The sequence below is a fragment of the Pseudochaenichthys georgianus genome, unplaced genomic scaffold (assembly GCF_902827115.2).
Source record: "Pseudochaenichthys georgianus unplaced genomic scaffold, fPseGeo1.2 scaffold_411_arrow_ctg1, whole genome shotgun sequence".
Taxonomy (NCBI): Eukaryota; Metazoa; Chordata; class Actinopteri; order Perciformes; family Channichthyidae; genus Pseudochaenichthys; species Pseudochaenichthys georgianus.
In genome coordinates this window covers 72,139-213,010 of record NW_027262976.1, presented here as the reverse complement: position 1 = coordinate 213,010, position 140,872 = coordinate 72,139, and the positions used below count along the sequence as shown (strand labels likewise).

The 140,872-nt window shown below is 40.8% G+C and overlaps 9 protein-coding genes and 13 non-coding genes across 30 annotated transcripts; 3 read left to right on the top strand and 19 right to left on the bottom strand.

Moving 5' to 3' along the window:
- Positions 1–50,364: 50,364 nt before the first annotated feature.
- LOC117442315 (large ribosomal subunit protein uL13-like) lies at positions 50,365–55,419 on the bottom strand. 4 transcript variants are annotated; one of them, XM_071202397.1, is made up of 7 exons: positions 55,101–55,200; positions 54,778–54,879; positions 54,074–54,159; positions 53,822–53,881; positions 52,887–52,963; positions 52,548–52,616; positions 52,242–52,322 (listed from the first exon to the last, which is right to left on the bottom strand). In XM_071202397.1, the coding sequence occupies exons 1-6, from the start codon at positions 55,189–55,191 to the stop codon at positions 52,586–52,588; spliced, it is 447 nt and encodes a 148-aa protein (XP_071058498.1). In that variant the 5' UTR covers positions 55,192–55,200; the 3' UTR covers positions 52,242–52,322; positions 52,548–52,585. The 4 variants fall into 4 exon arrangements, with proteins under 4 accessions (XP_071058497.1, XP_033934212.2, XP_033934211.1 ...); XM_071202396.1 differs by lacking the exons at positions 52,242–52,322; positions 52,548–52,616; positions 52,887–52,963 and adding exons at positions 50,365–50,680; positions 55,368–55,419 and having other exon boundaries at positions 55,101–55,166; XM_034078321.2 differs by lacking the exons at positions 52,242–52,322; positions 52,548–52,616; positions 52,887–52,963 and adding an exon at positions 50,365–50,680 and having other exon boundaries at positions 55,101–55,202.
- Positions 50,888–50,960, bottom strand: LOC117442329 (small nucleolar RNA SNORD50). Its single transcript, XR_004551503.1, has one exon. It is a non-coding gene; the product is annotated as a small nucleolar RNA SNORD50 (small nucleolar RNA).
- LOC117442327 (small nucleolar RNA SNORD50) lies at positions 51,868–51,940 on the bottom strand. The gene has a single exon (XR_004551502.1). It is a non-coding gene; the product is annotated as a small nucleolar RNA SNORD50 (small nucleolar RNA).
- On the bottom strand, positions 52,415–52,495 carry LOC117442335 (small nucleolar RNA Z195/SNORD33/SNORD32 family). Its single transcript, XR_004551509.1, has one exon. It is a non-coding gene; the product is annotated as a small nucleolar RNA Z195/SNORD33/SNORD32 family (small nucleolar RNA).
- On the bottom strand, positions 52,683–52,764 carry LOC117442333 (small nucleolar RNA Z195/SNORD33/SNORD32 family). Its single transcript, XR_004551507.1, has one exon. It is a non-coding gene; the product is annotated as a small nucleolar RNA Z195/SNORD33/SNORD32 family (small nucleolar RNA).
- LOC117442332 (small nucleolar RNA SNORD50) lies at positions 53,602–53,674 on the bottom strand. Its single transcript, XR_004551506.1, has one exon. It is a non-coding gene; the product is annotated as a small nucleolar RNA SNORD50 (small nucleolar RNA).
- On the bottom strand, positions 54,261–54,332 carry LOC117442331 (small nucleolar RNA SNORD50). Its single transcript, XR_004551505.1, has one exon. It is a non-coding gene; the product is annotated as a small nucleolar RNA SNORD50 (small nucleolar RNA).
- Positions 54,972–55,052, bottom strand: LOC117442324 (small nucleolar RNA Z195/SNORD33/SNORD32 family). The gene has a single exon (XR_004551499.1). It is a non-coding gene; the product is annotated as a small nucleolar RNA Z195/SNORD33/SNORD32 family (small nucleolar RNA).
- Positions 55,235–55,315, bottom strand: LOC117442325 (small nucleolar RNA Z195/SNORD33/SNORD32 family). The gene has a single exon (XR_004551500.1). It is a non-coding gene; the product is annotated as a small nucleolar RNA Z195/SNORD33/SNORD32 family (small nucleolar RNA).
- Positions 55,420–55,502: 83 nt separating the features above from the next.
- Positions 55,503–55,584, bottom strand: LOC117442323 (small nucleolar RNA Z195/SNORD33/SNORD32 family). Its single transcript, XR_004551498.1, has one exon. It is a non-coding gene; the product is annotated as a small nucleolar RNA Z195/SNORD33/SNORD32 family (small nucleolar RNA).
- A 9,986-nt stretch (positions 55,585–65,570) lies between these two features.
- Positions 65,571–68,758, bottom strand: rpl13a (ribosomal protein L13a). Its single transcript, XM_034078319.2, has 7 exons — positions 68,713–68,758; positions 67,912–67,984; positions 67,514–67,579; positions 67,184–67,285; positions 66,479–66,564; positions 66,227–66,286; positions 65,571–65,827 (listed from the first exon to the last, which is right to left on the bottom strand). Exons 1-7 carry the CDS (start codon positions 68,731–68,733, stop codon positions 65,618–65,620), a joined length of 618 nt encoding a protein of 205 aa, XP_033934210.1. The 5' UTR covers positions 68,734–68,758; the 3' UTR covers positions 65,571–65,617.
- LOC117442330 (small nucleolar RNA SNORD50) lies at positions 66,007–66,079 on the bottom strand. The gene has a single exon (XR_004551504.1). It is a non-coding gene; the product is annotated as a small nucleolar RNA SNORD50 (small nucleolar RNA).
- Positions 66,666–66,738, bottom strand: LOC117442326 (small nucleolar RNA SNORD50). Its single transcript, XR_004551501.1, has one exon. It is a non-coding gene; the product is annotated as a small nucleolar RNA SNORD50 (small nucleolar RNA).
- Positions 67,378–67,458, bottom strand: LOC117442336 (small nucleolar RNA Z195/SNORD33/SNORD32 family). The gene has a single exon (XR_004551510.1). It is a non-coding gene; the product is annotated as a small nucleolar RNA Z195/SNORD33/SNORD32 family (small nucleolar RNA).
- On the bottom strand, positions 67,648–67,729 carry LOC117442334 (small nucleolar RNA Z195/SNORD33/SNORD32 family). Its single transcript, XR_004551508.1, has one exon. It is a non-coding gene; the product is annotated as a small nucleolar RNA Z195/SNORD33/SNORD32 family (small nucleolar RNA).
- A 5,454-nt stretch (positions 68,759–74,212) lies between the features above and the next one.
- atp5if1b (ATP synthase inhibitory factor subunit 1b) lies at positions 74,213–75,791 on the bottom strand. The gene is made up of 3 exons (XM_034078322.2): positions 75,510–75,791; positions 74,812–74,924; positions 74,213–74,653 (listed from the first exon to the last, which is right to left on the bottom strand). The coding sequence occupies exons 1-3, from the start codon at positions 75,576–75,578 to the stop codon at positions 74,512–74,514; spliced, it is 324 nt and encodes a 107-aa protein (XP_033934213.1). The 5' UTR covers positions 75,579–75,791; the 3' UTR covers positions 74,213–74,511.
- A 1,122-nt stretch (positions 75,792–76,913) lies between these two features.
- zmpste24 (zinc metallopeptidase, STE24 homolog) lies at positions 76,914–81,473 on the bottom strand. Its single transcript, XM_034078328.1, has 9 exons — positions 81,048–81,473; positions 80,394–80,540; positions 79,877–80,080; positions 79,623–79,775; positions 79,286–79,427; positions 78,976–79,151; positions 78,722–78,826; positions 78,450–78,593; positions 76,914–78,340 (listed from the first exon to the last, which is right to left on the bottom strand). Exons 1-9 carry the CDS (start codon positions 81,153–81,155, stop codon positions 78,116–78,118), a joined length of 1,404 nt encoding a protein of 467 aa, XP_033934219.1. The 5' UTR covers positions 81,156–81,473; the 3' UTR covers positions 76,914–78,115.
- Positions 81,474–82,817: 1,344 nt separating this feature from the next.
- Positions 82,818–95,392, bottom strand: rlf (RLF zinc finger). Its single transcript, XM_034078318.2, has 8 exons — positions 95,170–95,392; positions 93,025–93,179; positions 92,238–92,319; positions 91,293–91,428; positions 90,974–91,176; positions 89,892–90,028; positions 89,571–89,712; positions 82,818–88,175 (listed from the first exon to the last, which is right to left on the bottom strand). Exons 1-8 carry the CDS (start codon positions 95,344–95,346, stop codon positions 83,337–83,339), a joined length of 5,871 nt encoding a protein of 1,956 aa, XP_033934209.2. The 5' UTR covers positions 95,347–95,392; the 3' UTR covers positions 82,818–83,336.
- A 5,465-nt stretch (positions 95,393–100,857) lies between these two features.
- On the top strand, positions 100,858–102,795 carry znf593 (zinc finger protein 593). Its single transcript, XM_034078327.2, has 4 exons — positions 100,858–100,940; positions 101,126–101,333; positions 102,234–102,296; positions 102,417–102,795. The coding sequence occupies exons 2-4, from the start codon at positions 101,134–101,136 to the stop codon at positions 102,541–102,543; spliced, it is 390 nt and encodes a 129-aa protein (XP_033934218.1). The 5' UTR covers positions 100,858–100,940; positions 101,126–101,133; the 3' UTR covers positions 102,544–102,795.
- A 1,099-nt stretch (positions 102,796–103,894) lies between these two features.
- selenon (selenoprotein N) lies at positions 103,895–110,524 on the top strand. The gene is made up of 12 exons (XM_034078317.1): positions 103,895–104,336; positions 105,092–105,209; positions 105,307–105,437; positions 105,851–106,063; positions 106,149–106,273; positions 106,725–106,862; positions 106,933–107,014; positions 107,554–107,742; positions 107,839–107,944; positions 108,556–108,668; positions 108,762–108,863; positions 109,157–110,524. The coding sequence occupies exons 1-12, from the start codon at positions 104,148–104,150 to the stop codon at positions 109,322–109,324; spliced, it is 1,674 nt and encodes a 557-aa protein (XP_033934208.1). The 5' UTR covers positions 103,895–104,147; the 3' UTR covers positions 109,325–110,524.
- LOC117442310 (nuclear receptor coactivator 7) lies at positions 110,316–125,451 on the bottom strand. 4 transcript variants are annotated; one of them, XM_034078311.2, is made up of 16 exons: positions 125,328–125,451; positions 124,393–124,651; positions 122,922–123,118; positions 122,598–122,677; positions 118,479–118,610; positions 117,856–118,029; positions 116,943–117,074; positions 116,669–116,853; positions 116,208–116,578; positions 114,711–114,861; positions 113,533–113,719; positions 113,212–113,328; positions 112,163–112,315; positions 111,959–112,054; positions 111,704–111,777; positions 110,316–111,598 (listed from the first exon to the last, which is right to left on the bottom strand). In XM_034078311.2, exons 2-16 carry the CDS (start codon positions 124,491–124,493, stop codon positions 111,463–111,465), a joined length of 2,286 nt encoding a protein of 761 aa, XP_033934202.1. In that variant the 5' UTR covers positions 124,494–124,651; positions 125,328–125,451; the 3' UTR covers positions 110,316–111,462. The 4 variants fall into 4 exon arrangements, with proteins under 4 accessions (XP_033934202.1, XP_033934204.1, XP_033934203.1 ...); XM_034078313.2 differs by having other exon boundaries at positions 117,856–118,026; XM_034078312.2 differs by having other exon boundaries at positions 124,393–124,604.
- A 610-nt stretch (positions 125,452–126,061) lies between these two features.
- Positions 126,062–133,753, top strand: mtfr1l (mitochondrial fission regulator 1-like). Of its 3 annotated transcripts, XM_034078324.2 has the most exons (8): positions 126,062–126,186; positions 127,280–127,414; positions 127,551–127,658; positions 127,780–127,889; positions 128,854–129,065; positions 129,804–130,173; positions 131,642–131,803; positions 131,969–133,753. In XM_034078324.2, exons 2-7 carry the CDS (start codon positions 127,400–127,402, stop codon positions 131,757–131,759), a joined length of 933 nt encoding a protein of 310 aa, XP_033934215.1. In that variant the 5' UTR covers positions 126,062–126,186; positions 127,280–127,399; the 3' UTR covers positions 131,760–131,803; positions 131,969–133,753. The 3 variants fall into 3 exon arrangements, with proteins under 3 accessions (XP_033934215.1, XP_033934214.1, XP_033934216.1); XM_034078323.2 differs by having other exon boundaries at positions 126,063–126,186; positions 131,642–133,753; XM_034078325.1 differs by having other exon boundaries at positions 126,065–126,168; positions 131,642–133,753.
- The last annotated feature ends 7,119 nt before the right edge of the window (positions 133,754–140,872 follow it).

Here is a 140,872-nt window from a genome sequence, read left to right as displayed (position 1 = left end):
ATTTGCCATCGCAGTAATTGAACTTCTCTATAAATAGTCAACGATTCAACTCTTAGTTGCTTTAAAGAGCAACTACATAATACATTTTTGAAGAATATGAATACTGTATCTTAACTGGTCTCTACAGTGTCACCTACAGCTACAGAGTAAACAGACTGGATGCAGTTACTCATTGGTGTTCATTTAGTTTTTAATAAAAAGGAGCCTGAGTACAAACTATTAATTTCATCTGGTCATCAGTTAATGAGTGTGCTCATCAATTTAGAGAGTGCTATCAGTCCAAAGGGAACATAAAGGAACTGGTCAATAAGTGGTCAATATAACCCGCTTGGATTATTACCAAGTTAAACAGAATGTCACATAATACCATAGCATTTAAGAACAGCTCATCTGGTTTATATGGGTTAGGGTTAGGGTGGAATGAGGATTGTTTCTTGCAATAATGTGCATTAGAAATTCATGGTTTTGTAAAGTCAATCATCAACCATGGAGGAGCCACAAAATATGAGCTTTACAGATAAAGCTTTAAAAAATAATAAGAGTAGAGTTTTTCACCAAACAGCAACAGTATTGACGTTAGAGTCACATAGGCAACACCTATCTCTGGAATATGCAGTTTCTGAACTGATCACGTTTGTGTTTTATCTTTTCTTCCTACATGTTCACTGTATGAGGTTTACTGAGGTTATTAAACATCCTCAGTGGGGTTTTCTGCAGGTCTTATTGGCACCATCACATTGCTGTCAGAATTACACAGCTCCAGTCAGACACGGATACTACTGAAGCATGGAGGTAGATGACTGGTGATTGGGCTTTCACATGACAAACATGTAACCAAGATTCATTAAGCTTTCATTCATCCTCCATACACACTGATTATGGTATCTATTAAATGGAAAATGCAGTCTCTCAACTCAACGTTGAGAGTTAGGGAATGTCACAAATATAAAAACACATCTTCCCACTCTGTTGCTCCATGTCAGTCTGCTGTCTGTTTCCTGCTCTGTCTCCTCTTCCATGGTGCGGAAACACATTTCTCTTCCTTTTATACGCAGAGAACATGATTTGCATTTTAAGACATCCTCATTTATTTCATGAGCCTGCAGGCAGTTGGGAGCTTAGCAAAGAGGAACACTTCTAGCCATGCAAGCTAATTGGGCAGAGAGACAGGCATTACGGAAAAACCCTATCAAGCTCATTTTCTCTTTTTTGTTTTGAGTCTCTGAACTGGTTGGCATACAAACGAATGCACCGGATATATAGTAAATCAACTTTTCTGCTCTTCCCGTGGAGAAAATGTGATAAAGTGCACTAAAAATGGAGGGCTGCACAATTACGGGCAAATAATGATCAAAATTGTTTCTGAGATCATGATTATTTATCATTATTTTTCATTGATTTTAGGGGAAAACATCTTTATTAAATTTCAGTTAAAAAAACAGATCACTCCTTTGATTTGTACCAAGATGTTTACCCCAAAATGTAAATCATCAGAGCATTGCTTTGACTTTGATGATACCTGCTATAATTGACAAATATTTGCATGAAGATAATAGTGTCCCGTCAAATATGTTAAGTTTTGTCATGTTTGTGATTGTCATGTTCATGTTAGTTTAGTTTATGTTCCACTTCCTGTTTTATTTTGTACTCACCATGTCTCATTCCAGGTCCCTTTACTTCCTGCCTTGGTTATTTTTCCCGCCATCATCAGCGTCTGCCCCGCCCCTGATTGTTTCCACCTGTGCCCACTTACCTCATGTATATATTGTCCTGTCTCCCCTTGTTAGTTGTCGGTTCGTATTGTTCGTTCGTTCCATGAAGCCAGAGCCAAGCCATCGCAACCTGTTAAGCCCCAAGGTCCCCCTCGGCGGGTCCTTTTTCTCTTTTTTTTCACGACACTGTGTCTCATGGGATCTTAATATTTAAGAACCTAATTAATGTGTTATACCAGATTAACGGGAATAATCTCAGCTAACTGACGATACAAACCATTTTTACCAAAACAAAACACAAGTCTCATAAGAAGCATCTAAATGACCCCTGAGTGAAAAACGCACTTTGGCACAGAACTCAAGATAAAAGATACCCTTATTACTTATCGTAGCTGCAAATACAAGATATTCGATTAAAGCTGAGGTTCCACAGATTATTTAGGTATATATATATATATATATATCATTTCTGAGTGATCCGAACTCGCGACAGGGCATATACATCACAACATGTACCTTTATGTAGCTTTTACGGGAGATCGTCTCACCTTTGCTGTCAATCTGATCAAAAGACTTGTTCAATGGCATTAAAACGAGAAAAAACGCGGCTGAATCGGTTAATCCATAGGTTGATAATGTTTCTGTGGAATAATTGTTTTTATTTATAATCCATAATTCCATTTTTATGTAAAAATCAGAGAGTAAAAATTAGCTGCTAATGGTAGCCACCAGAGTTATCGCAGCTTCCGGTGTTGGCTATGCGTCAGTCTCACACACACACACATAGATAGAGATGTCAATCAGCAAAATCGAGCAAGGGGGGGCCAGAGATAGGTCAAATCCAGCGCCATATAGATAGAAGAGTTACGACATCTCCGTTCACTCCAATGGACCAGTTTTTTTACAGCAATGGCGGATCGTGGAGCTCTCAATAGTTCCCCGGAAGTTAGCTTGCCACTGACTTGCGGGGCTATCTGCGGCTAGCAGCGCAGTAGAGTTGCAGCATAATAGACCGTTCGTGTTGGACTTTTAAAGGTAAGAACACGTTTAAAGATGTATATTGCGGATATTATCAGCACATCTGAGTCAAATTAACATGTGTATTAAAGGATGTTAGTGGATTCCGTGAAGATTATCCCTAAATTAGTAGATTTAGGGAACGTTTACAGATAACAGATTAGGCTAGGATTCCGGATAACGTTAGCAACACACGTTAACCACGAACAGCCTATTAATCCGTTCTCTTAATGTTATTTCAACCCAACGTTGTGGAATTAGAGAAAAGGGGCTTCTTAACATGCTTTTATCCGGGGTGGAGGGAGTTAAATATTAGTTAAATATAACATCGGGGCGTGTGATTGCAGTGGGTGGAGGTGGTGAAATGAGGATATCCATTTTAGAGTTCAAGTTAGTATAATATAGTTCACGTTACACAATAATAAGGAAGAGAGCTATTATTGTGATACATCGCTATTGATATGGATTTAGAGTGCATATTTGAGACTTCCAAACAGTAAACAAAAAACGTAACTTATGGGTGAGTGTTTTTAGCAGAGCCATATAATGTCCTTGTGATTCTGTTGATTATTACCTGTCTGTATTATGTTGCAGCTCAGCTGATTTTGGATTGATGGCAAAGGGAGAGGGACTTAAGTGAGAGTGAAAACACAAGGTAAGTTTCAAGGTAAGGTCAGCAATTTCCCATCCTATAGGTTGCTAGATGTATCTAACCCTTTCTCCTGTCTCCCTCTCTCAGCACAAGAACCCCTGGGGGATTCAATGGAGCCTGAAGACCTGCAATGAGACCCTCACCCTGCACCTGAGTCTCTCAACTCCCAGAGTTTTGCAAGCCTCTCCCTGTTCCTTATTTTTGATTAAACAGACGAAACCCCGAGCCTGTTTTTCAGGTTTCAGGCTCGAAAATGACATTCCCAGAACAAATGACCATATCCATCCATCCATCTTCTCCCGCTTATCCGTGGTCGGGTCGCGGGGGTAGCAGTTCCAGCAGAGAGCCCCAAACTTTCTTTTCCCTGGCGACATCAACCAGCTCTGACTGGGGGATCCCAAGGCGCTCCCAGGCCAGCGAAGAGATATAATCCGTCCACCTGGTCCTAGGTCTACCCCTTGGTCTCTTCCCAGCTGGACGTGCCTGGAACACCTCCCTAGGGAGGCGCCCAGGTGCCATCCTAACTAGGTGCCCGAACCACCTCAACTGGCTCCTTTCGACGCGAAGGAGGAGCGGCTCAACTCCGAGTCCCTCCCGGATGACCGAACTTCTCACCTTATCCCTAAGGGAGGCACCAGCCACCCTGCGGAGAAAGCCCATCTCGGCCATTTGTATCCGCGATCTCGTTCTTTCGGTCATGACCCATCCTTCATGACCATAGGTGAGGGTAGGAACGAAAATGGCCCGGTAGACAGAGAGCTTTGCCTTCTGGCTCAGCTCCCTTTTCGTCACAACGGTACGGTAAAGCGACTGCAGTGCCGCTCCCGCTGCTCCGATTCTCCGGCCCATCTCACGCTCCATTGTTCCGTCACTCGAGAACAAGACCCCGAGATACTTGAACTCCTTCACTTGGGGTAAGGACTCATTCCCTACTTGGACCAATGACCATATCTTCCCTTCTAAAAGGGTTAAATTTATAATCTTTTTTCTCAAAGTAATGATAAACCTGTGAGTTGGATGTAGAAAAGTCAGAATAAATATAGATGTTTTTTATTTTAAAGAAAATTCAGATTGAACATGGTAAAAAACTGTAAATTATAGTGTCCGTCCAAAAAATATGTTGTACTTATAGTGAAAACTAACCTTGGATGATGGGTTAGTAGACTAAAAGCTTTAGGAATCCAAAGTAAAACATATAATAAGTACCCTGTATCAAGATTGATGCAAAACAAGTGATATTTGACCTTTTTAGACAGATTTAGCACACAAAAAACTCTTCTGGGGCCATTTGGGTGGATTTTCCATATCTCTGGCCCCCCTTGCTGGATTTTGACATGTGACATCTCTGACCGTCAGAGCCAATGAAATCGAGGGGAACTCCCACCTAGTCCTTATTTGGTAATGTGTGTATGTTAGACTACCGCATAGCCAAGACCGGAAGCAGCAGCCACTCTGGTGGCTACCATTAGCAGCTAACTTTTGCTCTGCGATTTTTACATAAAAATGGCATTATGGATTATAAATGAAATAATTTTTTTATACAGAGACGTTAAAAACCTATGGATTAACCGATTCAGCCGCGTTTTTTCTCGTTTTAATGCCATTGAACACGTCTTTTGATCAGATTGACAGCTACGGTGAGACGATCTCCATAGAAGCTCCGTAAAGGTACGTGTTGTGATGTCTGTGTTTGCTTCCCCTGTCGCGAGTTCGGATCACTCAGTGATGATACTATATACCTAAATAATCTGTGGAACCTCAGCTTTAATCGGATATCTTGTATGTGTATCTACGATAAGTAATAAGGGTACTTTTATCTTGAGTTCTGTGCCAATGTCCGTTAGCATTTTTCGCTAAGGGGTCATTTAGATGCTTCTTATGAGACTTGTGTTTTGTTTTGGTAAAAATGGTTTGTATCGTCAGCAGAGATGGGGTCGTTACTAAAAAAAAGTAATATATTACATATTACATATTACTTTTTAAAAAAGTAATATATTACACTACTTCGTTACTCTCTACATTCGTTACTCTCTTCATTCGTTACTTTACTCGTTACTTTACTCGTTACTTTACTCGTTACTTTACTCGTTACTTTACTCGCAGGGCCGGCCCGCCCCTCCCTGCAGGCAGATCACGCAGACTGCTAAAGTTTCAAATGTTCTCTTTAGTTCAGTTTCCATTGTCGCATAAGACTGATCCAGATCCTGAATGTTTTCCTATCTGACCATGGCTGTCCTCTGTCTCCTGCTATCTGTATATTTTGCGCAGTCTATCTCTGCTCACGCTGTTGCGTCGGCGTGTTCTCCTGCGTGTTGGCCATGTGTTGCACTGGAACCAGACACCGCAAAGACTTCAGCCGAGCACGTACGAACTGCGCATGCGTGAGTGGCAATAACTCTCCTTACCAGCAGGTGGCGGTAGTGTGTATTTGTCATTCAAAACAGGCAACAACCGGAAAACAGAGAAGAAGAACAGACTACGTGATATAAACAAACAACAAATAGCTGTGCGTTAGCTTCACCTTAGCATGTGTTCTTTGCAGGTGTTTGTTGAGGTTTGATTATGACTGATTTTAGTAAGTAACGAAGTAACGCGTGTCGGGGCAATGTTAGTAACTGTAGTGTGATTACTGAATTATAAAAGTAGATCCTTAACAAGATAAGGCTTAAAATATGGCTCTTCTTCACCTGAATTCAGATTATGTTGGTTTTGCCCATCCATGGTATATTTTTCGTCTACTCTTAACTGAATCTGCAGTATTTGGGAACTTTTTCAGGTTGCGGCTGAAGGGTTCGCCTTCAAGGACATGACCAAAATGGTTGGCTGATAGTTTAGGATGTGTTTCATTCAATATTCAACATTGTTGTCGATGCGTACATTTTCTTCGTCGCAGTTGTTCATGTTCATTTAGGTTGTAAATCCTGATTGCAAAAAAAAGAAAAGGGTGCGGCTATGCAGAGCCCTTTAGTTTGCCCCACATGCTAGAAAAAGGTTTGGAGCCATTTCACCCTTAAAGAATCCTCATTACTATCTGTGCACTGGTGCCTTTTACAGATGACAGGATGTGTAGGGATGGGATGTATAGATGTGGGTAAAATGTAACACCCTGGAAACGATTTCCTGAGGCAGTCGTGGTATAGAAAGCGGAATAACTTTTTCCCATTCTTTTCAGTTCCCCTTTTTCACTGATTCCATCATTTGAATTGTAAGATAGGAATTGTGGAAATGTGTTCCTTATAAGACAAGCCGACCCAGTCTCACAAAACAACGTGACAAGCTGCTGCGAATGAGGGTACATGTAAAAGTAGAGTGAATCGAAGTGGTTCTCTCTGTATCCCAAGCACACTTCAGTATACTGTCCTAGCCGTCCTGTATCCTATATCCTGTGTATTATGTAATCTGTGTAAGCCATATTGGTACAATCACAGATCGTGCATCTCCAGGTTTCTTGGTTACACACACATTTAACTTTAGAAACTCTTAACTTTTTGATCTAACAGTGTAAACAAATCTACTCTCATGTCTGTGTGATTACTGCAGGGGGATCTCATTTGTGCCACTCATTTTAGTACTCACTTTTTTCATATAATATGTACAGCAGTGGCATAATTGTACGCTTCTAAACATAGCCAGATATGATTAATTGAATGCAATTCCGATGTGAAGTTGTAAGGCTGAATTCACCCAGAAGCTCTGGTGTGATTTTTGCGCATAGGAAACATAGGAACATTTAAAAAAAAAAAAAATGTATTATCTCTCTTTTTTTTATGTCTGCTAGTATGAAGGTAGATATGGTGCAAAATGCGAGAGCGTGTAAAACCTGATGTGAGCACTTGCAGAAAAAAAATCTGCGCTTGTGTGCATACATTTACACTTGTATAAAATATCCACGTAACTGTGAACCAAATTTACACTTATATAAAATATCCACGTAACTGTAAACCAAATTTGAAGTCACAGAAGAAAAAAAAAAGTTTTGTAGCTTGTAGAAAAAAAATGAACTTAGTGATGAAATGTTCACTTACATATTTTCTAAATATATTTTCCATTACAACTTTAACTTGGTTATTACAACCTCTCAAATCAGTCATTACAACTTGACGAATCTGCTCTGTGGCAGTATAAATCGACAAATCTGCGGTCTTGACTTTTGCTACACTTCTTGTGATAAATGTGTCGCAAAAGTAATTTTCACCTGTAGATGTGGGGGGAGGGAGGGGGGTTGGAGCGAAGGGGCGGAGCTATCAGAACAACGAGGCTCGGGTCAGTGGCCCCTACACACGGCGGCATGCGTTGCTGCTTCAACGCTTCTGCCCATTCACTTTGAATGGGGTGACGTCACGATTCGCCGAACTGCATTGTGGGAGCAAAGCGTAGCTTCTCTCGCGGTCCAGTTCGAAACCCGCTCCCGCCCCACTGCGTCAGGCCGTTGTGTCATTGGGCAAGACACTTCACCCGAATTTGCTCCTGTGGGTATTGTCCACAGTAGATGACCATTACATGTATGATCTGTATGTGTAATGTGTATTTGTAAAGCGCTTTGAGAGTCTTTGATAAAGCGCTATAATGAATATAAGGATTATTATCCATCCATCCATCCATCTTCTCCCGCTTATCCGTGGTCGGGTCGCGGGGGTAGCAGTTCCAGCAGAGAGCCCCAAACTTTCTTTTCCCTGGCGACATCAACCAGCTCTGACTGGGGGATCCCAAGGCGCTCCCAGGCCAGCGAAGAGATATAATCCCTCCACCTGGTCCTAGGTCTACCCCTTGGTCTCTTCCCAGCTGGACGTGCCTGGAACACCTCCCTAGGGAGGCGCCCAGGTGGCATCCTAACTAGGTGCCCGAACCACCTCAACTGGCTTCTTTCGACGCGAAGGAGGAGCGGCTCAACTCCGAGTCCCTCCCTGATGACCGAACTTCTCACCTTATCTCTAAGGGAGACACCAGCCACCCGGCGGAGGAAACCCATCTCGGCCGCTTGTATCCGCGATCTCGTTCTTTCGGTCATGACCCATCCTTCATGACCATAGGTGAGGGTAGGAACGAAAATGGCCCGGTAGACAGAGAGCTTTGCCTTCTGACTCAGCTCCCTTTTCGTCACAACGGTGCGGTAAAGCGACTGCAATACCGCTCCCGCTGCTCCGATTCTCCGGCCCATCTCACGCTCCATTGTTCCCTCACTCGAGAACAAGACCCCGAGATACTTGAACTCCTTCACTTGGGGTAAGGACTCATTCCCTACTTGGAGTGGACAGTCCATCGGTTTCCTGCTGAGAACCATGGCCTCAGATTTGGAGGTGCTGATCCTCATCCCAGCCGCTTCACACTCGGTTGCGAACCGATCCAGTGAGTGCTGAAGGTCGCAGACCGATGAAGCCATCAGAACCACATCATCTGCAAAAAGCAGTGGTGCAATCCTTACTCCACCGAACTGCAGACCCCCCCCCCACGACTACGCCTCGAAATCCGATCCATGTATATTACAAACAGGATTGGTGACAAAGCGCAGCCCTGGCGGAGGCCAACCCTCACCGGAAATGGGTCCGACTTACTGCCGAGGACCCGGACACAGCTCTCGCTTTGGGAGTACAGAGATTGGATGACCCTGAGTAGAGACCCCCTCACCCCATACTCCCGCAGCACCTCCCACAGTAACTCCCTGGGAACCCGGTCATACGCCTTCTCCAAGTCTACAAAACACATGTAGACCGGATAAGCGTACTCCCAGGCCCCCTCCAGGATCCTTGCGAGAGTAAAAAGCTGATCCGTCGTTCCACGACCAGGACGGAATCCGCATTGTTCCTCCTCAATCTGAGGTTCGACAATCGGCCTAGGATTATTATTATTATTATTATTATTAATCTAAAAAAACTGAGCAACTCAACTGTCAACTTTATATTTCTTATTGTCTAAAGCATTTATTATTTATTATTTATATATCCCCTCTCATATTCAGTGTGGACGGATTGAGACAGTGTGGTGTCCAGAGAGCTGCAGAGACTTCAGGGAGAAACCTCCGTGTGATGGACGTCCTGTCTGTTGGTTTGGAGAGGACTGAGGGTCTTTCCTCTGCGAGGAGGACCAGGCCTGATGGAGGAGCCCATGCTGGGCATAGCTGATACCACCTGCACAGGCCTAGTCTGTCACGTTATTTAACTAAATGTGTTTACTTATACATTTAATAGGTTTAAACCTTCTGTCCATATGTGCTTTTTATTTAAAACATGTTTGATTAACTTTTGGTTCATATTTCAATAAATTGTATTTGTATTTGCATTCCTTTTGTCCATTATTCTTACAGAAAATGTTACACAGATTACACATTCACATCTGACTGAAGATTGGCCCCATTTATTTGTGACGTTGCAAACTCTGCGGTGCAAGGCACAAGCGATGTGAAGCTCATAAAGCGAGGCAAATAGAAATAATCAGCTGATGGAGTGTAGATGTGGAAATAGGTGCATTCGATCAGCTGACTATGTTTTTCGCCACACTTTATAAGCCTGACTATAACCACCCCTTCTCTGAGGTGCAGGCAGCATCACAAACAAATGATGGTCCTGATAGACTACAAAAATATTCGGTGTGCAGATCTTTGTTTTCACAATAAAAGTAGTTTCTTAGTGAATGTCCTGTACTGGTCTTAAAATCTCATAACCTCAGCTTTTAATTTTCCTCTTGGATGTTCTTCTTGACCCTCAGAGAAAGAGGAGATGCTGAGTCGTGTCTTTCAGGCATGTCCTTTCCTATCAAAAATGACAGGAAACATAAAACATATTATTGCAGAACAAGTGTGTTATTCATGAAAGAGGTGTATTTGTGTGTTTAGGGGCTGTAAATATAATTATTTTGTAATTGTAATCAGATTATTAATGAACAGTATGAAGTTCATCAACATTGAAATGTATGTTATTATCAAAATAATATTTAACTTATCGAAACGTAGTGCAACTGTAGAAGCTTTCTCTGTTGTCTCACTGAAAGAATAACTTTTACCACGTTTTTTCAGACAATATTGAGATAAATAGTAGCAGTTCTCACTGTGTGTGAAATATCTTTGCCTTCAATACATTAAATTAGAAAGCTGACAAAGTCATATTGCTAAATATCTAAATGTAACCTTTTGCATGGAAAAAACCCTCAACTTAACTGATGTGTAGGTGATCTAGTATTTAGTATTGTTTAATGGAATGTATATCAGTGTATTAAAGTCAATACTTCATTTATTTAAACCAATATCTTCCTTGATTCTTTGTACAGTATGAAAAAATGAGTCTTTGTACCTGTGCTGAAGTTCACTGCTGTGAGAAGTCCAGTTCTGTCTCTCACTCTCTAGTCCAGCCTGCCTGCATCCCCTGGACACCTTAAACAAACAGATATATATGTAAAGTACCATGTGTACAAACAATATAACTGATTATCTTCTGTTGAACATGTTGGATTGTGTATTGTCCGAGTCAGGGTGCTTTTTATTTTACTGTGACTTTGGAAGTTGTGTTACCAATGCTTACTGTTTATTTGATATCAATTTGGTAATACAATTCAGGGTTTCCCACACATAGACTATACTTGGGTGGGCCGCCCAGGTATAGTAACGGCCGCCCAAGTATATTTCGCGACCCATTTAGGGTTTTTTTTTTATAATTTTTTTTTTTTATAATTTTTTTTTTTATTCGTCCGTGACCACGACGCCATCTGCGATCGATTAATTTGTGGACAATGATCCCTCGCTCCCTTGCTCTGATCTCGCCTCCTTCTGGCCTGTTAAGTGGCCTGCCTCACACAGGGTGACTGGCTGTCTACATGATGTGGCCTGCCGACATGGCCACTGTCGTAGATCATAAATCAAAGCCCTTGACTGTGTGTCATTCAAGCTCGGGATAACATCAGCTCAGGTGAAGTAAAGGACTCTCCGAGTGTTTAGATAGTTAACTTAGTCTAAGTTCTCAGTGGGTCTCAAACGGTTTGGTCACCATTTATGTAAACACATATTTCCATTTGAGAGGGTAGTGATTGGTCTAATGGATAGTGAGGTGGGCTGAAGATCGGAAGGCTGTGAGTTCAAATCCCGCCAGGAACACCACCACTAGTGTGCCCTTGAGTAAGGCACTTAGTCCTTAGTTACTCCAGGGAGAATGACCCTGTAATCGGTCATTATAAGTCGCTTTGGATAAAAGCGTCAGCTAAATGAAATGTAATGTGATTAGTAAAATATGCATGAATAAATAAATAAAAAGTTAACTAGTTGAAAAAAGGTAAGATAGACTTTTAAAACTTGTTGAGAGAAAACTAGTCTTTGCTGCTGCCTCAAAGAGGAGCAGGGGGGGAGGAGGGAGACAGGAGAGGATGATTCAGGAGCACAGACACACTCACAACTATAAATGAACCAAAAATAAATTAATAAACAAGTTTCAGTGTTTTTTTCATATTGGAAATGGTATGTTATTGGTTATGGCCATGATTTTATGATTATTGAAATGTATACAGTTCTGTTTAATATAGGTGTTTCCATAGATCTAGTCTCTTTATTTTCCCCTCAAAATGCACCAGATTGATGCATTTAACTCCAAAATAAAAAATGAAATCTTACCGGGGGGCATGCCCCTGGACCCCCCTAGAGGATTTGAGGTCGACCCCCACTAAAAATCACATGGATAGGTTCCTAAATACATTTATTTTTTTAAATAGTAAACATTTCCATATGTTCATGTGTGGGTAGTAGATTTAAACTATAGGGCCATCATTATGGGCCCTGCCTGTACTTGTTCGCTCTGCCATCGCGTGATGGGTCTGCTAACAAGCGACCAACAGAAAGGTAAATGTTGTTGCACGTCACCTCAACCCCCCCCCCCCTACCACCCCCCCCCAAGTATATTTCAGATCTGTGGGAAACACTGCAATTAATAAAAACAACAAGGTTTGGGTTTGTTCTTCAGATATGACTGACGTTAACGTGTAAGCTCAATAATGAACTCCAGCTCAACCAACCATATTGTAATATCTAAGTAATCATCTTGAAATATGACATTAATAATTGTAATATACACACATCTTATTGTGAGGTTGATTTCACATACACTACTTCGACGTTAGCTAAATAGAAAATAGCATGGATAATTTACAAAGGCTTTAAAAACACAGCAGGAGCCCAAGTCAATTATAAAACTTGTCATTATTTCAGTACAGTTCTATTGGTTTTATTTTCATAAACGGTTATCAACCGTTAGTGCCAAAGCAGTAGGCTATAATATATTAATTACTGCTGTAGACTACAACCACTATTTGTTTAGCTAGCATAAACTCAACAAAGCTAGCGTTAGCTGGCTAACTGACGTTATTTTGTCGCTAAACTGCACAATATTAAACGGTGTTCTTCAAAGCGGATTTAATCCTCAATCACAATAATAATATTCAAAATAATACTGGGCAAGTAATGGGCAAAACTTACCGTTGATTGACGCCCCATGTCAGCGGACTGGTAGCGACACGAACCGTTAGTATGGGCATAGATATGTCTCATAATTATTTGTGTGAACATAAAAATAATTTGTGTGTAAATATGTGATTTGTAAATGTAAAACACCATCCACAAATGCATTTAAAAGATTTGCAAACTCACAAATACATTTGCAAATGTAAAACGGATCTGCAAATACGCTTAATATTTTCACAAATAAAAAAAAGATCTGTGAATATCTCTTTAACATTTACAACTTTCGATCCGGCATTTGTGAATCCATTTTGTATTTGTCGACCAAAAATGCGCTTGCGGATCTCAAATCTCTGCTCGTGGATCTCACATTTCTGCTTGTGGATCGTCTTTTTACACACACGACATATTTTCCGCCGGTATTCTGGATTAACTGGTTCCCCGATCAACTGGTTTACAGAGGTGGGGGGCGTGGCCTTCGACTGAAATACACATTTCGATCGCTTCTTCTGTCGTTTACATCAATCTTTTTGCCCGCTGATGACGACATTTCCGCATGATTTCAAAGTAAGAGCATGATGGTTTGTTTAATGCTCTGTTTTTTTATTATAATGAGCAGCGGAACGTTAGATGCATTCTTTATCACCATCATCATCATCATCATCATGATGCCTCCACACATCAAACAGTCTGACTCCATCACAACATTCAAATCCCACCTCAAATCCCACCTGTTTAAACTGGCCTACTCACTCTAAAACACATTCAACCTGCTATTACAGATCCCCCTCTCACTCCGTCACTCCACACTCTTGTCTTGCCTGTTTTATGCTTTTATACTGCTGTATTGCCCTGTCGGTTCGATTAAATTGTGTTCCGTTTTTGTTTTAGCTGTTTTAACTTTTAAATGCACTGTAAGGCGACCTTGGGTGTCCTGAAAGGCGCCTCGAAATAAAATGCATTATTATTATTATCATCATCATCATCATCATCATCATCATCATCATCATCATGTTATAGTGCTACAGTTAGTTTGTGTTAGTTTATTGGTTCAATATAGCATTTATCGAGCACTTTCGTTGATGTTGAAGTACAGGCTATAGCCTACGCCACTTTCGGGTCCCGGGGGAGCAGCTGGCAGCGAAGCAGCCCAGATAAAACTCTTTCTTCATTGTTTGTTGTGTATTCAGTCAAGTGGGTCAAAGTTACAACGCACTTCACATCTTATTAATCGGCCTAATTTTACCTTACCAGTGCAGTAATAAAGTCATCTGTAGAAAAGTACCGTATTTAGGTTAGCCTTCAAAGTAAGGCTACATTAAATGTTATAATATTCATTGTGTCCTTTCTATATATGCATATATTCCTATCTATTGCTTTCATTTGTATTTAATGTTATTGTGTTTATACTTGTTTCCACACATTTCACAATTTGAGATGAATGAAGTATCTATCTATATATGATATCCATCTATCTATCTGTCTGTCAATCTATCTATCTATCTATCTATCTATCTATCTGTCTGTCTGTCTGTCTGTCTGCCTGCCTGCCTGCATGATGGTTTGAGCATTAAAACAAACCATCATGCTCTTACTTTGAAATCATGCGGAAATGTCGTCATCAGCAGGCCATCAGTGGTTTCCGAAAATAACCGAATGACACGAGTAGATTTTAGCCGAGACCGGCGGAAAATATGTCTCAAAATTCAGTGTGTGTAAAAAGACGATCCACAAGCAGAAATGTGAGATCCACGAGCAGAGATTTGAGATCCGCAAGCGCATTTTTGGTTGACAAATACAAAATGGATTCACAAATGCCTGATTGAAAGTTGTAAATGTTAAAGAGATATTCACAGATTTTTTTTTTATTTGTGAACATATTTAGCGTATTTGCAGATCCGTTTTACATTTGCAAATTTATTTGTGAGTTTGCAAATCTTTTAAATGCATTTGTGAATGGTGTTTTACATTTACAAATCACATATTTACACACAAATTATTTTTATGTTCACACAAATAATTATGAGACATATCTATGCCCATACATTAGCCCCGCAGTCATCCGGTTCGACCTGACTGTGGCTGTGACTGTGACTAACCCAAGCCTCGTCGTTCTGATAGCTCCGCCCCTTTGCTCCATTTATCGAAAGAAGTGTAGCAAAAGTCAAGACCGCAGATTCGTCGATTTATACTGCCACAGAGCAGATTCGTCAAGTTGTAATGACTGATTTGAGAGGTTGTAATAACCAAGTTGCAGTTGTAATGGAAAATATATTTAAAAAATATGTATTTTTCGGCAAGTGAACATTTCATCACTAAGTTCATTTTTTTTCTACAAGCTACAAAACCTTTTTTTTCTTCTGTGACTTCAAATTTGGTTCACAGTTACGTGGATATTTTATACAAGTGTAAATGTGGTTCACAGTTACGTGGATATTTTTATACAAGTGTAAATTTGGTTCACAGTTACGTGGATATTTTATACAAGTGTAAATGTATGCACACAAGCTCAGATTTTTTTCTGCAAGTGCTCACATCAGGTTGTACACACTCTCGCATTTTGCACCATATCTACCTTCATAGCTAGCTTCAAGATTTCAGAAAACAAACACAAATGAAACCAGCAAGCAGCTATATGTCACGGTCCAAGTGTCTCAATTTAAAACTAAAGGAGCACTGACTCAGGGTCAGCAGGAGATTTTGAATACTGCACATTGTGGTCTGCAAACTTGCTCCTGTAGTTGACTCCTCAAAAACGTTGAACCACATTTTCAGTGTCCAAGCAGTGATTTGTAACATGAGCTATTTATATCAGAAATTAGTTGGTTAGTTAGTTAGTTAGTAGATCAAAACTAAAAAGTATAACCTTGCAGCCTATAAGCATAAGCATGCAAGAGTCATGCAGGAGTGGGGAATCTCTCTACAACATGTATAGGACAATCATTTCTGAAGATTTTTCTCTCCAGCTAACAATGTATTTCAGGCTATTTTGTATTTTGTGCTGTGCTGCAACCAGTTTGAACTTCTGTTCAGCGAGTGCAACACAATCAGGTTTAGATTTACTCTGCTTTCAGAGCCTTCGTTCACAAACATTGATGGGAGCTCTCGTTGACTTGAATTATTTCACACATTCTCTTTTCTCTCCCTATCTTGTAAATTGCTGCATTTAATCTCACGCCTTGCCTTGTCTTGCTCCAGGGTATGCTGTGTGTGCTTTGAAATTATCAAAGCTTTTTCTTGTTAACACCAATTTAGGTTTCGCTACTCAAGTCTCTATCATTTACGTTGATGTAGATGACATTTTAAGTCCTGGAATTAGTTTTTAAAGACTGCCGCTTTGACATTGATTTATTGTATTATGGGGCAAATTGTTTTCTTCTGGAAGAAAGAGATAATCTAGCTCACTGCCACTAGCTTTCTAAATGAAGTCACATACAGAGTAACAAGGTAGAAAGCAGAAGATGCATGAGACAGGATAGAAAGACAGGTAGAGAAGAAAGAACTGTGCTAATGAAAATGTCAGCAAGAGGAGATGTTCGCAGTGTAGACCAAAATTAGCTGTCATGATTAATGGCCCGAATTTCTTATTCTCTCACCTCATCTCACTTCTCTCTTAACTCCTCTGCCGTCTTGTACCTTAAATAACTTTCATCAACCGAAATATATGAGCTCATCCTTCCATAGCAGAAAATAAGTTTTCTTTGTAGAAGACATGTTTCTAATCAATAGTACTTTCACCGCTTCTCATTCAAGGTTAGGTATTTGTAAAAACAAATGAAACCCTAAAGGTTCTTGGGTTATGTATACACAGCATATGCTTCATATATTTTAAGATGATTAATATATGCTCTTGTGATGCCCCTGTGGGTTCATCAGTGGAGAGGGTGTGGCTGTCCTGTCTTGGCTGCATTGATTGCACTGATTGCAGTAACTCAGGGCACCTGGGTCTGGTGCTCTGCAGCTATTTTAAAGCCTCTCTGCTCCTGTCTGTGCTCTCTCTTGTTTCCTGCAGGCAGGGTGCGAACTGGAGGGGAGCAGGGGGAGCTATAGCTCCCCTAGTGGTGACATGAGCTCCCCTGGGAACATGGTTTGTGAAATTTGGGGGGAGCTCTCTAAAATACTGATATGACGACCAAATAAATTCCATTTTGGGCATGTTTTTTTTTTCAAAGGTGTAAAATAAGTGAAATAAAATTATATTTAGAGTTTATGATTCATGAAAAAAGTGTCGCCAGCTTGCACCGTGCACGCTGCCCGCAGCTCCACCCACTACCCACTCAGTCACAAGCTCGTTTAGTTAGCACTGCATGTTTACCAGGCATTGTTGCTGCTGCTGACATGTCGAAAAGAAAAAAACAACATAGCAATTTCTTTAAAAAGACGGCCAAACAACCTGATCAAGAAGACCAACCGAATGTAGCTGATGGTAGCATATTGTACGTTGTGACTGCTGCTACAACAGAACCGAGAGAGGAGGGAGCTAAGGTCAGTGCTAGTGCTAACTTGACAGCTAACGTTAACTTGGGGGCTGAGAGACACAAGAAGACGAGCCGTTGTGTAGTGTGTGTGGCGTCGCGTCTCTCCAGGCAGTGAGAGGGTTGTGTTGTGATATAGCTGTATTATTAATATTAATATTGTTCATGGTTGGTGCCGCTGGCTGCTCTTATCGCGTGTGTTCGGCTCTGTGTAGGCTACAGCCATAATAGGCTATAGCCCATGTGAAACAATGTAGCCTGTTTTTGAGTCATTTTAAGTTGATTTAATTAAACAGTCAAACGTTACATTGGTGGTCCGTGGATTATTTATTATCAAGTTGATTGAAGTTTGCCCGAGACCGTGGTATGGTTCGCACACTGCCTGCAGGCACCCGGCTCTGATGAGTATAAACCATGAGTTGACTTGAACAGTGTTGTGCAAATAAACACCTTTACCTACCCGTTGACATGTTGTGTCTAGTGATGGCGAGATGAAGCCTGATGAAGCTTTGAAGCTTTCCAGCCAATTGGTTCGCAAAAGGGTTCATCTCGTGAGGCTTCATCATGGGCTTCATTTTAACACAAACCCCCTGTTGGTCAAAGTGTGTAAAACAGGCATATTGGACATCTCAACAGTGTGCTCTATCTCATACCGAGTTCCCAATGAGTAAAGCCTTAGAATAACTCTAAACAACGAACATAAAATCATATTTTCATGTTAACAATATTGTATTTATTACAGTTTAATGATTGTGATTGAAAATCCTAAGGAGGCTGGTAAACATTGCAAAGAGGGATTTATATTCCTTAATAATATTCGTAAACGTAACCATGTTGTAGCCTGAGAAAGGCTAAACCATATCAAAGAATACATGTATTAACTACATTATCTCATTTAGCTGTAGCTTTTATAAACAACAAAAAATACGTATTGTTCAGTCGTTGAACCAGGGACCCTACAGTCATGAGTCAACTGCTTTCAGGCTGAGCTACAGCACACACGCTGAATCTCCTTGAAAACACTGTAAGATATGTATTCCTGTATTTATTGATGTTTTTATTCCTACATTTATTTATGCTTCTATCTATTTATAGCCTACTTATGACATGTTCCGACCTCTATATGAGTGAGGGTCTGAGCTCTCTTGATTCCATCGTGTCACCGGGCCCGGGTACAGGAGGGGTAATATGGTTCTTAGTATACATCCATGGGTATTATGAGCGTTGTGGTTCAACGGTTCAACCGATCTGAATCGCTTCCTGAAGCAGTCACGTGGTATCGACAGGCAGCGAGGCTTCGTTTGTCATCGGTGACGTCACTGGCCCAAAACGATACAAGCCTCGGTACATGCTTCACAAAAAGCTTCGGGGATTACTCGACACACGCTCCGAAGCCTCGGCGCAATACATAACATCACTAGTTGTGTCTCCTTTTTGTTGCGGCCTTTTGAGCCAGGTCGCAACATATGGGGGCTCGTCCGACGGGTTATTTGTTTAAAAAGTTTGTGTAGTGCTCAGAGCACATGGTGTCATTGAGCAGCTTGTCGCTGCTATTTGGGGGGGACATCATGTCTTTTGGGTTTCAGGAAGCTGTGGTGTTTGACATGTCGTCAGGTTTTGTGTGCCAATCAGAGGGTAAGATGTTGCTGTTTGTTACGCTTTTGTAAAAGAGATTTTCCCCGCTAGGCTTAAGTGGCGTTTCCCCTTGGGTTGCGTCTGTTTTTTTTTTTTTTCATAGTGTTGTGGACGTGGTTAGTGTCAGCTGTTTTCGGACAGCTGTCTCGGGGGCACGTCCGCGTGAGTTCTTGGTGTTACCTGCGTGCAGGTCGCTCCATAACTCCGCCGGGTTCCAGTGCGTAATTACCCACCGCAAGCCACATGAAGACTGGGGGAGATTAGGAAGATTTTGTTTAGGCAGTTAGGGGGAAATTCTCTGTTGGGTTAATCTTATGCCCATGCGTGTTGGCAGTTTAATACTTTGCTTTCTGATTGGCTATTATGACTTCTTTGTCAGCGTTTGTGGATGCGCCCTCAGTGTCTTTATTAGATGATTGCCAGAAGGCGCAGTTGATCGAAATAGCAGAGCACTATGACATTGCTGTTGTGGGGAGCCAGCGGAAACATGACATTAAAACTGTCATTGTGTCATCTTTGTTTGAGCAGGGGGTGTTGCAGAAGAGTGAGTCTGGTGCGGCAGGGTTCGTGCCGGTAGTGGTTCAGACAGCTGGTTTGACGTTCCAGCAGCAAAAGGAGCTTTTGGCCATGCAGTTTGATCAGGAGAGATTGAAGTTGGAGCAGGAGAAGTTGCAGTTGGAGATGAGGTTGGAGCAGGAGAAGTTGAAGTTGGAGCAGGAGAAGTTGCAGTTGGAGATGAGGTTGGAGCAGGAGAAGTTGCAGTTGGAGATGAGGGGTCAGCAGCAGGAGGTAGAGAAGCGTTTAGAGGTGGAGAAGATGCTGGAGGTGGAAAAGATTAATTGTGAGGTGGAACATGCTAGATTACGGCTGATGGGAGAGGGCAAGTTTTCTCCAGGGGAGGATGGTGGTGATAGGTCGGCATCAGGCAGTGGCGATATCATTTCTTACTTGCGATTAGTGCCAAAGTTCAATGAGCGTGACCCGGAAAAAAATGTCACTCTATTTGAACGCATAGTGCTGTTACTTCAGTGTGTACTCACTGGGCGAGCACAGGAAGCCTATTCAGCTGTTTGTGGCGAAAATGCTTTGGACTATGATAGAGTCAAATCAGCAGTCTTACGAACTGGTTCCTGAAGCGTATCGTCAAAGGTTCAGAAATTGGGTCAAGGGAGATAAGCAGACACATGTGGAGTTTATCCGTGATTTAACTTCTCATTTTCAGCGGTGGTGCGCGGCAGCAAACGTTGCAAGTTTTGACGGTCTTTGTGAGCTCATTGTCTTGGAACAATTTAAAAACATTCTCCCTCAGCGTGTGGCCACTTATGTGAATGAACAGAAACCTTCCACCGCGTTTAGAGCTGCTGAATTAGCGGACGATTTTGTCGGAGGAAATTGTCTCAACTGTGTCACGTCAACCTCCTGAAACCGTACTATGTTCGTGATACCGTTGGGGATAGCTTCATGGCTAAAAAGTTGGGTGTGGGCCCCATAATGATGGTTGATTATGTGCTTTCAGATCGAGGGTTGGCTGAGGAGTGTGATGTTAAGGCACCAGATGAACCTGTTATGTCTGGTAGGCTGAGGAATTCGGAGTCGTTATGCCAATTGGATCGCTTGTTGAGTCACTTACCGGCAGCACAGAGAGATGAATTGGCGGCTTTAATCGGGAAGTTTGTGGTACTGTTCGGCGATACGCCATCGCGCACAACTCTCGTGGAGCATGATATCGACGTGGGGGACAGTCCTCCAATTAAGCAGCGATTTTATCGTTGTCCTGCAGATAAGCGTAGGGTGCTGGAGGCTGAGGTCCAGTACATGTTGGACAATCAGATTGCAGTACAGTCGTTCTCCAGTTGGGCGTCGCCTAGTCTGCTGGTTGGCAAATCAGATGGGTCTCCGCGATTTTGTAACGACTATCGTAAGGTTAATAAGGTGACAAAAACAGATTCTTACCCGTTGCCGCGGATGGAGGACTGTATTGACTTGGTGGGCTCTGCTAGATTCGTCAGTAAATTCGACTTGTTAAAGGGGTACTGGCAAGTTCCTTTGACAGCGCGTGCGCAAAAGATTTCAGCGTTTGTTACACCTTTCGGTCTGTATGAGTATACAGTGATGAGTTTTGGGCTTTGTAATGCGCAAGCGACATTTCAGCGCCTCATGAACATGGTGGTAGCAGGTCTTGAGGGGGTTGCTGTTTATCTTGACGACGTAGTGGTGTTTAGTGACACATGCGATGACCACATCAAATGCATTGTTGCTCTGTTCTGTCGCCTGGCTGAGGCGCATCTCACTGTTAACCTGGCCAAGTGTGAGTTCGCTAGGGCGACAGTGACGTACCTTGGCCGGGTGGTCGGCCAGGGACAAGTTCGTCCGGTAGACGCGAAGGTGCGGGCCGTTTTGCAGTTTCCTGTGCCCACTACTAAGAAGGAACTCATGCGGTTCCTAGGTCTGGTCGGGTACTATCGCGCCTTTTGTAAGAACTTCTCCACAGTGGTTGCGTGCCTGACTGATTTGCTGAAGGGTACAGTCAAGTTCATTTGGTCTGACCAGTGTCAGGTAGCGTTTGAGAATGTGAGGACCCTGTTGTGCTGTGCTCCGGTTCTCGCTGCGCTGTGCCGCGCCTCGATGAGCCGTTGATGCTAGTCATGTTGGGGCAGGTGCGGTTTTGCTGCAAGAGGTTGAGAGTATTGATAGGTCAGTTTGTTACTTCTCAAAGAAGTTTAATTCGTACCAACTCAATTACTCAACAATCGAAAAGGAGGCATTGGCCTTAATATGGGCCCGCCAGCACTTTGAGGTGTATGTGGGTTTTGGGAGTAGCCCAGTTGTAGTTTATACCGACCATAATCCCCTTACCTTTCTCTGTTCACTTAACTGTCCGAACCGGCGGATGATGAGGTGGGCCCTGTTCCTGCAGTCCTATAGTTTGGACATTCGGCACATTAAGGGCAAGGACAACGTTGTGGCGGATGCTCTCTCTCGTGCCCCGGTGGGGTAGGGAGTCTCTCTGGCTCTGGAGATTTGGTGTTGTTTCGGGGATCCCTTTGGGGCCTCCGTCTTAAGGGGGGGGCTGTGATGCCCCTGTGGGTTCATCAATGGAGACGGTGTGGCTGTCCTGTCTTGGCTGCATTGATTGCACTGATTGCAGTAACTCAGGGCACCTGGGTCTGGTGCTCTGCAGCTATTTTAAAGCCTCTCTGCTCCTGTCTGTGCTCTCTCTTGTTTCCTGCAGGCACCCGGCTCTGATGAGTATAAACCATGAGTTGACTTGAACAGTGTTGTGCAAATAAACCCCTTTATCTACCCGTTGACATGTTGTGTCTCCTTTTTGTTGTGGCCTTTTGAGCCAGGTCGCAACACTCTGCATTAATCTCAGAATAAAAACATAATTATCTGCATGGCTGGATAAGATGAGGGCAAAGGGTTTGAAAAAGTTATTTGCCATTTGGGTGAATCAGCCTTTGTGAAAGGTTATAAACTATTCGAATATCAACACACTTTACAATATGAGTAAAATATGAAACTTAAACAACTGAAAAACAGTTACTTTAACGAATGTCTGTTTTCCAAACTTTGGTAGCTTGAATTTATGAAGGCCAGTAAAGATGCATTCCCCTGGCACAAACGTTATCCATGAAATATACTAAAACTTTTCTGAAACAACAATCAATGTATGATTTTCAGAAACAGCCTAAAAACTATGAGATGAACTCTGACACAAAACAGCCCTCACATCACATCTGGTTCCAATGGTGAAAGTGAATTAAACAGAGCAAAAAATGGGAACCCTAAACCAGTTTTCTCCCTTACCATTACAGTTTCCAGTTATCTCTCTGATAGAAAGTAAAAAAAAATTCTCAACATAAGCGATTTCCCCTTATTTAAATTCAATTGAAGACAGCAAAGATGAAGCTTGTCACCTTCAAATACTGTCAAGTGACAGAGCCGTGAGAGAGGAACTCCACTTAAGTGCCAAACTGGATGGATGTTACTTTTTGGGATTTATTCAAAATCAAATGACAAAAATGTCAGGGGCAATTTGCTTTAATACGTCTCTGAAGGTTGAACCTTTTTGTGTTGTGTGGGACCAAACAAAATATGTGATTTACATCAGATAGGGTAAAATAAAGCCATTAAAGGCAGTGTAATAACTTGCACCTGTCGTCATCTTTGTTTATGCCCGGACCCACCAGAGTTGAACAATAGCTCTGTTGAAGGCCCACCTGGAATTCCTCCCCTCTCAGATGATGATTAAAAGTCCCCTGCGATGCCCCGAGCAGTCCACAGAAACACACACACACACACACAAAATATCACCAAAGATTTATCTCTCAGTTCTTCCTCCTCTTCTTTCACCTGAGCATTTGATGCCTTTATGGGGCCTTGACACACAACTGAATAAAAATGGAAGACAAACATATCTTTGGATAAAAAGGAAAAGTAAAACCTGAAGTATCAATTGAAGAAAAGGAGGCGATTCGATGTCGACACCCCAAAATAAACTTTCTGAAAAGTTTCATGAAGAGAATTAATTTGGCCAGGCTGCTGCTGGCGATGGTTGAACAAGGAAAGTTTGGGCCGTTGTTGACTTATCTGTGTCTGGTTCCCAGTGCTGTGTTGCTGGTGCTAGTCAGCATTTGTTGCCTCGCAGAGCAATGAATGCTTCTGAAGTTACAGTAAACAAAATTCAAATTGTAGTTTTCATAGCCTGCAGACTAAACAGCAGACTCTCCCACCAGACAGCGATGAGGTTGTCCCTGTCCTCCCACCTGAGGTACACGTCGAAAAAAAGAAAAGGTAAAGTTTGTTTGCCAGGAAAAGAATCCCATCTCATATATATTATTCAATGACTCAGTTTTCCTATGGTGCTTGTTTTGTGTTCCTGCTTGTCTTAGTTATGGCTACTCAAACCATGATGTTCAGTGCTTCTGACCTCAGCCACAGTTGGTCTATCGGGACTTTGAAGCTGGCATACTGTTCCTGCCGTTGTGCTTGTTAAAAACCAGTATCATAGTCTCTGAGGAAATCCATATAGAAGAGACTGGCAGAGAAATAATGATATAATGAATCAGAAATAAAGGACAGACATAGGGGAGCATATATCTAATCTAAATAGCCTAGTGAGAGTTGGGGGGGAAGCGGAATTTTCCATCCTAAAATAACTCATCCATAATAAAAAAGAGGACGTGTGCATACAAATGTGTATTTCCACTCACATTTAATAACCATGCATTATGTGGGTTCACAGTTGCATGCACACACTCCATTTCTCAATCTCACCAGGGCTTTCACTTTTCCATGGGGGCTACCTTAAAATATATGTGTTTCATGTCATTAGACCCACACAGGTTCTACTCAAACTCTTCTCACACAGTGACAGAGAAGAGAGGGGATTGCCCACAGAGAGGAAATGGAGAAGACACTGGGAATTTTAGATCAGACAGCTAACACATTGACATACACTCGATTATCTGCTGCTTCCATGACCTTGAAAACCTGCAGGTTGCCACCTATAATCTGTGTTTGAATAACTGTAAACTCCACATCCTTTTGCAGTAAGTGGATCCGACGAAAAGAGAGGGTGATTTAACAGATGGCCCTCCCACCAACTTCAGCATTTCTGATTCCTCTTAATTGTCTATTGGAGGTATACTGTATGCCAATGGGCTATGGCCAAGAGTCTTAACCTGAGTCAACAACACACCTATAACCCCCTGCAAATAGCATCTGCCTATTTTATTTCACTTCTTCTGACAGTCCCCATTTTATTTGGAAGCTTTGTGTTGTACCCAGTGACTCAATAAATATTTCAAAAGCTTACAGCATCTGGAGTTTCCGGCACATTCATGTATTCCGGGTGCAAATAGCATTGTTAGCTACGGACACCCGGGTTCAAATAGCATCTGCCTTAGTTTGTTTGTGGAGTTATGGCAGGTAATTAGCTCCATAGAATATTTTTGGAACCTTTGGACAGAACTTGGGTAACTGTTTCCACCTTTTTCCAATGTTTGTGCTAATCTAAGTTTAGCCGTTGATTGCTCTAACTACATATTTACCGTACAGATGAGAGTAGTATCAACTAACACATCTCGAATTACTCTCAGCATGACAAGAAATAAATGTGCAATCATAATGCAAAACCATTCCTATATTTAATTATTTTAAAGCAGGACTTTTAATGGATCATCTTTGCAATTCATACATTTTACTCAAGCCTTAGATCTGAAGTAAAAGAGCCTGTGTTTCTTGTCCAAAACTACTGTTTTTTATTTAAAACCCATGTGGCCATGGGCATAGGAAGCATCGTCAATGTGGGTGGGACAATATGACAGGGGGTGTGGGCAGGTGGTGGACCTCACCTCCTCTAGGGGGATCCGGGGGCATGCTCCCCCGTGAAGATTTGTTTTGAATGTTGAAGTTAAAAGCATCAATCTGCTGCACTTTGAGAGCAGCATTAGGGACTAAATCTATGGAGATACATCTCTCAACACCCATGTGAAACAGAACTGTAAACAGATATTTTTCTTTATGCATATTTTACAAATCACTCCCCTTTTAAACTGTATTCTTGTGTTACTGTCCTATAGAATGAGTTGGAATTATTTCATATTCTCTTATTTTTTATAACTATAATGATCATATAAAAGTGTGCCTTGGAAATACTTGTTTACATAAATGATTACCAAACCGTTTGAGACCCACTAAGTCAACCATCTAAACCCTCAGCGAGTCCTTTACCTCACTGAGCTGTAGTTATCAGCCTCTCAGTCAGACAGGAGTTTGTATTTTAGTTGTCAACAGTAGGTGGAATTTTGTATCAACAACCATTACAAATATGTATACATCCTTTTGTCAGCTCAACCAGAACTCCACTAAACTTCATAACCTCAACTCAAAGTTATATTTAAGTATTTGTTGATCTATTCAGCAAACCATTTTTTGGTCTTTTGGTTGTATTTGTGAAGATCTATGAATCTGAAAACATCACAGCATCCTGTGAAAAATCTCTCTTGTCGGTTTAAGTAAAAATCTGTAATTCCACAAAGGAAAACAGCAAATAGTGTTACACAGTTTAATATAGGGAGGTAATTGGATTCCTCAATAACTCACTCACTCTTTTTCATTTCTTACTTCAAATATCTCTTTGCCTCAAACTCTCTGTTTCTCATCGAAAGAAGAAGATCAAAGATAAGGTAATGTTGCCGCTCCGTACTGCAAATATAAAAATGTTTTTTTAATGATGTTGGAAGTATAACAATTTAGACAACATCTGAGAATAAAAGATAAAGAAAGATAGTGGGGCCATGGCACATAAAGTCGGACATAAAGTTTAAAAATAACTGAATAAAGTTTTATAAGCATACACTTCACTTACTACCCTCCACATAAAGTACACATTGGTTTAGAGAGCTCTGGATGGCCTGCAGAGCGTCCCTCGGGGTTCAGTGTTTTTGCTTCAGAGCATTTTAGCTGTGATGGTGTTCACTTGAGATGTAATACCAGCCACCCAGACCTTTTTTGTTAGTGACAGAATTAGTTTTCAGTACATTTTTGTGACAAGTGACCATTGATTAAAATAATAATATATTCTAACTTTATTTCAATCAGAAGAGACTTAGTTGAGGTTGATAGCATTTGTATTGCCATGTGCGCAATAGTGTTTTTTGGAGATTAGACCCCATCATACTGTGATGAATTAGGGGGGAGGGGAAGCCAACTAAAAAGAGAAACCCCCCCTGGGTCTAGACACAGGTGGTGGTGAATACAAAGGGAAAATAAAATCCGGAGTGATGAGGGATCTTCTGGGCTGTCCTGCCTTGGATCTGAAAAGCTGGAGGTGAAGGAGGTGGAGGAGGGTTGCATAAATTCTCCTAAACGATGCTGACGGGGGAGAGAAGAGCAGATTTAAACATTTTGCCTGGTGTGCTGATTGGCTGTGGGAAATAAGACGCAGCCGATTGGTTAGCTGGGGTGAGTTGCGCCTTTTGCTAATTGAGAAAAGGGGCGAGTGAGTGAGGGAGAATTGTGAATGAGAGCGTGGGAACCAGTCTTCCTGAAATAATTTACACTGAGCTTCATTTATACAGCACTGTTCAAAACAAAGTTACAAAGTGCTTTATATGAATTCAAAACAGGTGGCAACAGAGAAAGCGGTCAACAATCCCCACGCCACCCCTAAAGATATACAGCGTTTCAACAAAAGCAACAATAAGTAATTATACAATGAAGACCTCTGGCTCTATATAGGCCAATTCATAACAGGATGATGTATGTCGGATAGCAAAAGCCAACCATTGTTTTTATCAAGAATACTAAAAGTAACCCTGGTAAAACAATCTAACTAAACTTATATGCACTTATTTGTTATCAGTTAACAGTCACTTAAGTATGCACTGTATGAGTTAGACAGTGATTTATTAAATTACAGCCTGCTTGTATTACCCCTCCAGTAATATGGACACAAGGACAACACTGCAGTCCGTAGTGGATCATCCTCAGGTCAATGTAAGTGCCTACACCACCCTTTCTATAACAGTGAATGATCAAAGGAGCAGCTAAACCATAGGGGCTATGCCCTTGCTTTTTCTAGCCCAGTGTCATACAACGAAACAGGCTTTTATCTGAAAGTATAATCATAAAGAATAAGTAAAAGGGAGAAAAGAAAATCATAAGAAGAATCTATTAAAAAAAAAGAATGCATGGTAGAAAATAACTTAAGTGATGAAGAGTAGTTCTTAAGTCTTTAAGGCTGTTGAAAGACAAGCACTTTGCGTATTGGAGAATTGATTTATGGAGCTGGAGTCAAAACATGGAAAAGCAGAGGGTCCCCTGTGACTGTATCGCAGCAGATTCTGGCAATAGAGACACTATTTACTCATTCTTCCATTCATTATTGTCAAGGAAATGCGACTGGAGCAGATTTCGTACACCGTGTTACAGGAGAGAAAATCCATACTGTACGTACTCTGTGAGTGTCATTACTGATTATCATCATCAATTTACGTTCCTCTTAGCGCTCCGATGCTCTTCCTTGTCTCTGCTTAAGGAGATCATGTTCCTATTTGTTATAAATAAATTAAAATAAGCTGGGCTACATACTTTCAAAGATATTTTTGCCAGTTTGCAGGTGGGTAGCGTCTTGCTCTTGGTACAAGGACACACTGCTGTCCTCATTATAGATATCCATCACTGTGTGGGTTTCTGTGTGCAAACGTCTCTCTCTGCTTCTGCATGTGTCATCTAAGATTCCCTGTCAAGCTTTATCCAGAAATCAGACATAAAAACTCAGTTTGTCAGCAGCTTGAAGCCAGTTAAACTACTCTCATTAAACTGTGAAAGCATGCTTGTGCTGCTATATATGGTTTGTTATTGATATGTGCCTCTCCTCCTCAGGTATCTCAGCATATAATCTAATTAAAATCAGCAGGAGATATTTACTTGAGAACAATATAGCATTGGATAAAAATGTTCTTTGGAGTAACCAAATATCTCTTCAATAACAACGAAAGAAAAGGCAAATTAAGACAGCTAAAGTGCCTTGAAATAATAATAATAATAATAATAATAATAATAATTATATATATACAGTCTATGCTTGAAACCAGAGTTCCTTGTTGATAATATCTGTTTAAGTGAGGTGTGCATTTAGTCTAGGAAGGATCAGAGTGTACTGCAGTCTCGACCTCTCTGAAGTCCTAAAGAGAGGGTGACATCACAGCCCTATTGACCAAAAGGAGAAATGCAACAAGCTGCTCTCACTTTTAATTAGCAGTCAGTCCCCACACCCTGCAACAGCTGATCTCAATTACCCTCCAATCAACACAGAGGAATTGGGACATTTAGCTAAAAATGAGTTGGAGAAAAGGAAGCTGTAAGCAAATCACAAATAACTGATAACTTATAGCCCCTTTTCCAAGACCACATGTGTTTAAAACATAGACAATTCACAAATAAAAACAATGCTATCTCCCCCTCCCGGTCAATAATCAGTGTAACAGTTCTGAGACCCAAAAAAAAGATATAGCTATTTAAATATGTACGCATATATATATATACATATATATATATACTAGGGCCGGGACTTTAACGCGTTAATTAAGATTAATTAATTACACAAAAATTAACGCGATAAAAAAATTAACGCATTTTAATCGCACTTATTTTTGCACAGTGGAACGTTTCTCACTGGATGAGTTTCAGGCGTACCGATTATACTGGAGCACCAACTAACGTTCATGACTTCAGCATGGGACTTCAAACAACAACAAACCAAGGTGAACAATAGTCAAACATGAACGAACAAGCTGATGAGACCGCTTTGGTCGGCCCCGTGGATGGGAAATTTTGTTTTAAAAAACGGATGGATGGAAGCGTCGATAAGAGCACGGTTGTGTGCAAATTATGCAAAAAAGAATTTGCATATCATCGCAGCACATCAAGCCTAAAGTATCACCTAAATGCAAAGCATGTAGCAGCTAGCGTGGACGTTAGCCCGACTCCGAGTGCAAGGAACCACACCCTGACCCAACCCACACTCAACCAGATGACTGGTTTCAGGGCCAGGATAAGTAAGTCCACGTCTGAGAAAATAACCAACTCCCTAGCTCACTGGATTGCACTCGACAGTCAAGTGCAATCCAGTGAGCAGTTGGGCTCGACATTAAGGACTGCCCGATGGCCCGGGGCCATCTAGTATTTAGCTCGGGCAATGAAGCCTCACCTGCTGGTTGCCCGATCGGGCAATCTATTATGCCAGTATCATGCAGCTCGCGGATCCAGTAATGAGTGACTCGACAGTAAAACTAAACATATCTATAACTAGTTTAGGTAGTTTGAGAGGTAATTAAAATAGCTACGTGTGATATTCTAACCTGAAGTGTGTGTTTTGTTCCGCTCACCGCTGCATGTGATGCAGAGCTGCGTGTCGAGTCTCGACTCGTCAGCAGCAGCTGATCTCTCTCTCCCGTCAGATTAGACTTCACTCGCGTTTATGTCCATATCGATCAGATCCAGCTAGTTCTAGCTAATGATATGACTACCTGCTTATTAAAAGACAACTACACAATAAGTGTCGCTATGCAACTGGATGAGGCCACAAAGTATAGCGCAGCATTTGTTTACATGCCCACCGGAACCCCGAGGCATTACCAACAGATCAACGCACAATCAACCCATACAGGGACATCTCTTTCTCCACATTAAGTGTTAGACATTAGAGTTGACTATTCTTGTCTGTCACATAAGTGGCGCAACTGAAGCGGTATTGCTCTAAAGGGAAATTATTTTGACCGAAGATATTTAGATTTGCCGGCTAACGGGAACTCTGACGTGTGCTTCGCAGATGCGCTCGGCTCCTCTCGACTGCTGCTCGGGTCTGCTCGGTCAACTTCCGGATGAGGAGGCATTCGTTCGACCAACTTACAGTAGTTAACATTACAAACATTTTTAACAGGGGCCATAATAGTGTAAATAATGTTTGTTTTGGCAGTTATAACTGAATGTAATGTTTTCTACTTTTTTCCATCTGGGAAGGCATTTGCCTTCATCAGATGGAAAGTGTTTTGACCAACAACTTAAGTATTTATTATAGCTATGCAGGGCATGCAAGCGAGCAAACACAAACAAGAACAAACAAACAAGTGAAATGAAGAATAAAATTGAAATTGTACAATATTGTGGTGGTTCATCTTATAATTCAGTCTAAAGAATGCACCAGACAGCATCTAAGACCTCCAAAAATCTAAATTTTCTAGGGGGACGGAGGCCCCCCAAACCCTTCGTGCCATTTCGTCCGCGTGAATTTTTCAGGGCAATCTCTATTGGGCTCAGGGCCATCTGTAAATTAGCTTAGATGGCCCTCCCAAAATCCTTAATGTCATGCACTTGGACTGTAGACCACTTGGAGTAAAATCCATGTGAAAATTGCTTCTCACTGTTCTCAGGTCAAATATGTATATTTGATTAAAAATGCGATTAATTTCGATTAATTAATTACAAAGCCTCTAATTAATTAGATTAATTTTTTTAATCGAGTCCCGGCTCTAATATATACATACATACATACATACATACATACATACATACATACATACATACATACATACATACACATAATAAATAAATAAAAATAAATAAAAGAAGAAGAATAATTAAAAAAATATAATTCAGTTAAAAGCAAAATTAAAAAGGTGGGTCTTGAGTTTGCTTTCAGCTGTCCTCAGGGAGGATAAAAAGACGCCTCACCATGATGGGTCTTTGTTTTCACTTTGGGTATGATTAAAAGGCCAGTACCAGGAGACCTGAGGGTCCTAGGGGTCATGTTTTAACCTGTTAAACCCCGAGCCTGTTTTTCAGGTTTCAGGCTCGAAAATGACATTCCCAGAACAAATGACCATATCTTCCCTTCTAAAAGGGTTAAATTAATAATCTTTTTTCTCAAAGTAATGATAAACCTGTGAGTTGGATGTACAAAAGTCAGAATAAATATAGATGTTTTTTATTTTAAAGAAAATTCAGATTGAACATGGTAAAAAACTGTAAATTATAGTCCGTCCAAAATATATTTTGTACTTATAGTGAAAACTAACCTTGGATGATGGGTTAGTAGACTAAAAGCTTTAGGAATCCAAAGTACATCATATAATAAGTACCCTGTATCAAGATTGATACAAAACAAGTGATATTTGACCTTTTTAGACAGATTTAGAAAAAAAAAACCTCTTCTGGGACCATTTGGGTGGATTTTCCATATCTCTGGCCCCCCTTGCTGGATTTTGACATGTGACATCTCTTTCTGACCGTCAGAGCCAATGGAGTCGAGGGGAACTCCCACCTAGTCCTTACTTGGTAATGTCTGTGTGTTAGACTGCCACATAGCCAAGACCGGAAGAAGCAGCCACTCTGGTGGCTACCATTAGCAGCTAACTTTTGCTCTGCGATTTTTACATAAAAATGGAATTATGGATTATAAATGAAATAATTTTTTTATACAGAGACGTTAAAAACCTATGGACTAACCGATTCAGCCACGTTTTTTCTCGTTTTAATGCCATTGAACACGTCTTTTGATCAGATTGACAGCTACGGTGAGCCGATCTCCCTAGAAGCTCCGTAAATGTACGTGTTGTGATGTCTGTGTTTGCTTCCCCTGTCGCGAGTTCGGATCACTCAGTGATGATACTATATACCTAAATAATCTGTGGAACCTCAGCTTTAATCGGATATCTTGTATGTGCACGATAAGTAATAAGGGTACTTTTATCTTGAGTTCTGTGCCAATGTCCGTTAGCATTTTTCGCTAAGGGGTCATTTAGATGCTTCTTATGAGACTTGTGTTTTGTTTTGGTAAAAATGGTTTGTATCGTCAGTTAGCTGAGATTATTTCCGTTAATCTGGTATAACACATTAATAGGTTCTTAAATATTAAGATCCCCTGAGACACAGTGTCGTGAACAAAAAGAACAGGGTTTAACCAACCTGATCTCACCAGAATGCGTGACTCCACCACGACTCCTTAACACCGCATTGCGTGGTGGAGTCACGAACTTTGTTACATTTACGTGTCGGCACCACGCAAACAACCCCAATGTAAAGTGAATGAGGCTCTTTTGTCGTGGTGCACACGTATTTCTACCACATCCTGCAGTGAGCTTTTATTCTATAAAACGTTTTTAAAATCTACTTTATAGCTTGTAGTAACTCACGGGAGGCTTCTTTTATTTTATTTGTATTCATAATAATTTAAATTTTTCGTCAGAATGTATTATGGTGCATTAGTTACGAATTTTTGTTCTCAAAAAACAGTGCATTGTGTGTAATACAACTGTGATTTTTATTACATTAGTTTGTTTTTAAGGAAGGCCAGAGCTTCAGCTGTGTCAAATAGATTGTTCCCTTTAGTTAACGTTTTTTAAAAGAACATTATATTCCGATTTGATCATGTCCCCTTTATTGTATTACGGAGAGCAATGTGAGCATCCATTCCCATTGGATAACGGAGGATTTTACACCCGGAAGTAAGTATTCTCTTTACTGTCGATTGATTTTACAGTGCTATCTGCACTACTCATCAACTCAAAAACACCAGATTATCCTTGTTGATTACACAACATTGGTCGGTTTAAATTGTGTACAATGCTTTTGTAATTTTCCCCTTCGATTCGGAGAAACAAATATTTGTTCAGTTTAGGATGGCCGAAGACACTACACTACCCAGAATCCTCAGCTATTGTTCCGCGTTGCCTCAAGCTCTGTGATTGGTTGACCTCCAACTGCATTCCATATGAAAAAAACGTTTCGTAAAAGATAAATCATACTTTATTCAGTCATCACATGAATGCATTGTAATAAATGGTTTGGCTGCATTAAATATTACACATCCGTCGTAGTTCTTTATTTGTATTTATCTACAGAGATCGGGCTCAGAATAGACCGGAAACTATTCTTTTACCATTCTGTTTTAATTTCACAATAAAGTTAGTAGTAATAATTTGTTTTGATATTATTGTTTTTTATTAACTACTAGACCGCTGGTTCATGTTAAGACCATCTTTTCTGTGTTGCTGTGGGGTTTTTCCATCGCTTTTGTGTTACAAATATCAAAACAATAACTAAATATATCCGTCGTAAACTAAACCAGAAACAGCAGTATATTTTATTTTGTTAACACTGTAAACTTGACAGCTTTTTAACCCAAACCACCTACTGGTTAAAGCACGTTATTACACGTTTAGAGTAATATTGAAATCTTGAAAAGGGATGTCCAAAATAGCAATTATATACAGTTTTTAATTAACTATTTGTAGAGAATAACGAGTAATGTATGTACTTTATAGGGATCTGCAGATACATATTTAGTCTTCTCAAGCACCAACAATCATTACATTACATTGCATTTAGCTGACGCTTTTATCCAAAGCGACTTACAATAAGTGCGTTCGACCAACAAAATACAACCTTGAAGAAAACAGAATCATATAAGTACATCAGGTTTCATAGAGCAAAAACATTTCAAGTGCTACTTAACTGGCTTTAGATAAGCCAGTCCTCCAATCAAATATCTCTCCTGATTGTTGGCACTTGACAATCACCTTCCCTGAATTTTACTCAGGTGTAACTAAAGTCTGCTTTAAGGGTTGTTTATATTTCACATCATTAATCAGAATCTATAAAGTAACTAAAATAAATGTAGTGGAGTAAAAATACCAGGTTAACCTGAAAGAAAGCCCTCAGGATTATAAAAGACCCCCATCACCCCAGCCACAAACTGTTCTGTCTGCTGCCATCTGGCACAACAGCCGCATTCTAGGAGAGGATGTGGCTGTTGTGGAGACTACAAGTACCTGGGAGTGCACTTATGGGCTGAACTGGAGGATCAACACTGACGCTGTGTACAAGAAGGGAATGAACAGACTCTATTTTCTGAGGAAGCTGAGATCCTTCCATGTGTGCAGCAAGATGCTGGAGATCTTCTAGTCTGTTGTGGCCAGTGCACTCTTCTTTGCTGCGGTCTGCTGGGGGGGCAACATAAGAGCCGGTGACACCAGCAGGATCAATAAACTGATCAGGAAAGCTGGGTCTGTCATCGGCATCAAGCTGGACCCCTTTGAAGCTGTGGTGGAGAGGAGGACACTGAACAGGCTGTTGTCCATGATGGATAACCCCACCCATCCTCTCCACCTGCAGCTGGACAGTCAACGGAGCTCCTTCTCCAACAGACTGCTGCAGCTCTGCTGTCACAAGGACCGATACAGGAACACATTCCTGCCCACTGCAATAACTCTGTACAATAAATCACCTCTGGCTGGAAGAGAACTCTCTGCTCCATAGTTTCTCTAATACAACCTCGCTGTACATTTTACACATATATAATCTGTTCAATATTTGATATTCCATATTCCATTGTCATATATTTTTGAATATGTATATTTGCATATATAATATCTACATGTATATTCAACACGTATATTTTCTATTTTCTTTTTTTTCTATTCTTGTTTATTTGTGTTTTAGTTTTATTGTAAAATGCCTTGTCTTTTATGCTACTGCAACAAAAACAATGTCTCAAATTGGGATCAATAAAGTACCATCTTATCTTATCTTACATCCGGACTAAAACCACCAGACTCAGGGACAGTTTCATCCCACAGGCCATAAAACTATTAAACACCTGAACTTTGAAATAACATCCATAACATTCATCTGGCTGCTACTTAGAAATGATTTGTCTAATATATCATATATTCCAATCACTTGTATAGACTCTTATTGCACTATTTCACTTTTTACTATTTTACAATTTTTCTTTTTGTATTGACTTACACTATTTTTTCTGTGTATCTGTTTTATTGTGTTGCACTGTTGGAGGAGCCTGTGACTAAAGCACCACCATAATACATTCTGACGAAAAATAAAACTTATTATGAATACAAATAAAACAAAAGAAGCCTCCCGTGAGTTATTACAAGCTATAAAGTAGATTTTAAAAACGTTTTATAGAATAGAAGCTCACTGCAGGACGTTGTAGAAATGCGTGTGTGCACCACGACAAAAGAGCCTCATTCACTTTACATTGGGGTTGTTTGCGTGGTGCAGACACGTAAATGTAACAAAGTTCGTGAGTCCACCACGCAATGCGGTGTTAAGGAGTCGTGGTGGAGTCACGCATTCTGGTGAGATCAGGTTGGGTTTAACAGGTTTTAAAAGCAAATCCGATAAATAGCCCGAGACCATTAGGAGCTTTAAAAACCAATACATGTATTTTAAAATTGATTCTGTAGCTCACAGGGAGCCACTGTAGAGATGTGTACCTAGTTTTGCAGTTTTCATGAAATAGTATTTTTATGGGAGACCAGAAAGTAGAGCATTGCAATAGTCGATTCTACATGTTATAAACACGTCCATGTGTCCCTGTACTGGCCTGAGAGAGAAACGGTTGAACTTTGGCATTATTCTTAAGATGATAAAATGCTGTTTTTGTTATATGAATAATATTTTTCATATTGTTCATTCACACCATTACTGATGGCTCTCCCGTCTATCCCGGTAAGCTTTCACCGTAAATGATGTTCAATTAGGCACATTTCAGTAACTCCCCCCAAGTTCAGGATGAGTAATCAAATATAAACTTTGGCTGATACATTGTCATATAACAAGAAATACATTGAATTTGAATACATTTAATCAATTATTGATTTAATTGTGTCTTCAAACTATTTGAGGGATCATTCCAGCTTTCACTTTTACTGATATATTGTGTATAAAAGCTGCATACAATTCAACAGAAAGACCTGCACATAAATAATGTAGCTGCAATTTGCTGCCAGACTCCATCACACACTTGGATGGTGTGCAAATACATGCTTCAAATGCTCTTGAGCTTTCTAGGGATTAAACATCTTTCAAGTCCAAGCTTTCAAAAAAGTCTCCTTCTGAATACTCGGCATACGGGCAGCAGGGATTGATGTCAACACAGAAGAACATCTGAAGCCTCAATCTATCCAGTAGACACTCACGAGCTGCTTGAGCAGATGGTTGAAAAGTTATGAAGAAGATAATTGTATTTGTTGTGGCTTATTATGACCTCAGTGAACAGGGAGTGTATGAAGAGAGCTCTCCAGCGGGCTCTTGCAGAAGTGATAAGCTGTACACTCGGGGATTGTTGCATTGACGTATTTCTTCATTGCAATTCCATATCTTTCTCATATTCCCAAGTGTGTGAATGTATGTTGATGAGTTGGGTAGTAGCAGAGGATATATACATATTTGTGCTTGTTGTTTATCCCAGAAATCTCTCAAGACTGTGTATATTTCACACATTCTTGAATATTGGTGGTCTTTCAGGACATATATTGGTGTGACATTTGTCCCCTGACTCCAACAGCCCCCACAAATATATGTCTCCGTATAGGTTATTAAGCATAACTGCTCCCTTATAGCTGCAACAACAGAAAAATAACAGTGTTTCACAGTTCACATTGAAGGGTTTGGATTCCTTCATTAGAGATGGTATTTGTTTTGGTTGAGCTACATGTGTCTGGGGGGTTTATGTGTGTATATGTGTTAAAACGTGAATGCATTTGAAGCCTTAATGGTTCACGTGCTGTGCTGCTGAGACGTCTGCTGTGCAGTAGGACAGACACATACCTAAGCACTTGTTCAAATGCTTGCCTTAAAGCCTAGTTCATGCTGTTATAGAGTGAAAAGGCAGCAGGAAAGCCTTTCAGATGCTTCTGGAAAAAAGCATTAACGTGAAATGCATTTGCTTCACGTAGCTCCGGGGTAATCGCCTTCACATTTGAAGATCAACCGTTTATGCGGTTATACAGCATATACCAGGATATTTATTCGAGGAAACCCATTGAATGTGTCAGTTCTCTTGGATGTAATGTCGCCTATATTGCCTCTGTGGTTGTTATATACAATACCCTGTAAATGCCCAACCAAGAATCAATACTCAGCAATTGTTTATTGTAGAGACCAATATCGAAAATAGCTTCATGACTGTCAACTTTGATAATCCTCCATAGTAACTGTTCTGTACCCTCCTGTGGAAGATGAAGTGGAATAATAAAAGCTCTTTTCTTATCAAGCTCCACATTTGTGGAATCAGCTTCCAGTTTGTGTTCGGGCGGCAGACACCCTATCCGTTTTTAAGAGTGCGCTTAAGACCTTCCTTTTTGATAAAGCTTATAGTTAGGGCTGATTAGATTCAGCCCCTAGTTTTGCTGATATAGGCTTAGTTTGTCGGGGGACATCTTACTTCTTCCTTCTCTCTGTCTATACCTGTGTACTCTCATGTTCCGATTAACCCAGCTTCCCCACATGTCTTTCTCTTTGGTGTCTATATACGCCGGGATCCGGAGTCATGGATGATCGTGCGGTCCTGTGTCCTGGATTGCGAGCCCTGGATCGCGAGTCGTGGCTGTGGTCCTGGATCATCGGTCCTGGATGGATATCCTCGTGGATTCATCTTCCTATTATACACACATGCATTTCCAAACATTTGGACTACCTATGTTGCAAATGTATTATCTTTTCAATTTACACACGGCATCTATTGCACGTCTGTCCGTCCAGGGAGAGGGATCCCTCCTCTGTTGCTCTCCCTGAGGTTTCTCCCATTTTTCCCTTTAAACTGGGTTTTCTCCGGAAGTTTTTCCTTGTACGATGTGAGGGTCTAAGGACAGAGGGTGTCGTATTGTCATACTGATATTCTGTACACACTGTGAAGACCACTGAGTCAAATGTAACATTTGTGATATTGGGCTATATAAATAAACATTGATTGATTGATAATCAATGTAGCTGCAGAAAACTTGTAAGCGCAAACAAAAAAAAGAAGAAAAATCAATGATGCCAAATGATGAGCAAAGAATATAGAAACAGTTCAGGCCTCTTTCACCTTTTCTCACTTGTTACAATGTTGCTGAACTGACAAAATGCATTCCTTGTATCTATAGTACTGTCATTTATTTTGCTTTTATTTATTATCCAGTCTTGTCTCTTGTCTCTCCTTCTGCCCTCTCCACACTTTTACAATCCAAAAATCGAGCTGTACTGCTGAGAGCTTGTCTTTGGTCTAGTCTCTGAATGTAGCTGACACTTTGGGTCATTTAGCAGCGTTTGTGTTTTCCATCCAAAGCTGATTTATTTCCATCTCTGTTGCCATATTGCTTTGCATTTATGTCTGTTGCAGCTCTTTTAATTTGTGATAGAGAAGGTTAAACCTGTTAAACCCGAGGCTACTTGTGATATATATTAATTCCTGAGGTATTACTCAATTTAATATGGATATAAGGTTGAGCAATGGATCTATCAAAGATGATTACATGTTTCTAGCCAGGTTCAACTGGCTAGAAACCATCTCCAGCAACTGGAGGGTTGTATTTTGTTCAAGGACACATTAGTATGAACACATAGACTGTCATGGAGAATAGAAAGGCCACCATTCAGAAAGTGTCCCTTGTGTTTGTGTAATGAGGTCAGGGGTGTGTGTGTGTGTGTGTGTGTGTGTGTGTGTGTGTGTGTGTGTGTGTGTGTGTGTGTGTGTGTGTGTGTGTGTGTGTGTGTGTGTGTGTGTGTGTGTGTGTGTGTGTGTGTGTGTGTGTGTGTGTGTGTGTGTGTGTGTGTGTGTGTGTGTGTGTGTGTGTGTGTGTGTGTGTGTGTGTGTGTGTGTGTGTGTGTGTGTGAGACAGAGTTGGGTTACTGTAATAATATTACTTTTGTCGGTAACGGAGTAGTGTAACGCGTTACTTTTATAATTCAGTAATCACACTACAGTTACTAACATTGCCCCGACACGCGTTACTTCGTTACTTTTATAAAATAATCACACTCACTGACAGACAAGAGGGGTTTCCGCCGCAGGTTTATATACATGTAGGCCTATGCAGGGCCGCCCCTCCCTACAGGCCAATCACGCAGGCTGCATGGGGCCCCGCCTTGCGCAGGGGGCCCCGCCCAGAGGGCCTCAGCTGCTGTGCGCAGTTCTCCGCTCAGTTCTCCTCGCACCCCCCACGAGAGTGAGAGGGAGAGGTGACAAGGGGAGCACGTCTGTAACGACATCTGACCAATCATGGCTTTGAAACGGCCACTAGTGCAGGTGAAGAGATGTCGGTGAAAAGACAGTTTCAGTCTGGCGCAAAAAACAAAACATGAAGAAACTAGAGCATCACTCGAAGGTGGGTTATTGTATGAGTCAAATGTACAACTTGCGAATGTTGTATAAGTCAAATTGCCAATTGCCATATTAAAACATCAGCTGCAATTCACGACATGAATAATTAATTAATTTTTAATTACATTTTTAATTAGTCATTTAATTTTTTTTATTAATTTTTATGTCAATTTGCACATTTCATGGTGATGCTCAGCCTCTCCCCTTAACTCCTAACAGTCATCATCATGTCAACCACAACACAGAGAAATACTGATAGAAATGTGTGTGTAGTTGTTGATACATTGCTGACAGAGGGAACTACGTTTGAATACAGATTTAAGAAAAATCAGTTTTTGAGCATGTCATAAATAAAATCTCATCTCACAATGTCGCTTGGGGCCCCAAATTGGCCAGGGGCGGCCCTGGGCCTATGTAATCTGCGCGATTTGCGAGACCACATCTCCACGTGCAGTGCTGCATAAACATGGCTGAGTCTTTTCATCTGTAAACTTCCTCAACGGGGTCGCTCGCTCTCTTTTGTTGATCACCCTCTCACGGGTGAACAGTTCAATGTCCCGCTTCATTGTAGGAATTCTACCATGTCTCTACCACTTTAGTTTCACCATCTCTGTTACTAAGTTATGGAATACTAAATAAATAAGTAATTAGATACCTTACCGTTACTGCGCTCATAAAGAATGATAAGAATAATGCGTCTTGAACTGGTTTCATTAATTAGTGTCTTGACGTTTCACAGACTGTTAGCTTGTTGTGGTAGGCTGGTAGCCTATTTTAGAGCATATAAAAAGAAAGACTTGTGTTATGTCTTCCTTGATGCAATAGTAATTGGGGGTGCAAGTGGAGTCTCGCAGAGGCAAAACTGTGGCGCGCTTACACTGTAGGTGCGCCGCAGTCTGCGTGATCTGCCTGTAGGGAGGGGTGGGCCGGCCCTGCGAGTAAAGTAACGAGTTACTTTATGTAGAGAGTAACGAAGTAGTGTAATATATTACTTTTTTTTTTAGTAACGACCCCATCTCTGGTCAGAGATGCTTCATTAGAATACACTTGATGAGGGTTTCTCTGATTGGTCGTTCTCTCTTCCCGAACCTCAATTTCTAAATCCAGTTTGTATCTGTGAGCAAATAGAAATCACTTGCCGCTGCAGTCTCTTATCGATGCTCTCGTCTGTAAATGGATTTAATGACTTTATCATCACTGAATGAATCGAGTTGCACTCTACCAAATCATTTCAATTACACTCAGAGGTCAGTGAATACAAACAAGGCCCGGCCATGCCTTACTCCATCTCATGTTAATAAAAATGCATTACAGCGCTGCACATCTAGTGCTGCATGCATCATGTAAAAAGGTTTTTTGAAAGGTACGTATATCCTGTCATCAACGCCTCTGTGTGGGCTGAAATATGTGTTCAAAGTGATAAGCAGCCTCCATCTTCATGTAAATGTTTCCATATGTATGTGCATACATTACAACAGGCCTATTCAAATGGCGGCCCGCGGGCCAGATGCGGCCCAGAACCAACTCCCGAGTGGCCCAGCCTCCCGTAGCCAAATTCCTACACTAGTACAGACCATGAATGCAACACTCCGCGTTGCATAGAAACCACTAAACCACAACGCAGTACGTTTTTTGAAAGTGTATCTGGTGGTGCTAGTAACGGTGGTCATATGATAGCAACTCTAAAACATGTCTATCGGAACTCTGAAGCGTAAACAAAGACAAATCGGTCATTGATCTTGTGGAGCAGATGCGCGAGTCATTGCCCAAGTCAAGCTGGACCTTTTCGCGACCGACTTGAGTACGGGTTGGATGCTGCATTTTCCGACGCTCCCCAAATACATCACATCCCCGGCACAAATCACGGATGTGATGACAGATTTCATTGCGAGGTTGAAAGAGAACTTTGCCGGTTGATTGGATGGACTTGCTCTGCCCACAGAGTTGATGGGCTTTGTCAGAGACCCCTTCACTGTTGCAATAGAGGGGGACGTATCAACCAGAACAAAGGAAGTGGTCCCCTGCATCGACGAGGGGAAATTTACACTGGAATTTATTGACATGCATTCATCCGTAACCATGGCACCAGAGCAGCGCACTAACGGGCCAGCGAAGTTTTGGAGTGATGTCAAAAAACAGCAGTTCCCTAACGTTCAGAAAGTAGCGATCTGTGTGCTCAGTATGTTTGGATCAACATACACATGTGAATCAAGCTTTTCACACATGAACTCAATAAAAAGTAGCACTCGCTGCTCCCTGACTGACAGCACTCTTCACCAATGTCTTAAGATTGCATTGACATCCTATGAGCCAAAAATCACTGCTCTTGTTCAACAACAAAAAAAGTCAGCGATGACAAATCACAAATGAGGTGATAGTAAGCACCTAGTTTACTATAGTAGACGTGTAGTGTAGTATTCATGTTATTTACCCTCATCCCTTGTTATGGGTTTGTGCAGGGTTTTACAGTTATTTTTGTATTCATTTAAATGAACTTTGTAATGTGTCTGGGTCAATTGTGACCAAAACGTATGATTTTTTTGTTATTACTTGAAAAGTGAAAACATTATAGTATTACCTCTTTTTGTTACATTGGAGCTCTTTAACTGTTTGTTAATGCACTTTTTGATGTGCATGTGTCATATGTATCCAATTTTATTTTGTATGTGAGGACATTTATTAAGACTGCTATTATTGTATTCAGTTAAATGCACTTTGTGATGTGCCTGGTTAAAACAAAAAACCTGAATATTTGACTTCTAAAGCAAACAAATGTCATGCTACAACTGTGCACTTTTTTTCAGATTCTGTTAAATTAATGCTAATTTGTTGTGTTTTTATGCACTTTTTGATGTAGATTGTGTGTTAGATGAACAATGAATAAAAATTGCATGTTTTTCATCGCAGTAATATGTGTTGGTTTAAAATGTGTCATTACCCGCTTTTTACAGGCCGCTGAATGTCTGGCCCAACTGAATTTTGTAGTTATAAAATCTGGCCCAACTGAATGTGTAATTGAATAGCCCTGCATTACAAGCTGTATACCATTGAACTATTGATTTATTTCAAGCCAGATATATCAATTAATTATTGATTTACGGTCTAAAAACGTGAATTGTGAATTCCCAATTACCTTGACTTTTGACTCCTTTATTCTAATCAGTTCAGCCATGTGTTCCACTTTTGAAGAAAGTCCCTCAAAGCTTTACGAAGATCTCACCTTCACAAAAATGAACATAAATGCTTCCAGCCTCAACTGTTGCAGGGGCGCAGATGCATAGAAACAACAAAGAGGATGATGAACACAGAAAGTTAGCATTGAAGTCCAAACAGCAGAAGTACCATTTTTTAGGAACAAACTATTGCAGAACTGTGTCCACTTCATTTTATCTGCATGGTTAAATAACATCCAGTGTTCAATTAGTTCAAATGCCATACGTAAAAAAAAAAGGTCACGGCAGATTATTTCTCTAAGGTGTTGAGTTATAATAGACACTTAGGACCTCATGTTTCATCATCATCATCATCATCATCATCATCATCATCATCATCATCATCATCATCATGGCTCCAGATGATAAAATGAGAGTGGATTGTCCCTCAGTTACCCATGAGGGCAATTATCTGTCTCTTTCAGTAAGGGAAAGCAGAATACAACAATGATGGGACATCCATAGCAAAAATAAATTGATTTTCAGAGCACAATAAAGATTGACAACTATTAATATATAGGTATAGTGGACGGTCGACCTAGGTACAAATAGGACTTCAATTCAACATTTGTGACCGTTTTTGTTTTGCTGATATATGGATACCTGCACACTTCCTCTCAGTCAGGTCTATGATTTCAGATTGTTCTCATTATACGTTTCACCAAACTCAAATTCTTTCTATACTCTATCTTTTTCCTATACTTCCTCAGAGCCAGCCTTTGAGTCTTCGAATAAATGTGTTCCCATTCAAGGGTGACATCAGCAGAGACTAGAAAAACGTAGCTCGAACTGTTCAAAGAGGGAGTCAGCTTATCCTTTTTTCACACCTACACACCAAAATGTAGCAAGTTTTTATTAGAAATAAATTAAATATGTTATTCAAACTGTGCTCCCTGACCTGCTCCTCATCTGATTTTAAAACCATCTTTAGTTCAGTAATGACTCAAAATCATAAGCTCCAACAGGAGCAGCCGAATAAAGGTTAGTGAGGTTACATTGCCAAAAAAGAAGCGAGACTTTAAAATCAAACTGACATTTCAATAAATGTTTTCTATATTAACAGTCCTGAAGGTGATACTGTATACACTGATCTGTACATTTGTATAAAAATATGCATAGAAGTTTTCACGGTAAATTTCAGTTTGGCTTTAAATCTAATCCGTGTAGAAGACGCCATGTTTGAGCTCCAAGTCAGATGAGCGCTCCCGTTCTGAAACTGTACCTTAAACACACGCCAGCAGTAGGAGGAAGATGCCTTTAATTGTAGGAGCCCATAAAAGACTGGGCCCTCAGGAGCAGATTTAGACAATCATGGTCTTTTCAATCTGTCTCGAATTGTGTGATTAGAATGCGATCTCACGCTGTCAGCATCATCCCAAAATCTCATTTTTGGAGCCGTCACAGTGATTCTCTCCATCTGTTTGCTGGAGACATGAAGTCCCTCCTTAACGCAGAGCAGGCGTCAGATTGGAACCCAAGCCTGATCCTCGGTGAGTCTGCTTTAAAGGAAGGCTTTAACAGTGTTAATGTATATACACACCACCTGAGACACACAGAGAGGAGACAAACATAGAAAGCCTATGTTAGGTTATACAAGAAACCCTCCATAAAATGTTGTTTAAATCAGAAAGACAGAAATGCCATATGATACAAATACAATGCCTCCAGAACTAATCATTAATCATCATTGCAATAAAGTGCCAAAGAGGCATGTGGAGAGGTCTTTGTTAAAGGATGTCCTTCAAGCAAACACCTCAGTATGAGAATCCAACCAAAAATAATCTAAATGTAGGGTCTGAAGTTCACATCACATGTTCTATTATGCTAAATGAGGTTAAAGAAAAGGTTGCCTTCAGAATAAAGATCATCAGCTCAATAAGAAACCAGAACTAATTGGGACAGAGTTCTGTGAGAATCAGCAGATAATGCAGATTTAACGACAAAAGATCTAAACAAGGATTTCCATACATCAAAGAAAGTGACAGATTAAGTTATCTGACTGATATTGGGTTTAACAAGTTAACAGCACACAGAGACAATAAAGCTATAGATAACCTGACCAAGTGTCTTGACCAAAGTGGGGCGACTGGTTGGGACATTTCACGTAGCGCAAAGCTCATTCACAAGATGATTAATAGGTTCCACTTTTGACTTTTGAAGTTGCCCTGATTTCTTTTGTAAACTGGATTTTCCTTTTACATCTTAAAAAAGGTGTTGACTGATTTACTTTCCAATCATCTCTCAAAGGCTTATTTTGGAGCACCAGTAAAAGAGGGAATTGCTTGTGTTTTACCTCAAAGTGTGTCCTATTCTGTTGAAGAGGAAGCCTGTTGACTGAAGGCTGCCCATTTCTTCCCAGGAGATCCTGTAGTTTTCCCAGTAAAGTGCAGCTCAATTGCTGTGATCATTTTGGACCAACCAGAATAAATAGTTACTGAAAAAGATCCAATAAATTATTCAGTGAGAATCAGGTGAGAATAAGCTGGAAGTGTCTTTTTTTCTTTTGAGGGTAATCTTTTGAAATCATATGAAACATGAAAGTTAAAGGTCCCATGTCATGCTTTTCCGGTTATTACCCGACCCCTTGTGTGTTATGTAGCTTTTTATGCATTTAAACGGTCTGCAAAGTCACAAACCCTCAAAGTACACCTAGTGAGTAAAACTCTAACACAGAAAAGACCTGTCTATGCTGCCCCAGAACGCCTCGTTGGAGATTTTTCATTTTCCATATTTGTCTTCCTGAGTATAGTGACGTAACCTAACTCAGGTCCAAATGGACGAATCCGTGGAGCCACACACACACACCCTTATCTTTTCTCAGCCGCGGCTCCGTGGATCTCCACTCCACTGTGTGTGTGTGTGTGTGTACCGTCTGTCCGTCAATATGTGACGGGATGGGAGTGAGAACGTGTTGGTGTGTGTGTTCAGGCTGAGTTCCGGTGTCTCGCTGTCTCGCAGACACAACGCAGCAACCAGGAAACGACACCAGTAATCCAGCTCACTCCAGGGCGGAGTAGCGAGCCCCGCAACGTCCCGCCAACACGGCACCCAGACCCCACGGAGCATTCTCATCTGTTTGTCATTACAGGTGTCATTTTCTGGTTAACACCATTGTAACACAAACACACACACATCAGAGCACAGTGGGCTCATAGGGAGGGGGGGGGGGCAGGAGCTCCAACAAGGCGTGTAGGACAGAGTGAATACACACATTACATTACACTTCTTAGACGCTTTTATCCAAAGCGACTTACATACATTCAATACAGGAGCAATTTGGGGTGAAGTGTCTTGCCCAGGGACACAACGACATGCTGACTGCAGTGGGACTCGAATTTGCTATCCCCCGATTCAAAGTTCAGCGCACTACTCCACAGCCTCCTCAACACATACTATACAGTAGGGTTGTAACGGTTCACAAACATTTCGGTTCAGTACGTACTTCGGTTTTTAGGTCACGGTTCGGTTCGGTTTCGGTACAGCAGAAAAAATTATCACAAAACATAACATATATTTTTTTTATTATTATTAAACTGTGAATAATGTATTCACTCAAATAAATACAAAATATAATAAAATAAACATTAAGGTGCAGCATTTCGATGAACTGAAATAATCTGTATTTGAACTTTACTGTACTAGTACTCACAAAACATAAACTATTAGTTTTGGGTTTTTAATTATTATTAAACTATGAATATTCACTCAAATAAATATAAAATATAATAAAATAAACATTAAGGTGCAGCTTTTCGATGAAATGAAATAATCTGTATTTGAACTGTACTGTACCTAAGCAGCCAGTTTGACATTATGACTTGCTTGTCATTGTATTTTCATGTTTTTTTAAAGAAAAATGTACTTGTCCACATTGCTTGCCGAAAGGGCAGATCTGCTGGCACTAGCAATGTCTCCTGCTGTGGAGAACACACCCTCTCGCTAGGGACAGAGGTAGCAGATATAGCCAGATAGCGCTTTGCTAACATGGCAACATAAGGATATTTGGCGTTTGTAATAGCTTTGGCTCGGTCTGAACTTTTTGCGAGTGGTGGAGGCTTAAATGCTAGCGGGAGTTGGGTAACTTTGCACTTCAGTCTTTTGGTACCGGTGATATTCACGTTCGGGTGATGTCTTTTCAAATGAGTGTGCAAGTTTGATGTATTGCCAGCCGCGTAACCAATGTTAGTTGAACAATGCCGACAAACAGCTTTGGTTCGGTCCACCTGTCTTTGTCCGTCATCCTTGTACGTAACTGCGAAACCAAAATGTTCCCAAACCGGAGACTTCAATGATGCTGGAGGATTTTCAGCTCAACTTTATCTGCGTTCGCCATTTCCTCAAATTACTGACTACATTTGAACGCATCCCTCTGACCAGCTCGTCCAATGAAATGACTTGGTCGCTCTATGACGCATTGAACACAATGGGAGCAAATTACTCTGAATGCTGCGACGCAGCACCTGAGATTACTTCCAAGAAGTTGTTCACGTTCTCAATTTTTTACGTTTAACGTTATATTCGTTCGGTACACACGTGTACCGAACCGAAGGGCCCGTACCGTTACACCCCTACTATACAGAGATGCTGTATGAGAAAAACAATGTGATTTTGGAACATTGAACAATGTAAATCTATTCTAGTAGAATTATGAATATGTCTTTATTATCAGGCTATGTTCCACAATCATTCAAAGTAGCAGTGATAAAACCGCTTCTTAAAAAGCACAACCTCGATCCAGAGGTTTTAGCCAACTATAGACCTATTTCTAATCTTCCGTTCCTCTCAAAAATTCTTGAGAAAGCGGTCGCAAAACAGTTGTGTGATTACTTAAAAAACAATGATTTATTTGAAGATTTTCAGTCTGGCTTTAGAACACATCATAGCACAGAGACAGCTCTGGTTAAAGTCACAAACGATATTCTAATAGCCTCAGACAAGGGACTTGTCTCTATTCTTGTTTTGCTCGATCTTAGTGTTGCATTTGATACTATCGACCATGATATCCTATTGCAAAGACTAGAGCACTTAGTTGGCATACAGGGAACTGCTTTAGGCTGGTTTAGGTCCTATCTATCTGAACGCTCTCAGTTTGTACGTGTTAACGATGAATCTTCCACGCAAACCAAAGTTAGCCATGGAGTGCCACAGGGCTCAGTGCTCGGACCTATTTTGTTCACATTATATATGCTTTCGTTAGGCAATATTATAAGGAATCATTCTGTAAACTTTCATTGTTATGCGGATGATACTCAACTATATTTATCAATCAAGCCTGATGAAATTAATCATCTAAATAAAATGCAAGACTGCCTTAAGGACTTAAAAACGTGGATGACCTTAAACTTTTTGATGTTAAACACGACCAAAACTGAAGTTATTGTACTTGGCCCGAAGAATCTACGAAACAAATTATCTAAAGACATACTAACTATGGATGGCATTAATTTGGCCTCCAGTGAGACTGTAAGGAATCTTGGTGTTATATTTGATCAGGATTTATCCTTTAACGCCCACATAAAATCAATTTCAAGGACCGCCTACTTCCATCTACGTAACATTGCAAAAATCAGGCATATCTTGCCTCAAAACGATGCAGAGAAACTAGTCCATGCATTTGTTACTTCTAGGCTGGATTATTGTAACTCTTTATTATCAGGGACTACCAAGAAGTCAATCAAGTCGCTTCAGCTGATTCAAAATGCTGCGGCTCGTGTACTAACCAGAGTTAGGAAAAGGGACCACATTACTCCTGTTCTGGCTGCCTTACACTGGCTCCCTATAGAACACAGGATAGAATTTAAAATTCTTCTTCTCGCCTACAAAGCCCTTAATGGGCAGGCGCCATCTTACCTTAAAGAACTCATTATACCCTACTGTCCTACTAGGGCATTGCGTTCCAAGAATGCAGGGTTGTTGGTTGTTCCTAGAATCTTTAAAAGTACAATGGGAGCCAGAGCCTTTTCTTATCAAGCTCCACATTTGTGGAATCAGCTTCCAGTTTGTGTTCGGACGGCAGACACCCTATCCGTTTTTAAGAGTGCGCTTAAGACCTTCCTTTTTGATAAAGCTTATAGTTAGGGCTGATTAGATTCATCCCCTAGTTTTGCTGATATAGGCTTAGTTTGTCGGGGGACATCTTACTTCTTCCTTCTCTCTGTCTATACCCGTGTATGGAAGGAGTCATGGATGATCCTGCGGTCCTGTGTCCTGGATCGCGAGCGCTGGATCTTGAGTCGTGGCTGTGGTCCTGGATCATAGGTCCTGGATGGATATCCTCGTGGATTCATCTTCCTATTATACACACATGCATTTCCAAACATTTGGACTACCTATGTTGCAAATGTATTATCTTTTCAATTTACACACGGCATCTATTGCACGTCTGTCCGTCCAGGGAGAGGGATCCCTCCTCTGTTGCTCTCCCTGAGGTTTCTCCCATGTTTCCCTTTAAACTGGGTTTTCTTTGGAAGTTTTTCCTTGTACGATGTGAGGGTCTAAGGACAGAGGGTGTCGTATTGTCATACTGATATTCTGTACACACTGTGAAGACCACTGAGACAAATGTAACATTTGTGATATTGGGCTATATAAATAAACATTGATTGATTGATTGATTGATAGACCTCAACAATGGAATTATGATGAGTAGAAATGGCCATGACATGGACTTTTAACACTTCTAAAGGATTGTGTTTTTCCTCAGTCGTTGAAGGTTCTTGATCATATTTGATATAAGGATTTTAAAAATGTACACACTTTTTATGACAAGAATAAGTCAGTAGGGTTGAATCGTCTTTTTTGCCATAACTGATTGGTGCAATAGAAAATAAAGTTTTTTTATCAGGTCACTTGGAAGAGAATCTCCACAATTGATCCCAAATCAAATTAAGGGTAACACTGCTCTCTGCTGGTAGAGAAGCTGATCTACAGCGGTCGCTGTGATCTTTCAGGATTGTTAAAACTATTTTCAATTAAATGTGACAATTAATGAAGTCCACAGGGTGTTATAATCAACCATATTTACCATTCTTGTAATCTATGATCAGTAAATTAAGTGAAGCAATGTCCAATGAAATAGACGCAAAATAATATAGCTCTCTGAACACTGATCTTTTTACTACAGTAAAAGATTGGTATGCTTAATGGCACATGCCACAATTTAGATAAAGATGGGGGAACAGTGTGAACATACAAAGCAAATATTCTTACTTTAATGCGTGTCTTAATTCTTTTGTTTTTGGCCCTTATTTACCCTTTTATTTCAGACCAGAGTGATACATCCTAGTTAGTCCTTCGAAACCAAGATCACTCGCATGTTTATGACATTCAAAGCCCAATTTCTTAAATGAAGCAGTCTAGCCTGATTTCCTTAGAACCTTCAGAATTCACCATATTCATACCTGAAGCCTATATTTATTCCCATGCCCAAAAAACATATTTACACCAGTATCTCCTTCCACGCATTTCATATTACCGCCTGGCTTATCTGGCCAAGTCCCTTACGCACATGGTCGCACTATACATTTAGTCAAGTTTGCAAACAATGGCCAAATCCAATATAAAATTAACTTTATTTCAATATAAGCTCAACTTTCAGCAAAGTGGAATGAAACAGTCAATACACTTTCTATAAACATTTATTTTTATTGGCGGGAGAGAACTAGATAAGACAAACTCCATATTGTTTCAGAACGTCCGTGTATTTTGCAATCTTACTCTCAACGTTCTTTTCTGCCACCTTGGTCAGCTTGATCGTAGACTTCTTGCCGTAGCGCAGCATAGCCTTCTCCTTTCTCTTGTCCTCCAGGGTGGCTGTGATGGCCGCGTACTTCCAGCCAACCTCGTAAGCCAGACGCCCAAGAAGAGCAAACTGAGAGACAGAAAAGTCAAAGTCAGTAACTTTCAAAGTGAATCATAGCTTTTCTAAATAACCAAATCAGATTGCCTTCTAAAGTGTAGGCAATAGAAACTCCACGCTAAAACAAACATTCACATGTTCTTTGATAGTGCATCTATTAACTTTGTTTAAAGTTATTTGTAAAAATAAAATAAAAAAAAGGCACAACGTCCCTTACTCAACTCAGCAATCAGATCCGAAAAGTTGTCTCATCAATGGATGATCAGTTTCGGTATAGTGTTCATCACTGTCAAGTAGTAACCGCTGTAGCAGATTGATGCAATTTGTTTCTGCATGTTGGCCAATATGAAAGCCATGTAAGAACTACAAATGAACTCTTAAGGTAGGGTAGGTAATTCCCTTCAGAAACACTTTGTTATATTCCATGGAATGCTCTTAACATCCCGATGGCAATGAATACATTAAATGCTTTGACAATAAATACATTTTTTTTAAAAAATGTAATCTGTGGTGCTGTAAAAAGCAAGACCAATTATTTTAGCCGGCCCGGATACAAACTTATCTCATGCCCTCATTGGTCATGTGTTGGAGGAGGGGCTCTGTAAGGAAGTCTGAAGGAAGGGGCAGCTTTTTTTCGGCTGCGTACTTTCAAATTCTAGCACACTCTAGCCGTTTCTCCATTCTTACCTACACTACCTTTAAGTGTGGCCAAAACACAATTTACTCTGTTCTTGAGACAGATATTGAATGCTCACCTTGCGAGTGGGCTGCAGGCGCACAATCTTAAGAGCAGCTGGAACAACCATGCGCTTCCTCTGTGCAAACAAAGCCAAAATCAGTAAAAGAAGAAAACAAAATGTCTTTGCATTGATAGGCTTAGTTGTCTCAGAGAGAGTTTGTTTTCAGAGTCATAACTCAAACAAGGTAAGTAAGTATAAAGGTTAACATCACAGACAGCAGAGTAGACATGTTGGGGCCGCCCTTTGTTTTTCAATTGAAATAATCACCTTGTCATAGGGTGGTGGGATACCGTCAAACACCTTCATCCTGTCCAGAGCGGCCTGTCCTCTCTTGGTTTTGTGGGGCAACATGCCTGTAAACAGAGAATACTTGTTAGTTCAATTCAGTTTCAAATAGCCAATTCATTAAACCTGAATCAAAAGTGTATTTGTCCAAGCACACAGGAATGTCCTCATCTCAACTCAGCAATCAGATCCGAAAAGTTGTCTCATCAATGGATGATCAGTTTCGGTATAGTGTTCATCACTGTCAATCAAGGAACAACTTGTGCTGGGTCAAATAAATGCCAAGATCCTGTATTACCAAATATTAACCTAGATTACACAGAATTATATTTTAGCCAACACTGGACCTTTGTTGGTTCTTATGATTAAAAGGTTTAGGCCTTGCAACTAGACTTAAAATGTCTCAGCCACATTTCATGGTAGAGGAATACATATCTCTGTCAAAGTAAATAATGCCTGTCCAATGTGCAGTCCACAGATAAAGCGCATTTACTGCATTTGAACTTTACACTTAGTTTCATGCTCACCTCTGACAGTCCTCCAGAAGATCCTGCTCGGGGCTCTGAAGTGGAAAGGTCCACGAGAGGGGTTGGTGTTCATCCTCTTACGCAGGAAAGACAGGTACTTCACTGTAGAGGGGAACAAAATATAAACACTGAACTGAGTCACAAATACTTCAAGACACCAAGCAGGGGCAGCCATTGTGGCAGTATTAAATGCCGATGTCTCAGATGGTAGTGCATGTAGTGTTCTCATGGTCAATTAAACTCGAACAACATAGTAGGGAATCATCACTGACAACAGGCATAAGGCACAATGGAAATATGGTTCTTTTGAGCATAACCTTTACTTACCCATATTACGGTAGAAGTTTCAAGAGATGTTGATGCCTTCACATCTCACCAACACTACAGCAACGTGTCCTAAAAGAAAACTGCAGTTTAGCATTTAGAAAACAATATTGTGCTCAGATTAACCATCGCCTGCATACTGTCTCAGATGGTAGTGCATGTGAGTTTTCTCATGGTCGTTAAACTCAAGCAAAGCTGTAAAGTGATCATCATTGACAGACTGAGGCAAAGCAGCTTAATTTCCCCTTTGGTAATCTTAATATTTATCAAAAGAGCAGGGTCTCATTTCAGTTTCTGCTGGGTATTTTAATTAAAGTGTTAATGCTTGCTATAATGACTTACCCAACATAACCTGTTGAGCCACGAGGGCAGCAAGCCGACCGAGTAAATGGCCCCTGCCATCCATCAAGCAGCAGAACCTGCAGGGTGGAAAGTGAGGATATTAATACTTGCATTATATTTTTGAGCTGTAAATACGGCTAACATTCGCCATCCTATAAGCTTGCTTTAAATATGTAACATCTATTAAACACGTGCTTCAAAACTGATTCAATAGCTTAAAGGTGGGGTAGGTAAGTTTCAGAAACCGGCTCGAGTGCACTAACATTTGAAAGTACACAGCCGAAAAGAAACCGCCCCTTCCTTCAGACTTCCTTACAGAACACCTCCTCCAACACACATGAACGCGCAATGCACGCCCAATGAGGGCATGACACATTTGTGCGTGCACGAGATGGAAGGCTGACAGACAGGGCGGCAATCCGGCTAAACGGATTGGTCGTGCTTTTTACAGTACTACGGCTTCCACAGATGACATTTTTTTATGGATTTTTTTGTCAAAGCACTTAAGATATTCATTGCTATCGGGATGTTAAGAGCATTCCATGGAATATAACAAAAAGTGTATCTCGAGCCGGTTTCTCAAACTTACCTACCCCACCTTTAAGTGTAGGCAATAGAAACTCCCAACTAAAACAAACATGCACATGTTCTTTGATAGTGCACCTATAAACTTTGTTTAAAGTTTCATATAAAAAAAGGCACAACGTCCCTTCTCAACTCAGCAATCAGATCCGAAAAGTTGTCTCATCAATGGATGATCAGTTTCGGTATAGTGTTCATCACTGTAGAGTAGGAACCGTTGTGGCAGGTTGAACCAATTCAACTGGTATTTCTGCATGTTGGCCAATATGAAAGCCATGTAAGAACTAAAAATGTAATCTTAAGTGTGGCCAAAATCCCATTTAGTCTGTTCTTGAGAGATATTGAATGCTCACCTTGCGAGTGGGCTTCAGACGCACGATCTTAAGAGCAGCTGGAACAACCATGCGCTTCCTCTGTGCAAACAAAGCCAAAATCAGTAAAAGAAGAAAACAAAATGTCTTTGCATTGATAAGCTTAGTTGTCTCAGAGAGAGTTTGTTTTCAGAGTCATAACTCAAACAAGGTAAGTAAGTATAAAGGTTAACATCACAGACAGCAGAGTAGACATGTTGGGGCCGCCCTTTGTTTTTCAATTGAAATAATCACCTCGTCATAGGGTGGGGGGATACCGTCAAACACCTTCATCCTGTCCAGAGCGGCCTGTCCTCTCTTGGTTTTGTGGGGCAACATGCCTGTAAACAGAGAATACTCGTTAGTTCAGTTTCAAATAGCCAATTAATTAAACCTGAATCAAAAGTGTATTTGTCCAAGCACACAGGAATGTCCTCATCTCAACTCAGCAATCAGATCCAAAAGTTGTCTCATCAATGGATAATCAGTTTCGGTATAGTGTTCATCACTGTCAATCAAGGAACAACTTGTGCTGGGTCAAATAAATGCCAAGATCCTGTATTACCAAATATTAACCTAGATTACACAGAATTATATTTTAGCCAACACTGGACCTTTGTTGGTTCTTATGATTAAAAGGTTTAGGCCTTGCAACTAGACTTAAAATGTCTCAGCCACATTTCATGGTAGAGGAATACATATCTCTGTCAAAGTAAATAATGCCTGTCCAATGTGCAGTCCACAGATAAAGCGCATTTACTGCATTTGAACTGAACAACTTGTTTGAGTGTAATCCGTTTATTCAAAACGGTAATAGCATTGTTCAATAGTGTTGACACTGAAAGGCAATTTATTTCACAGTAAATGCTGTGATATTCCCACTACAAGAATATTTCAGCATTACATTTAAGTTGTTGGGAGTTGCCTCTTCCCAACTTTACACTTAGTTTCATGCTCACCTCTGACAGTCCTCCAGAAGATCCTGCTGGGGGCTCTGAAGTGGAAAGGTCCACGAGAGGGGTTGGTGTTCATCCTCTTACGCAGGAAAGACAGGTACTTCACTGTAGAGGGGAACAAAATATAAACACTGAACTGAGTCACAAATACTTCAAGACACCAAGCAGGGGCAGCCATTGTGGCAGTATTAAATGCCGATGTCTCAGATGGTAGTGCATGTAGTGGTCTCATGGTCAATTAAACTCGAACAACATAGTAGGGAATCATCACTGACAACAGGCACAATGGAAAAGTGTTTTGTCGAGCATACATAAACTCTACTTACGCTTGTTACGGTAGAAGTTTCCTGAGATGTTGATGCCTTCACATCTCACCACCACTACTTTGTGTCCTAAAAGAAAACCGTAGTTTAGCATTTGAAGAACAATAAAATGTGCTCACATTAATCATCGCCTGCATACTGTCTCAGATGGTAGTGCATGTAGTGTTCTCATGGTCAATTAAACTCGAACAACATAGTAGGGAATCATCACTGACAACAGGCATAAGGCACAATGGAAATATGGTTCTTTTGAGCATAACCTTTACTTACCCATATTACGGTAGAAGTTTCAAGAGATGTTGATGCCTTCACATCTCACCAACACTACAGCTACGTGTCCTAAAAGAAAACTGCAGTTTAGCATTTAGAAAACAATATTGTGCTCAGATTAACCATCGCCTGCATACTGTCTCAGATGGTAGTGCATGTGAGTTTTCTCATGGTCGTTAAACTCAAGCAAAGCTGTAAAGTGATCATCATTGACAGACTGAGGCAAAGCAGCTTAATTTCCCCTTTGGTAATCTTAATATTTATCAAAAGAGCAGGGTCTCATTTCAGTTTCTGCTGGGTATTTTAATTAAAGTGTTAATGCTTGCTATAATGACTTACCCAACATAACCTGTTGAGCCACGAGGGCAGCAAGCCGACCGAGTAAATGGCCCCTGCCATCCATCAAGCAGCAGAACCTGCAGGGTGGAAAGTGAGGATATTAATACTTGCATTATATTTTTGAGCTGTAAATACGGATAACATTGGCCATCCTATAAGCTTGCTTTAAATATGTAACATCTATTAAACACGTGCTTCAAAATTGATTCAATAGCTTAATGTTGCTGGTCACGTTTTATAAATAGTAAAAACTCACACGCCATTTTAAAACGTTGTTGCTCCTTAGGAAAAAAGGCCAATTGTCAACTTTAAACGTTATAGCACTTTGTAATGCCACATGGAGCCCACCGATGAGAGCATATTTTAGCTTAGCATCAACGTCAAAGCACGTGTAATACATTTTAGACTGCAAAAAAGGAAATGGTGGGCGAGTATAAGCATAAAGCCTTGTGAACAGAGAAGGGTGTGCATCTATTAAAATTACTACATTTAGGATGTTGTCCAGACTTACTCATTTCCATGACCCAAGTGTAGCCTAGCAAGCTAAGGCGTTGACTCGTTGGAGGAAGCTGCCATGATGAATGCATGTTCACTCAACAACTGCTAGGATCAGAGAGAGAGAGAGTGTGTGCGTGCGTGTTGCAGTCTCCACCTCTGAAGCATGTTGAACTGGATACAGCGTGGGAGGCGGGGCCTCATTCATTCCTATGAGAGTTGCTCATTGGCGCATGATGACAAAAAGGTCCAATTTTTGAGAGAGCGAAACGTCACAGATTACCCAGCATACCTGAGAAGTACCCGTATGTGCACTCATAGAGCATGCGCAACTTTAACCAAAATGCTCGTTCACATCAAGCACGTCGATTTGCGTACACGTAACAGCACCGCACGTTCATGACAGCATGGTACTGGATTTATATTAACGAGGCTGCAGTTAGCAGCTAGCGGCTAGCTAGTAAATTATGCTAAATTACACATCAATCGTTATGTACTTTTATATTACGCTGCCATCAGGATCTAGTGATATCCAACAGAGCTTCATTTAGCATGATACTTGTGTGGGTTGTACATGAAACCACTTGGTAATATATAAAAAATGTATATGTTGAAACCTGTTATGATCAAGTGTGAGTTAAAACGTTATCTAAAAAGTCATGCTGATGATGGATTACTGTGGTGGAGTTAAAATAACAATAGCCTATTTCTTTTTGAAATGTGATGGAGTAAAAGGATAGTAACTGTGATTATTCATGTTAAGTAGCCCACAAGTAAATAAAACAATTGCAAGTGCAATAAGAAGCTACAGGAACGTTAATCTACTTCGGTAATATTAACTTTATTTAATACAACATTTACGGTACAAGATTTACATCATACAGCCCATGTAGTATAATATTTTACAAATGATGAATTACAGCAAACATGTGCAATATATCCATTATTACAGCTCCGTGTGCTGGCAGTAAGGCGATATGGTCCGTTGTTATTGTGCATCCATGGGTAAAGAGAAACTCATGTAGTACTGAACACGTAACATGAACGTGCCGGTCAGCGCGGTCCCGTGGGTTAGATGCGCGTTCATAATGCAGAGGGAAATAACTCTCAGAATAACGTTATTAGCACATTTTTACAACTTGAGGAACGAATGTTTTTAATAAGGGCTATACAAATGTTCATACTGGGTAGTTTATTTAGTTTAAAACAAATTATCCAACAAGTTACAGACCACTCTTTCCCAATGTAAGTCAATGGGAAAAAGTGTTTCCGGGCCCAGCAACCTAAAGGAAGTGTAATACCGCCGTTTGACCAGCACGAATATTCTCAACAGACTCCGGCGCACTTCCTGGGGGCTTGCTCTGAAGTGTGGACAAGAGACTATGCAGAAAACAATAAACAAAACAAACAAAACAAAGAACCAAAACTCTAGATTATTTTAAATGTATCAATTTCTCTTGACGTAATAATCTCACAATATATATTGCCTGATATTTTCCCTAACAGCCCTGATAGCGACAAGTCATGGAATTTTGCTTTCTACAGTGTGTGGAAAAGCACATTTCTCTCAGTACTATATTTCCTGCAAAGCAGTAAAACATGCTCAACAGTTTCTGGCTGGCTACAGTGTATACACTTTCCGGTTGGATGCTTTCCTATTATACTTAATGTATGATTGAGACCTGTATGACCACTCTCATCCGAGAAATGACATTTTCCTCCCTTCTTTTAAACCCTACCTTCCTTCCATCCCCCACATACCTTTGAATTTTATAAAGATGTCTTCCTGTATCACTAAGATCCCAATGTTCTTGCCATGTTGTTTGTGCATATTTCTGAATGAATATTTTAACCTCCGCTTTGCTGAATGGAACTTCTATGTCTATGTTCATACTTCTGAGTGTATATAAAATTAGAAATATTTCATTTATTATGTCCATTCTAGATGAAGATCTGCCTGATCGTATACTTGATAATGCTGAAAAGCTGTCAGATGCAATTACACTATTATGTATTTCTTTCTCCTCTATCCATTTCAATGACAACACTAATTCCAACAACTCTGTGGTGTATACTGACACATGGTCTGTTACCCTTTTCTTTATATGTGTATTACTCACTGGGATATAAACTGCTGCCCCTGCACGCCCTGCCTCTGGATCTTTGGAACCATCTGTAAATATGATTGTTGAGTCTGAGTGATATCTTGCAAAAATAATTCTGGACTATGCACCATACTGGCAGTAGTTCTTTCTTTTCCTTTAACTCCTCTCGTATATTGAGGTTTACACTTGGCAATGGGAACAACCAGGTTGGAATGGACGAGATTGGAACTGTGGGGCAATACTGTATTTGATTCAAACCTATACTTGCTGCTTTAACATCACCAATCCATCCAAAACTTGTTAAATGTGACTCATTGTGCTCCCAGCAGTCTTTCAAAAATACTTTTCGCAGGATGACTATCAGATGGCGCGTTTCCACTGCAGCGGGTAGCTCGCTTTAAGCGTGCCGAGCCGTGCGGGGCCCGTTTTTGGTTGCGTTTCCACTTGGCCTAGTTTTGGCCCGGGGCTACTTTTTCACCTTTTTTCTGGCCCGACTATGGTGGTCGGGCCAGGAACAACCAGGCTGAGTATGCTAAACTAGAGAGAGAATCGCTCGCAAGGGGGCTACAACTACAACAAGATGAACATATTTGATCGTGATTTAATTGTAATACACGTTTCAAAATGATGTCGAAGAAACAACATACTGATACCGGTTAGTAAAAACCCTGAATTAATGCTTTGACAAGTCTGCAGACAGACGGCAGGCGAAAAACCCTTTTAAAATGCGTGTTTTCTAAATGTAGCTTGGCTAAGCTAACATTATATATGCTCCGACCGTCCACACTCACAACAACGGCCTATACAGACATAAATAAACCAGCGACTGTATTCACCATGACACAGGCAGTCTGTGGTTTGTACTTGTTTAACTTTTGTCTAGTTTCTGAACAGATATGAGGAGCTGTGAGCTCTGAGTGCTAAGAGCTAACGGCTGTGTTGTTTTTCTGGGGCTCTCATTGAAGATGACGTCACGGCTCCGCCTACACTGCGTTACTATAGTAACTGCCCCAGTTCCTAAACTGTAATGGAAGCACAGCATTAAAGTGAGCCGGGCCTAATAAGGCCTAACCAAACCGAGCGAGGCCTGCAATGGAAACGCGCCAAGAGTGTCCTCCTTCAACTTAACACAGTTGTGGACTTTTCCTGTTCTCATTCATAACACTCCGTTCGATGTCTCACTATGGGATGCGCCTCATCACGGAGCAAACAGAAGCATCAATCTCATTACGCCAATTCTGATTGGCTGGTGATCTTGACCTCAACGTCAGGGAATCACCCCCTATAAGAAGCTTGCACCACGATGCATGCGTCATTCAAACACCACTTCTCGCTTCAGAGCACATCTCTACAGTAGCCGGACAAGCTTAACAGTCCACAGACTGAACCTAAATCCAAAACATTTCGGTCGACGGGCGCTCGCCGGCTACTCCTTCTGCTTCGCAAGAAGACGGTAATACTAACGCCAGTTAGTATTAAAATCGACCTCGCCGTTTCTTTCCCCGGAAAGTAAGGTAAGGTTTTGATTTTTCTCAAGCTAGCTACGCACCTGTTGCTAGCTAGCTTCCCCTTACTACCGACACCACGGTAGCGAGGACGCTTTTCTTTTTCTCTCTCACGGAGGAGAAAAGGATTAGAAGTATATTGACACACCAGTCAATATTCTTTGAGAACAAAGGACCCACACCGTCCCTTTTTCTCCGGATTAAGGACGGGTTGGTAACACTTTTCTCTCAACGACGTATCTGTTACGAGCGGGTCCTCTCCACGCCACGAGGCGAACAATATGGACGCCTCTCCCCCTCACACCAGAGGAGTCAGGGACTCGGAGGCTCGGTCATGCGGTTGCGGGTTGAAGATAGCAGGCACAGACTCACACCAGGTCTGCTCGTCCTGCCTCAGGCTGGAACACGCCCAGGAGGCTATCGACAACCCCGGCTCGTGCGGGCATTGTGCCCGTTTCACCTGAAAGAGCCTCCACCGACGGCTAGCACACCAAGCTAGCTTGTTGGAACAGGACTCCCTCATGTCCACTGATTCGCCATTTGGCAATCAAGACACGGGGGCGTCCGCCGCAGAGACTGAGCCCCTCACTGTGTCGGTCTGGGGCTCACTAACAGCGGCAGCTGCGGAACCGGGATCCCACGCCGTGTCTGGCCGGGACCCGGTGGCGGCAAGAGACGCGGGAACGGAGCCCCACGCCTCACCAGGCGGGAGCTCCCGGCGAGACCTCACCATGGTCTCGCCCGCGGAGGATGTCCTGGAATTAGACTACATGGAGGACGAAGAGGACACCTCTGAATCCCTCCTGTCTGATTCGGATGAGGAAGAAGAAGATATCTTCAAACGGCAAAGCCGGGAGCGATGGCTGCTCTCCCGGGCGATAGCACACCAGCTTCGCCCTATCTGAGCATAGACCTGCAGGCCGCGTGTAAGCGCACTGCGTCCAGGCTAGACATCCCGTGGCCCGAAATGGCCAAGGAGACCACCAGGTCCCGTTACGAGGGGAAACATTCTCCCCAAGCAACATTCTCCCCAAGCAACGAGGACAAGGAGGCAACTCCTCCCGGTCTTCCCGGAGATGTTGGATGAGGTGTCGGTCTCGTGGAGGGACCGACCCACCTACCGAGGATGGGCCCGTCACCAAGCAGGTACCCCACGCTGCCAGCGAAGGTGGACCGTTTCCAGTCGACCATGACTGAACGGTCCTACAGAGCCGCAGCGTTGTCCGCCAGCGCTCTGTACGTTTCCTCACTGCTAACCGCATACCAAGCGGAGCTCTGTGAGGATATGTCGAGTAATCCTGGACCGGCCGTTCTGGACGAGTTGGCCGCGGTCACAGACATTTGTCTCTGTGTCCAACGCTGCGCCGTCCAGGCCATGGGCAAAACAATGGGGATCATGGTGGTGCAGGAAAGAGCTAGATGGCTCAACATCACAAACCTCCCAGACCGGGAAAAGGACGATGTGCTTGACATGCCCATCGTGTTTTAAGGAGCATACAGCGGGAGATGCTCACGACATCTGCTTGGGTTTCTCAAGACAGTTACACGGAGCTACAGACTCCAAGTCACCGTCACCCCCCCTCGCTTCTCAGGCTATCTGTATTCACAAGCCCGGGGAGAGTCAACCCATATTCTGGAGAGAGAGATTCTCTCTCTCCTAGAAAGGAGGGTTTTATCTACCCGCCGAGCAGAGTCAGATTACGCAGACAAATGTCCTCGTAAAGCACCTGATCAACATGGATCTCATAATAAAAATAAACCCCACGCGCCACGGCGTGCGGATAGTATTGGTTATTATGAAATGCGTAGTGGCACTACGCCACTGGCCGCACCCGACTTTTCTAGTACGGGGCGCGCCTACGGGTGCTGTCCTTTCACGGAAGGTGGTCACCACGGACGCATGTCTGACAGGCAGATAGGGTATTTACGAAGGTCGTCCGGTGAGGGGTCTCTGGAGCAGAGACCTCCAGCGGGCGCACGTAAATCACCCGGAGCTTTTAGCGGTGTTCCCCACCCTAAAACGCTTTCTGCCTTCTCTCAGAGGACACCATGTCCTTGTGAGGACAGACAACACGACCACAGTATCGTGTATGAACCGCCAAGGGAGGTTGTGTTGTCTCCAGTCACACACATTGGCACACAAACTGATCCCTTGGAGCGGCAGACGTCTCCTCTCTCTGAGAGCGACGCATGTACCAGGAGTGATGTACCTCGGGACAGAACTACTGTCCAGAGGTGCAGAGGCATGCCCCCGGACCCCCCTATAGGATTTGAGGTCCACCCCCACTTAAAATATGTTCACATAGGTTCCTAAATAGATTTGCACATTTTTTAAAATAGTAACCAATGTCCATATGTTTATTTTTGGGTAGTAGATTTAGAGGGCTATCACTACAGGCAGCAACGCTGTAAAAATTGACAAATAAATCCAGCAAAATGGCACAAAAAACTGGTAGTGGCCTGGCTGGGTGTATAATTCCCGGCCTGACTTATTGTCCCGGTCCGGCTACCGGAGGACCGAGGAGTCGAGGAGGGGGATTTGATTAAATGAGAAAGGGCCAGTGACTGGATATATCCCCCCTCCCCCTCTCTATGGTCGCTGAAATGGGGAATTGAAATTACGGGCCAAAAGTTGTATTTACAAGTATTAAAAGTAAGCAGAGGACACCAAACCAACTGAGACCCGTCTCTCCGCCGCATCTACGTATTGTACAACAACACACACCTACACACTGTACAACACGCACCTACTCACTGTACAACACACACACCTACACACTGTACCACACACACAACTGTACCACACACATCTACAGCTCCTAAAGCATAATCAGGCTACAGCCATTGTGTATTTTATTATGTGAAGCACTAAATGGTCTTAGAAAAATATCGACTCTTTGTTTGTAGATATCTACTAAACTAAAGCAAATAAAGAGAGTAGGCCTGTTATACTGAGTGATATATATATTATACACACTGCTCTGCTTTCTGCACGGACCTCACAGAAACATCGCGATGTGATGAAAGCAGTTTCTAAAATAATATCCAGGGGATGCATGCAGAGCTGTCATTGGCTGAGATAAGTCCGGCCGTGCGTCACGCCTCCACCGTTCCCAGAAATGCATCCTCGGAGGAGCCGTGGAGGAACCATCAGTGTATCCTCGGTTATAGCTCCTCCAGAGATCCTCGGTCCTCGATCATGGATGTATAATAAGAACTGGATACAGCGTGGGAGGCGGGTCCTCATTCATTCCTATGAGAGTTGCTCATTAGCACATGATGATAAAATGGCCCAATGGCGCACTTCCTGGGGGCTTGTCCTCGATGTGCTGTCACTACCCGATCCGTCACCCTGCCCGATCGGTTCTGCGCATGTGCGAGAGGGTCCGCCATGTTGGACAACTCCGGACGGCAACACCAGATGGACACTTGACACAGTGGCTTTTAGCAAAGCTCAAAAAGAAAACTCGAGAGAGATGAGTTATTGTTATTACAACGTGACTTCACTATTATTTAACAACTCTTTTTATTGGGTTCTTTTATTTGGGGTTAAGTACATTGTCAGAATAAGTGAGGAATGAATTTAACTTCTGTTAGACAGCCATATGCCATACATTTTTGCATACATTCACAGTAAATATTTATTCAGTATGATAGCTGTCTAACAGAAGTTAAACCTATTTCTCACTTATTCTGACAATGTACTTAACCCCAAATAAAAGAACCCAATAAAAAGAGTTGTTAAATAATAGTGAAGTCACGTTGTAATAACAATAACTCATCTCTCTCGGTTTTTCTTTTTGAGCTTTGCTAAAAGCCACTGTGTCAAGTGTCCATCTTGGGTTGCCGTCCGGACTTCCGGACCATCTCGCACATGCGCAGAACCGATCGGGTAGGGTGACGGATCGGGTAGTGACATGTGCATTTAGAGAGATGTCCTTCAAAATGGCGCGCTGAAATTCATTTCCGGGTCACTGCCGGAGGACCGAGGAGTCGAGGAGTCGAAATTTGAGTATTGAGAAACCTCTATAGACAATTCACAAATAAAAACAATACCCCTCTTCCCGGTCAATACTGAGTGTAAAACATAGATCTGTGAGACAAAATAAAGAAATAGGCCTATATAGCCTACATATTTAAATATGTACGCATATATAATGTATACACATAATACAAAGGAATAAAAGAAGAATAAAATCCAATTCAGTTAAAAGCTAAATTAATATTCATTAATAATCTCAAAAACAGGACACAACCAACGTGTCTTGACCAAAGTTGGGACCTCTCACATGGCCCAAAGATAATTCACAAGATGATTAATAGGTTCCACTTTTGACTTTATACTTATTTCTTTATGTGAACTGGATTTTCCTTTCACATTTTAAGAACTACAAATCTTTCAAATTAAACAGGAAAGAACAAAACACGGTGATAAAAAGGCAGAAAGGCTGTGGGAAATCAGTAGTGGATCTGATTTTGACTGATTAACTTTCCAATCATCTCTCAAAAGCTTATTTTGGAGCACCAGTAAAAGAGGGAATTGCTTGTTTTGTATGACCTCAACTTTTGTCATATTAAGAGGAGGAACTAAAGGCTGTCCATTCCTTCCCAGGAGATCCAGTAGTTTTACCAGTAAAGTGCAGCTACATTTCTGTGATCATTTTGGACCAACCTGAATAAATAGTTGTTAAAAAATGATACAATAAATTATTCTGTAAGAATTAGCTTTGAAAGTTAACACTTATAAAGTCCACTTCTTTAGGATTGTGTTTTTTACTTAACCCATTTATTTGCATACCAGGTTCTTGACAGATCGCATCATATTTTACATACATACGGATTTGAAAAATGTCCACTTTTTATGACGAGGGTAAATCAGTAAGATGAATCATATTTTGCCTTAATTTATTGGTGCAAGAGAAAATAACGTTTGTTTTTTATCAGATGACTTGGAAGATAATCACTACAATTGCTCCCAAATCAATGAGGGTAACACTGCTCTCTGCTGGTAGAGAAGCTGATCCACAGTGGTCGCTGTGACTCAGGATTGATAAATCTACCATTTTCTTTTTTTTACCAACTGTGACAAAAGTAAATGAATGAAGTCCACAACGGTGAGATGAACGATATTTTAACTTTCTTGCAAACTATGATCAGTAAATTAAATATGCAAACTTCAATGTAATAGATAAAAAACATCTAGCTCTCTGAACACTTGTCTTTATACTACTAAAGAGTCGAAACATTGGTATGCTTAAAATGGAACTTGCCACAATTGTTTAGATAAGGAGAAAGGTGGACATAATGTGAACAGACGAAGCAAATATTCTTACTTGTATGCATGTCTTAATTCATTAGTTTGTGGGGACAGCGTTGAAGCCTTTTTACCCTTTTATTTCAAACCAGTGATACTTCCCAGTTAGTCCTTTGAATCCCAGATCACTCACATTTAGGACGTCAGTCCTATTTCATAAATGAAACAGTCCTCACTGATTTCCTTAGTACTTGTAAACTTCAGAATTTACCATATTATTAAAACCCGAAGCCTGTATTTATTCCCATGCCTGAAAGTCATTAACACTAATATCTCCTCCCACAAATGTAATGTTAGTCAGGCTTCTGGTTGGCCATGTCCCTTAAGCATTAAACATTTAGTCAAATCTGCAAACACTGGCCAGATCCAATATATATAATTGGAATTATTAACTTCATTTCAATATAAGTGCAACTTTCAGCAAAGCGGAATGAAACAGTCAATACACTTTCTATAAACATTTATTTTCTTTATTGGCCAGAGACAACTAGATCAGACAAGGACTCCATATTGTTTCAGAACGTCCGTGTATTTTGCAATCTTGCTCTCAACGTTCTTTTCTGCCACCTTGGTCAGCTTGATCGTACACTTCTTCTTGCCGTAGCGCAGCTTAGCCTTCTCCTTTCTCTTCTCCTCCAGGGTGGCTGTGATGGCCGCGTACTTCCAGCCAACCTCATGAGCCAGACGCCCAAGAAGAGCAAACTGAGACAGAAAAGTCAAAGTCAGTAACTTTCAAAGTGAATCATATATTTTCTAAATTAACCTTCTTAAGTGTAGGCAACAGAAACTCCCAGCTAAAACAAACCTGCACATGTTCTTTGATAGTGCACCTATAAACTTTGTTTAAAGTTTCATATAAAAAAGGCACAACGTCCCTTCTCAACTCAGCAATCAGATCCGAAAAGTTGTCTCATCAATGGATGATCAGTTTCGGTATAGTGTTCATCATTGTAGAGTAGGAACCGTTGTGGCAGGTTGAACCAATTCAACTGGTATTTCTGCATGTTGGCCAATATGAAAGCCATGTAAGAAGTAAAAATGTAATCTTAAGTGTGGCCAAAATCCCATTTAGTCTGTTCTTGAGAGATATTGAATGCTCACCTTGCGAGTGGGCTTCAGGCGCACGATCTTAAGAGCAGCTGGAACAACCATGCGCTTCCTCTGTGGAAACAAAGCCAAAATCAGTAAAAGAAGAAAACAAAATGTCTTTGCATTGATAAGCTTAGTTGTCTCAGAGAGAGTTTGTTTTCAGAGTCATAACTCAAACAAGGTAAGTAAGTATAAAGGTTAACATCACAGACAGCAGAGTAGACATGTTAGGGCCGCCCTTTGTTTTTCAATTGAAATAATCACCTTGTCATAGGGTGGTGGGATACCGTCAAACACCTTCATCCTGTCCAGAGCGGCCTGTCCTCTCTTGGTTTTGTGGGGCAACATGCCTGTAAACAGAGAATACTCGTTAGTTCAGTTTCAAATAGCCAATTAATTAAACCTGAATCAAAAGTGTATTTGTCCAAGCACACAGGAATGTCCTCATCTCAACTCAGCAATCAGATCCGAAAAGTTGTCTCATCAATGGATAATCAGTTTCGGTATAGTGTTCATCACTGTCAATCAAGGAACAACTTGTGCTGGGTCAAATAAATGCCAAGATCCTGTATTACCAAATATTAACCTAGATTACACAGAATTATATTTTAGCCAACACTGGACCTTTGTTGGTTCTTATGATTAAAAGGTTTAGGCCTTGCAACTAGACTTAAAATGTCTCAGCCACATTTCATGGTAGAGGAATACATATCTCTGTCAAAGTAAATAATGCCTGTCCAATGTGCAGTCCACAGATAAAGCGCATTTACTGCATTTGAACTGAACAACTTGTTTGAGTGTAATCCGTTTATTCAAAACGGTAATAGCATTGTTCAATAGTGTTGACACTGAAAGGCAATTTATTTCACAGTAAATGCTGTGATATTCCCACTACAAGAATATTTCAGCATTACATTTCAGTTGTTGGGAGTTGCCTCTTCCCAACTTTACACTTAGTTTCATGCTCACCTCTGACAGTCCTCCAGAAGATCCTGCTGGGGGCTCTGAAGTGGAAAGGTCCACGAGAGGGGTTGGTGTTCATCCTCTTACGCAGGAAAGCCAGGTACTTCACTGTAGAGGGGAACAAAATATAAACACTGAACTGAGTCACAAATACTTCAAGACACCAAGCAGGGGCAGCCATTGTGGCGGTATTAAATGCCGATGTCTCAGATGGTAGTGCATGTAGTGGTCTCATGGTCAATTAAACTCGAACAACATAGTAGGGAATCATCACTGACAACAGGCATAAGGCACAATGGAAAAGTGTTTTGTCGAGCATACATAAACTCTACTTACGCTTGTTACGGTAGAAGTTTCCTGAGATGTTGATGCCTTCACATCTCACCACCACTACTTTGTGTCCTAAAAGAAAACCGTAGTTTAGCATTTGAAGAACAATAAAATGTGCTCACATTAATCATCGCCTGCATACTGTCTCAGATGGTAGTGCATGTGAGTTTTCTCATGGTCGTTAAACTCAAGCAAAGCTGTAAGGTGATCATCATTGACAGACTGAGGCAAAGCAGCTTAATTTCCCCTTTGGTAATCTTTTTAATTATCGAGAGCAGAGTCTCACTCCATTCACTGCTGGGTATTTTTAATCAAGGGTTCATTCTTGCTATAAATGACTTTAGAGGAAATGGTTTTCCAGCATTAAATTACATATGGGTTTACTTAAAAAGAAATAAACTTACCCAAAAGGACCTGTTTAGCCACCAGGGCAGCAAGCCGACCGAGTAAATGGCCCCTGCCATCAAGCAGCAGAACCTGCAGGTTGGAAAGTGAGAAATTAATACCGGCATAATAATTCTGAGCTGAAAATTCGGAGAAACATTGGCCATTCTACAAGCTTGCTTTACATATTAAACATAAAATCAGACACACGCTTCAGAAATTGATTGAATATATTTATGTTGCTAGTCACGTATTATACATAGTAAACTCACACGCCATTTTAAAACGTTAATGCTCCTAAAGAAAAAAGACAACCATGGTCCATTTAAATCAAATATTGCCAATTAGAAACGTTAGAGAACTTTGAGCTTTGTAATACATGCCACATGGAACCTACCGACGAGCATATCGTTAGCTTAGCATCAACGTCAAAGCACGCTGAATGCATTTTAGACAACAAAAATAAAATGGTGGGCAAGTATATAAGCATAATGCCCTTTAAACAGTGAAGGATGTGCATCTTAAAATTACTACATTTACGCTGTTATCCAGACGTTCACATTCTCATGCCCCAAGTTTAAGCTAGCAGGCTAACGGCGTTGACTCGTTAGGGAAGCTGCCATGTTGAAGGCATGTCCACTCAGGCACGGCTATGCGTCTCAAACAAGTTCCAAAATAAGGTCTTAAGAGTAACACCGACCAAAAAATAAGTAACGACAAGGAGCCCTGTGGTTACGGCTTTCAGGTTAACTATAAAGTACCAGATTTAACAACCCCTAAATAGCAAAAATTATTATTATAATTGGGCCGCTGCAGTTTACCTTATTGAACCGGTCCGCCATGATGTGCGAAAAGAAAGACGTACGGGGCTGTCCGTTCTAAAAGGCAGGGGCAGGCGGAAGTGACGACGTTTTACTTCTTTCTCGTGGGAAGGTAAGCATGTACACAAATGTTGCATCGCTGCCGGTGTGTGGAGGGAGAAGTTATTTAAAAAAAAATGAAGTATCTAATAGATGTATTCTTTACTATTTCCAATTATGTATTTATATTTTAGAGTGTTTGCAATTTTGTCAAAAGTGTCAGTAACACCTGGACCTTCAGTTGGAGCACAGTGTTCTGCTCACTCATATGTGATAACTTAATGCACCAACTTGCAATTTTCTATACATTTTTCACTGATTTTTCCCTCAGATAAAACATATGTCTTTATTGAGAATCATCAATATTTGATTTTGTAATACCTTTCTCAGTCTATGAGTAATATTATCATCATTTAAAAATATTCTGATATATTTGTGTCTGAAAATCCAATGGATAACATTACAATTTACAACAATTGCCATCTAACTTTTAGTTCAGTAATAAATTACATTTCTAAGTAATCCGACCCAACCCTGGTTAAATGTCAAACTAAGTGTGCCATGCTGCTGTATGCGGCCTCTTATCACATTTCATTTCTAATAGATTTTTACTTAAAATGGTTTTATATTGAATTGAAGGAATTCTATGTTATTGTAAAGCATGTCATGGGTATATTGGTTCAAATATTAGAAGATAATGTACAGCTGAGTGGTAATATCATCCGATTTATTTGGTTTGAAAATCCAGTGGATGTGACCTTGATGCTTCAAGGATTGCCAATTAAGGAACATGAGCAACCCAGCCCCTTCAGTGGCCCACATACATGTTACCTTAAAGAGCAAATTGATGCAAATCACATCTTCACAATATGCATTTAAACCTTGCAGGGATGGGTCAGAAACGACACAGTGCATTTTCGTAAATATGGCCAAGGTCTGTGATTGCATAGGCTATGTATATTTTACAATGATGCATGTCAAGTTAGAGACAAAATCATTTAGGTAATAGTTTAACATTGACATATTAAGGATTTAATGGCTGAAACTATGTCATCATATTGAAACCTTAATGATATTAAATCTCTCATGACATCCAACTATAGACCCATCAGTATCTTGCCCATAGTATCCAAGGTATTTGAAAAACTGATTGCCAAACAAATCATCAATCATCTCAACAACAGCTCCTTTCCACTGCATCCAATGCAATTTGGATTCAGGACTAACCATTCAACAGAAACAGCGACATGCTTCTTCGTGGAGAAAGTTAAGGCATCAATGGACAGGGGTGGGGTTGTGGGGGCCGTGTTCCTTGATTTACAGAAAGCTTTTGACACTGTTAATCATTACATTACATTACATTGCATTTAGCTGACGCTTTTATCCAAAGCGACTTACAATAAGTGCGATCGCCCAACAAAATACAAACTTGAAGAAAACAGAATCATATAAGTACATCAGGTTTCATAGAAAAAAAACATTTCAAGTGCTACTCAACTGGCTTTAGGTAAGCCAGTCCTTTATTAGTATATAAGTGCTTTGTTAATAGTTCTATCGCTCGAAGTGGAGTCGAAAGAGATGAGTTTTCAGTCTGCGCCGGAAGGTGTGTAAGCTATCTGCTGTCCTGATGTCAATGGGGAGCTCATTCCACCATTTTGGAGCCAGGATAGCAAACCCACGTGTTTTTGCTGATGGGAACTTGGGTCCCCTTCGCAGCGAGGGTGCAGCGAGCCGTTTTGTTGATGCAGAGTGGAGTGCACGTGCTGGGGTGTACGGTTTAACCATGTCCTGGATGTAGGAAGGGCCAGATCCATTCACAGCATGGTACGCAAGTACCATTGTCTTGAAGTGGATTCTAGCAGTTACCGGAAGCCAGTGGAGGGAGCGGAGGAGCGGCGTGGTGTGGGAGAATTTAGGAAGGTTGAAGACCAGACGAGCCACTGCATTCTGGATGAGCTGCAGAGGTCGGATGGCACATGCAGGTAGACCAGCCAGGAGGGAGTTGCAGTAGTCTAGGCGTGAGATGACGAGAGCCTGGACCAGAACCAGCGTCGCTTTCTGGGTCAGCTGGGGACGTATCCTCCTGATGTTGTAAAGCGTGTATTTGTAGCAGCGGGTTGGAGCAGTGATGTTTGCAGTGAAGGACAGGTTGTTATCTAGGATCACGCCCAGATTCCTTGCAGTCTGAGTCGGGGAAACAACAGAGGTGCCGATGTTGATTGTCAGGTCAAGAGTGGGACAATCTTTTCCCGGAAGGAAAAGCAGTTCAGTCTTGTCAAGGTTGAGCTTGAGGTGATGAGCAGACATCCACTGAGAGATGTCAGCTAGACAAGCAAAGATGCGTGCGACGACCTGGGTCTCTGAGCGGGGAAAGGACAGAATGAATTGGGCGTCGTCAGCGTAGCAGTGGTATGAAAAACCATGCGGGCTAATGACAGATCCGAGCGAGTTTGTGTACAAGGAGAAGAGGAGGGGACCAAGAACAGAGCCCTGAGGTACCCCTGTAGTTAATTGACAAGGGTCGGACTCCGACCCTCTCCAAGTATCCCTGTAGGTGCGGTCTTTGAGGTATGAGGTGAGGAGGGAAAGTGCAGAGCCTGAAACTCCAAGTTCTTGAAGAGTGTGAAGGAGGATCTGATGGTTCACCGTGTTGAATGTAGCAGACAGGTCCAACAGGGTTGAGAGTGGGTTTCTTTTGGAGAGGGTTTACTCTTGCCTCCTTGAGACTGTTTGGAAAGTGACCAGAAGTTAGAGAAGTGTTGATGAAATGGGTGAGAAACGGTAGAATATCAGGAGCGATAGTCTGAAGGAGGTTTGAAGGGATAGGGTCCAGAGGACAGGTGGTAGGGCGGGCAGAGGTAATGAGGGTAAGAACCTCACTTGGAGAGAGAGGGGAAAAGGAGGTCAGTGTGTGGGTGAAAGGAGGGTCTGGTGACCCAGCAGTGAGTAAAGGTGAGTCAGAAAAAGAAGAGCGAATATCATCAACCTTTTTTTCAAAGTCGTTAACAAAGTCGCTTGACAGAAGGGAGGAGGGGGAAGGGGCTTTGGGGGGGGTCCAAGAGGGTGGAGAAGATGGAAAATAGTTTTTTAGGATTGGAATAGGAAGATTGGATCTTATCTTGAAAGAAAGTGTTTTTTTCTTGAGAGATCGAAGCAGAGAAAGAGGAGAGGAGAGCCTGATAGGTTAGGAGGTCGTCATGGTGTTTGGATTTCCACCGTTTCCGCTCTGCTGCCCGAAGGACGGTTCTATTAGCACGCAGTGCGTCATTTAGCCAGGGAGCAGGAGGGGACTGACGAGCCTGCCGAGATGTGAGAGGACATCATAACATCGTATTGCAAAAAATGCTCAACTTAAAAAGTTCTATAGAATTCACCAACCTTTTTAAATCTTATCTTTCATCCCGCTCCCAATGTGTTAAAATTGAGAACCATAAGTCTAGTGCGCTATGTCTGTCAACTGGAGTACCGCAGGGCTCTGTATTGGGCCAATTCCTGTTTAGCATGATCAATGATCTGCCTTCTGTGTGTGGACAATGTGATGTATTAATGTATGCTGATGATAAAGTTGTTTTTACTCATGGCAAAACCGCAGAAGAGGCTGCAACCAAGGTCACTGATGTCTTGGTGAATATTACATCCTGGCTTAACAACAATTGTTTGCAACCAAATATTTCAAAGACAGTGTGTATGTTCTTCTCCAAGGGCCACAGCATTATAACAGAACAAGATGTTTTCTTTTCTGGAAGGAGACTACAGGTTGTCTCGGAGTATAAGTACTTAGGAGTACACATTGACACAAACCTCAGTTTCAAAACTCATATCAAAAAGGTCTGCAATAAAGTGAAGTTCAATCTGTCAAATGTCAGATACATTAGAAACTTCCTATCAACTGCAGCAGCTAAGCTACCTTCACTCAATGGTCCTCTCCCACATCAACTACTGTCTGATAAGCTGGTCTAATGCACACTCTACAGCTCTAAAACAACTGGAATCACTAACAAGCACTCAAAACACTGGACAAAAAGCCATTCCTTTTTGATGATTGTCTCTCTTTTAAACTTCATGTCAATAACCTGCTAAAAAAACTGAGGGTTAGGCTAGGTTTCTTTTTCAGAAACAAGTCCTGTTTCTCGCTTGAGGCCAGGAAAAGGCTAGTCACTGTGACCTTTTTACCTGTGCTGGACTATGGGGATTTGTTGTATATGAATGCACCTGCCAATTACCTGAGCAAATTGGATGCTGCGTATCACAGTGCTCTGAGATTTGTCACAAATTGTAAAGCGCTTACTCATCACTGTACACTGTATACCAAGGCAGGTTTACCATCTCTCTCTGTACGGAGGCTCAGTCACTGGTACACGTTTATCTATAAAGCTTTGTTGGGTAAACCCCCGTATTATATCTGCTCTCTGATAACACAGAGAGTTGCAAGCAGCTATTGTCTGAGGTCACATGATGTGGTCTTGTTAGATGTGCCAAGAGCAAGGACTGTCTCAGGTAAGACAGCTTTTATGTGCGCAGCTCCACTTGCTTGGAACAATCTTCAGCAAGAATTGAAACTGAGCAATCTCATTCCTCTGCATGTTTTTAAAGCTAGGGTAAATGAAATGCTTGCCGATACAATGGGCACTTGTAAATGTCTATAACTATGTATCCTGTAAATATAATGTATAATGTCCTTTATTGTTTTATGTTTCATGTGGAACCTATATGCTGCAGGTCTCCCTTGAAAAAGAGATCTATGATCTCAATGGGACCAATCTGGTTAAATAAAGGTTTGAAATGAAATTCCGGTATCATCATTGTCACATTGTTAAAAAGTATAATCTGTTCAGCTGGGAAAATCTCATAGTTTACAAAAATGTCTGCTTAGTTTATAAGATCACTCATGGGTTGGCTCCTCCTCCTCTAGCTGGCTTTATCAGCCTAAAGTCCACCTCAACCAGGGCTACTAGAGGTGCGGCTAGGAGAGACTGCACCATCCCATTTAGGAAAAGTGCATTTAGTCAGGCTATCTTTTCATTCCACGCATCCCATCAATGGAATTCAATACCACAACCAATAAGAGAATCCTCATCCTACTACACATTCAAGCACAGTGTTAAAAAGTGGCTCATTAATAATCAAGTGTCAGCACTGATGTGTGGGTGTAGGTGTTAGTATGAGTGCGTATTGTGAATGTTTTATTTATTATCATGACTTGCTCTTATCTGTATTCAGTGATGTCGTCTATTTATAAAAATGTTGGTATAACAATGTTGTGGTATTTTAATTCTTGCTTTTAGGATGCCTATCACCATCTGACAAAGGGACTATCGGTGAAAACTAGCCTTTTGGATAATTCGAGTACTTTTACATGTTTTTAATATGTTGATTAATGTACACTGTCCCTTGTTTTAAATAAATCAATTGAATATCTGTATATAATTTTTACAGCACTAAAAAGATAGAGGTGATTAAATTTGCCTTTACAATATGCATTTATTTATACATCACACAAGAAAATAGGTTGATGTACCCATTTTTAGCATTGGAGATTCTTAAGTTTCTCGAAAACATTTGTACAACTTGTGTCACAACATGCAATGGAAACAATAATCTTTTATTAAACAGTTTTAATAACTTCATGCATTTACAGTACAATCAACCACACATTCATGACTGGCCCGATGACAGTGCATGCAGCAATCTGAGTAAATAGTGAAAGTGTTTGGCTGTGTCGGTGAGAGAACTGGAACTTTTTTATTTGGTAGGTTACACTCAGTCGTCGTGCTTAAGCTTCCTGATCTTTCCCTTGTGGCGGTCAATCTCGCGCTGCATACGTTCAATCTCCTTTTTGTGGTGTTCAATTTCCTCCTGGTGATGCTGCTTCAACGCAGCCAGCTGTTCCTGCTCCTTACGCCTAATGTGCAGAGGGACAGATAACAGACACAACACAGAGAAATAAGGACAGGAAGAGAATAAATAAAAAACTTGTGAAAGTTAAGGTCCATGATTTTTAAAGACAGATGTAACACTCTCAGTCAACATGTGGTTGCTGTAAAAGAAATAAATGCATACTTGAAGTACATCTCCTCCTCAGCAGCCTGTTTCCTCCCCATGGATCCACCTGCCTCTCTGATGGACCCTCCAGCACCACCACCTTTCCCTGCACCTTTACCCAGCTCACCCAACTGAGGCAGGGTGGGGAAATGTTAGGTAAATACATTCAGAGACAAAAGAGAGCCTTGTTAGGTCTTTGCTCAATAGACAATATTTAAAGAAACAGTGTCTCCATATTTCACAATTTCAAGGGTTTGTTGTCTCTGCTATGAAGGTAGATTCAGGCCACAATCTACAAGGTCAACAATTAGTTTGTTTCAGGAGTCAAACATGACTCTTTGTTAGAAAGCTCAAAGCTGATAATAGAGGTAATGTAACTTGGAACAGACCAGAAACTGTTTGTGAAGAACGATGCAACCAAAACCACAGAGAGAAAAAAAAAACCCAACCATAGAAGTGAAGGTAGCCAGGAAACTACTGTTTTTCTTTCAATTGAGCAAATATAACATAATGTGATTAAAATAAATAATTTGTAGTCAAGGTAATTTTTGTAAATCTGTCTCATAAATTGATTTACTAGAAAATCCCTCTGACCTACAATCACATGCCACCAACAGTTATTTGTCCACTTGTCAACACCCGTTCAGCTAATTAGGCTAATTCATGTATGATTCACACACAGCAACCAAGTGGTGTATTGCAAGGATGTATTTTACCTGGTCGGAGGACATTCTAAGCTGTGATGTGACAAAAGTCCTGATGTTGGGCCTCAAAAACCTCGCCATTTCTGTGTCTCACGTGTGAAAACAACACTGACCGTTTCCAGAAGAAGAGCTTGCCCTTGTCCTCAAAATACGCCACAGGAACACACCATTATTACTCAGACAGAGGTAACGACATCCTTCATCACAGTCAGGTTCGACTAATGTAAAACCGAGGTAATAACAAAATCATATTTTAACATACACTCCGCTGCAACCAATTTTATTTTTGAATAAGGAGTAGTTAAATATAGTTTGAGGAAATGCGCCGTGACTTTTTTTCCAAAGTGGTATGGTCCCGAGAGTGGGCAGCGTGACAACGCACGTTTTTTACGTTTCTGCTGACATGTCAAAACTTGTGAATATCTTGTTTTATAAAATGTATTTTAACGTATATACAATATGTCCTTTTAATTAATCTATCAAGGATATCCCTTAGCTTTCAAGTACTACTTTTCCGCCAACCTTTTGAATTTTTAATGCGCTTTTGTCCTCAAGTTTCAAATAAAGTTGTGGGAGAAAAAAACAAAACCCTTAACAGAAAATCTAAAATCCTTCGACATTAAAAATCCTAAACATGTGTCGCAACCATAGACTGTATAGGTCGCAACGTCGCAACAAATGTTACATATTTGAAAGCAACAGTGATTTCATCATTAATCATTCATTAAAGGTGGGGTAGGTAAGTTTCAGAAACCGGCTCGAGATACACTTTTTGTTATATTCCATGGAATGCTCTTAACATCCCAAATTGACCTACCCCACCTTTGAGAAACCGGCTCGAGATCGCTCGAATTTGAAAATACACAACCGGAGAAAATCTGCCACTTCCTTATAGAGCCCCTCCTCCAACACACACGAACGCGCACATGACCAATGAGGGCACGAGATAAATTTGTGCCCCGATGGGAGGCTGAGGCAGGTAGGCCTGTAAAAAGTACAACCAATCCGTTTGGTTGTACTTTTTACAGTATTACGGCTTCTACAGATGACATTTTTTTATGGATTTTTTGTCAAAGCACTTAAGATATTTATTGCTATCGGGATGTTAAGAGCATTCCATGGAATATAACAAAGTGTATCTCGAGCCGGTTTCTGAAATTTAACTATCCCACCTTTAAGATTTAAGTCCATGTTGAGTTGTAAAGGAGTGTTAAGGAAGCCTCTAGAAATTATGCCATGTAGAAAAGTGGTATCTTTTCATTTAAAAATAAAACTCATCATAGCAAATTAGTTAAAGTTTTCTCAGTTCGACCAAAATAAAGGATGAACTTTGATCTGTAATGACTAGAAACACAAGTTAACATTTTGGGTTAATTTAAGCATCTACAAAATTAAAATAAAATCAACCATAAGAAATGCTTTGAAGGATTTTATTCAATGCAGCAAAGAAAGTACACAGTTTCCTCACAGATCAATCCAAATACTGGCTCATGTGGTGAAAGGAACCTCTCAGACACCCTTCCCCAGGTCCCCTATAAATACTTTGCTTGCCAGGCAGCTCTGAGCTCACTCTGTCCAAAAACCAAAAGAAGAAACTAGGAAACACCTAATCAACTTAAAATGTCAAACCACATTCAACATTTTTCACAATTCATATCATACGCCATTACTCGACTAATTAAAGTTACATATGTACAAGTGTGGTTGGAACCTTGTCGGCAAGCAAGTGCTTTAAAAAAACAAAACAGAAAAACAAGATCCCCATTTATGTAAAAAAATGAAAAGACTAAGCTTAATACAAATTATATTTTTCTGCACCGCTCCTGTTCATTATCTGAACATAACACACATTAAGAGGCCCCCATATTTCTTCTGTGCGACAGTTTCTGCTTAGTTTTCCTGGCAAAACTGAGAATTTGAGTTACCCTTGAGCTTTACCGAGATATTTCTAAAGAAGCAACAGTTGCACTTGAGACACATTTCATTCTGGCCTGTGTATCTGCAAAAAGCCATGCCATGATTATGTATGTAGTTGCTAATTATGTGTTTCTTTCCTCTTTTTTTTTACATTCACAATAAATAAAACTTGGTATATTTTTAGGATTAACCACTTCATAAAGCTTAAAAATATACTCATTAGATTTTACAGTTAGATGTCATGTACACATCAAAACAGAAACACTTATTTCTGTAAATACAATTTCAGGTTTTGTCTTTATAAATGTTTAAAAGAATAATACAACTCTTCCGAAATAAAGCAATATAAAAAACTAAGGCTTAGGGTCAATCTGCAAAAATGTGAAACTTGCTTTGACAACAGCTTTTGCTAAACACACATTGCCTAGATGTATTGCTCTCAACAAGTGAATATGTTGCCTGTCTACCGAAAGTTCTTTTTTTAATGCTGGCTTGTGCTGATATGTTTTGGTTTTGTTTAAAAAAGGTTATAAAGGATACAAAATTAAAAGTATGGCAAGAGAGGAAATAACTAAAACAAGATAAAACAATATGGGGGGTGGGGATAGGTAGAAAAGGACCAGGGTACATCACAGGCCCAGCAGCGGTCTGCGGAGGCCCTTTGGAGGAGGCGGCGAGCGCGCCCCCCCCTCCCAGCCCCGTCAGTCCTGCTTGATGCTGCCCAGCGCTCTGAGGCGCTCCAGGAGGGGAGGGTGGGAGTAGTGCCACATGGAGAACAACCAGTCAGCCACGGGGAAGCCCAGGTTGTCCTTGTTGAGCTTGATGAGGGCAGAGTAGAGCTCGGAGGCTTTGCCCATGCCGCGTGCAAAAGCATCAGCCTGGAACTCAAACCTGCGACTCAGGACCGTCAGACAGAAGGACAGGAGCTGCAACCACAACATATACAAACAACTGAATTTGTGACGAAATCTGAGGTAAAATACAAAAAAATAGATCAAAAATGGATGGAAACCCTATTTATCGAAGCACACCCACCTCATTGTACGGGGAGAAGATGAACTGGAAGATAATCATCAAGCCTATCAATGTGGGTTGGCTGACATTGAAGCCAAAAGCTACAAATAGCTCTTTACGTCCAATCAGAACAGCAAACAGGGAGAAGCACAGGAAGGAATTCATCTGGAAAAAAGAACAGAGTCAGAAGATGTTAATTGCATATAAACTTACATTTGAATGTCTTTATTTGATTGTGAGTAATCAAGTTGTGGTTTTGTTTAAATGCAGACATTAGGAGAACATGTGTCCACCTGACTGATGACGATATTCTTGACAGTGTGGCCAAGCTTCCAGTGGCCAAGCTCATGACCAAGGACTGCAAGGATCTCTGAGTTGTTGCATCCTTGTTTCTTGTTCTGCAATGTTAATTGTAAGAGAACACAAGACATTCAGGTCACAGGGATTCCTACAACAGCCGGTTTGAACATTTCCTAGTAATGTAAAGAACCCTAGTTTTTAAAATAGCAATAGGACATTTTCTGAATGCAGTTTATGGCTTTGTAACCTTGGGCTTGGCTTTGGATTCGCTCGATGTATCCTCTCTCTCTGCCTGCTCGGGCTGGGGCTCTCCGGACTTGTTGAGAGGTGAGTAGTCTTCCAGCAGTGTGTCAAACAGCACAATGCGTTTGTTCTTGAAGAACCCATAGAAGTAGGCGTTGCTGTGTGAAGAACGCTTAGAACCTGGAATTATGGAAAACATTCAAGACAATTTAAGACTGCTGTATCCTAAACCAAGCTGTAGAACCATTTAAAAATGATCTCTTCAACTTGACAAAAACATGCAATCTGGATGATGCCTCTTTGTATTACTGTACCTTCAACTACATACACCTTGGTGAGGGGGAAGCTTATACTCTTGGCCATATCCTCAATGTCTGTCTTCAGCTCTCCTTCTGGCAAAGGTGTGAACTTGTCAAACAGGGGAGCAATGTAGTCAGCATAGATCGTTACGAGTACCTGAGAACAAAGGAGAAGAGGAGATGTATTGTGATAAACAACCAGCCAAAGTGTAACTACAGAGTGTTTTTGTGTTATTTTAGAGCTACTCCATAATTGCCAAAAAAACTACACATTCCTTTGAAACCCGATTAATCCCTTTTCTAAGAAGTGCATTCTTTGTTTGTTTCAACACAAGGTGAATGCAGCACTGACCAGAGAAACAGCCAGGGTGAAGAGCCAGGCGTAGATGAAAAAGTAGTCTCCACCAATCTTGATGATGTACAGGAGCAGGGAGGTGACAGGGAGCAGGATACACTGGGTCACAATGAACTTCTTCACAGCATCCTTAAGGAAGAACCCAAACGTCTGAAAGGATGACAACAACATATGAAAAATCATCTTGGATGATAGAAACAGTTGTTTTGCCAACAAAAAGACAAACCCCTTTTTTTGCTAATTGAATGTACCTGCTGGTTAAAGCCATGCTTCTCCTCAATGACAAATGTGTTGTACACACTCCAGGGAAGTCCAGTAAAGGCACTGAATAGGGTGGCAAGCGTCAGAAACACAAGCGACTGGGTGATCTCGTACTCTGAACCAAATCCTATGCGAGCCGTCACAGAACCAGCGAGCTCCCACATTAATGGGATTCCACCCAGGAGCAGGATCAACTGAAAGGTTGGGTACATAACGTTAGCCTTTTAAATATAAAAGAACATACATATGATAATAAATAATATTGAGTTTAAAATCATGTTAAACTCAATATTCATGGAAATAATCAATCACACTTTAATATTATATTTTAAATCCGAGTTCTCTCTCTTATTCCATGTACATTTGAAGTGACAAAAGTATACAGACTTATGACACAGACTTGACACACAGGGCCCACTTCAAGACATCCTTAATAATAAGACTGATTGTGAAAGTACAGCTTTTTTGCTGAGACATCTATTGCTTTTCATTTCCTGGTTGTCTTACCGTCCCTTCAGTCTCAGAATAGAGTCCAGACCAGAAGCTGAAGTTGCTTTTATCCAGCTGATAGAGACGCGACTTCTCGAATGTTTCCGAATCCATGATCTTCCCAAGTTCCTGTGGCACATGTGTGGTTGATCTGTAAATGCTCCTCTGTGAAAGGGAAAGAGATCAGCACTGATGTTATACACAGGCCAATTTATATTAGTAGCCTATGCTTCAATTTCAAACGAACATGACAAAAGACGCCAGAAACAGGAATCATAATATTTAGGTATTCATATTTGTTTCTGCGTTTACTGTTTTAGAAATTATACATGTCTGCCAACATCTGTCAACCTCATGCTGACAATCTTCTGAATTATAACCAAACATTTTCTTCAAATACTTTGTAACATAGAAATGTAATCCAGTTGTCATAGTTTCACAAAGGTTTCACATGTGCAGGTCCTTGAGTAAACATTACTGTTATATAAATTATGTCAAACCAAACCATTTTTAAATTAACTTGCATTAATCTTGAGTTTGCAAGAATATAAAACAATCACACATTTTTTGTAAGTTAACGTTTACTGCACCATTTGGTTTGGGGTCCTTTCCCCCCCGACAAACACATTTAGCTACAAAGGAGGAACTTTGACTGACAAATTATTAATGTACCTGTCTGTAAGAAAGGTATGCCTCCCAGAGATACACCGTCCACGAAAATCCCAAAACAGCATAAAATATCAGCTTCTCCACTGGGAGGTCAAATATACTTTCAACCATCTTTGCAGTGTTTTAGTTCTGTGTTGTTGGAGCAGGCTCTCAGGCTAGCTCAGGCTAACGCTAATGTTACCGTTTCCTAGCCTGACGGGTAGTTTTAGCTTAGCAGCTACTTAGCTTTCACTCTACACACAAACACACACAACTATTTGAGGTTAACTAAAGGGAACACGGTTCCCACGTTAAATCGACAAATACCGACTAACTGTGCATCCAGTTTCCATTCCTAAATCAAGGCTTTTACATCTAATATCTTTCCATTCATGCGAGATGTGAGGTGTGGCAACAAATTCTATCCCTGTGGAAACAAAGACTACTATACGTTTGGTTCCGCTGCTGATTTGTTGCAGTTGTGAGGAACTCAATAAAACACGTCTTAAAACTATCCTAAGAAAGCTTTTATCTTATTAATGCTGGCCTTTTCAGTAACTCAACTGTGATTATTAAAGAGTTCAGCAATATGTGAAACTACTTTCTAATTCGTCTGTATGTATATGATATTATAATCCATTGTTTACTGCGATAACCCCCCTGATATTATTTTATTTGTATACAATCCCCTGCATACTGAATCTGTAATGTATTTTGTTCTCAAACTAAAATAATAGACATAAAACATTATTATACTATGAAACTGTTAAGTTAACTATTTGAACAATATAAATGTAATTATATATTATTACAAGTACATTTATTTATTTTAAATCATCTTCCTCTTTCTCTGAACCCTCATGTGGAGTATAGCTTATTTTGTTCATCAAACAACCTTGCTATGATCATACATCCATGGATCAAAGATAATGTTTTAAACGCTAGAGTCCTTCTCTGGAGAAGCTGTGCCACACCTCAATTGTGCAGAATACTTGTCATGCAAACAGTGAACTTGTGTGCTAAAGTTTATTCAGTGTATGGTGTATATGGAAAGTAATTCTTATATATAAAATATATATAAACATATGAGGTTAATAACCCTGATTTATCGCAGTCTATCACTTGTTATTACATTAGGCGAAACACCACATTTGAAATAATCTAACCCTAGGATCTAACTTCAGTCATTGCCAAATTATAATGTTCAGGGGACATAAATTAGCCACTGGTTTTTCCCACTATCCTCTCTATTATGCCATTTCTGACTGGCTCCTGGGTTTATGTGTGGTAGTTCAAAGTAACAGTTGTTAACAAATGTGTAGTCTTAAAATAATGATGGTATTAAAACCTACATCTTCAAAGAGCAACCTCCTGTTGTTTAAGTTGTAAATAAACCCAAACTAAATGAAAGTTAATATTTTTTGCACAAACTAACTGTTACACAGTTTATGGGGTCCAGGACTTTAGGTCGACACTAGCTTTGCCCAGTAAATCATCCAGTAAAATGCCGAATTTTTTGGATAAAATCCTGATGTTTCCAATAGTGATATCAAATAAAAAATACTTCGCTAATAAAAGTAATTGTTACTTCAAAAGGATGTTGTCATAGCTATAAGAGAACAGAGACACTTCTGATACACATCCCTTTTGGTAATAGTACCTCATCGTGTACCATTACACTTAAACACTATATTCCAGGCAGTGGAAATACAATATTAGTTATCTTTCAGGTTTGCAAACAGCAGCTATGATACCCTATCTCGTGACTTCGTATAAAAAGAGTCACTTACACAATTCTGAAAGTTAAAGGCTTTATATTTGTTTCCACATTTATTTATTTAAAAATGTGTTACATACATACATACATGGCTGCCAACATCTGTACACTGCATCCCAACACTTATTTATTATAAACTGAGGTGAAAATAACCAAACATATTCCTCAAAATCTTTGTAGTAAAGAATTGTTTTCTTTCAGTCACAAGTTCACACAACTGAGAAGGTATTGCAATACGCTACGGACCATTTCTAACAATCTGAACATTTATCCTGGAGGACCACAGTATATACACATTTGTGATAACGAGTTAACTTATTAGGTGCCATCTGAATGCGTTCATGTCTAAAATGAATTGAGCTATTTACACTTGTTTTTCATTGCAATGCTAATTTGTATACGATTCTTCAGTTTGGCAAATAAAAAAACAAACAGCAAAAACATAATACTATAATTGAGAGAAAAACTAAATACTGATCAACTTGTGAAAGTACAAAATAATTTTCCATAACTATGTTAAAAGGTGCTAAGTTGAACTAACTTCCAAGCAGCAGTTCGCAATTGTTGGTGTCTGATGGGAAGACGTCCGGCAGGGTTGTGCTGCACACCGGCCTCTCCAGCACCACCACGGGTCTCAGATACTGGAGCTGCTTAATAGCCAGGTCCCCACACCCCGCCAAGGCTTTGTCCAAGATGGACTTCAAGTTTTGGACAGATGTAAAGTCTCGAGTCATAGCGTGGGGCTTCAGCAGTGGGGAATGAGTGCGTCTACGGTTGCGAGAGATTCTCAGCTGGTTGTTCTCTTTTACTGAACAACCACGTCTGAAAGACTCTCGCCGTTTCGCTGCCGGCACATTTTTGTCTTTCGGCGTCGTGTCTTGTATGAACCTCAGGAAGGAAGACTCAAAGCCTATAGGCTTATAAGCTGTGATGTCAAATGGGAGAGGAGAAGGGCTACAAGGTTGAGTCTCTTTCAAGTTTAAGGGTGGTTCAGACAATTCATTTTTTCGTTTTAGTGGCTGGCGAACAGGTGGGGTGGGCAACGGAGCTGCCCCGTTGACCAGTTGACCCCCATCCTTGCTGCCTGACGAGTCTTGAAGGCCCTCCACAGCAGTTATGCACAGTGAGCAGGGTGGCGAGAGGTCAACAGTGAGGGAACGAAGAAGAGGTTTGATTTGATCCAAGCTTAATCTCTCTTCCTGCTTCTGGCTGTTCTGTGCTGGTGCTGCTGCAGCAGCAGAGCCTTCAGTGTGACCTCCGGTGCTCGGCTCACCGTAAAGCACCTCATCTGCACCAACAAGGACACCATTTCTCTCAACAGGTGGCGGCTCCTCCTCTTCCTCCTCTGGGAACCCCATTGGGTTGTCATTATCCTCCTCCTGTGTGTCTGCCTTGATGGAGTGTAAGCTCATGGCCGCAGGCTGTCCCCCCGTGTTTTCGGGCTCTGCCTGATACTCCATTTTGCGAACCCCATTAGGGGAACATGATCCCGTAACAGTTGTCCTGGCTGACTTCCTCTGAATCAGTTCCTCCAGCTGCTCAGCAGTATTAACCAGCTTATCTCTATGTTTACGGATATCCTCCCGACGCATGCTGTGAGTCCTCGTGTAGTGACGGTGCATGCTATTCAAGTACTTGACGACAGAATCACAGTCCTGCATCATGCATGGGTAGGCCTTGCGCAAACCACGGTCTTGGCACATCTTTAACGCTTCTTCGTGAGATCTGAAGACATAACGGCTGAAACAATACCTCGGTTGCCTTTTTTCTCTGTTTTTCATGTCATCAACAGCTTCCTCACCCGTTTCCTGTGACTGGGTGGTCCCATCAGGCTCTGAACTGGATCCCTCAGCCTGTGCGGCGGTTGATCCAGATTCTTCTTTCTGAGGACTCTGTGGTGCAACAATTAGCTTTTTTTGGCATCCAGTAATTGACTTTTTGTGAGTGCTCTGCAGACGTACCACCAGTGAATCGTAGTACTCACAGTGACTATAAAGCGCATGTTTTTTAAGTGCATCATCATGGCTGAACACTCTTGTGCAGCCTTCAAACTTGCACCTTATCGGCTCTGAAGGTTGTGAGTGAGAATCCCGAGTGTGGCGCACTAGGCTGCTTTTAAGGTGGTAGGAAGAATGACAGTTGGCAAAGTTACACTTGTATTGGGGCTGAGGTTCATCTAAGTTTGGATGAGGCCTTTTCTTGTTGGGCTCTTTTCTGGCTTCTGGTCTGTGATGCGTCTCAAAATCTTTTTCCAAAAGGAGTTGAGAGCGATTGTAATGATGTATCAACTGTAGGTGGCGCACGAGGCCCCCCTGGGTGGAAAAAGCGGCATCACAATGTTTTGCTACACAATGAAAGGGTTTACTGAATTTATCCAGCATATAGCAGAGATTACCTTTGGTTACCAATCGTCTTGTAGTCCTGACCTGTTGTGTTGTCCTGTCCCCTCTTTCTCCCTTCTGTGCTTTGTCTTCCTCTTTACTCTCAGCTTTAACCTCTCCTCCCTCTTCAGATGGTGAGCGATTGCCAATGTTTAGTTTAGTTTCGCTTACCACCGTTGAGTTTTTTTTCTCTGGTTGGCGTTGCAGCTTGGGGATCTCTTTTTTCCATACGTTAAGACCATGCTTCTTCAGGTTGAGAGATGCACGCATTGAAGTGTTTTTTTTCCCCTCGTGCCGTATGTAGCTTATTTTGTTGAGCAAAGTGGGATTCAGGTTGTGCATCTGAATATAGTGGAACCTCAACCCGCGTTTTTCTCTGTGACTTTGGGAGCAAAGCTGGCAGATGTAAGGTTTAAACGATGTTGTTTTCAGAGAAGTCAACCTTCTTGCCTGTTCAACAGTGCGGCCATGTAAGTTGTTATAGTGTCGCTTTAAGCTGTAACTCCGAGCGGTCTTGAAGTCACAACCTTTCATCTCACAGACGTAGGGCTTAGCACTGGCCAATGATTCGGGGTCGCCTTCGGCCAATGATTCGGCGTCACCTTCGACGTCACCTTTAACGTCGCCTTCTTTAACATCGCCTTCTTTAACATCGCCTTCTTTAACATCACCTTCTTTAACATCGCCTTCTTTAACATCACCTTCTTTAACATCACCTTCTTTAACATCACCTTCTTTAACATCACCTTCTTTAACATCACCTTCTTTAACATCATCTTCTTTAACATCATCTGATACTTTTTCAGTTTTGACTTCTACCTTTTCATCTGGCACTTGTAGGGCCCTCTTCCGAAGCAGCACAACAGGAGGCTTTGCCATGATGGCCTGATGGAGAGATGTGTTGGATTCTTTTGACTCTAGGTTGGACTCAGGGGGCTCAATTGGCACACTGTGAGGAGATAATGAATTCAGGTTCAGTTTACTGAGCCCAACAAGGACTTCACTCAGATCATCAGTTTTAGTTTGAAAGCTTGGAGAGTTTGTTTCGTTGATTTGGGGTTCAGTATCTTCTTTTCTTTCTTCGTCTGCCTTCATGGGTTGAAATGGAGTTAAGAGCTCCTCTTTTCCCTCTTCCTCACAGTCAGGCTCAGTTTCAGTCTTCATCCCTTTGGACTTTGAGCCCCTGTCTTTGTCATGTTTGTGTTCTTTGTTCTCCAGTTTGAGGTGTTCTGGGTGTGCACACTTAAGATGCCTCTGGACATCTCTGGCTCTGGAGAAAGTCATGCCACATTTCTCAAAACCACAAGTAAACTTGCTTCCATCAAAACACACAGCCACCAGGGTCATTGCTGTTTTGGGCTCCTTAGGTGATTGCAAAGAGGAGGCACAACTTGTTGAGGAAGAGTTTAGGACATCTCCTTTTTCAGTCTCTGCTGCATCACTTGACTTATTAAGGCGGTTTGACACTTCAGTAGTAAGCGTCTTAAGAAGTTTCCGCCTCGCCTTCCTCTGGGCCTCAAAGTCTTTTTCAGAGAAGGTGATGTTGTGTGTGGATAAATGGTTTATGAATTCTTTTTTGGATAGATAGTATTTACTACAGTCAGCGCTTGGGCATGTAAAGGCTGCATCTCTGAAATGCTGTGCTTCATGGTGGTAGATTTGTCCCAAGTCGGAGCAGATGACGTAGCAGCCTTTGAGCTCACACTGGTAGTTGAGGTGGAAGCCGTGGGTCTGTTTGTGCGTGACAAGCTCGATGGAAGTCTTAAATTTAGCACCACAATCCATAATCACACACATGTAAGGCCGATCTCCATAGTGGACCCTTCGATGTTTGCGGTGATGGTGTGCGGAGGATAAATGGCGTCTGCAAAAAACACACTTCTCACGCTTGTCTCGCATCTGCTGAAAATGTTTTACATTGTCATCACCTCTGTGCTCTGACTTTAAATGAACATACAAGTACTTGGAATGTTTAAAAATCCGAGTGCAGCCGGTTCCTGGACATGGATACTCGTCCCGATTCTGCAGGTTGAAGTGTTGGTCAATGTACTCAAACGTTACATACTCTTCCTCATTTAATTTCTTCTCTTTCACCGTTTTGGCTTGTTGCACGATGTGTTGCAGCACCTCTGGATCATGTGTGGATTTGTAGTACTGCATTAGGGAAGGGTCAACCGTGATCTCCCCTGGTTCAATAACATCATCCTCTTCATCCACCCGTTTCTGCTCATCTTCTTTCTTTATGTTGAGATTAGTTTTACTCTGCATGTGTTGTTTTAGGTGAGGAACAAGAACCTTTCTGCTCTTAAACTTTTCCAAGCAGACGGGGCAGGGGTGTTTGTTGCCCTCTCCGTGCCTCTTGGAGTGGTGAATGATTTGGGTGTCACTGACCGACCTCTTACAAATCTTACAACAGAACTTGTGTTTCTTTGACTCCGATTCTCCTTCGATTTCTGGTGAGTTAGAAACCTGCTTGTCATCCTTCTGCTCATTATCACCATCAACACTTCCATTAATCATCTTTTGATGCTCAGATTCTACTTTCACTGCGACTCCCTGAGACTCAGGTTGTGTACTTTTCTCTCGATTGTCTGTTGCCTCCTCCTCTTCCCCCTCTGACTCCGGCCTCAACCCCAGAAGGGAGATGCAGTGATATTTCAGAGTTTTCCAGTCCCAGAATTCAGGGTCAAACGGCCAGTATGCCTTCAGAGTTAATAGCAACTCGCAGCGTAGTGAGTTGGGAATTACCTCGCTTTCCTGGTCATTTTTTTGGTCGGGGCGCAAGTAAAGCTCCTTCAAGGACCCAAAGACCTCCGGGCTTGGGCAAAGAATGAATTCTGTGAGAAGGCAGGCACGCAACACTTCAAGGTCTCCTGGAAGAAGGCAGGACACGCTCTTACAGACTGAGATCCTGGTTTCTGAGTCATCTTGCTTTGGAAGTTGAAGTGCTTTGACACAAAGTTCTACTGAGGCAGGTATCCCCATTCCCTGCGTCTGAAAATAAAAGTGATATATTATTAGGGTTAGTTCACAATTTTTTCAAATAAAACCGCATTCTGTTTTACATGCTATAGCTTATAGTTGATAAAAGAATCTAATAAGAGTGCATTGACGCAGACACGTTGTGCCTCTTCACCTATACATTTGAGTTCTTACTCTCTTTCCTTACTGATGGTATGTAATTTGGTTGTATGTGTAGACGGTGGAAGCAGGGAGAGGCATATACGTGCCTTGATCCCTGCCGAGTCGATGCACAACTGTTGATTGGTGTCAGTGCCAGAAAACCTTTTAGGAGCAATGCACTCATGGTATAGATGTGGCGCATACATCTTAGTTCCTACTCTTTTCCCTCACCCTATCTTAAGGGAGTGCATGTACGTAGACACGTTGTGCCTCTCCACCTCTGTTCCTTACTTCTTACTTGCTACCCCTTTTCCCTCAACCTATCCAAAGGGAGTGCACGTATATTACACGTTAGTTTAGCTGCTATAGGCTTAGACTGTCGGGGGACACCTTACTTCTTCCTTCTGTCTGTACCTGTGTACTCTCATGTTCGAATAACCCAGCTTCCCCCAAATCTCTTTTTTGTGTCTACATCACCGAGATCCTGAGTCGAGGCTAATCCTGTTGCTGCGGTCGTGAGTCCCGTGTCCTCTATCCTGAGTTCTGGATCTGAGTCCTGGACTTCGAGTCGTGGCTGAACCTGTCTCTGTGGTCCTGCCTGACTCTCATCATACTACTTCCCTGATGGCTCCCACAGGACTGTTGACATCCTCGTGGATTCATCTTCTTATTATAGACACATGCATTTCCTAACATTTGGACTACCTACGCTGTAAAATGTATTATCTCCTCGATTTACACACGGCATCTATTGCACGTCTGTCCATCCTGGGAGAGGGATCCCTCCTCTGTTGCTCTCCCTGAGGTTTCTCCCATTTTTCCCTTTAAACTGTGGGTTTTCTCTGGAAGTTTTTCCTTGTACGATGTGAGGGTCTAAGGACAGAGGGTGTCGTATTGTCATACTGATATTCTGTACACACTGTGAAGTCCACTGAGACAAATGTAACATTTGTGATATTGGGCTATATAAATACACATTGATTGATTGACATGCATTAGATTCTGACACTAAAATGTCATTGAAATTAAAATTGCTATTTTAAGTAATATATAAATAGTGGGATGACATTTTTGTTAAGTTTACTGCAGTTTCCACCTCCTGACTACTCTTTTGAAGGCTGGATGTTTTAAGACCTCTCTTTAACTCGTTGTCTATTTTATAAAACATCTGAGAGTCTATTGGGGTTTACTCATGTGCGAAAATGTCCAACAGGATATTTTTACAACCAAATGGACCAGCTAAAACCCAGCATAGAAATGGCTCACCTCTGTCTGAATGATACGGACGAGGCAAAGCAAATGCAGGACCGTTTTGGCAATGGCACCTAGCTGAAGGCATCGTTCCACAAGGGACATCAACGAGGGGTCAATCCTCCTCTGAAGCTTACTCCACAACAGAGTCAACTCCCTTTGGATTAAAAAAAACACAAGAAATCTAAGTTATATTTCTTTTTCTCAAAGATATTCAAATTTGACAAACTGTGATGTCCACAACAATAAAGAGAAACAACTCATCTTATCAGGGAGTCAAAATGTACAATACATGCAGTCAACCCAACATCTTGGCTCCAGACAGGAAGCACTCACCAGGAACAGTACAGGTTCCGCTGCTGAAGCTGCTGTGTCAGGAAAGTTGTGCACAAGATGAAGGCGTGGTTCTCCTCCCCCTCAGACTCCAAAGTACATGTGATCTCCAATACGTGCTTACAGTCAAGTCTTGATATCTGTTCAGGGAGTCAATAAAATGCTGACTGCTTAGAAAACAACATGATAGACAAATCATCCTCCAGGTACTGTTTCAAATCTAATAAATCCAGTGTAATACCAGTAATATCTTATTCACCCATACTCAGTAAGAAATTATTCAGAAGTTACCATGCCCTTAAGCCGGGATATGTAAAGATTATGTCGTAATGATTTGTTTGCATCCCAAACAAGGAAATGTTAGAATATTGTGCTGACCTACATTCCAATGTGTCATCCTTCAACAGCATGACAAGTTAATAGCTGGATTTACAAGGTTTCAACTGACTGCATACCAGTAAAAGGTGGGGCAGTTGATAGCACAACAGATGTAGGACAAAGGGTTAAAGAAACTGGTCTGTGAGTACGAAGACAAGAAGATGCCACAGCTATTATGTGCGCTAAAAGGCCCTCTAAACACTTTTTAACAGGTTTTCTGAGTCTTCCAACTGACTAGCAGAGACTCAATTTGCATGTGAATTTAGGGCTCTATTTTTGGAGCTGGTACCCGCTATAAATAGACATATTTTTTATATTTATAACTATAAAAATGTTTGAATATGTCCACATTTGTATTCATCGTTCAATAAATAAAAATGTTATAATATCAGGAGGGAGAAATGTGTTATTCCTGTGTGTGACTGACTGCTCAGCATAGGTGACGCTTCACCTGGAGTCAAACTGAGATGTCAGACCACCTGCTGTGAGCCCTGAACACATCCTGCAAAACCAGATGTCTCCTCTTACAGCAACAGCAAGTTGAGCACAGGCTGAGCATTTCAAACATTTAGGTATCACTTTTATTTAGACCTCTGCTTGCAAGCTAACTAGTTTCCTGCATTCTTCTACCCATCGCAACTTGTAGGTTTTACACCTAACTCACCTATCAATGACTGTGTTAAATTAGGGTCATAGCGCTGTAATACCTCCATGATGGCCTCTTCATTGGGCAGCAGGTGACAGAGCAGGAAGACAAAGGTTTGACGGAAGGTAGCTTGGTTGGAGATGAAGCTGCATTCAGTGCAGGCTTTGGCCAGCACCACGGCTTTAGCCACTTCGCCCATCTTCTCCAGGTGCTTCACGCGCATCTCCATGAAACCCTCGCCCTCCAAGCTGATGTATGCATTAACTAGTGACAGGATGCAAAGAAGATCTGATTAGAAAACTACCTCAACAGGGTCAACCTGACGATAAGTACTTTCATGTCTAAAAGAAATAGCATAGTTGAGTTAACTAGATCCGTACCTTCTTCTGGGTTTGTTGGCTGGCCGGTGAGGAGAGAGGTGAGGACAGCGTTGCTCCACGCGCCTCCCTCTCCTGTGATCTGGAGTAAAGCTTGGAGGTCTGTGCTTCCATACTGTAGCAAGGTATCATGGGCAATCTGCAATAAAGATGCAAAAACATTATATCTTAAATGTTTTTTTTAAAACCACCATTTGTTCTGTTTGTTCTTGAGAACACCTACACAGAAGGTTATTGTAATATAAATTATGTGAAATATGGACTTTTGCTAAGGAAAGGCTACTCATTCACTTTTACTACATAACTTAATTTTTAGGCCAAATATATTTATTTTAAAAATATAAATATATATCTAAATATTTTTTGAACCCCACTTTTCAGGTCTGAAAATAAAACTTGAACACAGCTCAGCGACTGCTGCCCAGTTTTTAAATTGCTTTCCCTCTGCTGTCAACTCTGCAGACAAGTGTTCTTTTTTCTAATTAGAAAAGGACAACAAACATCATTCTTGTGATTAATCTAGGAAATATTATGCCCTGTGCTGTATTTGTTACAGCCACTTAGCTGGGAACAATCCAACAGCAACAGCAAAGAAAATATCTACTTAATGAACATAAATTAATTAGTTTTACTGTATGTTTGTGTGGTAATGAGCTCCCATTACTCATTGTTGTATATCAGTATAGTTTTTCCTTCAGCAAGCATTTATCACAAATGACTGTCTACCAATATATGAGTTAGGGGTTATAAAACACTGAGGATTTAGTCTCAACAAGGTCAATCCGAAATAAAATACTCCTATCTACAACAGCTGGGGACATCAGGCTTCACTAGCCTGCTAAGGCATGAGCAAACAGAACAGCATTTGTCTTTAGACCATTTTATTTTTATCAAGGATTTAAGTCTGCAGCACATCAGCAAACAATGTTTAGAAACAACTTTCTCTACCTGAACAGAGTGGTGGAATTGAACCCAGGCTTCATACGGTATTTCATTCTCAGGCACTGACAGCAATAGTTCAAAACAGCTCCTGAAAGAAATAATAACAATTTGAGAATGATTTCGCAGGAATGAAATCTGGTCATACTATTTTCAAATACAGTCTGTCATAATATAAACGTCAAGAAAAAGCTTTCTTCATATCCATACATTAAACATGTCAAAAAGGATAATTTGAAATGGAATGAACAGTGCTGACATGTTTTGAGGTGGCTTCACATACACAAGGTTATTACAAGGTTACCAATATAAGATACTTCATGCAAGACGTTGAATTGAGCTCAAAGCAATGAAACGACCTCTATCCCAATGCAAGAGATGTTGCCAATCAAAGCAGCCTCTTAGTAGCAAAATAGGCTTGAAAAGGCATATCCTCTTTAAAAGATTGCAAAATTACAATATTTGTCATCATCAGAAACTGTAAAAACAGAAATTTGTGCCAGATTCTCAAATTGTATGAGATTTATTCTTCAGTCTGGAAAGATTACCAAAACGAATCTAAAATAGTGACATTTAATCTAAATCTGTTTATTCTACAAGTTTCATTTAGGTTTAAATTCTGTAAAATGCAGGCAGAGTAGAGGAAAAGATATTAGTTGAAGCCACCATTTTTGAAGAATCACTCCTTTGTGATTGTACTGTAACGGTGCAATATTTATGTACTATGAAAAATGATGCCACAGTGGGTAAAATGTGACAGGAGCAAAATACGCCTTGGACCTTTTTCAATACTCACAAAGCAAGTCTCTTCAAAACAAGGGCCACTCTGTCGGAGTCTGGAGTGAGGTGGGATCGGGCTGCAGCGAAACAGCTAATGGACAGACAGTAGACCTCCAGAAGAGGCAGACCATGCTCCATAGAGTTCCTGCTCCCAGCATAGTGCATGAGTGCCTATAAACAAAACACAAAAACATCATAAAGTGTCAAAAATGGAGATAAACAGAGAACTAAAATACTTTCAAAAACAGTGATAAAAAGACATCATAGAGGAGATATTTGTCTGATAAACAGTGGGTTTCCACCTGGGGGAGATACCAGTTGATCCCAGCTGACACTGTCTGATGTGTGAGACACTTCTGATTAGGCCTGATGGGATTTCACTGTACAGAATATGACAAACCTGAACCCCTAGTGAGCCGACATGCTAAAAAACAACAACTTACAGATGAGGGGGACATGTTAATTACCATCTTTTTCAAGCTTTTACTTATAACATTTTACAGCTACCTGGATGTGTTTTGTAATGAATGCAATAGTTATTTCCTTCCTTCGGTCAACACAACTGTATTATATGGATATGAAAACTATTCAAATTCAGTTAACAAGAAGTGATACAGTAAAATAAAATGGTTATGTTCTCTTATTGACTCTTTACCTTTACCAGAGGGCACATTATTGTTTGTAGTCAATATTGTCTTAACTGTCAACTGTCCTCAGGCACAAAGGAGTCAACATCTGTGTGTGTAAACCAGTGTCACCTATATGTTCACACATTAAAATCATCATCACTATCAAGATCCCAGGAGTCCCATTTGCCAGACAGTAGGACCCTAGCTGGTTGCTGCTTGTGTCCACAGAGAGGCACTAAATTAATTCCCATCAGTCTAAATATATAGTGCCATCTCAAAGGGCTCAACCCTGGAGACCCTTAGCAGTGTACTAATTAAACCCATACTACTTCCGACTTCAACAGAAAATAAATACACAATAAACACACACTTTTTGTTTGAAATCAACCCAAAAACATTGCATTTACAAAGTGTGAAAACGTAAAGGTTCAGGGAATTACCAAACAGTTATTCAACATGAGAACATTTGCCATCTTTTGATATAAGGAAATATCATCAGACCAAAAGAGACTTGACACAAATCCTTTTGCCATCTTCAAATGTTGTCAACTTTTCTGTTTAATTTTCCTAGTTTGTGTTAGTATCTTTCCAATGCAGTTCAGCAAACACACTTTAAAGAGACTTGAACTGTTTAATGTGATATATCACTGTGTTATTGTGGTTGTTTACCTAAAGGCTGTCTGTGTTTTATGTTGTTGTTTTTCTGGTGGACAGTAATGATAATTATTGTATATGCTACTGCATATATTATATTCTAACCATTTTCACCAAGCAGTGAAAATAAAATACATTTTTCATGTATCAGGTTCCCTTACTAGCAAAGTTGAAACATTTTTACCAAATACAATTAATAATATTTGTTTTTGCAATTGTACTTACAAGTCTATGCGTTTGGGAATAAGGGTCATTTAAATTAAAGAGTGCATAATCATTGTAAATAAAATAAAAAATATAACATGGTATTGGCAAATCCTCAACCTGGCCAGCCCATTATCAATCTTTACAAACACTAACGTTATGTAAATGCATTTGGATTCTTACAACTTCTCAGAATGATCCAAATGCAATTTCCCAGTGGCTTAACGCTGCAACTAGCGAGAAAATGTGGATAAACATAACGCGATGCCGCCTCGCCCCAAACAATAAATGTTGTGCAAATGTCCAGTGCATTATGTTAGATCCTTGCCAGTATGTTTTGACTAAGACGAGAACATCAATCAGCTTACTGTAACAACTTGAGACAACACACAGTACATCACTCATCTGCCAACAGCCTACATCCCAAGGCCAATACTATTAGCTACAATGTTTAAGCGTGCATGATATGCATGTGTTAATATAAATACAAATACAGAGTGTGCAATAGCTCCCTTGTTATGGACCAGCCCTAAACTTGAGCAGGTAGCTAGCGGGCCAGCAGCTGTGGTACGTTAGCTGTAGCCTGCAGGAAACGAGAAAAACAACCCAGGGCGAGCTAACGTGAAGCTAACGTGAAGCTAACGCTGGCATCAATGTTTGCATGTACACATTACCTGACAGAAGTTGTCACAGTACTCCGTGGAAGATGCTATGGATAGTTCTTGTTGCCTGAGCACGTCTTCAAAGGCTCTAAGTGTAGCCAGCAGGGTTTCCATTGCAACCAGGGTGTCGTCAGCCGTGTCCAGGGCCCGGTCCATCCAGTCCTGCTCCGGCTCCACACTCTCCGCCATCTTCGCTCCTCGACACGGCGCGTATGCAGTGCAGTCTGACGCCGCCTTCACGGGCTGTCGGAATATTTATGTGTGGTGTACTTCACCTGCAGGACCCGAAGACACCATGGGAGAGGGGGGGCGACCATAGACTGTATATATAAGGGCGCGACTGGTTGAAATGTGACGTCAGGTTTATTGGTATGATTATTTGTTGGTTGTTGTTATTTCCTGGCATGTTAAAGAACCTTTTTATTTTCATTTCAGCAACCCTTGGTGCGTTAATCAATGTGAATACCAAGCAAACTAACCATTAGTGTTAACATAATTACAGGCTTTGCATTTTTCGTATCAGGATGTTTTATTTTGATGTGCATAACAACTCTATAAGTGTATGGTGTTTTATTTTAATGTCAGATAAGTGATAATAAATAAATGTTTTTTTCTTGATTATCTTTTGCTTTATAAAATCTCTCAAATGTCCATCCCAGTTTGCTAAGAATACAATGACATGATTTTAAATAAATTGTTTTGTCAGTCAAAAACCAAAATATATTTATTATATAAAACAGAGGAAAGCACAATCTATCAGCATAACTACGTGTTTAATCAACAAGTAGACTTAATGTTCATATCAAATTCCAAAAGATCATCAAATGTGTCTGAATACCCTGTGGCAGTGGGAACTACGTATCTTTAAAAAGTCAACTTCTAGTGAGATTCTGAGCAAACAGCATTTTTTCAGATTCGGGAAGAAAATGCTTTTTGCAGATGGGGTTAACCGGGTTAACCTAACCATTTCAAAATATATCATAAAAAAATGAACACTTCATGCTTCAGTTTATCACAAACATTGAAAATCATGGACAGGAAGTGGATGAAAAACTGCTGCTGTTGCTCTGGCAGGCTAACAGTTGCATATTATTTTTAGAAAAATGCACATGTGAACTGACAAAAACTCCATCCAAAGTCTCTACAACTTTCAAAGCTTAGTGACAGCATTGCAGTATTTTTTCTGTTTATTAGCATAAGTAAAAAAATAATTGATCCAAATGTGAACAGTTTTTAATGTACATTTTACTTTTTTATTTTATTAGTATGACCTATCCGTAGTTTCATTATTGTAGCGTTATGGAAGAGGCTTCTCAATTCTTAATTCTTAAATGTCCCCTCCTCGACTCCCCTCCTCGAGACTTAGTCCCGCCCACAGGAGATGCGAGCGGAGGACCGAGGAGGAGAACCGAGGAGAGAGGAGGGGAAGCAGCAGACGTTTAAAGAAATGAGAACTCCTCTCCTCTGAGCGGTCATATTAAAGCGACGTCCGTTCATTATTACGTGGCAACAGCTGCATCAGCTGTCGAGTGTTTTGTCATATTTTAGATCAGCTGAACATTGTTCCCCCACATATTTACTTTGAATTCATTGAGAGTGCGGTATAATGAGACAATAATAGGCTACAGATGCGGGGACACACACAAATATATTTATATAAATATATGCAATTTAAAGTATGAGAGCACTCTCATAACACAATCAGAGACTGGATATATCCCCCCCTCTCTCTGGTCGCTGAAATGGGGAATTGAAATTACGGGCCAAAAGTTGTATTTGCAAATATTAAAATAAGCAGAGGACACCAAACCAACTGAGACCTGTCTGTCCGCCGCATCTGCGCACTGTACAACACACACCTACACACTGTACAACCAGTGGCGCCTCCAGAAATGTTTCATAGGGGTGGCCAAATGGGGCCACTGAACATCTTGGGGTGGCCCACCAAAACCAAGCATTTAATTGTTGTAAAAGTATAGACTAGATGAAAACAATGGAAAAGAGAATCACCTACTGATATACTTTAGTTTCTTATTTTACATTTCCTATTAATCTGAAGTGAATATAATACGGATAGTTAACATTTTACTTCAAACAACATTTAAAATAACCTTGTTTTGTGTTATGTATACATGTGTTGGTGATTTATTGTTTTGTTTTTTATATATGCTAGTTGTTCTTTCCTTTTAAAAAGACAAATACAGCTTAATTTAAATAAGTTCCTTTATTGTAAGGCACAACATTTCCAGCATTCTCAACACATACAATACACAACAGCAACACAACATGTTTTTCAGTTATATTATTTCTCTAGGTTATAAATTGTTTTAGCCTGAACAAAGCTGTTTGTGTCACACTGGGATCAAAGATGATTGACATGACTTTATTAAATCAAGTTTTAAAACATGACTATTTTATTTCAACAGGACCCAAAAACACAAGGGGTACAAAATGGTAAATACATACTGTGATTGAACACAAAAACACCATCTATTATTGACCGTTATAGCAAATTCAAAACATTATAAATGACACAAAACACCACCTTTTAGTATTAGACAGAAAATAGGTGACGAGACATATTTCTATTTTTTTTAGATTGGGCCACTGTGGTGAGAGTAATACATATAGCTTGTATTCCATTTGTTTTGGAATGTATATACTTTATAAACAAACTGGTTACCCTTTTTTTAATTAGCATACAGAACATTATGAAAACAAACTTGACTAATGGTCAGCTCATAACCGCAAAACACAGAAGAGGAAAAACTGCATCGATTCTTGTTTCATTTTGAAGCAGCTGCAGACCTAAAGTGTGTAGAAGACTTAAATGATTACAAAGGTCACAATCACATTAATAAAACTGTACTTAGGTTTTTCACTTTTACAAAACAGAGTTCCACATGTACTTTCTAGCATGTATGGCCATCTCCTCACTAGCCCTATGCTGCTGCTCCCCTGCCAGCTCTATCTCTCCTTCACTCGTCTTCTTCTTACAATAAGAAGAGATGTCTGTTGACTCTCTCTTCATGTTCTGCAGATTGACATTACACACAGCAGTGATTAATAGTAGCCTACGCATTACACCAGCCCAGCATACCGACATCAGCTAACAGTGGCGGCCGGCCCATAGGGGCGCCGCCCCACCTCTTCCCACATACAAAAACATATATAAAAAAAAAATATTAAAGTAACATTTTTTTTTTTTTAAATATATATATTTTATATTTTTATTTTTAATGAACAAGGTAAATATCATACAATTGGTATCAGTAAAATGTATAATCTACAATAAAATCTCGTTTAAAATTGTGTTACGATGTCCAAAGTTACTGATAAGTCACATGTTTCCTGCCTGGCCTTGTCCGTGGCATTAGTTTATCATTACCGGGCGCCGTGCAAGGAGCCCCCGAGCCAAACAGCAGCAACCAGCACGTTGCAAAAGTCTCAATAGTAAACTGTGCCGCCGAAACATAATTTCAGCCAATCAGCGCCGTCAAATATTTTGGTCACGTTGGCGCCCACGTTGGCGCCCACGTTGGCGCCCACGTTGGCGCCCACGTTGCTTACGTGCGTTGACGTGAATTGTTTTTTAGACTCGTGAGTGACCAAGGTGATGCAGTAGTTGGATGAGAATGGCTTCGTGTGCAGGTGGAGTCGCCGGACCTCGGTCCCCGCCCAATTCCGTTCAAGAGCTAATCTCCAATCCTTTCGAAAGGAGAAGTTTGGGAGATAAACTGTTGCTTAAAGACCTTGGACCGGACCGACCCGATTTGTAAAAAAAAAAGCTCGTGAAAAAGACAAAACGTATCAACGAGGCTTCTCACGTAGCTGGTACAAAGGCATGGCTAGCTGGATGCAAACAGGTAAATGCTGTCTTTTGTTTCCCATGCTTGCTCTTCAAACAGCCGAGGACAGATACGATCTGTTCAGAAACTAGACAAAAGTTAAACAAGTACAAACCACAGACTGCCTGTGTCATGGTGAATACAGTCGCTGGTTTATTTATGTCTGTAGGCCGTTGTTGTGAGTGTGGACGTTCGGAGCATATATAACATTAGCTTAGCCAAGCTCCATTTAGAAAACAAGCATTTTAAAAAGGTGTTTCGCCTGCCGTCTGTCTGCAGACTTGTCAAAGCATTAATTCATGGTTTTTACTAACCGGTACCAGTATGTTGTTACGTCGGCATCATTTAGAAACGTGTATTACAATTTAATCACGGTAAAATATGTTCATTTTGTTGTAGTTGTAGCTCCCGAGCGCGTCTTGTTTGAATGATGTGAGTAAACACAGCTGGCAGCCGCGGTGAAACTCGAGCGACTAGAGCGATGCGATAGGAGCGTTTAGAGCAAAGCGAATATTCGCATCGCGTCCGGTCTGAACGCAGCATTAAAGCGAGCTCCGCGCTGCACTGGAAACGCGCCATTACATCACCAGAAGTCCTAATTGAAGGGGTCATTTCTCCCAAAAATTTTTTTTACTCACTATATCAACAGCCCCACCAAACATATTTTCCACCAGCCGCCACTGGGGTTAGGGTTAAAGTGTGTTTACAGACGAATTATACCTGAAGTCAAGCCAGCCTTTACTGAGCCCCGAGCCTGTTTTCCAGGTCTTCCAGCGTTTTTCTCGTTTTAATGCCATTGAACACCATTTTTGATCAGCATAACAGCTAAAGGTAAGCATATCTCCGTTTTTTGCTACCTAAAGCTAACACACTAAAGCCTAAAGTGTTGTGGGGCTTAACAGGCAACGAACGTATACGACTTACCTTCTAGAAGTCTGGTGGATTTTTGTCAACTCCAGTCCAGTCAGTAGAAAGAAACGTTTTGCTGCAACCTGCTGCTATCTGTGCGAATCTCAGAGTGGTGCGCGCGAGTATCAGAGTGGTGCGCCGAGTATCAGAGTGTTACCATGGTAGCAGAGGGCTGCAGTATGAGCGTTGGAAGCTCAAATCAAGCGTCTCGCTGGCTGTGTATTTGTTGTTAAATATCAGATAAACTACTATGCATACGTGACTGGCGAGGCGGTGTGTGTGGTGGGGGGCTAGTGGGGAGGCCAACAAATATATCAGGGTGGCCATGGTCCCCCCTGCTGGCGCTACTGTGTACAACACGCACCGACACTGTACCACACACACCGACAGCTCCTAAAGCATAATCAGGCTACAGCCGTTGTGTATTTTATTATGTGAAGCACTAAATGGTCTTAGAAAAATATCGACTCTTTGTAGATATCTACTAAACTAAAGCAAATAAAGAGAGTAGGTCTGTTATACTGAGTGATATATATTTTACACACTGTTCTGCTTTCTGCACGGACCTCACAGCTGTTCTCACTGTAAACATCGAGTTGCGATGAGAGCAGTTTCTAAAATAATATCCAGGGGATGCATGCAGAGCTGTCATTGGCTGAGATAAGTCCGGCCGTGCGTCACGCCTCCACCGTTCCCGGAAATGCATCCGCGGAGGAGCCGTGGAGGAACCATCAGTGTATCCTCGGTTATAGCTCCTCCAGAGAGCCTCCTCGACGCTCGATCCTCGGTGTGCATTTACAGAAATGAGACGTCCTTCAAAATGGCGCGCTGAAATTCATTTCCGGGTCACTACCGGAGGACCGAGGAGTCGAGGAGTTGAGGAGAGAAGCCTCTCTAGTATTACTTTGGTTTTCAATGTTTTCCAAATACTGGTGTTTGGCGCCCTCTACAGGTTAGTGGGTGTTTCTTGTGTGGCTTTTCTTGACCCGGAAGAAAATACATTCCTTTCGGTCACACGTGTAAACGGTAAGCACAGCTAAGATACATATGTGAAGATTTGTTGATCTAATACCTTGCATTGCTGTTCGTTGAGCTGAATGTTTCTAATGGACATACATACTTACTCCACAAGATCTGATTTGGTCGAGTGAAATAGCTAGTTTGTGAGCTTCGATGGCTGATAACTGTATATTCTGTTTTTTGCTCACTAGGATCAACCATGGGAAAGTCCAAACAAACGGGAAATCACAAAAGTGACGCGAAGAAGCACATTGCAAAGACATGGAAGACAAAGCGCAGGACCAAAGACATGGACGAGATCCACTCGGACATGAAGACTGAGGCAGCGGCCAAGCTGCTGAACCAGGAGGTGGACGTCGACGTGACGGGGTGTGCACAACACTATTGTTTACACTGCGCGTAAGTTCACCCCTGTTGATTTCCAATGTTCATAAGGCTTACCATTTGTTATTTGCTATTCAAACATTTGCACTAATTCTTATCTCTGACGGATATGTCCTTTTTGTGACCATTTTAAACGTTTGTTTACCAATTGAAGATGAGCTGAGTTGGCTAATGGTGGAATGATATGGTATATCAGTGCAAAGGTACTCTTAAAAGTATCAAATCATCAAAATAGAAATATACTTAAATTACCATGAGTAACAGTACTCATTATGCAGATTGGAAAATTCAGAATAAAATGGGATTGTTGTGCAATAATATGTAAGCCATTCTAATGTTAATGTTTAAATAGGTAGATTAATGCGTAATAATCATAGGTAATAATACATCATGATTTATTCTACATTGTTCATTAATGACTGGCACATTTCAAAATATTAAGTATCTAAAGCTGTCAAATGTATTGCAGTGAAGCGTACAATATTTCCCACAGAAATATACTGCTGTAAAAGTACAAAAGTAGCATTTATATGTGAATACTCAAGTAAATTGCAAGCAACCCAAAATGTTGACTAAGTACAGTGAATGTACTATGTTAAATTCCACATCCTGTGTTATAACAAGCAGCAGATATCTAACGTACGCTGATACTGACAGAATGTTAAGCAGGTCCTAAGAGTCTCAGCTTACTGGATGACCATCAACCTTTAACTCTGGACCTTCTTCTTCTTTTTAAAAAAAAAATATATGTGATAGTTTCTATTGTGACTGGTTATAATGTTTTGTATTGGTTTTATATCGATTTGATTTGTTTTGCCATGAAAGTCTCTCTTACAAAAGAGATCTTAGACACGGTAATAATAACATGGTATTATGCCGTTAGCCTTTAACACTGTGTTCCTTCATGTCTTCCAGGAGATATTTTGTGGACATGAGATCAATGAAAGAGCACTTCAAAACCAAAGTGCACAAAAGACGGTAAGGCACCATATCGCAACAGTATATTTTTACATTGACTTACTTTATTTCCCCTGCAACTGAAGCGGCCAAGTATCTCTGTGATTTTCAGAGCTTACCTCTTCTTCTTTTTCCTTCCAGGTTGAAAAAGCTCAGAGAGGAGCCCTACACCCAGGCAGAGGCAGAGAGAGCGGCAGGTATGGGCTCATACATCCCCGCAAAAACAGTTGAAGTGAAGACACAGACTGTGGAAGAGGACATGGACTGAGCCACCCACTTTAAGCCATGGACTGATCACCCCAATAACCGAAGCATTTACAAAAGGATAATGCTTCGGTTATTCCTTGTTGACCCACACATTTTGAGTGCAATGTTAAATGCTTTTTTTGTGACACACTTCAACAGAATCAGAAAAGGCTTTACCTTTACTACTAGGTAATGTAATACAACATGTACCTATGCAAATATTGAGTATGTTTAGCACTGTGTGGAATGCTAATAAACATGAGGTAGATGGAGATTGCCGATTGCTTTCATATGAAACCACGCACTGTGGTTATTGCAGTATTTCCTAAATCCTGAGGGTTACCAACCCACAAAAATTCCCAGGACAAGATGTTTAAAATAATTTTGGTGGAGGGATTTTCATTTCCTTTCTACATCAGTATTTATTTGGAGGAAACTGTACATGTTGACAAGGATTGAGAGGTTTTGAACTAGCCTATTTTAAATAAAATAATCTAGGAAGGATTTCACACTCTTTGGTTGAACGCACACAACTCCTATACACGATGATCATTATGTTCAAAGAGATATCACACTTGAGTTCTAGAAGTAAGGCTTGTGTTCATGTCTTGGTATTTGCAACATCAAATTAACGGAAATCTTGCTTTAGTTATTACTCTTGTAATGGTATGACACATAGCAGATAATGCCAGCAATCTCTCTCAAGCTGGGTATCTTTACTGTATAGCAGCCCCTTTTATTTCTGCTAACATTTCCTCTATGCAGAATGAAAACCACTGGCCCCATTGTTGACATCTTGGTATTCCAAAGCTTCAAAACATACTAATAACAGTGTGCTTTGGCAAAGAAGTGTATAATTGAAGCATTTCAGCAGACATTCCTGGGATGAGCAAGGCAACACTGCCACTTTAAATGTTGCTACTGTGCCAACACCTAACTTTAGTAAAGTGAGAGAACACGTAAACTTAAACTTCCGGTCGTCAGTTTCAAAATAAAGCACTAAACTAACGCTTTTTTTTTACACATACTGAAGCAGATTGCATCTATTCTTTGTCTGTGTAACATTTAGGATCATGCCCAGGCCGAAACCAACTTAATCAGTTGTATTATTTCCAATGTCACGACAAAGAAGATTACGGCATTACAAGTAGGAAGAAAACGATGCATTAATCTTCACAGACAAAAAAACACAAGATAAATCACAATATACATTTCAATTAACAAGCAACTACTGGTTGATATGTTGATATTGATAACGGTTAAGATAACTGCCGAGTACACACGACTAGCTAGCTACGAATGCTTTTATTTTGAACCCAGGCAGGCCAAACATCCGGTTTCCTCTTGGCTGTCATTTGTTCCCTTGACGCATTTCAAACCACATCCATATGGCTGTGGTTCAGATGTGGGAAATAAGAAATGTGTGCTGCTAGCTAACGCTCCATCCACAGCTGTTGTGGTATTGTAACGGCCGGAAAAGACGAGTGGTCTCCGGCTACAGGATAACAAAACCGTCGCTAGGCTCCAAACACTTTAAGAAAGATAAGTTTATACTACTGGGTACTTTTTTGTTGACCTTATCCGACGGCCATGTCCTTGTTTAAATAGCTGTGGTTGTTGTCGAGGATGGCCGCAGACGTGGATCAGACAATCCCCGAGGATGAGCGCAACATTTCGCCGCAGAAAGGGAACCAGAGTCCCGCTACTGGGTCCTGGATCTGCCGGGGGATCTGGACTCTGCTTCTAATCGGTGCTGTCCCTCTTCTCGCCTTCGGGATCAAGTATTACCAAGATGCCCAGCTCCACAAACGTCATGTGAGATCCACATCTGTAATACTAATGTTACAAACGCCTCATAATTCACCCGTTTTCTTCACTTTAGAAAATAACTTATAATAAAATCAAATATGTATCCATATACTGCAAAAAGATGCCAATTAACTATATGTTATGTATTAATAGAAAGTTTGCATTGACCTTCTCGGACTTATTATTACTGTAACGTTACTGTACATTTTATAGTAGTTAACTGTTACAAAAAGCTTTGATCAGTCTTCAGAGTAATTCATTGTCAGACATCAGTCGCCATCAAACACCACATCAGCAGTTTTTCCACCTCATGGTGTTTTTTTTAAGGGGAGCTGAATCTGTGTCACAGCTGGTAAAACTCAACCTCATGTGTTATATTGCCTCTTGTTTGGCTACACAGGGACTCCAATTTGTTCTTATACTTCCCTCCCCCTCTCCCTGCATTGTACAAGCAGCATCTGTCTGGGAAACACATGCAAGTAATCTGTGGCCTCTGGGCTGATCTCTATCCAGACAGGACTGCTAAGGCTGAGTGAATGCTATAGGAACCCATTACTATAGAGACATTAATATATTTAAAAGGAAAAGTGCTCCCTAAAGTATGAACGTGCAGCTAAAACAGTGCTTTTTTTTAATCTTCCCAAATATTTGTGTTTTGTTTGACTGCTCACTGTCCTAGTTTTGATGCTTTATTTAAAATCCCTGAAGCATGTGAATTGACAATAAGGGTCAGACTGTAACTGTATGTGCCCCTCCAATAGGAGGAGAGTATTCGAACCCTGGGTGCAGAGGGGCTTTTTCTCTTCTCCTCTTTAGATACTGACCATGACCTTTATCTCAGCCCGGAGGAGTTTAAACCCATTGCAGAGAAACTCACAGGTACAGTGTCCCTTTTATTGAATATCTTGCCTTTTCTCAGTAACAAAAACCTCCGCCTCACCTCACATTGACTCTCATATCTACAACTTCCTCACAGGAATTACACCCCCGGTGGATTTTGAGGAGGATGTGGCCCATGACCCCAATGGAGAGACTTTGACGTTGGAGGCCCAAATGCAGCCTCTGCTGATGGACTCCATGACAAAAAGCAAGGATGGTTTCCTCGGGGTAAGACGAGACCTAACAAGAGGAAGTTTATTGTTTATTGTTTTAATGTTCTCTTTATCTCGACTACTGCATAGTAATCACAGTTGAGCCTACATCAACAGGTTTTAAGGATAGTCACACAATAACTGTAGTTTTTATGAAAGTTTGAACAAACTTAATTTTTTAGAAAATAAACATCAGAGAGAGATACTGGAGATTATTGAAATTAATGAATTATTATTTATAAACTTTGCAATACATTTTCTCACCACTTTGTCAATGCAGTTCTATCAAAATGTGAAAGCAACCAAGAATGGAATCTAACCAAAAAAAAGACATCTTAACATTTATTTGTAGAAGCACGTGTTCTAGTGTTGAACAACATACAATAATACATTGATTTCATCTCTGGTTTTAACCTCCGGCTCTCTCAGGTGTCTCACAGCTCTCTGAGTGGGCTCCGCTCATGGAAGGGCCCAGCAGTCGCCGCCTCCTCTTTCTCTGCCAGCCAGTTCAGGGCCTTCTTGCCCCCAAAGAACAAAGATGAAGTGGGAGACACATGGTGGGTGATTCCCAGCGAACTCAACATCTTCACTGGATACCTGCCCAACAATCGCTACCACCCTCCCTCACCAAAGGGCAAAGAGGTATCCTTAAAACTCATTCATATTCATGTTTAAAGGCATGTGATAAATAGACTGTATACTGATATATATTCCTATCCTGCTGCAGGTTCTCATCCACTCCTTGTTGAGTATGTTCCACCCGCGGCCCTTCATCAAATCCCGCTTTGCCCCCCAGGGCGCAGTCGCCTGCATTCGTGCCAGCAACGACTTTTATTACGACATTGTGTTCAGGTAAGGAGCCATTAGGGAAGCGACATAAAATACCATAGCAGTGCTCAGCCCATTAACTACAGCATTATGTATACTTTATATTAGTGCTGTATAATATTCAGAACGTACTATACATTATAATATCCTCATGGCAGGCAGCCATTGGTTTCATCATCATGCAGAGCCTGAGACTGTTTTCTTTGTTGTTCATAGAGAGTTATTAACACGTGTTAATGCAGTTTCCAGTTCTTTACTACCTGTTTTGAAAAATATATATGTCGTTGGAGTGGAAACACAATTGTGAGATTTCAGTCAGCTCTTGGAAAGCAACTTTTTTAATGAAAGAAACTGCCAGATCCATACTACTTTTAACATTATATAAACAAAAGGCTACAATACATTTTCCAGTAACTTCTTGACAGAACACATCTTGCGGTACGTAATCAACTCCTTGTTCTGTTAACCTCTTCAGGATTCATGCAGAATTCCAGCTGAATGATGTTCCAGACTTTCCCTTCTGGTTCACCCCGGGGAAGTTCATTGGAAACATTGTGCTCTCTAAAGATGCATCTCATGTCCGCCACTTTCATCTCTACGTCCCCAATGACAGGTAAATCCTTTAAACACACTCAGTCACCTTTGTGCATGCAGTCCCCACTCAGTGTTTTCACGTGTGTCAGGTCTCTGAATGTGGACATGGAGTGGCTGTACGGGGCCAGTGAGAGCAGCAACATGGAGGTGGACATCGGATACCTGCCGCAGGTAGAGCTGCACGCATGCATTGACCCTTCATAAGATGTCTCTATTTCTGTACTACCGGTGTGGTTTTCCAGCTCTTCCTGATTTAGTTCTCTATCATTGAGTCATACAATTAAGCTCATTCATTACATCTCCATATTGGTTGTCAGGATTGTTGTCTTTTTAAATGTGTCCTGTCACTGTTTTTGAGTGTCCTAATGTTTGGGTGCTCCTAGAATTAATTTAATTTCCTTTTTTTGTCGGTTATTAAACCTTTTAGAGAGCATTGGCCCTATTCCCTTTTTAAATTCAATAATTGCTTTATGTATTTAAAATATACTAAAGCTTTTTAGGCATTAATTATTTAAAAAAACCTTATTGAGCCATTTGTTAGCTTTCTGTATGGACTTCTGCCTAAAACCAATAACATTTCCCTAGTCACTATTTCACTAGTGTCTCCCAAAATAAAAATAAATCCTCAGAAAATAACAAAGATTTAAGTATATCATGTTTTTTTTAAATCTGGAACTGCCTTGTATAAAAAGTTGTGAACGTGTCCACAGTTAGAGCTGCAGGCCATGGGCCCGTCCACTCCCTCCATCATCATGGATGAGGAGGGTAACATCATCGACAGCCAAGATGGCAACAGCGAGCCGATCCAGTTCATCTTTGAGGACATCCACTGGACCTTGGAGATCAGTGAGGAGGAAGCCACTCGACGGCTGGAGGTCACCCTCTACCCCTTCAAGAAGGTAACCATCTACCAATCATTTATTTCAACCACTGTTGTCTTAAATGTTGTTGTGGGTTCACAGCTTTTACATTGTCACCATTGTTCTTCCTCCCAGGTGTCCTACCTGCCCTTCTCAGAAGCCTTTGAGCGAGCGGCAGCAGAGAATAAACTGGTGCACTCCATTCTGCTTTGGGGAGCATTGGACGATCAGTCCTGCTGAGGTGAGATCATGAATGTGTTGAATACACAGCATGCTGATTGAGATTTGACTTAGTGTTTAAATGAAAGGCCTAAATATGGACTACATCTAAACAATGACATACAAACTGGTAAATATAAGAGATGCATTTGCCCATTCAGGAATTTCCAAAGCATTGTAGCCTGGTGAGAAATAGGTACTTAATATTGTCTTTTGTCAGTATAAAAATCTCCCTTTTACTTAGCAGCATTTCAAATAAATTCTATAAACATTTATTATGAGTGAAAAATAGTATTCAAATAAGTTCTTCTTCTTCTTGTGTCAATATGTAGCATAAATACCATACTTTATAACTTTTAAAAGTAGTCTTAACATATGATCCCTTTTTAAGAATGACATGTTGAATTCATAAATAATTCCTTAGTTAGTTGAAGACACCAAGTAGCCTGTGGTGGCTAATGTTAGCTAATGTTTTGGTAAAGGTTTCTGGATAACGAACATTTCTGACTTACTTTGCTGCATTTTGGAACTCTTCTTCAAGTTTGCTTGTGTTAAATACATTTTGAGTTCACTTGAGATGTAAAGGCTTTACTTTTTCAACAACTCTCCCATCTCTCCTTCTCACCTCTGCAGGTTCGGGGCGAACTCTCCGGGAGACTGTCCTGGAAAGTTCGCCCGTCATGGTCCTGCTCAACCAGAGCTTCATAAGCAGCTGGTCTCTGGTCAGAGAGCTGGAGAACATGCAGGTGGGGCAGTGCAACCTCAAGAAATCCAAACAGTGATTTTTTTTAAATGTTTCATACTCTGTTACCTTTTAACAATCTTCTTCTGATAAACAGGCTGATGAGCAGAACCCTGTGCTGAGTGAAAAGGCCAAATTACACCTGGAGAATTACAACTTCCCCGTGGAGATGATGGTGGCACTGCCCAATGGAACGATTGTAAATATTTTTCTCCTTTCTCTTTTTATCAGCCTTCAATTTATGAAACATCGAGAACTCAGTTTTAAACAAACGCGTGTAGAAAAACTTCCTTTGATATCGGTTTTAAGTCAGAACATTTACTTGCTTAGTTTTTTTTGTGTATTTGTAGTCTCACTTTTATGAAGTGTGATATTTATTGATGTTCTTAATCTTTAATAAAAAAAAAGTTAATGTATTCTCTGTCTATGTTTTATATCAACATTTGCATGTAAAAGCTAACCTAAAGCTATCTTCTTCCTGTATGACTTTAGGTCCACCACATCAACGCCAACTTCTTCCTGGACCAGACGGCTATGAAACCAGAGGAGGAGGAAGCAACGTTCAGCTTCTCTGCTGCGTTCGAGGACCCCTCCACAGCCACTTATCTCAGCTTCCTGAAGGAGGGGTTGGAGAAAGCCAAGCAGTACCTGGCACAGTAATTAGAGTGTGCGAATAGAGCCTGAGAAACTCAAAAAAGGAGGAAATAATCATCATTCCTCTGGGTAATGATGCGAGATAAGGAAAAGCCTCCAACAATTATGTAGAGAAGCTTTCTCATCCATGTGGCAGCTGATAAACGTTTTCACCCTGTCCTTTTTGTTGCTATTTATTTAGTCATCTCCTGTTTAGTTAGTTTTAAACACAATATTGACATTGTGACAAACAGTACAGGGACATATTCTCAAGCCTTATGTTACTCTCAGTATAGTATATTTGCATTCTAATCGTAGCTCAACGAGACACCCTGCTTTCATATCCCTGTGTCGCACGTGCAATATGAATCGACTAAGTGTGATTTCCTGCTGCTGAGCGAACCCAGAGGCCTGTGTTGCCTTCAGTTGTGTCTCAGCAGTTTGTGAAGATGTTGTCTGAAAGCCCTCTGTGGGCCGGACGGCGCCTGATGTTTTTGCTGAGGCGGCTGCAGGGAACACCCTCTCTGTCTCAGGGGACTGAAGCAGCAGGAAACATTGGGCTGTGGTATATACAATTGTTCATTTAGTCTTTTTAAACCAAATTTAGAATATTTTGCCAATTTTCTCTTCTTGTGGAATGTGTGACCACACCAAAGAAGATTGATTTTTTTTGTACATTATGTACAGCTGTTGAAGTTCATATTTATGTAACTCGATGGAACCAAAAGGACTTATGTTTGATTGTTTAAATGACAGACACGTGATACCTTGTTATGTTTTCCTCTTTCACGATCTAGTAAAAGCAATGTATTCGCTCTTGTCTTAAGCGTGACAAGAGGAAATCATTGATGTTTAAGAGTAACATGACTATTGGGACCTACCATTAGGCTAATGGCTGTTGAAAGACTTAAGTCTGTTTTTACAATACGTATGATTCTTATATTTTTCAGTCATACAAAAAAAATGTTTTCCTCTTCAGGTCCGTCTTATTTTACTATACAATTAAAGAACACAGGGATCAAGAACACTAGTTTATATAGTTGCAGTGAAATTTGATAAATGTGGTAACATTAACCTGGAATGTGACTTTGTGAAAGTATTGCACTCTCAAGGTCATACAAGCTCCCCTCCACGTGAAACATCTGAATGATTGGAGTCTTTAAGGGGAAATCACTAACGGGGCCATTTTTTCAAAGCCTGACATAATAAAAACATTTTTGCTACAAACTGATTTTTGTGCTTATTGGCAACATCTGCAGTACCATGAACTGCACAGTTCAACAATACACCATACAAATGTTTATAGAGTTTAAATGTTCAATTGTGCTGTTATGTTATTAACTAATCTACAATACTGTACAATGTAAGCAAAGTAGATTCAGGGAGCATTTTACGTAAACAGTTGAATTTAGACAAAATTGCATTAATTCAAAGCTTTTTCTGTCACACACAGAAAGCACAGTGGTATATGAGTCAGCACTAGAAATGAAAAGAGTTCAGAATAGTCCTCCATTGAATCAATCAAGAATCAAGAAGCTTTTCTCAAAGTGGAGCGCAAAGTGTTTGCTGAAGATTATTTCCAATATTATTGATTATTTATCAATTTCTAATTGATAAAAACCCATAAAAAGGATTAGTGTCTGATGACGGGAGCCTTTATTTGTGAGATTTATGATCTGTCGGTGCAGTTTGGTCTTTTATAAGGAAATCTAATCTAAGTGTGTTTGGAAAACTTCCAGCATTAACTAAACACAGTTATATGGAAGCAGGGACATGCTTTAGCTTAAAATACAGCTGAGCCATTATGTTCACAAGATCAAATTATGGTATATCATAAAGTAATTCACATTAAGAGCAGAGTGCAGTCTCTGAGACTTGTAACCTATTCCATTCAAAAACAAGGACTCTGAGAATCCAGTTCAGCCCAAACCCTCAGGAATGAGTCCACCACGAAACCCCCACTCCATCGCACTGCTCAAGATTTGTTCAGTTCATTAAGTTCGCTAAAATCCACAGCCCTTATTCACAGGGATAAATCCAGCAGTTTGTGGTAGATTTCTTTACATGGATGCTACCATGAAATGGATGAGCGGCTGTATTAGTTATTTGCTCAGTGATGAATGCTGATCAGCGGAGATGTGGCAAATCTAAGAGGAATGGCCTCTTCAGCTGAACGTCCACACCTCCAGCTCCATCACTCGGAAGTCGTCGGTTTCCGCGAGGCAGCAGTTGTTGAAAGTGTAGCAGGGGCTGCTGCGACCCAGGTACAGATTCTCATCCACCCACAGACCAAAGTGACCACTGCAGGAAATAGATAGATAGACAGTAGTCAAAGATAATACATTACTCAAATGTCTATAGAGTTTTTGTTAATAGATTCCAGATAAAAGAGAGTGAACACATTACCTGCCTCCCCCAATAGCAAAGGAGTCCAAGTCTCCTTTAATAAAGAAGGAGTTCTCTCCAGTCCATCTAAAACACTGTAGGCAGAGTCAATCACCACAAAACTGTTTTAGTGCCACTTCTCAAGCATAAAGTCAGAAAAGAACACCCTTTTTAGCATTTTGACCTTACACAGAAATGCATAATTTGCTATATTTAGCTGATATTTTACAAATTGGCTGAACTAAAGACATAAACGTTGGTTGTTAGGGGGCTCACCTTGAAGCGAGGATGCAACATGAAAAGGAAAGTTTCTCCTGTGCCGTAGAACGTCTCACTCGGCCTCAGAGGGTGAGAGAGGAAGGCCCCGAATATCTGATGAAGAAAAGTCCCCAAAGACAGCAACACACACACAATTACTAACATTGAAAGACATTACAAAATCCTTAATTAATATAAGAGGTTATGTATAGTGTGTGTTACCTCATCGAGAGCATCCTTGATGACAATCAGCACAGGGGAGTCCAGTTTGCTGAGTTTCCTGTAGAGGGACTTGAGGCTGGCGCCATGACGGGACGTACTGTAAGTCAGGTGCCAGCTGTAGCCCACTGTCCTCGGGGGGAGCTCCTGACACAGCTGAGAGACATTCAAAGAGGGAGAAGGTTTTTAATCAACAAAGGAGGGGGAGGAAGGAGTTTTTACATGAACAGGGCCAGATACTGACGTCTAAATCTTTGCAGCAATCAGTTCTGAATTTAACTTTGTTGTAGGGGGCAAGTATTTACTAAAAGAAAATGTATCTATAGATCTCTGTAAACGTTAAACAAGATGCACCACACCAACTAGCTCTCACACAGATATGATTTGTTATTCACACCGCCTAACTCCCAGCTGTAGATAAGTGTTAACTGAATGGCTGACTGAACTAACTTAAAAAAACAAGCTTGCTGATCTATGTATTAAGTGAGGGGTCATGTCATAGGGACAGGCTTCACTCTTTATCTACAATAAAAACAGTGTAGAAAAAACCCCACAGATTATTATTTGATTTAAATATGCTTAGAATACTAAAGAAATTGGAAATATTTAATTTGGAAATCATAAAACACCACAATATACTATCACCTCAGACGGATTTGGCATTTACTTTAATTTCTTAAACTGCATTCATTCCTGAAACCTCAAAATAAAATATATATACATTTATATTTTTTTATATGGCCCCCTTTATGGTTACAGCCGGATTAAATTACAGGGACTTCCTGTTTACATAGTTGATTTATTTAGATTGCACTACATACGTTTCCTAGCAACCAATTTACACATAACTGAAGTCTCAAAGTTCAATTATAATCAGTCAACCCTTTTGAATGTGAAAAATATTTCGAAAATAAATAAATGTTACATTTTTTACTCCACAGGTTTTGATAGGGCAACATGATTTAGAAAAGGACTTTATTGAAAAAGCTAGTAGTTAAATAGAAACAAACTGTGTGTGAAGAGTGTGAGTATACTATGTGTGTGTCGCCCACCTCTTTGACATGTGAAGCTTCTAAAATGTTGCTGCTCGCTACAATATCATTGAGTCCGTCGGGCTCCTTGTCCATGACCAGGGTTGGCTTTTCCCCGCTCTCCTCCATCAACACCATCTACACAAAAAAAACATAAATACATTAGAAAAAAGAAGAAGCCATTTTGTCCTAGAACATCAAGAGGCATTTTTTCTTCCTTTGAGCCTGGAGTGACCCACCCTGAGGCAAGTGTTTCCACAAACAAACGCACCTGTCCATTTCCATAATTTGCACCAGTTAAGTAAAAGATCTCTCCTGTGAGACTGAAACGAGTCTGATTACCTCCCAGTCGTCCCCTGAGCTGCGGTGCCTCTGGAACACATCTTCCTCGTCCCCTTCCTCCTCTTCTTCCTCTCTGTCCTCAATGAGTACAAACTCCTCTTCGTCGCGGTCCGCCTCTTCCTCCACTCCCTCCAGTATGCACAGGTCTGGTCGAGAGTGAGTCAGGTATGCGCGCAGCTCGTCGGAGCTGCAGGGGGAAACAAAGCCGTCACTCAGACATGTTTAAAGACAAACAAACCTGACAGCTGCATCAACATGGACACAAGAGAGGAGGAGCTTTAAATGTACTTTTATGAATTTATTCACAGATGAGTAATTGACTTTCCACTGAGGTAGAGTTGTGATTGTGTTGTACTCATCAGCTTAAGTAAATACAGTACTGTATATAGCAATAATACAAGATAATAAAAATGCTCCATTACAGAAGTCCTGCATTTAGTAAAGTATAGTATTATTGACAATAACATTTACCAATATTATTGATGAACCAACATAAATACAGTCATTTAATGTTGTAGCTGGTCAAGGTGGAGCTTATTTTAATAGCTTAATACTGGTGGGGCGTTTCATTTATTGAAATGCATACTTTTTAGTAAATTGATGACATTGTGGAATAATTCCCATTATAAAAACTTCTCACAGTACATTCTACATTTTTATCTAATTTAATATGTCATTCTTGCACACTAAATGTAAATAATATCCCACTTTTATATTGTGTTGGCTGTGATTTAGCCGTTCAATGGTGTTTCATTTGTCAGATAGTTTAATATTATTTCTTCACGATCATTTTCACTCTTTTATAACTATTTTATCTTCTATTTTGAGATGTTTTGTGCAATTATTTATTTCCCACTCTTTTTTATTTCTAATTATGTGCAATACTTGTTTTACATGCTGCTGCAATGAAAACTTTCCCAATTTGGGATTGCTAAAGAATATCTCATCTTAAAAGTCTGACTGAATCCATCAAAACATTTGTGGAATAGTATGTTGTACTAATATTCAGCATCATAAAAAATATAAAAATTAAATAATCAAGTATTAAGTTTGAATCTATAAATAATAGTCAAGTAAAGTACTGTGAGTTCTACTGTGTCTCTCAACTGTAATTCTTAATCGATAGAGTTCCCCTTTTAATCTGTCCATCCACATTTCCCTGCCGTTAGTTACTGTACCTCTCTTGTGAAAGTGCAAGCCAAGCATCCCTTTTTTTAGTCGAGCCCAGGTGAAGGCCTCCGGCGCCCTTCTTATTTCCTGCAGACGGCTGAACCCGCAGCCGCACGAACATCAGGCTCCCAGGACTTCCTGCTGAGGACCGCTGAGGCACTGGAAGTAAACAGAGAACAACGGAGCAGAAAATGAAAACGAGAAAAAAAACTAAAAATATGTTTTAGACCAGGGGTATCCAAACAACGGCCCGGGGCCAAATGCAGCCCGCGTTCTGAATCGGCCCTCAGCAAATTAAAAAAGTATAATGGACTATGGCCCAAAAATGAAACTTGTGCTTGTCTTGTACTTATTAAATATAGATGAAAACAGATATTACACAGTGTTCATGTGTTAAGAAGCCCAATCTTCAAACAAATTCAGTCAATTAAAGTTGAAAACATTTTCTAACAAATCTAAGTAATAACTTATTTTCAAAACACGCTTGAAATAAACCCTTCCTATATTCTCTTATGATAAGTGTGGGGGAAACTTCTGTAGCAATGGAGAGTCAGGACTCAGAGAGACACAAGGAGAGCTGGAGCTTTGATGGCAAACACTGACGGTGTATTTGGAGTTACGGCCGGAGAATTGACAAGACAGGTGGTGTGTCACGAGTTGACACAGCGGTTGCTAAACCAATTCTGAAGAACTCTTACTGCAGCTCGATGTTTTAACTAGTTCGGAGTGTAATAATCAACATTCTTCATCAGTGAGACCAAACAATTATGGACCCTGAATCTAACTAGAGCTCTCGTCCATATAAAAGAATGTGCGCCAGGGAACCTACGTCCCTGAACAGTAAACTACCTCATGGCGGCTTGTGCTCTGTCATAGACTGGCAACAACAATGCGCCCAAGCTGCTCCTCCTTAAAAGAGATAGCAGCAATACCCAAGGCCGTAGACCTATGCCATGGGAAAGGAGACAGTGAGAGGAGAAAATGATGAACTGTGTTGAAGGTTGAATACCTAAGCAAATTATTCCCTAAAAATTAGCAATCTGAGGCTTCTGTTTTAAGGAATGAACTGCTAACAAAATAAATAAAGGCGCGTGGCGCAGTGGGTAGGGCGTTGGTGTTGGGATCAGGGGAGCACAGGTTCAAACCCCACTGCAGTCAGCATGTCGTTGTGTCCCTGGGCAAGACACTTCACCCCAAATTGCTCCTTAGGGGATTGCCCACAGTACTGAGTATGTAAGTCGCTTTGGATAAAAACAATTAACATGTAATGTAAAACCCCTTTTGAGAGCTGTGATGTAGGCTGTTGTTTTTCTTAAAGGTTATTCAAGTATTAAGCATAATTTACCTACATTTGATTGATTTTGCTGACTTATAACTTAACGTATGAGGCAATATACCTCACCTCTAGTGAGTGTCCCAGTCCTTTGTATATTTTTCTGTATGTGGCCCTCGGTGAAAAAAGTTTGGACACCCCTGTTTTAGACAGACAATGATTCACGTCCCACCTGCAGTCTGACTCTTCACAGAGGTATTGCCCGTTTCATTGTTCAGCAGCAGCCCCGTCCTCACTTTACTGGCCGCCTCTGGAGCTCCGCAGCAGAAGGTGGCAGTACCGCTCAGGACGGACACTCCCAGACCTCCATCAGACGACTCACACAGCAACTCTGGAGGGCTGCTATCAAGCTCCCCCTCCACCTTCTTCATGTCTCTGCTCTCCGCCTCCTCCTCCCCAGAAACCTCTTTGGTCAGGCTCAGAGCCAGACTGGACAAATCTGATGGAGCCAAAGACACCAGAGACTCCCCCTTTGGGTTTGGGAAGCCGCCTGCTGGGACTTTAGTGGTTTTCAATTTCTGGAAAATTTTCTTTCCTTTTCTCCTATTGAAAAAATACAAATAAAAAATGCTTTGATTGACGTTTTTATGTAATGTGAGTCAGTGGGTGTAGGACAACTGAATCATTGCTGACCTCTGCTGGGACGTACTGAAGTGAACATGAGAGATGTCCGAGAAAAAGGAGACAGATGCCAGATTGTCAACAGAGCAGGACAGAAGGTATTCCTCACAGCCGTGTTCCTTCACCAGAGCGTGTGTCTTACATGGGTCAAAGAAGATTTTATTAGCTGTCACCAGCAGGATACCCGACACCACACCCTGACAGAGAGAGAAGGTGCTGATGTTAGCACACAGATGTCTACAGGTGTAGAGAACAGAGATCAGAGTGAAGTGTTGTTCACACCCACCTTACGGTCTGTGATGTGGCGGCAGAACAGTTTGAGGTACCTCATGGTCTCCGGTCCCTCCGCCTGGCAGCACTCTGGAGGCAGAGCCAATAAGCAGAGCTGTCCATCAGGCATCGGCACCGCCTCCACATCCTGTCAGCATCACACATGTTATCAGCATCGACAACAAAATGTAATTCATGGAGGCAGAATGATTAATCTGCAACAATTTAGAAATTAAGTAAGCATTTCAGTAATTTTTAAGATGAAATTGTGAATATTTACCGGATCAAGCATTAACAAATGTAGATATTCACAATTCTTTTTTGCTTTTTATTGTAATGGGCTGAATATAAGTTGTAGACTGTTGGTCGGCAATTTAAATTTAAATAAATTAACCTGGGAAATTGTGAAGCAGCATATTGTAAATTAATTTAAAAGAATATAGAAAACAATGTCATACAATCTGTTAACTACAAATGTGAATCGGTTTTCACTGCTATTGATGACTCTTTTTATTAAATAAAAATAAATAGCAACTGCAGCTGTTAAGTAAATTCAGCAGAGTCAAAACTACAATATATTCCTCTGAAATATAGTTGAAGTGAGTCATGCATGAGCTCAGCGACTTAATGCACACACCTTCTGAACCAGCTTTCTGTTGTTTATTTGATTGTGACATGGAACAAATGTATAACACACATGTTACAGTAACAAAAACAGTAACACAAAAGGAAAGAAAGCTTGTGGACCATAGGATGAGGTTTAAATTAAACCATAGTCATTCAGTTATCATTATTAGGTTAAATGTACAGTACTTGAGTTAAATGTACTAGTGCTTTTCCAACACAGATTTTAACCTACAGTAAAATATGTGTAATTAAATATTATAAAAATATTCCAAAACATGCAGTAAAGGAAGTTTTTTTCCTACCAGTAGTTTGTCATATTCAGCCTCTGGGGAGGGGGGCTGGGGTTGAGCAGCGAGTGTTTCCAAAGAGACCAGATCAGCCTCTTCCTCCCGCTTCAGTTTAGGATCAGAGTCCAGTTCTGGTTGAGAGGATCCTTGACCAGTGGAAGTGTTTCTTCCCGCCGGTACGACAAGCTGCTTCAGAATGGAAGTCATGATAAGAATAGCTCTGTCATTGAAATGGATACAACCTGCTAACCCAGTGACTACTTCCTCTTTCTACAGGCCTGTATTTCCCTATTTGTCTGTTTGTAGTCACATCTAAGCTCCATGTCACACATGACTCGAGGATTGTGGGTGAAGCACTGAAGGCATTTTATTGGCATTTTCCATTTGCTTGAAGGTTAGTATTGGTGGTGAGGTATTTAAGCCTGAAAAGGGTTAAAGATAGAGCAACACACTTCTTGTCTAAAGCCAAACTTGCAGCTAAAGTCGTCAGGCAGACAAGGGAAATATTGTGTTTTGCAAATATTGTCAACATCATTAAAAAAAAAATGGGGAAGCAAGCAACACACTCATCAAGTGTTCATATTATGCATAGGGAGGGATGGAAATGACACCTTCAGCGGCCAACAGTTGACTCTTACCTCTCTAGTGATGAGCGTAGCAGAGGAAGAGGGTACATTTGAAGTTTTGTCCATTTTTCCCTCTTCTGCTGAGGAGGATTTTTTACAGTTGAACTGTGACGAGATGCTGAACACCGTGTCCCCAGGGAGACCCTGAAACACAAAAGCAATAAAGTGTTCAGTAGGGGTGTGACGAAGGGAACTTCGTCACTATGGACTGACGGCTTCAGGCCGGGTAATAGGGCACTTTATTAGCGTGATTGCACAGTATATGTTGTCTGTGGCTGATGACGGTGTGCACCTGGTGTCCTGTGTTGTCTCCTCCCCCCTCACCTGTGTCTTGTTGTGCTGATTAGAGTGGGTGTATTTAGGCTCGGTTTCTCTGTCTGTTGAGAGGGCTGGGTGTGTGTGTGTGAGATCCTTGTGGCTGCAGGATGTGTGAAAGGAGAACCGCAGGATTGAGGCGGTGAACTTTGTGCCCATGTTTTTAATAAATGCCCACGTCGGGTTATATTTTTGGACGTTCTGCCTCTGCCTCCTTGCTTGGTCTGGGCCGCTCAACGGTCAGCTTCACAAGGGGTTAAAATCTGATCAAACATCCAATCTAATTAAGTTGTTTATTCTTACATAAGATGGTTTTGCATCCATCTTCATGCAATAAGTAGCCTCAGTAATACATCTTTCAGGTGTGCAGAAGCACATTACATTGAAGATCTCTTCTAACTTCTACTTTAATATAATTATGGACCCACTGCTATTTATTGTGCTGATCATACTCAGTGTATTCACTCTAAATCAACTCCCATCCAAGGTTTGGACGGGAACTTATGAATAAATATCTAAAAGTTGAAGAGTTTAAACAGTAGGCGTGAAGCATCAGATCCACAACTGTCATCCACTGACATCATCATCATCATCTTTATTTAAAGAGACTCTTGGTCCATTATTACAAAACATACAACACTCAAATACAAACTAAAAAAAGGCAGCCATACCAATGTTTCCACAGAGGTGACTGGTATCGTACAGCACTGAGCCACGGATTTGAAAGCAGCATAATGACAGAGTTATGAGAAACATTCAATCGACAGATGAATTTGTACATCAGACCTCTCAAAAGAGCATGGAACGTGTTGACTCGTGCATTACAGAACATTTCACTTGCACTGCACCACCTTGGTTTTCTAAGCAGTATACGCAAACAGTCATTATATGCAACCTGGAGCTTCCGGAGGCTCGCCTTCTTATACTTGACCCACAAGGGGGCAGTATAGAGAGGAGTGCAATACGCTCTAAAGAGGTTCACCTTAACCTTATCTGAACACCAAGAGAATTTTCTAGCCAACATGTTGGCTTGTATATATAAGACACGCCGCTGTCTATACATGTCATCATCATCAGCCATTTCATCTGTGATGATGTGTCCCAGATACTTCGTGTTACAGCAAACAGACAGCACCTGTCCTGACAGATAGAATGTTGGAAAACAAAGGTTCTTATCCCCTGTTGCTCTACAGATCATTACAGCGCTCTTCTTAGCATTATATTTAACGTCAAATTTGACTCCGTAATCAGAACAAACATTTAGCAACTGTTGAAAACCAGCACTGCTAGGAGAAACAATTGCCAGATCATCGGCATACATAAGATGGTTTACAATCACATTACCAATCACACACCCTGTTTTACAGACCCTTAAATCATCTGATAGATCATTCATATAGATATTAAAAAGGCACGGTGAGAGGAGCCCCCCCTGGCGGACTCCATTACCAACACCAAATGGCGCCGAGACTGCATTCCCCCATTTGATCCGCATGCTCTGGTTGGCATACCAATAAGCCAGGATCCTAATTATACTGTTAGGCACACCTCTTTGTCTCAATTTTAAAAACAGTTTATGATGGTTAACTCGGTCAAAAGCCTTAGAGGCATCAATGAAACCAATCAGAACAGTGGAATTCTGTCTTCTATATGTTTCTACCATTTCCTTCAAAGCATAGATGCATAGCTCAGTACCATGCTTAGCCTTGAAGCCAAACTGGTTATCTGAGGTACATAAATAAGAACATAGTCTATCCAACAAAATTCTTTCCAGGACTTTGGATAACACACTGGCCAGAGCAATTGGTCTATAGTTATCCAAGCTCCCTACCTTGCCCGCTTTGTCCTTAATGACAGGGACCAAAGTAACCGTCAACATGGAGTCTGGCAACATACCATGAGTCATGAGGCCGGTAAAACAAATGGCAAGAAGAACTGCAACCTTCGGGCTTGCCAGTTTAAGGTGCTCTGCAGTGATTCGGTCAGAGCCGCATGCTTTGTTATCAGCTAGCTGTTCAATTGCTCGATAAACCTCTTTAGCTGAAATTCCCACTGTGTCACTTTTCACAACACTACCAACTTTGTAGGGGTCACTTTTAACACAATTAAGTATAGTAGAGTAATGTTGCCTCCACAACTCAGCTATGTTATCGGCTCCAGATACTCCCTCTATGGTACACGGTAATGACGTACTGGCCCTGTTCAGAGCTCTCACCTCCTTCCAGAAGCCAGTCACATCATTATGAAGGAGCTTTTCAGCCATCGAGTCCGCTCTCAATGTTTCTGTGTGTTTGTTGACATAACGAACTGCATATTTATATCTAGCATGTGTACGCTTTTTGAGATCCAGGACAGGCCCCTCTCTGGGCCTTCCTGCCTGGACCCAGGCCCCAAAAGCATTCTTGGCTTCAGCGTATTGATCAGCCACATGTGTATTCCACCCTGGCTTGACGTTGTGTCTCTTCCTAGAGTAGGTACAGCACGGTATACTGGCCTCCCATACAGCTCCCACAATACAATCATACATGTTACAGAGGTCTTCACGGTGAGAGCTTTCATTACAACCCACATCAACACACAGAGTTGCCACTTTGGGTAGATATACATCACTCAATAGGACATCAGTTCTCCCATAGTACAATAGCCTATCCTCATTTGTGAGCTTGGACCAGTCCACTTTAGTGGTACAGGCATGTTTAGCCTCCTGAGACATCTCAGGGAGACTATCACAATCTAGTGACATTATAAAAGGAATGTGATCTGACATTGATGCCTCATACACAATCTCAATTGATCTTACAATGTCATGGGCATTAGCAGTGCTTATGCAATGGTCAAGCCATGAAGTTGTATGCCAGGCCTCGCTTATATATGAATAGCTATCTGTAGGCAGAAGTATTTGGCTTGATAATATAAGATTGTTATCATCACAAAACTGTAGCATATGCTTAGCAAACAAGGACCTTTTGTCTGATATGTCAGCATTCATATCACCCACTACATAACAGATGGATCCATTGACCTAAATTAGATCACTGTCGCATGACAGATTATGTGACCACAGAAACATCGTCTTTATGTGGCTGTGCGTACAGTATGTGTCTGGAGCTCTGTGTGTGCTTTTCTAGGCATAAACTGTGTGTGTGAGTGTTACTCCATGTACTAATGATCATTTACAAAAAATGTATTCCTCGACCACAAACAAACACAAGTGTTCAATAGTTTTAAAAAAGCAGGATGTGCAGCAAAAAGCTCTGCTCTCAATTTCAACATGCACTAAACACAAAATATAAGAAACTCAATAAAATCATCTCAACAAAACCTAGAAAATAAGCTTCAAAAGAAAAAGACAATCATGAAATTATCATTGCAAATCAGCCCTTTCTAGATTCATGATAATACAGAGACTTACACAGAAAAAAATCAACACTTGTTTTCATATTCAAAATGTCAGCAGCAAAATAAAAAACTAGCACACAAATACCTTTGAATAAACATCCGAAGATACATTCCTCTGGCTGTATTTGTTGTAGAGGCTCTGAAAAAGACCTTGTTTCCCCATGGCGTCCATGAACAGCTCTGACAGCTCCTCCCACACTCACATATGAACCTTGGACGCTCTTTATCCAACTCTTTTATGACCATGAATTGTGAAACCAATTACCGGCTGCAAAATGCTGGCTCTAACATTCATACCTAATCAGAGAAAAGATGCAGCAATAAATCCTATATCTTTCTCTCACTTCCCAACTTCTTCTCTTACTTGTTCCGAAAAGCTCTGTTTCTAAAATTAAGTTTAAAAAACAAGTGACTCACCCTGCTGCTTGTGCTGTCACCTGATGGTCCGCTCATATGCTCTTGCTTCACTGCAGTATTGCTAAGGTCCCATGCAGTCCCTGCGAGAGAAAAATACAAGTCTGTCATGCTCCATTACAAAATGATGCTTATCAACACCATTTCTTTACAGGTTTAATACACCACAGCTCACATGTCTGCCTTTCCACTCTGTATGAAAAATAACTATGCAAAAACATGCCAACGAACTCAGCATGAGAATTCTAAAATGTAAATCCCACTCCACAGTTTGCATCTACTTCATGCAAACTGCCTGCTCCCTGTCTAGCATATCAAACCCTGCACCTTGCAGGTAATACTGCCGCAGTTTGGGGTTTCTGATGTGGGGGGTGTGGTTGAGAGGCCGGCCCACAGTGGGCTGGAGCGGACGCTGGCTGCTGGCCGCAGGCTCCTGCATCACACGGGCCTGAGGCTGATTCTCCCAGGGACGCTTAGCAAACTGTGGAGGCTGAGAGACGCCAGGAGGAAGCTTGGAACCCAGCCTGAAAGAAAGCAGAGGAAAAACTGATAAAATCAAGCTATATTTAGGTAGGTTACGCATTTACACACACACAGCTGGAATGTATACTAAAAAACAATGAGAACTTGTCATTACTAAGAGTGTTCTGTTTGACAGTATATATTTTAAAAGTCCCATAAGTGAGTCTTGATTTATTTGTGATGAAGATATAAACTCTACTCATTTACTTATGCACTCTCAGTTAATGAGGTCATCAGGTGATATTTTGTAGTGAAATCGAACTGAATTAGTGACCAACTAATGTATTTCTAGCACAGTTGTGAACCATAACATTTATTTCATTCCATTAAAATCCCCATATGATTTTTTTTTTAATCCCATGGCAGTAATATGGTATGATTTACACATTTATTCACTATCTATAAAGGAGAAATAAGATGTCTTCATTAATTACATAATCTCCAGTCTTTGCTACAGGTTCAAAATCACAAGGGGATGTTTATTATACATTATTTTAGTGATGAACTGGTTGAGTATTACATCAATTCATCAATTATTGGTTGGTCTATAAAATAAAACAGTCTTTTTATTGGTGAAAACTTTTTTAACACAATAGCAATTGCTTGTTTTGTCTAACAAACAGTGAAAACCCAAAACATTTAGTATCAAAACAGAGAAAAAACATCAAAATGCACACATTTTGATAGGCAACATAATCCATATCAAACACATCTCACAGTCTTCATTCAAATGCTTAGATAAACTATTAGAGAGATTACTTCCGTGCATAAACTGCTCATTAGGAATTAATGCTTATTCTAAAAATATTAACTCCATTTCAAGTTGTATTTTCCCTTTGACAGCAGGGCTACAATGATTAGTCGGTTAGAGTATGTGTAGTGTGAATAACTGTATAGGGCAGCGTTCACAGTCTGATCAGAGTTATTTATAAGGGGAGTAGGAGTTGTCTGCATGATGGCTTGTTGCTGTCGTAGCTCTCACCCACATGATGGTTTTTGATTGAGCGTGGATTCCTTCAGTGACAGTGGATGAAACCAGTTTATGGGAATGTGGATTCTTTGCTAACAAAGCATTCCTGTTTGCATTGTAGTCTGACATGACACATGCTTAGTGTTAATCTGGACATATTCTCCCTCTTATTAAAATAATGAAGATCAGAATTGTAATGTGCTTGAATCTAAGAAGCACATTCCAGCCAAACACGTCACATGTCTACTTAAGTGTTTTCCCTTTTTTTCTTCTCCTTCCAGTAATCCACATGTTTACAGGCCTGACCTGGTCTTGACGTTGCCAAAGTAGTTGGTCCTGGTCTTGTCCCTCTGGGGCTCGCGGTCCATGGCTCCCTGAGTCTCAGGCCTCCTTACAGACTGAGCCATTTTCGTCTTCTTTAGTATGAGGCTGGCAGTGGTAGCAGAGGGATGAGCGGATCAGCTGTCATCCTTCCTCCTCCTTTTATTCCGCTTGCCTACCATTTGCCCCAGTTACACCTACACAAGACAGGACGTCATATGATCTGGGCTGATTTTACAAACATCTAGGCAGAGGGAGGGAGAAGCAACGGTTAAACTTCTACATGCACCAACATGACACCATAAGGAAGAGAGCTAGATATTTGCGGAGTAATGAAGTCAGGATGCAAATGATCAATATACATACATATAAGTGTGTATGTAAACAACCAATGTGTCTGTTTCATGCTCCAATGTGTCAGATCAGAATCAGATGGGGTACAGTTTGCACTCCCACAATATCTTAATCATTCTATAATCATGTAATGTATTATATGATCAAACATCAATATGATGCAGGTTCTGCATTTTAGTATTTACTCTGCAAAGCTGCATTCAGGCATGAGTAACGCAATGATAATATCAACACATAGGAATGCATTTTAGTACATTCCTGCAAAACTTAATTCGGGGACTCAGTCGGCGTTACAATGAGATTAGCCTATCATCCCTGAATGAACCACACCAACACTATTAACCAGTTGTCCTGCAAGGCATCCTAATATGATCCCTATGGCCATGTCATCGATCAAAAACAATGATCACAATTTGCTTCCTGTAAATGCTAGGCGTGAAATAACCACTGTGGAGGAAGTAAGCATTGGAGTCGACATTACAGGATGACCGAGACTGCTGCTATGGTAGAGAACAGCAGCAGCTCAAAAGAGATGGCAGCATCATGTGAAAAGTATATTTACTGACCTGTGTCTATCCCAGGGATGGGGACGGGTGGCGGTCATGTGAGCGCGCGCCCTCATTGCAGTGTTATGCTATCACTGCAGACAACAGTGACTAGTTAATTATTCAAGCCTCGTCCACTGCTTACAGGCCGTCGCGACGATTGTCAAGACAGTAATCCTCCCGCCGGCTGAGAGCAGGGATGTATTAGCTGAGAGCAGCGAATGCGAAAGTAAAGGGACTGATTCATCTTGTGTTTTCAGACCTATGTTTCAGACAGATACAGATCTCCTTAGGGATAAAATCTGTCTCGTTGTTTCTGTGTAATTGTTTAAATGTTTGTCTTGTCCCATTTTATCTGCAAACAATTGTATATTTTATATAGCTCTTGGTGATTTAAAGTTATTCATCTGCATGCAGAATCCAACATTTCTTTATAGTTTCCATATTTTCTGAAGCATTTTACAGGCTAATTGTCGCTGAGGATTAGCATAAAAAAACATAGCAAGAGGATCACACTTGTACATTTTCCCCTTATATTAAAGCTACATATAGGCTACCAATTATTTTCATTAATGATTATGCTGGAATCAGAGAATATTGATTCACTGATTAAGTTTATCATGATGTCTGAGGTGCATCCTTTATACAGTCTATGGGTGCACCCTGTACTCTGCACTGCTTGCCTCCACCTCAAGAGGGCGCTCTTGTACAAGGAAGCTCCCGGTGCTCAATGCTCAAGCCAATCAAATTACAGGAAAGGGAGGCACAGGTTTCCGGCCTAATACGCGAAAACAACTCGGGTCTGAAAGACGAAGAGGAGAAGCTGCTGCTCGTACATAATTCAACGGCGCCGCTTTCCGAGGTACAGTCATCATCTACCGTGAGTTTTGCACTTGCTCTGTTAATTGCATTTTGTAAGGAAAAGAGAAATAGTGAAATATGGCGGTGTTACTCTACCGTTGAGGGTCAACCAGGGGACCGTTATTGGAGATGCTAAAGCTAACTGACGGTCACTGTGTGTTTTTCTCATGGATGTATAGGTTTTGCTCCCTGTAGCTACTGGTCAATTATGAACCGAACCAAGCTTTACAAATCACTCTAAAATAATATTTCTGTCTTCCACCGTGTTTCATAAACGGTGACGGTATATATCGCAAACTGTAACTACATAATCAACACTGTGTAGCAAACCTAGCCTAGCTGTCTAAAATGTCAGCTGTTAGTTAGTTGACGGCTAGCTATATTAGCACTGATGATAGTAACTCTGCTCCTTCGTGTGTTGATGTCATCACGGTAACATTATTAAGTCGTACAAGCATTATCTAGCCTTTTACCGCCAAACCCTTCAATATGCGTTTATATATCATTTATTTGTTTGTGACAATTGCGGAGTGTTCGTACGTAATTATACCATAATAAAAACCGGTTTTTCTTTAAATGTTTTGACAGTTCAATATTTATTTCCATTTGAAGAGAACAGTGCCTGAACGGGGACAATCTCTACACTATAATAAAACAGTTCAGTGTTTATGCCCTCTGTTTGGATATGTACCATTTCCCTCAGCTGAGATCTGACCTTTTAAAGATAAATGTTTGACATTCTTTTTTTATTTGGTCTTGTTTGCCTGGTGTGTAGCTTAACGTTACATATGTATTTTTCTAGTATGAATACCCTACCCTATTCCTGCTTTAAACATAATGATATCCGCAAAACTACCCTTTAAAAAACATGTGTTGAATTATACATTGTTAGTTATGCCAAAAAGTATTTCAATAATCACCCAATAATACAGATTACAATTGTATACAAAAAAAGTCTGAACTGTGCCCACCTCATTCATTTGACTAAAGGCCATGGAAACGTTTCTTGTCCAGATAATCAATCACAACAATTCTATAACTTTTGTGCCATTTTATCTTTGTGTTGGTGGGTGTATTAATGCAGTGTTGTTCTTCTGCTTGTCTCTTAACAGAAGTATTCCCTCATTTATATTCCAAGAGTTGGTGGCTACACTGACATGGCATCTGTCCACTAAACTGCTCTGTCTTCAGCCACTGCGAGCACCAACCATTGGTGTGCAACCACCATCACCATGGAAACAGACACAGTAAGTTTACATCCTCGCTTATTTCTTTATTAAACGCCATTGGATTTAACACTGCATTTCTCTTTCATCACTGTGCACAGATGCAAACAAGTCAGACAAGTATAATAACAGGGTTTTTCTATGATATCCTCTACAGGAAGTTATTCCTATCTGGCAGAATAAGCCTCATGGATCCGCCCGCAGTTTTGTGAGAAAAATAGGCTCCACTCTTCCACTCAGGCCTCCACAAAGGGCATGTTTCCAGGTAAATATATGATCCTTTCACTCTGTATGTAATTATATATCTCTTTAGTATGTATGGTCCTCTATTCATTACAATATAAATGTTTTAATATATAACATTAGCTTATGTCCTTGTGCTTTAGGAACTCCCGGGTCTGCCGCCTCTTCGGCCTATTCAAGGCCCGATGGTTCCTACCTTGGCAGACATAGCCTGGATTGCCGCAGATGAAGAAGAGACCTATGCCAGAGTGCGGTAAATATCCTGTCCCGCCCTAAGAGACAACCACTAAGGTTATGGAGTTGTGCCAAGCTACTCATTTATAACTGCATTATCATGCACTCTCTGTGCTTCCATCATGTGCACAAAAGCAGCCCAAAGAAAGAACGAGATTCAATGTCATAATGGCTTCTGGCAGCGAAGCAGCCCCATGAGCAGCCCAGAGATAGCTCTTTCTTCATATTTTTTGTGTATTCATTCAAGCGGGTCAAAGTTACTCAGCACATAACATTTTATTAATCGGCCTAGTTTTACCTTACCAGTGCAGTGGTAAGGTAATCTGTAGAAAAGCACCGTATTTAGGTCAGCCTTCACAGTAAGGCTACATTCAATGTTGTAAAATCATTCAAATGCGGAAATGTTGTCATCGGCAGGCCATCACGTGGTTTCCGAGTATAACCGAGTGACACGAGCAGATTTCGGTCGAGACCGGCGGAAAGTTTGTCTCAAAACTCTGTGTGTGTAAAAAGACGATCCACAAGCAGAGATTTGAGATCCACAAGCGCATTTTTGGTCGACAAATATAAAATGGATTCACAAATGCCTGATCGAAAGTTGTCAATGTTAAAGAGATATTCACAAATTCCTTTTGTTTATTTGTAAATTAATTATAGTATTCACAGATCTTTTTTTTATTTGTGAAAAAATATTTTGCGTATTTGCAGATCCGTTTTACATTTGCACATTTATTTGTGAGTTTGGAAATCTTTGAAATGCATTTGTGGATGGTGTTTTACATTTACAAATCACATATTTACACACAAATTATCTTTATGTTCACACAAATATTTAAGAGACAAATCTAAGCCCACAGACAGGTGTTGATTCAGCCCTATGGTTAAACTGGCAGGCACAGAGAAACATCAGATGTCATCCAGCACACTCAATAAAATAAATATCACTTTTCAGTAACAATGATCGCCCACTCTTCTCTTTTCAGGAGTGACTCTCGTCCTCTAAAACACGAATGGCGGCCCACGCCTCTCCTGGTGCTCCACAGGAACTCATCCGTACCTAACTTCCGCCGCGAGGGTAAGAGGTTGGAGGGGCTCAGGAAGCCTGGGGTGACGGCGATGAACCGTACGACCGCCCTGCAGGACGAGCTCAGCAGACTCCGCTCACAGATCGCCAAGATTGTGTCAAGTGACTCTGGTAGGTTACCAAAGTCAAAATGAAAGTGTACAGAATATACACTTGTCCAGTGTAGAGTTTGGACTTATGATTTCAATAGTATATAAACATTGATGGAGACAACTGGTTACACTTGGCAATCCTTAGTTTCTACAGACAAGGATTTATAACGCTGCCCAGAACATTGGGGGCTGATCAGATTGCTTTGTGTGTCACTGATGTACTGTCTTCATGTGACACTGATCCCTTTGTTGCCAAGTCAGCTGGCCCGAGTCTCCTTAAGCTCTTTGATGCTAAGATATCTTGGCATCAGTTTGTAGGTCAGTGGCCATTGTGTGTCACTCGTTTAACATTTTACCTGGGTTATCAAGAGAAAGTGTCACATATTCACATATTTTAAGCGTACTTGAAAAAAACTATTGTTTCGCCAGCTTTCTTAATTCTGTTAATATTTTACTCAGATAGTCCATGTCTTTATGCTCAGTGAAAGTATCATGGGTTTCCCAACAATGATATTTTTAAGCTGTGAGGTTGGTAGAGTGATACTAGAAGCATCTGGGGAAGGGTTACAACAATGAACGCTTTCCTCGTAAGAAATGATAACACTGCTTGGGGAATGGAATTGATTGATTGTAATTTGGAGTAGTGCCACTGAAAACAACTCTAGCATACTTATATACAACATTCAAATCAAGTGAAAAGTGGTACAAGTTGCCCTGTTATTTATCATAGTCAAACTTCCTCTTCTTTTGTTAACAGGCTCCAACCCCCTGACCCCCGACCTGCTCTCCCCAGACGACACCAGTATGAGCTTCTCCATGGCGCCTTTCGAGGCGGCGCCCTACCAGCCAGCCGCCGCGGCTGCCGCTTCCTTTGTTATCAGTGATGTCACAGAGGAGGAAGATGAGGAAGAAGAAGAGGAAGATGTGATCTCTGTAGTGTCAGAGCTTGTCCCCGACCCTCTGCCGCCTGTTTCCATGACGGCATCAGCGACCTTTGACCTGGACAGACCTAGCATGGATTTCCGGGAGGCAGAGGAGGATACAGTGTCGCTTTCAAAGTCCACCAGCTTTGCTGATGTTATGGACATCCTGAAGGACATGAACCGCATGAAGATGAGCAAAGAAAGGTAAGAGTTGACTAGGGCTGCAACAAACGACTAATTTGATAGTCGATTAATCTATCGATTAATGAAACGACTAATCGACTATTCGGACTATTACGCCTTGCACAATTTCTCAAGCGCTCTTATTTAGCCATCAACTTTTAGATTTAGCTTGAGGTTGTTTTAGGCATGTGGAAACTAACGATGAAGACAATAAAGATGAATACTTGATTAAAAAATACATATTATTAAATTAACTAAACAAATTGTTTACAAAATGAACATTGCTTTTCATTTAAATTAAATAAATAATATTTCACATCAAAAGAAACAGTGTTTTAGCAAATAATAAATAATGTGATGACAGAACTGTAAACAGAATAGCTGAAACTTTAACAAACTAAATAACTCAGTTACCTCAAATCATTACCCCATGTTTATATAATGTAGTTAACTCTGTGTGTTACTGCTAGCATACAGAACACCTGACGTGAAAACGTTACTCGTGGACGGGGCTACAGAGCTGCTAGAAAGACAGTGGAACCCGGTGCATTTCTCCGTCTGAATGTGGAGCACTTTTGCTAAATGTTTAGATAAATTGCTCGTGTTACCGCCCTTACATGCTAAACTCTTATTGCACTTTTGACAACGAGCATCGAGACGGGTAAAGTTTAACAACACCTCGGAGCGGCGTTCTCTCCGCCATCTCCTCCGTGTGTGTGTTGCTGCATGTAGCAGCCGCGTGTGTGTAAACTGCCCCGCCCCCTCCCACACAGACCAGGGAGAGAGATCTCGTCTGATCGAAAATACATCATAGACGCATTTGTTTGTCTTTTTGCATATTATAAACGAGCTGGCCGCACTAAGACTGTGATATAATGTTTTTGTATCAATAATACACGACATATATTTTTTAAATGTCCCCAGTACCTATAATGTTGTAGCTTAACGGCGCGTAAAACGCACGTGATGACGTCACCAACGAATCGACGACTGAATTAGTTGGCAACTAATTTGGTAATCGATTTTAATCGATTAAGTCGATTAGTTGTTGCACCCCTAGAGTTGACGGACCCCTTACCAGCCCCGATAACACCTTTGGGGATTTTGTTGTCAGAGCATCTGATTTATCCATGGCTGTGGACAACAAAAGACAATTAGCTCAAACTTGCTTTAACAAATATTGCATCCACTGCAACTTAAACAATGTACTAATCAATTAAGGGATTGTTATAAAATATTGATTAATTGTTCAACCCTTTTATTTTTCATGTCTCTTATAAGTCATAGGAAAGACTAATAGACCTACACTAAGTCATTTTTACCAAACAAATATAAAACTGGTATCAATTTTCCCATCTAACTGTTTGGAAGCCATATTTACTAAAATGCTGAACTGTACTTCTAAACCTATTGATATGCTAATATTTCTACATGCCGTGAAATAACAGTGTAACCTCTCATACGTGTTTTTATTCTGTTGGGTGTGCAGGTACAACAGAGGCTGTACGTCCCTCAGGGAGGAGAACTCGGCCTCTCTTATTTCAGAAGCTCTGAGGAAAAAGTTTGTCCTAAAAGAAGAAGATACTAACGCTTTGAAACAGAAGTAGCCTGATCACATGTTTATCGTCAATACCCGATCCTGCTGCTCCATGTAAGTCAGAATAGGATTGTGGAGTAATTTGTTTTTTATATTTTGTCTAATGAGACCTTGAAGTGATGTGAGGTTATCATCGGTTATGTATTCAGTGGCAAAATGTTTAAGCTCACTTGTGGGTTCTTAGTTTGTGTTTTTTGTTTTCTCCCTTGTTATTTGTAGCCCTTTGCCTGTGGAATATGTACCAATGGATCCACGACCTCTCTCCTCAGACCCAAGGCAATAGCTGTCTGCCAGAGCTAGAACAAAACGGACACTTGGTCCCAGACATTCAAAACCAAATGTGAGCCTCACAGTGCTGCCGTAGTGTAAGGGGTATCTAAAACACTCTTGTTAGTAGTAATCGGTTTCAGCACTGCGCTGCATAATTGCCTCCAGTTTATTTCCCTCTGAATAAATTGGCTTTTACATTTATTTTCCAACAGGCTGCTGCCTGGAAACTTTCTCTGTGTTCAGGCTGTATTGATTTTTAGTTTCTTTCTTGCTTTTATTACGCTATAGCTCATTGTCCAACCCGCTAAAAAAAATCCTTGGTTCCTTTTGTGTTCTCTACAGAAGAAATGCAAGAAAATTGTTTCATTTCAGTTGTGTCAAGAAGTCCTTTAACATACTTGAAAATACTTAATGTACAAACCAAGCTGATCTATTGTACATGCAGATATGTACTGTATCTTATCACAGTGTGTGTGGAAAATACAACTCCAGATCTTTGCTGTTCACATTTTCACAACAGTGCACAGCATAAACAGTGTGTTCCACTGAGCCTTGTATCCTCTTGTTTGTGATTTACATTTGGATTGATAGTCACTGAATCCCACAACACTGATTTTACAACCCAAAATGACAGGAGAAGAAATATGCTGATAATATCGTTTGAACTTTGTGGAGTAAAATTATAGTGACAGTGAAATGTGAACCTTTCATTGTTTGGGTTTCAAATACGGTCATTGAGGTGCAAGCATGTACAGGACTTTTTAGACACATTTCCCCCGGTGTAGATTGTTTTTGTATAGTAACTAAAACCCCTTATAATGATGCAACATTAAAGAGGTGATCTGAGTTTGGGCAAAGACAAACAAGCTATAGTAAGAGGGCTTCTACATAATTCTGTATGCAGTTGGAAAAAGCCATGGCTAAAATGCTTGTGTGGGTCATGATGATGAATATTCTGGTTGACTCTTTAACACACATCTACAGTATTGCCTTTTTTTCCAAAGCTTGCTTTTATTCCCATATTAGTCAAAGTGCCATGGGTTTGCTTTTCTCAGCCCATCACTCATTGCCTGCTATTTCCTGAATGTGCCCCCCCCATCCTCTTCTTTCCAACTTTTTTGTTGGAAAACATAGTTGTGTGGTTATGCGGAATGATGTTTGTTTAAAGATAACCCCTCACAAGAAATGACGTGCTGTTATGTCTGTTTACCTCCTCACTCCGACTCTGTTTTCTATCACATTTATGCCTATTTACTTGGGAGTCCTTTAGTGTAGCTTTGAAGTTTGAAAAATTGAGCTTTGTAAAGATTGAAACAAGATTGTGCCCATATGTGTGTCGCTGTATGCAATGGAGTCAAAGTATATTGTCTTGCTTGGCCTTCATCTTGTCTTTGATCCTTTTTTAATTTCCTCATTTGACAAACTGTTGAACACCATCTAGCTGAGAAAATGGAGATATACTAGTTTAAATATATCGTGTGTCTGTACTTATGATGTTGAACCTTACACAGCTTAGTCTGCCAAACGCTTCACTTGTCCTGGTAATCAGTTAACAGAGAATTTAGTTAATGAGGATTTTCCAAAGGGAATTTATTGACTTTGTTTCTCTTGTTTGTCAAGGGTTTCTAACCATTGTACCTCTATGTAGGGTTGAGTCCACCACCGACGTGTGTATGTTTATCTTTTGTCATGTTAGGACTTGTAAATAAAGATTGGCTGATGTTTTGAAACGAACTGTTTTTATTTGATCTGTGAACAGTCCACTTGGTCTTGCAGTGTCAAGTATCACCACATGGGGGCAGCGCATGTGAACAAAGTAAGACTTGTTAGTTTTATGACTGAGCAATTTTTAGATTTACACCCTAAGACTTTTGAAATGTATCACACAAACTTCTATACAGATGGAGCTGATTTCAACACTCTGGTGGATCAATTAATATATATATATATATATATATATATATATATATATTAATGAGAATTACATGTCAATATTATATTGTCTGTCTGAGGACCACAGATGGAAATTAGCTATTAGCTATAATCTGGCATATTGCATCTCTTCTCTTTGCTGAGATTAATGTTTTTGTATGCATGGTCCTTCTATAAATAAATAAAAAATAATATGTAATAAAATCAGAATGTGTAAAAAAACTACTAGAGGTTATTTAAGAAAGAGAGTTAAAACAATCACAATGAAAATACTAAATGAATAACAATGATAATGCACTTCCATCACTAAACCTTTGACTTTTATCCTTTTTATGGATGTTAATGTGCCTGGAAATTGAACAACTGGCTGTATGAAACGAAACCTCAGCGACATAACATGAAGTACATTTTCACTTGGTCAAACCACGGCGGCCTGCGCTTGTGTGTCTGTAATTTCGAGGATTATTGTTAACCCACATTTCCATCTCCACTTCCTGTTCATTCCCGAGATGATCCGGCCCCTCAGCGAGTCAGTCTATTTTCTGTTACAGTCCTTGGCCTACTTTGTCCCTCTTTACCTTCAATAATGGACTTTCTACCTATTTGAACACAGGGAGATGTCTGTAGAGAGCTCATTTAATAGGGCTCAGTCAGAATTAGGCTCCTATAAATACAGGCCTTTATTTTTAAGTGACATTGGCACATTTTCCTCACTGCATGTCTTTTGAAAACAATTTTTCAAAAGCAGGTTAGTAGGTAGGACACGTGAATGGACAGTTACTGAAGTTTCCCTGGAGCTTTAGACTTGCCTTTCACAACAGCATGACTATTAGTTTTCTGTGAATAATGTGAAAATGGAAAAAAGGATGACTTTGTTTTGGTCTGGACCATAGAATATAAAATATATCAGGACTAAAGTTGTGTTACTATCCGTAGAGCAACAATGTAAGCATGTTGCTCAAACATTCATCCTTTCTCTGGTTGTATCTCTGTGAACAATTCAAATGGAAACACAATTTAATAGGCTAATTTAGGACTAAAAACACAAACTTTATGCTTGAACTTGATTTCTTTTCTCACAAGTATTTGAGATTAAGGCTGCGGCCACACGAGGACGAAAACGGCTAAACGCATAGGATTAACGCAAACGTAATCGCAAACAAGCTTCCGTCCACACGCAATAGTTATCCGGATAGTGTCTGCCCACACGAGACCGCTCCGTTTAGCTCCAACCGCTGGAGAAGCTGCAGTACATATGCAGGAGCCTGTATGTGGCGCTGTAACTTCCTCCACAAAAGCAGCGAAGAAGCATGGTTGTCATGGTTGCCCTTCTGTTTATTCTCCGCGGTGGGGGCCGATGGAACCGGGCAGAGTTTTTCGCCAGTCAACGTGTATTAAAGTTTAAATCTTCCAGACAAAATTATAAAAGTGCCGGTCAAAGGTCTTCTTTGTTATTTATTGAGCTTTAAAACAAATGAATAACGACTCTATATAATATAATAATAAAATACACGGAGCCTCTCTTTTTCCTCCCTCTCTTCGGACAGCGTCAGTGTCTGTCTCATGCAGCAGCTGATCCAGTAATGAGTGACCCGGCCGACAGTAAAAATAAACATATTTATAACTAGTTTAGGTAGTTTGAGAGGTAATTAAAATAGCTAAAGGTGATGATCTGACTTGAAGTGTGTGTTTTGCTGCAGAGGGAGGAGCTGCAGGTGAGCAGAGCGTGTCTCCGTCCTGTCAGATTAGACTTCACTCGCGTTGAGGTCCATATCGAGAGAAAGATAAATAATCTGAATTCAGTGTGCAGTTTACTTTGACGCGGGGGTGAGCAGCAGAGGTGGGGAGAGGCGGGGCTATTGCCTCATCATTATCAGAAAATTATCGTATAGGCCAGGGCGTACACACGGAGCCGTTGGACCCCCCAGAGCGTTGCGTATGCCGTTCTATCCACCTTGGGACCCGTTATCGTTTCCTCAGTCGTTTAGTGCCGTATTCGGTCGTCCTCGTGTGGCCGAACGGTCTATATGACACTAAACAGTAACGCAAATGACCGTTTTCGTCCTCGTGTGGCCGCAGCCTAACTTTGGGACTTGCAAGTCATCCACTTTGTCCTACCTGCAGATGTGTCTCTCCATTTGTCTCCCGTAGTGTGTCCAGCTTCACACCCACCACATGAGCAGAGAGCTCCAGCCAAGTTCCTACTGACTAAGTGATAAGTGGCAGTGAAGCCAACAGGTGGAGTATCAGTCATACTGACTGGTCAGCGTGGGTCCTCCATCTCCCTGAGCCTCAGAGCTTTTTATCAATGTCTCCTTACAGTATGTTGCTGCAAGCTCTTCATAAGTAGAACTGTTTCTGGACACAGAACATTCCCTCCATTATCCTTGATGTTTTCCAAAGTTGCCAAGAGGCGAATAGGTTTCAAGCCCATTTATCACTTTCAGGGACAATACAATCAGACACATTGCTTTTTGTTTTCCCACTCATGAGAGGTTTTTGAAGTGTTACCTTCAACAGAAACATTGGTTTGATTAATCTGTCAGACCATCCCGTCGAGCACCGCTGCAGCAGGTGGGGTTTTAGGGGAGCACAGATCAATATGTCAGTCAGAGCAGGTGTTACAGAAAACTTGTCACAGTGGGTATTATTTATGATCATCCTTCTGGGAGTGACAGGAAATGCCTTCATTCACGCGGTTAACATTTCAAAGTGCTGCAGTCGCAGTCCCAGTTTAATAATGTTGGAAGTGCAGGGAAATGGACAAAGCGTTATCTTGGAAATACAAATGTGTTTTCCCAACATTACACTTTTTAGATAACAGAAAGCAATTGAATCACCAGGGAAATATTGTCAGACAGAATTCTAACCCTTACCCTAACGCCTGAGAAAGAAAACAATTTGAAGGCTTTTTAAGGATTCAATGTTGTTTCATAACAATGACAATGATGAATGCTGATTCACCCATCATCTAAAAGGGATTTCATTTTAGTGGGTATGTATTGAATGTTACACTAATTAACTTGCCTTTGAAAAGCTGACTTATTTGTATTTGTTTGAATTATATTTGCCATTACCTTCCAAATATGACTTACTGCTAATTAATTAAACAAGTTACATGGGTCCCAGTGAAGGAGTGCTTTATTTAAAATAAACATGTCCATACACATCCCTGAAATGGTTTTACTTGGCTGGAAACTTGGCAGCATTGCACTGTGACAATATCTATTAATAAACGCATGAAACATTTTAAAATAAAATATGTTTTATTCAACAATCTGTGACATGTGGATTTTTCAACCTTATGTACATCCACTCTGACCGTATCACACTGTTTACCTAACACATTTAGCTTTCAGGGTTAATTTTTAACACAGGAGTTGCATGCAGTTTTAAAGTGAATGGCCTTCAACTTCGGAAAAAGCAGTGGAAATACCAGAGGCAGAGTACACTGCATCATGATCTTTAAAACACAAGTCTGTCTTCCTCATTATCCTCATGAAAGCCACGAGCTACCCTGTTCACCCAAATACTGTCAAATACCTCCTCTTTATTCGACAGAAAAAAACAATGTATACCAAACAGTAGATATGTAAACTGCTGCAATATGTTTAGTGTTCACAGCTAAATGGGCCTGTGTCTCTCCACAAGCACAAAACATATCAATTGTTTCCGAAATAGCGTGACAATTTATTGAACGTATAAACATCTTTTTTGTGTGTTTGTCTGCGTGTTGAGTTTGAGTGTCATCTCCCATGTTGTATCGTAGCAACAACTAGCTAAAGGAGTGGATGACAAGGGTCTGGGGGAAGACAAGCGATGCATCTGCTGCTCCCACTGACCCTCCCCCAGTGTCACCCACGCATCCTCCCGCGTCACCGAGACACAAAACTAACACTTATGACTCACAACAGGAACAGCTACACAAGAGCGGCTGCAGCTCCACCGGGTTGTTTCTATTTCTGGGCCTTTGTAGTGTTTCTGTCTATAAGTGGGTTGCCCTCTCCCCATGATTGCTTTGTGATGCAAAGTAAATTGCGTCGATAAGTGGAAGTGTTGAGGGCACTTGATGGCAGGAAACACAAGAGTGGTACCTTCTCATCTAACCATCGGTGTGAGAGTGGCCAACAATTTTGCTCTGAAATGTCAAAATACAGTATTTTCTGCAAGTGCAAGTAGGATAGGAGAAGTAGTAATTGTATAAAGGAAGTCATTAAGATGTCAATTATGACGAGGGATTACAGATGAACCTGATGGGATCTTCATTAGGATTCAACAGCACCGAAGTATCTGGGCTGTGTTCAAATCCATCATTTCATTCTGTTAATTGGAGCAAGTCATCGTCATGGCCTTGTTTCAGAATGCCAGCTTCTTTTTTAATACACGGTAAATTGAGGGAAAGAAAAGTGATCGTAGGTTCCCAGGGAAAGCGACACATAGCAAAGATTCCCTTTCTCCTTTTCTCTTCTTTTTCTCTTCTCACTTTTGATATTAAATTGATAAGAGCCTAATTGTGAGTCCAGATGGTAGCCCAGTATTATGGCCTGTGTGGTGGCTATTCATAAATGATGCCGTTTGTGTTGGAGAAAATTCAATGACAAAGGCCAAAATACTCTCCAACTACTCTACATACATTTATGAAACACCATTAAGGCATTTATAGTATTTTCCACTTTCCCAGTAGATTGAATAAACAACTACACAAGCTGATAATTCATAGTTTATCTAAACATTTTAACGTTTACGGCCAATTAACACAAATATGACCAAAGCAAAGAGCAAAATGTCTCAGATTAACCTGCTGGAGGGCCCAAAGGAAGAATTACCTTCTTTTGTGAAACACACAACATTTCAGTTTATTATGCTTAAGTTTTAAATATTAACATCCAAATCTGTTGAATTAAATAAACATAATTGCTAGAAGACATCATGAGGCATTCAGGGACGATGCCCTATTTGCCTTAAAAAAAAAAGCCTTTCTAAATGTTATGGTATGGAAGGTGGTGCTTAAAAGGCAGCAACCAGAAATCAAACAACTGGTTCAAGATATGTGATTAAACAGATATGGTTAAAGGGAAAACCAGAATATCAAAAACAGTATGTCATCATTAGCGAATTTCCATTTAAGGACTGGTTATGGGTATTGCCTCCCTATTGCATCTGATTGGCAGCACTGAAATAGAGATGTCTTCAGGCACATGATGAGTATCTCCAGAAAAGTGTAAATACGTGTGAATCAAAGGCAGCTGAGAAACAGGCTGCTAACTAGCTCCCTTGTTACCACAGGAGTTGGCATAGCAGCCAGTAGAGCCTGGCTAGACACGTTTTATGGGGATTAACAGCACGGTTGGATCCCGTCTTCATTAAATCAGATTGTTTGGCTGAACCGACCCGTGGTATAAATAAAACATCTCACTTCAGGCAAACCATGTGAAGAAAAGACTGGTGGTTCTGCATGAATTGCATGTGTGATGAAGTGTGAAGCCATTGATCAAACTTTAGTTCAATTACAACAGTCAGCTGAAGGCTTTTGATCCAATATTCTCGAAAACAAGAACTAATCTTGTGTAGCTTATTACTCTGTGCAAAAGACCTCCATTGTTCTAAAAGCTTTAATGCACATCACTGTTACACAATGCAGATCCACAGCATTGAATCCAATGGGATGGGGGACACAAGTCCTTATTAAATTTACTACTGTTTGTGTAGCATTTTTTAAAAGTATTTTTCTTAATAAAACTGTTTGTGAACTGCTTAAAGATTTACATCTTCAGAAATAAACAGGCTGAGAACCCCAGACAGGAAACTCACATCAGAAAGACGGTCTTACAACTTATTTGTCTTCCTTTTATGGGACTTGATAACAATAAAAAAAGCCAGAGTTATGTCAGCCCTCTCCTCTAAAATGGTGGCGATGATTTAAAGTGTTATGAAGCACATTGACTGCCATACATTTTTAGAAATACAGATAAACAGTGTTGTTTCTCGGGCATACATTTTTTGATTTGTTAACTAATTGATTCATCGAGACAAAATGTTAGCTAATAACGACACAGGACTTACGTGAGACAATGATTCATGAAGAAAATTCCTATTGTGTCATCCAAATAACTCACTGATCTTAATTCTTGAAGGCACTTTAGAAAAACATGTTGAGCCCACAGCCAATTATCTCAATTTACAATTTACAACATATATAGAAAACATGTTCAAGAATAAAACTTACAAAGGCAAACCCTCTGTAGCTCTGACATAAGGTCAACCTGCCGGGGATGTGATGCTCTCATGAGGAGGAGGATCAGCTGTGCTGTTTTTAGCCTCTGCTGTCTCATTTGCTGTGAACAGCTGGAGACCAGTCACACATGGGGGTCAGCACCGCAGCATCCAGAGCAAATACACTAATGATGGTACGATCCACCAATCTGAACACTCGATTTAATAAGTGTCATGTGAGGAAAATGCTTAACATTTCAGTCCACACCTTTAAAGTGCTAATAAATCAGTAAAGACATGCTGAGCAAAAGTTTGTTTAAAAGCCTTTAGTGTTAATATCAACCTGCCACTCATATCTACGTTCGTTCCGAGGGTTTGATGAGATGATCATCACAGACAAACACGAGGGTAGTGTTGATCATTGTGAACAATATTTACAATGTGGTGATGCTATTGTTAATCGAACAAGTGCAACATCAGTGGAAATGGTTTATTTAAAGGATTTGGTGAACTTTTGGAATAAAAGAAAATCAGATCATTTTAAAAACATTTTCCACGATTATATTTTGGCTGTTTTGGCTTCAAATTACATCTCACCATGCAAATGAGCACACAAAATATGGATACGCCATAATATCTCTCTCTCTCTCTCTCTCTCTCTCTCTCTCTCTCGCACGCACGCACGCACGCACGCACGCACGCACGCAC

Coding starts and splice junctions, on each gene's coding strand:
- LOC117442315 (XM_034078321.2), bottom strand. CDS start 55,191: ATGCTAAACTACGGTTTTCTTTTAGGACACAAAGTAGTGGTGGTGAGA. Junction 54,880..55,100: donor AAACTTCTACCGTAACAAGC/GTAAGTAGAGTT, acceptor TCCCCTCTACAG/TGAAGTACCTGTCTTTCCTG. Junction 54,160..54,777: donor CTTCTGGAGGACTGTCAGAG/GTGAGCATGAAA, acceptor CTCTGTTTACAG/GCATGTTGCCCCACAAAACC.
- rpl13a (XM_034078319.2), bottom strand. CDS start 68,733: ATGGCGGACCGGTTCAATAAG. Junction 67,985..68,712: donor TGGCGGACCGGTTCAATAAG/GTAAACTGCAGC, acceptor TCCAACCTGCAG/GTTCTGCTGCTTGATGGCAG. Junction 67,286..67,513: donor AAACTTCTACCGTAACAAGC/GTAAGTAGAGTT, acceptor TCCCCTCTACAG/TGAAGTACCTGGCTTTCCTG.
- atp5if1b (XM_034078322.2), bottom strand. CDS start 75,578: ATGGCGAGGTTTTTGAGGCCCAACATCAGGACTTTTGTCACATCACAG. Junction 74,925..75,509: donor TTAGAATGTCCTCCGACCAG/GTAAAATACATC, acceptor ACCCTGCCTCAG/TTGGGTGAGCTGGGTAAAGG. Junction 74,654..74,811: donor GAGGAGGAGATGTACTTCAA/GTATGCATTTAT, acceptor TCTGCACATTAG/GCGTAAGGAGCAGGAACAGC.
- zmpste24 (XM_034078328.1), bottom strand. CDS start 81,155: ATGGTTGAAAGTATATTTGACCTCCCAGTGGAGAAGCTGATATTTTAT. Junction 80,081..80,393: donor ATTCTGAGACTGAAGGGACG/GTAAGACAACCA, acceptor CCAACCTTTCAG/TTGATCCTGCTCCTGGGTGG. Junction 78,341..78,449: donor TCTTCTCCCCGTACAATGAG/GTGGGTGTGCTT, acceptor TTGTGGTTGCAG/CTCCTGTCCTTCTGTCTGAC.
- rlf (XM_034078318.2), bottom strand. CDS start 95,346: ATGGCGGAGAGTGTGGAGCCGGAGCAGGACTGGATGGACCGGGCCCTG. Junction 93,180..95,169: donor ACTGTGACAACTTCTGTCAG/GTAATGTGTACA, acceptor TTTTGTTTATAG/GCACTCATGCACTATGCTGG. Junction 91,177..91,292: donor GCCAACAAACCCAGAAGAAG/GTACGGATCTAG, acceptor TCCTGTCACTAG/TTAATGCATACATCAGCTTG.
- znf593 (XM_034078327.2), top strand. CDS start 101,134: ATGGGAAAGTCCAAACAAACGGGAAATCACAAAAGTGACGCGAAGAAG. Junction 101,334..102,233: donor CACTATTGTTTACACTGCGC/GTAAGTTCACCC, acceptor CATGTCTTCCAG/GAGATATTTTGTGGACATGA. Junction 102,297..102,416: donor ACCAAAGTGCACAAAAGACG/GTAAGGCACCAT, acceptor TTTTCCTTCCAG/GTTGAAAAAGCTCAGAGAGG.
- LOC117442310 (XM_034078311.2), bottom strand. CDS start 124,493: ATGGCTCAGTCTGTAAGGAGGCCTGAGACTCAGGGAGCCATGGACCGC. Junction 118,611..122,597: donor GTGACAGCACAAGCAGCAGG/GTGAGTCACTTG, acceptor TTTGTGTTTCAG/GGTCTCCCTGGGGACACGGT. Junction 111,599..111,703: donor TTTGCTATTGGGGGAGGCAG/GTAATGTGTTCA, acceptor TATTTCCTGCAG/TGGTCACTTTGGTCTGTGGG.
- mtfr1l (XM_034078324.2), top strand. Junction 127,890..128,853: donor GAGACCTATGCCAGAGTGCG/GTAAATATCCTG, acceptor TTCTCTTTTCAG/GAGTGACTCTCGTCCTCTAA. Junction 130,174..131,641: donor ATGAAGATGAGCAAAGAAAG/GTAAGAGTTGAC, acceptor TTGGGTGTGCAG/GTACAACAGAGGCTGTACGT.